This window comes from Garra rufa, chromosome 6 (genome assembly GCF_049309525.1).
Source record: "Garra rufa chromosome 6, GarRuf1.0, whole genome shotgun sequence".
Classification (NCBI taxonomy): domain Eukaryota; kingdom Metazoa; phylum Chordata; class Actinopteri; order Cypriniformes; family Cyprinidae; genus Garra; species Garra rufa.
The window spans coordinates 56,020,069-56,164,247 of NC_133366.1; the positions used below are offsets into that span (position 1 = coordinate 56,020,069).

Sequence of the window (144,179 nt, forward strand, 5' to 3'; positions counted from 1 at the left end):
GCTTACAACCTGCTGTAGCTTTGACCTATGACCTCCACATGTTAGCTCAGGGGTCATTTAATTCACACAGAGTTGCTGTTTATTGTTCATGTCTGAGGTTTGTATCTTTGCTGAATGGTGCTACACATTATGCGTGCTACTGACAGACTGCTGAATCCACCGGAGTGGCGGCCTTGGCACTGAGCCCTCCCAGCATGCTCAGCAAAAGTCCTGCACCAGCATTAATCCCCTGATAGGGGCTCCCGCTATTGTCAGAAGGAGAGGAAAAGAGCAGGGATTTGCTCACTGTAGCAAACTGTGGATCTAAGTTGCAAATGTGAATGCATGGTTGGCGCTGTAGTTTCATCAGAAGTCTGTGTGCATCTCCTTTAGTAGGCTTAAAAATCCTCCATATAAGAACATATGACATTTGCTTTAGGCTGTGATTTGCACAAGCACGTAAAATGATGCAAGGTTTTTTATTGTTAAAAACATGGATATGTCATATTCATAATACACTGAAGATGAATTTATTGGTCATTGCTGTAGAAGAATTATGATGTGATGTTGCCATATTGCATGCCCTTTTCCTCTGTAGTTCTCTCTGTGTAAAAATACAAACTATTATACAACTGTTATATTTTATTATTTATTATTCTCTATTACAACTGTGGTGATATTTGAGGTTTAATAGATGTTGTTATTAAAGCAACTTACTATAAATCCACTATACTGGACCACTAAAACCAGTCATATGTAGCTTGGGTATATTTGTAGAAATAGCTAAAAAATAAACTGTAGGGGTCAAAATTAATGATTTTTCTTTTATGGCAAAAATCATTAGGATATTAAGTAGAGATAATGTTCCATGAAGATATTTTGTAAATCTCCTACCGTAAATATATCGAACAACTTTAAAGGCGATTTTCTCAATATTCTTTTGCACCCTCAGATTGTCCAAACCACACATCAATGGAAAGCTTTTTTTTTTTCAGCTTTCCGGTTATGCAAAATCTCGATTTTAAAAAATGGACCATTATGTCTGGTTTTGTGGTTCAGAGTTACCACATTAAACCTCCATTAATGCTTTCAATCATTGTTATTTTAGTATTATTATGTACTATGACAGTATTGATATTTTGAATCAACTTTAATTTTTATATTTTCAGTTTTCATTTTAATTATAGTTGTAATAATTCTATTTAGATAAATTTTATTCTATTTCAAATGTAGGTAGTTTTTAGAAATGTTAGCCTTTCAACATACTTAGTTCTATTAGGCAAAAAAAAAAAATGGTTTTCGATTTTCATCTAACATGTTATTTTACTTAAGGTTTATTTGATTTAACAAAAACGATTTTAAAAGTTTTGGTTTTAGATAACAATAACACCACTGGTGATTATTATAGTGGCATCAGTTAGATTGCAGTTATTAATTTTAAAAGTACAGGTGTGTAGTACTGAATTATTTTACATGGAGGCCTAAACATGATGTACAGATTTAAAACGCTGATTATCGTCTTCAGCAATCGAAGTCAAACAGGCCAATCAGAGCACAGCGCGTTGAGTAAGCGATGAGAGAGTCAAACTCTTTTGTGCTCCAGAGCTGATTTACAACTCTGCTCACAACGGCAGCAGGTGAACAGAGCGTTCTGTATTCCCTGCCATAGTTGATATTCACAGGTTTTTTGACAATAGCGCATTATTAAGGGAACAGAACACTTCAGGACAGAATATGTCAAAAATCTTAACAGTCTGTGGAGTTGCCAAATCACTGAGGCTGGGATGGCGCAACTGGAGACCGTCGACAAGATTACTCAGCATGAAGGTGTGTTAATTTTGTGTCAGGTGGATAAGTGATTCGGAAAGTCAGAAATCCTGGAAATCTGTCTTACATTTGCTTGTTTTACATCATGAATCCACACACTTGTTGCTTTTAAATATACAGTAGTTTAATTTCCAGGCTCAGACTGCGCACCTGGTGCTTGAAGATGGCACAAAGATGATGGGCTACTCCTTTGGCCATGATCACTCTTCAGCTGGAGAGCTGGTCTTTAACACAGGACTAGTTGGGTGAGAAGAGACACTCTGAATATGGTCACATTTTTTTTGGCAAAAGAAAACTTCCCAGATGAAAAATCACTGGCAACGTTTGTGTAAAAGTCCAAAATATTTCAGCTGTAACTCCTAAATCTTCAAGTCCTTCAGGCTGGCATCAGTCTACCAGCCACCCAGAACACTCTTGCAGCTACAGTTTTCAAACTTAATATCTCTTCTTAAAAGTTTTTGCTACATAAGACCCAAATGCTTTGGTTTTGTGAAATCAGTATTACCAGTTTCCTTTTCTAATTTTAAGATTATTATATTAGGTTTTGATATGTCAGTATTAGTATTAGTATCTTAATTTTTGTGTATCATATCCAGCTATCCTGAGGCTCTGACAGACCCCAGTTACAGAGGACAGATCCTGACCCTTACCTACCCCATTGTGGGAAACTACGGTGTTCCTAATACACAGGAACTGGATGAGCTGGGATTGAGGAAAAATGTGGAATCTGATCGCATTCAGGTACTAACAATGCTAAAATCATAAGTTTGATTCCGTATGGAATGCACTATATAATATATTGAATGCAGTAAGGTTTAGATAAAATCATCTACCAAATACATAAATGTAAATATTACTTGTCAAAAGTTTGGAAAATAAAGTGACAAACCCCCAGTTTCACAGATAAGGCTTAAGCCTAGTCCTAGGCTAAAATGTAAGTCTGAGCTGTTTCAACTTGAAATAAAATTGCACTGATTGGTTTTAAAATATATCAGTGCCTTTGTTTTGTCCCAAGATGCACACCAGTAATGTTTTTTTTCTAAGCACATTTATAAAAAATACTTAAATGTCCTAATTGTACTATGGCCTAATCCTGGCTTAGTCTAAGCCCAGTCTGTGAAACCGGGCCAAAGAGACCTATAAAACAAAATATAGAATATTAAAATTTAGCCCATATATGCAGTAACGATGGTTTATTTCCATATATTTGTTGTCCGAAGGTGTCAGGATTGCTGGTTCAGGACTACAGTTCTGAGTACAGTCACTGGAACTCTGTGAAATCACTGGCACAGTGGCTTCAAGAAGAAAAGGTGGGTTTCCATATACAGTGGTGGCCAAAATGATTAGAGTACAAGTGTTTTCACCAGCTAAAATTTGGTTTTAAAGTTAGTTTTATCTTTTGCTCTAGTGTGTCAGTACGAAATATCAGTTTACATTTCCAAACATTTATTGTAATAATCCAATGAGATTTTTGTTTGCACAAGGAGTCAATGCTCCACACAGAGATCTGATCTCATCATCATCTAATCTCTCTGGAATGACATGAAGAAACACAACAAACTAAGACAGACTAAATCCAGAAGAACTGTGGCAACTTCTTGAAGATGCTTCAAGAGATCTATCTGAAAAATATGTGCAAGTGCGCATAGGGCAAAAGCTGCTTTAAACGCAAAGGATGGTCACACCAAATGTTGATTTAATATAGTTAAGTTAATTGATACAGAAAATCTAGTTTTTGACAGCATCCTCATTTTACAGCATTTTTACACAAGTGCCTAAAACTTTTAACAGTACCGTAGCTTTGCAGGTAGGATTCTTGAAGCACCTTGGAGATGTTGCCACAGTTCTTCTGGATTTAGTCTGTCTCAGTTTCTTCATGTAATTTCATCCAGACAGACTGGATGATGATGAGATCAGATCTCTGTGTCGAGCACTGGCTGTTGTCAGACTGGATTCTTAGAATTTATGGCAAAATTAATGTTTGGAAATGTAAGCTGACATTTCCTACTGACACACTACAGCAAAAGATAGAAATAACTGACTTAAAACCAATTTTTAGCTAGTGAAAATCCTAGTGTTCTAATAATTTTGGCCACCAATGCATTCTTATTTCTACTCACTTCTACAGTAAGTATGTAAAGCTTTTTTTTCCTGTGCTTGCAGGTGCCGGCACTTTTTGGTATAGATACCAGGATGCTGACAAAAATTATTAGAGACAAGGTCAGCATTTATGCTACTTTGAAGTATGTAGTTTGCCAAAACTTACGCTTAAATACATTCTAAAGGTTTGTTTGTCTTCAAATAAGGGTACTGTTTTAGGCAAGATTGAATTTGATGGACAGCCAGTGGAGATCACAGACCCAAACCAGCGAAATCTTGTAGCTGAAGTCTCAACCAAGGTAACCCGCATTCATGAATTGCAGTTGCATTGCATTTTCAGTAAGTGTTCACCATGTCTTTTCCTGCTTTTAAGGAAATTCAAGTGTTTGGGAAAGGCAATCCTATCAAAGTGGTTGCTGTTGACTGTGGAATCAAGCACAACATTATACGGCTACTTGTCAAGGTAAGAAATCGTGGTTGGGGTCTCCTCCTAGAAAGATGAGGAGACAATATAGCTAGCTTGTCATATTTTAAGACTTTTCATTTTTACATCCTAGTGTGGAGCAGAGGTGCATTTAGTGCCATGGGACCAAGACCTGATGAGTTTGGAGTATGACGGTCTGTTCATCTCCAACGGCCCGGGAGATCCTTCACTGGCAAAGACCCTGATTCAAAATGTCCGCAAGGTACAGTATGATAGATAGCATTGTCTTTATTTTGAACAATTCATCTCTTTCATCTAAAACAGCATTTACTGCTGACTGTTTTTCTAGGACATATGTCTTATTACAGAAGTTAAGCAGTTGATGATGACTATTTTTTACATTGGAAAACATTACATTGGATTAAATTCAGCCACACTAATTAATATGGATATTTGAAAATCAATAAATCATCACACTATGCTCATCTTTTATCTCTCCATCATAATGACCATCAGGTATTGGAAAGTGACCGTCCTCAACCAGTGTTTGGTATTTGTATGGGAAATCAAATCACAGCTCTGGCAGCTGGTGCACAGTCTTATAAACTACCAATGGGAAACAGGTACAAAATATTATTATACAACATATTTTTAAAGGGGTCATATTTTAGTGTTACTTGAGCTTTACTTATGTTAATAAAGTTTTTTTGCACACAAAAAAAAAAAGTACAGTGGTGGCCAAAATGATTACAACACTAGTATTTTCACCAGCTAAAAAAAGTCAGTTATTTTTGTGTGTCAGTAGGAAATATCAGTATACATTTCCAAACATTCATTTTGCCATTAATTGTAATAATCCAGTGAGATTTTTGTTTGCACAATGGATCTGACATCAGCCAGTGCTCCACACAGAGATCTGATCTCATCATCCAGTCTGTCTGGAAGAAACAGAACAAACGGAAAAGGATTCAGCTGCGGGATCGGAGTGCCACCAGTGCAGAGCTTGCTCAGGAATGGCAGCAGGCAGGTGTGAGCGCATCTGCACACACAGTGAGGCCAAGACTTTTGGAAGAAGGCCTGGTGTCAAGAAGGGCAGCAAAGAAGCCACTTCTCTCCAAAAACAAACAAACATCAGGGACAGATTGATCTTCTGCAAAAAGTATGGCGAATGGACTGCTGAGGACTGGGGCAAAGTCATATTCTCAGATGAAGCCTCTTTCTGATTGTTTGGGGCATCTGGAAAAAGGCTTGTCCGGAGAAGAAAAGGTGAGCGCTACCATCAGTCCTGTGTCATGCCAACAGTAAAGCATCCTGAGACCATTCATGTGTGGGGTTGCTTCTCATCCAAGGGAGTGGGCTCACTCAAAATTTTGCCCAAAAACACAGCCATGAATAAAGAATGGTACCAAAACACCCCCCAACAGCAACTTCTTCCAACAATCCAACAACAGTTTGGTGAAGAACAATGCATTTTCCAGCGCGATGGAGCACCGTGCCATAAGGCAAAAGTGATAACTAAGTGGCTCGGGGACCAAAACGTTGAAATTTTGGGTCCATGGCCTGGAAACTCCCCAGATCTTAATCCCATTGAGAACTTGTGGTCAATCCTCAAGAGGCGGGTGGACAAACAAAAACCCACTAATTCTGACAAACTCCAAGAAGTGATTATGAAAGAATGGGTTGCTATCAGTCAGGATTTGGCCCAGAAGTTGATTGAGAGCATGCCCAGTTGAATTGCAGAGGTCCAGAAAAAGAACGTAATTGTCACGTAATTGTCGATAAAAGCCTTTGAAACGTATGAAGTGCTTGTAATTATATTTCAGTACATCACAGAAACAACTGAAACAAAGCTCTAAAAGCAGTTGAGCAGCAAACTTTGTAAAAACTAATATTTGTGTCATTCTCAAAACTTTTGGCCACGACTGTACATTGCATAAGTATTCATACCCTTAACTCAGTACATAGTTGAAGCACCTTTACAGCCTCAAGTCTTTTTGGGTATGATGTGAAAAGCTTTGCACATCTGCATTTGTCAATTGTCTGCCATTCTTTGCCTCACCTTTTCACCTCTCAAGCTCTGTCAGCTTGGATGGGGGCTGGCAGACATTTTCTAGAGTCCTAGTTGTTCCAATCGTCTTACATTATGGATAATGGAGGTTACATGCTTCTGTGAACCTTCAGTGCAGCAGATTTTTTTCTGAACTCTTCCCTAGATCATTGCCTTAATGCAAGTCTGTCACTGAGGCCTACATGCAGTTATCTTGACCTCAGGACTTGTTTTTTGTTAGACCTTTTCTTAGAGGTGTGTGCCTTTCTAAATCATACTCATTCAAATAAATTTGCCACAGTTTAACTCCACTCGAAGTGTAGTAACATCTAGAAGCAATATGAATGCTCCTGAGCTAAATTTTGAGTGTCCCAGAAAAGGGTGTGAATACTTATGCAACGGGATCTTTTCAGTTTTTTATTTCTAATAAATTTGCAAAGTTGTTACAAACCTGTTTTGTGCTTTGTCATTATGATGTAGATTGATGTGGGAAAAAGTAATTTAAAGCAGTTTACCATAATGCTGCAACAAAACAAAATGTGAAAAAATTAAGGGGTATGAATACTTTTGCAAGGCACTGTATATCCCAAAAGATCAGGGCAAATTTGATTTCTCATGTCATGACCCCTTTAAGATATATAGACCATAATTTACTAATTATATGTCAAATTCTTTTTAATGTGAGTCTGAGAATGGATTACACTGTCAGAAAAAGAGCTTAACTTTTCTCATTTTTGTCCTTAAGACTAATTAAAAAGACTTCTCATTTTGTACAGGGGCCAAAACCAGCCAGTTGTGAATGTGATGACTGGCCAAGCCTTCATCACAGCTCAGAATCATGGGTATGGCATTGACAGCGAGTCCCTTCCTCCAGGCTGGAGTCCTCTCTTCATTAACGCAAATGATGGAACCAATGAGGTCTGGATTTAATTCTTATCATTTAACCACCTTCATGTCATTCCAAGCCTGGTTTGACTTTTTCTCCTCCATGGAATATGGGTAAAAATGAATTTTTGGGTTGGCTTTTCTATAAAATGACAGGGGACTGAATCTGTCAAAGTACAGAAAAGTTTTTCTTGTTAGGTGAACTTTTACTTGAACTGTGACTGCCTGGCGAAAAATTAATTACAAGAGCCTGGAAGGTTTTTCAATAATGCATTTTGCTGTTAAAGCAACATACCTCAGCATCAGGTTGATTGCATCTGTTGTTATTGCTAATGACCTCTTAGGCTGTTTAGAAAAGATTTATATTTATAAAAAACGGTTTGTTTTTAGAGGAATCTGGGTTAAAGCCAAACGCTGCTTTCTCTTCTTCTCTTTCAGGGCATTATGCATAAAACCAAGCCAGTGTTCACAGCGCAGTTCCACCCCGAGGCCAAAGGAGGACCCACAGACACAGAGGTACCACAGCACTGTCAGAGGATGGTGAAGAGTCTGATCTTTTTGTTTTTCATGGCTGAATGTTCTCTCTTGATCATGTTGTGTTGAGCCCTCTGTAGGGATTTATACACGACTACCCTACACAGCAGGGTGCTGATTATTTCATTAAAAACCAGCCAGTGTACTTGAACACTTTCTTCAATTATCTTTTATAGTTCCTGTTTGATGCTTTCATCTCTCTGATAAGAAAGGGGAAGGAAGGGAGCATTGCATCTGTGATGCCAAAGAAACCTGCTGTTACTCAGAGAATCCAGGTGGGGGAGACAAACTACATGAGTTGGAAGTCCTGTCTGCTCATTGCACATTGTGTTGAGTACAGATACAGATGCTTGTTTGTTGTCCTTGTATTACCCAGGTGTCCAAAGTGCTGGTGCTGGGATCTGGAGGCCTGTCCATCGGTCAGGCGGGAGAGTTTGACTACTCAGGATCCCAGGCTGTCAAAGCTATGAAGGTGAGATGTTTTGTTAATCTCTGCTGGTTGTGTTTCTTTTCAGTGTTCAGTCATTTTAGGACATTTCAGGCCAGTACCACCTTTGATAAAATCAGACCATCCAACTACCACCCTTGCACAGACATGCTTGCCCTGGCTTTTCTTTTTTTACACCATTAGCAGCTAATTCTTTTGTCTTTTTGAACATTTTGTTGTCAAAAACGTTTTAGGCCTTAGCATAGATTTCTATGCAGGTTCAAGATGGTGTACAGTATGCTAGTTTGTTGCTGATGTATTACCCTTAGGTGCATTGTTCATCAGCAAAATGCTTTTGTTGTGAAGCTGGTCAACCAGGGAAGTCTTGCTGGTAAAGCTAGCTAAGCCAGTTGGAGCACTAGCCAACAGCATCCAAAACACAACAGCCGGGCAACTTTAAGGCCTGTTAGTAACACACATAATGGCATGTTTTTTTATTATCAATTTGGAAATGTCACACCAGGCCAGCAGAGGGAGCTCTTACCCACACTGACTGTTGCTGCTCCCTCTGCTGCCTCTATGGTAGCTTCCTGTTTATCAGACATAAAAGCCAGCTCATCACACACACATCGCGAAGTATTGATTTGCATTTGCGGACATTACCAAGCGTTTTCCTTGCTCCCAGGTTCTCCTAGTTGTTTTCCCTAGCCATAGTTCTGTTTTTGTTTTCCCAGTCTTAGCCATAGTTTTCTAGTTTCTTGTTTTCATTTCATTGTTTCCTTTGGACTGCCCACCTGGTTTTGACCCCACGCCTGTTGTGTTGGATTACGCTCTTGGATTGTCTTCGCTGTTGATGTTTGCTGGTGATTTCGACCATGTCTGTCTGTCTACGATCTTTATAATAAAGCCTTGCATTTGGATCCCCACTCTCAGTCGTCCCGCTTGTGACAGAATACTTCGCCAAACCCAGATCCAGCGGCTTTATCCACCAGCAGAACTACCCCTCAGGATGGATTCAGCAGGAAGGTTGTCCGACCCCGTAAGTTTTCTCTGCTCCATTTCTCAAGATGGCCGACGTATCGAATGTTATGTTGAGGAATTTATTACTTACAGTCACCTGGCACCTTGTGACGAATTTATGTTGAAAGAATGTTTCTGGAGTGGGTTGGACACAGACATTAGTGACAATTTACCCGATGAGGACCCTAGTTGGAGCCTCACACAATTTATTGACTTTGTGTTGTCGCATTGTGGATCTCCGTACACTGTGGGACTACTAGTAGGGCCTCAGCACAAGATGTCTGCCAGCCTAAAGCTACAGCACAAAATGGCTGCCATCCCAAAGCCCGTTCACAAGATGGCCGCCATTTCAAAGCCTGCTCACAAGACTGCTGTCCTTCAAGAGCCCCTTCACAAGATGGCTACCTTTCCTGCACCTATTCACAAGATGGCTGCCTTTCCAGAATCTGCTTACGGGATGACTATTCTTCCTGAGTCTGCATTCAAGATGGTCACCCAATTGGACCCAGCTCACAAGAAGTCTACCACGTCTAAGTTCTCTCACAAGATGGCTGCCACCCCCAAGCCCATTCACAAGATGGCCACCATCCCCAAGCCTGTTCACCAGACTGCCGTCCCTCCTGAGCCTGTCACAAAGATGGCCGCCGCCATGCCAGAATCTGCACCCAAGATGGCTGCCGCCACTCCAGAGTCTGCCCCCAAGATGGCTACCATCCCAAGGCCTGTTCACAAGATGGCCGCTGTCCCAAGGCCTGTTTCCAAGATGGCTGTCCTTCCCGAGTCAGCTCATAAGATGGCCGCCTTTCCTGAGTCTGCATCCAAAATGGCCGCTCTTCCAGATCCTGTTCACAAGATGGCCGCCATCCCCAAGCCTGTTCACCAGACTGCTGTCCCTCCTGAGCCTGTTACAAAGATGGCCGCCTTTCCCGAGTCTGTTCACAAGATGGCCACTCTTCCAGATCCTGCTCACAAGATGGCCGCCACGCCAGAGCCTACTGCAAAGATGGTCGCCACGCCAGAGCCTGCTGCAAAGATGGCTGCCACGCCAGAGCCTGCTGCTAAGATGGTCGCCACGCCAGAGCCTGCTGCAAAGATGGCTGCCATGCCAGAGCCTGCTGCAAAGATGGTCGCCATGCCAGAGCCTGCACCCAAGATGGCCGCCACACCCATGCTCGCACACAAAATGGCCGCCACGCCTGAACCTGCACGCAAGATGGCCGCCATACCTGAGTCTGTCATCAACATGGTGGCTACAGCATCAGACTCTCACCCTTCCAGGACTTATCAGAGACTAATATCAAGCTTGGAGGACCCACCACTGCTGTCAGCTCGATCAGTTGGTCCCTTACTATCAGCACCAGCCAAGCCAGCATCAGCTAACGCTATGTCAGCCAAGCCCTCGTCTGCTAACGCCACGTCAGTCAAGCCAGTACTTGCTAACGCCACGTCACCCAAACCAGTGACTGCTAATGCTATGACAGCCAAGCCAGCTACAGCCAATGTCACGTCTGCCAAGCCAGAGCCCGCTCACATCATGTCAATAAGACCACAGCCAGCTAGCGTCATGTCTGCCTCTCTCGAATCCACTCCAGCTGTTGTTTCTGCCAAATCAAGCCACGTCACAGCTGCTATTCCTGCTGAGTCAAACCAAGCAGCTCCTCTTGAGTCAGGTCAAGTCACAGCTGATCCTCCAAGGCCAAGTCACGTCTCCCCCGAGAGTTCAGAGCCAACGCTCCCAAGTCATGCAGATCCAACGCTCCCAGGTCGTGCAGAGCCAACGCTCCCAAGCCATGCAGAGCCAACGCCCCCAAGTCATCCAGAGCCAACGCCCCCAAGCCATGCAGAGCCAGCGCCCCCAAGTCACGCAGAGCCAACGCTCCCAAACCTCACGCCCACTGACCCGGAGGGCATTCCTCTGCCTACTGCGTTACCTGTTATGGCAATCGCCATTTTGAGTGTGTGGGCTGCACACTGCGCCCCAGTGGCCTCTTCAGCCCATGAGTCTGTCCACAAGTTTGCTCTGGAGGCCTCATCTGCACGCATGTCCGCTGCGCCTATACCTCTTTCGGAGGTGGCGTGCATAGCGGAACTCCACGCTCTGCCCACTCCGCCAAGGCTTCACGCTCTGCCCGCTCCGCCAGGGCTTCACGCTTTGCCCGCTCGCCAGGGCTTCACGCTTTGCCCGCTCCGCCAAGGCTTCACGCTCTGCCCGCTCCGCCAAGGCTTCATGCTCTGCCTGCACCGCCAAGGCTTCACGCTCTGCCTGCACCGCCTATGCTCCCTGCTCTGTCAGCACCACCAGGGTTCCCTGCTTTGCCTGCTCCGCCAAGGTTCCTGGCTCTGCCTGTTCCGCCAAGATTCCTTGCTCTGTCTGCTCCGCCAAAATTCCCTGCTCTACCTGCTCCGCCAAGATTCCTTGCTCTGTCTGCTCCGCCAAGACTCCTTGCTCTGCCAGAACTCCCTGCTCTACCTGTACAACCTAGGCTCCCTGTCATCTCTGTCTCGGCTTTTGGGGCCATTCCAGAAGTCTCTGTCTGCCCAGTAACAGCCACGAAAACCGTACCAGAAGTTCTCGTCTGCCTAGTCACGGCCATGGAGGCCACGTTCTCCTATGAACTCTCTACTTCTCTCCTTGCTCTGTCTGCCTCCTCTGTCTCTGCTCTCCCCAGGTCCCAGTCCATGATGCGGCTGCCTGTTCCGCCCTGGAGGGCTCCTGCGCCTCCTGCTCCGCCCTGGAGGGCTTCTGCGCCTCCTGCTCCGCCCTGGAGGGCTCCTGCGCCTCCTGCTCCGCCCTGGAGGGCTCCTGCGCCTCCTGCTCCGACCTGGAGGGCTCCTGCGCCTCCTGCTCCGCCCTGGAGGGCTCCTGCGCCTCCTGTTCCGCCCTGGAGGGCTCCTGCGCCTCCTGTTCCGCCCTGGAGGGCTTCTGCGCCTCCTGTTCCGCCCTGGAGGGTTCCTGCGCCTCCTGCTCCGCCCTGGAAGGCCGCTCCGCCTCCTGCTCCGCCCTGGAGGGCCGCTCCGCCTCTTGCTCCACCTCCAGCTCCGCCCTGGAGGGCCGCTCCGCCTCTTGCTCTGCCTCCTGCTCCGCCCCGGAGGGCTGCTCCGCCTCCTGCTCCGCCCTGGAGGGCTCCTAAGACTCTTACTCCACCTCAAAGGACTGCTCTGCCTTCAGCTCTGCCCTGGAGGGTTCCCGAATCTCCTGCTATGCTCTGGAGGGCCCTTGCACAACCCGTTCTGCCTCAGTCTCCTGGCCCCCCCCACCGCTCCCCTGGACTGTTTCTTCCTGTTGTTTCTGTTGGAGCGTCTGGAAGCCGCTCCTTGGGGGGGGGCTATGTCACACCAGGCCAGCAGAGGGAGCTCTTACCCACACTGACTGTTGCTGCTCCCTCTGCTGCCTCTATGGTAGCTTCCTGTTTATCAGACATAAAAGCCAGCTCATCACACACACACATCGCGAAGTATTGATTTGCATTTGCGGACATTACCAAGCGTTTTCCTTGCTCCCAGGTTCTCCTAGTCTCCTTGTTGTTTTCCCTAGCCATAGTTCTGTTTTTGTTTTCCCAGTCTTAGCCATAGTTTTCTAGTTTCTTGTTTTCATTTCATTGTTTCCTTTGGACTGCCCACCTGGTTTTGACCCCACGCCTGTTGTGTTGGATTACGCTCTTGGATTGTCTTCGCTGTTGATGTTTGCTGGTGATTTCGACCATGTCTGTCTGTCTACGATCTTCATAATAAAGCCTTGCATTTGGATCCCCACTCTCAGTCGTCCCGCTTGTGACAGGAAATCAGTTTCAAATCTCTCTTTTGAGATTTTTTTTCTTGCTTTTTTTTTTTTTGTTGAGTCTTTGTTAGTTTTATTTAGTATTATTTATATACTAATACAGTGTTTAGTGTTTTTTTTATTTTTGTTTTCATTTTATTTTTTACTCTCAGTTTTAGTAATTTAGTTGTGTGCTTTTGTCATTTTTATTAGATTTTGTTTTGTTTAAATCAACTTATTTTTATTTTTGTTTTAGCAATTTTAGTACTTCAAAGTTATTTCAATTAATTGTCAAGGCAGCATTTCTAATTTTCATTTTTGTCATGTCATATGAGGTTTTTTAATTGTATTTTATTGCTTTATTTCGATTAACATGTTTTTTTTTATAATATTAGTTTTTAAAAATGTTATTTATTCCTGTGCAAAGCTGAATTTTCAGCATCATTACTCCAGTCTTCAGTGTCACATTATCCTTCAGAAATCATTCTAATATGTTGATTTATCAACGTTGAAAACAATTGTGTTGCTTAAATTATGTTTCAACAAAATATTTTTTAAATGAGTTTAAAATATCAGCATTTATTTAAAAGATAAATATTTTGTAACAACATAAACTGCCATTTAAAAATTTGTGGTCAGTAAATTTTTATTCTTTCTTTTTTTTTTTGAAAGAAATTAATACTTTTATTTAGCAAGCATGTTTTAAATTGATAAGAAGTGATAACAAAAACGTATATTGTTTGAAAGATTTCTATTTTGAATAAATCCGATCTTTTTATTTATTTTCTTTTTTAATACAAGAGAGTTGTACATTTTCCAGAGTCGTATTGTGTACCACGGTTTGAGAACCACTGGCCTACTTGAAGCAAAAGTACAGGTGTTCTTGCTCACAGCAGTGTTTCTTATTTCTGGTTTCTGCCAACAGGAGGAAAACCTGCAAACAGTGCTGATTAACCCCAACATTGCCTCGGTACAGACTAACGAGGTTGGCACCAAACAGGCAGACTCTGTGTACTTCCTGCCCGTCACTCCTGAATTTGTTACGGAGGTGATCAACGTAGAGCGACCCGACGGCATCCTGCTCTCCATGGGAGGACAGACGGCTCTCAACTGCGGTGCGCATACAGCATCAAACCTTACCAAAATAACCAACACTGAAAGGCTTGATTGATGGTGCATTATGTTCCCTGTCTGTTGTGTCAGGGGTGGAGCTTTTTCAGAGGGGCGTCCTGCAGAAGTATGGAGTGCAAGTTTTGGGCACACCTGTGGAGTCCATCATGGCCACTGAGGACCGCCAGCTCTTTTCAGATAAACTAATGGAGATCAGTGAAAAGATTGCTCCAAGTATTGCTGTTAAAACGGTGAGATGTACATTAGCAAAATTAAGCTGTGACCCTGCTGAAAGTTGTGATTTTAAAACAAATAGATATTTGTTTGTGATTATGTACTGATGAGCATTTTTGTCTGGAAGGTGGCAGATGCCTTGAAGGCAGCAGATGAGATTGGCTATCCTGTCATGCTGAGATCAGCTTATGCCCTGGGTGGCCTTGGCTCGGGCCTGTGTGCTAATAAAGAGAAGCTAGAGGACACTGCTCGCAAGGTAAGCACTGTAAAACATGACATAACACGATGTTAATTCATTTTATTAATGCTGATGCTCTGAATTTAAAAATGATTTGCGTTATGATCAGGTATAGGGCAGAAATGCTGAGTGTTCCTGAACAAAGAGAGTTTTGTTAAACATTGTTTAATATTTGATGTAAGAGGTCTTATTTTATGTGTATATATATATGCAGTTGAGGTCAAAAGTCTACATCCCCCTTTCAGAATCTGCAAAATATTAAGTATTTTACCAAAATAAGTGGGATCATACAAAATGCATGTTATTGTTTATTTAGTACTGACCTGAGTAAGATATGTCACATAAAAGATGTTTACAATCAGTCCACAAGAGAGAATAATAGTTGAGTTTATAAAAATGACCCCATTCAAAAGTTCCCCTTGATTCCTAATACTGTGTTCTTACCTGAATGGTCCACAGCTGTGTTTTTTTGTTTAGTGCCAGTTGTTCATGAGTCCCTTGTTTGTCCTGAACAGTTAAACTGCCTGCTGTTCTTCAGAAAAATTCTTCAGGTTCCATAAATTCTTGGGTTTTTCAGCATTTTTGTGTATTTGAATCCATTTCAACGATGTCTGTATGATTTTAAGATCTATCTTCTGAGGACAAATTTATCACACTGAGGACAACTGAGGGACTCATATGCAACTACTACAGAAGATTCAAACACTCACTGATGCTTCAGAAGGCAAAACAATGTATTAAGAGCCGGGGGTGTAAACTTTTAAACAGAATAAAGATGTGTATATTTTTCTTATTTTGCCTAAATATCATGTTTTTTCAATTAGCACTAACCTTCAGATGCCAGAGATCATATTTACATGTTTCCCAGAAGACAAAATAAGTTGCATTTAATTTACCCTGATCTTCAAATTCACCCCCAGCTCTTAATGCATTGTGTTTCCTTCTGGAGCATCAGTGAGCGATTGAAACTTCTGTAATAGCTGCATATGAGTCCCTCAGTTGTCCTCAGTGTGAAAAGATGGATCTCAAAATCATAGTCATTGTTGGAAAGGGTTCAAATACACAAAAATGCTGGAAAACCAAAGAATTTGTGGTACCTGAAGGATTTTTCTGAGGAACAGTGGGCAGTTTAACTGTTCAGGACAAACAAGGAACTCATGAACAACTATTGCTAAAAAACAAACAAAAAACAAAAAACAAACAGCTGTGGATCATTCAGGTAAGAACACAGTATGAAGAATCAAGTGTATGCAGGGCTCAAAATTAACTTTTTTACTTGGTAGCACTGGTGCTCCCAACTTCGAAAAGTTAGGAGCACCAAAAAATTTTTAGGAGCACCTAATTTCTTTTTAGTAATGTGCCAAACTTGATTTTTCATTTTTCACAATTCTGATTGCAGATGTTTTATAAGCAAATGGGCTAATTCTGAAAGCCTTTTTTATATATTTAAATGAGTAAATATGAGTATTTATATGAGTACATGAACAAGATGTTTATTTTCTCTACTATAGGTAGAGCCATTTAAATTAGAGGCAACCACTGCATTTTTAAACAATCTACAGTATAAACAACAAAAAAATAAACGACACTTCTTTCGTCGTGTATAGACGATAAATGCAGGCACGATCTAAGTAGGCTACTCTTTCAATATTCGAAGTGCAAATAGAGACCGAATTTTTCAAGCATGATACAGAGCTATAGACACTTCACAACTTATTATAGACCACATACTAATAACAGCCTAGATATGTTATGTAGCCTAATTTGCGCGTGTTGGGAAGTCGCTCTCTAAACGTGGGGTATTAAAATTGCTTTTGAATGCGCGTGCGCGTTTTACTTTTGGTTTCGTTTTAACGATCGCGTGAAACTCTCGACAGCGCGGAGCGTGCATTCTACAATACAAGATATTACTTTAACAAAACCATTTGAAATTGGGAGGTCACCAACGGGATTTTGAAAAGCGTGTCCCCAGTGGAAATTACGCCCCTGCGTGAGTGCCGCTGAGTTATCATTTGATGTGAATGTATGCCGCGTTGTACAGTATAATGAGACGGAGGCGCCAGAATTGTATCTGACGAAGTACGCTGTAGCACAAAATATTCAGATTTCTTCAAAAGCAGACTGTGGAGACCTTTTAATTGTCCACAATCAAAAGAGAGAACGGCGAACCTGTCACTGTATCAGCTCACAGCAGTCTGTACAGTAGTTAGGCTAGCGAAAGTTTTGTAAAGTAATGAAACCAAGTCGCACCACAACAATTTCTAGCGCTCGCACATATGCTCCCAAATACATTGAGGTCGCGCAGATTAAATTTTGGGAGCATATGCGACCAAAACGGTCGCAATTTCGAGCCCTGGTATGTAAATTTTTGAACAGGGTCATTTTTAATGTAAATTATGTGCAATAAATAATGTTTGTTATTGTTTTTTAACTATTAGTTTATAATGGACTTTTTTCACCCTGTATACATGTGTTTAAGACTCCTACCTAAATTTTTACTTATTTGTATGCTGTGGGTTTGCTGTCAGGTCCAATATCATTTTTAACTGCTTCATCCATCAATAAACCCGCATTTTTGCAGCTTAGATTCTCAATAAAAGCTCTTTTTTTTCACTGGTTATGAAGTTGACTTCTGTATGTGTTTCAGTATGTGTTCATAGCACGCTCTTTTATCTTAAGAAGATCAAGGAAATTTTGATTCCTCTTCATATGGCTGCTTTCGAGATTGTTTGGCATGATGAAAGTGGGTTAAGTCCATTCACTCTTGCGCTGTTCTGTTACAGGCCCTGGCCATGAGCAGCCAGATCTTGGTGGAAAAGTCACTGCTGGGCTGGAAGGAGGTGGAATATGAGGTGGTGAGAGATGTTGCTGATAACTGTGTCACTGTCTGCAATATGGAGAACTTTGACCCTCTGGGCATCCATACAGGTATCATACTGTCTATGTGGAAGATAATCTTGTTCACAGGCTAGTGATGTTATACTTATTGTTCTGTTACATCATTCAGTAAATAAGGGGTTAAGGTTTATTTTTTATTTTTTTGTATTATTAAAAAAAATTCATATATGTGACCCTGGACCACAAAACCAGTCTTAAGTCGTTGGGGTATATTTGTAGCAATAGTCAAAAATACATTGTATGGGTCAAAATTATTGATTTTCCTTTTATGCCAAAAATCATTAGGAAATTAAGTAAAGATCATGTTCCATGAAGATTTTTTTGTAAATTTCCTACTATAAATATATCAAAATGTAATTTTTGATTAGTAATATGCATTGTTAAGAATTTAATTTGGACAACTTTAAAGGTGATTTTCTCAGTATTTTCATTTTTTTGCACCCTCAGATTCCAGATTTTCAAATAGATGTATCTCGGCCAAATATTGTCCTATCCTAACAAACCATATATCAATAAAAAGCTTTTTTTATATGATGTAAACATCTCAGTTTTGTAAAATTTAACCTTATGACTGGTTTTGTGGCACAAAACCAGTCTTAAGTAGCACGGGTATATTTGTAGCAATATTTTTCTTTTATGCCAAAAATCATTAGGATATTAAGTAAAAATCACGTTCCGTGAATATATTTTGTGATTTTCCTACCATAAATCTATCAAAACTTAATTTTTGATTAGTAATATGCATTGTTAAGAACATCATTTGGACAACTTTAAAGACAATTTTCTCAATATTTAGATTTTCTTTGCACCCTCAGGCTCCAGATTTTTCTATCCTAACAAACCATACATCAAAGGAAAGCTTATTTTTTTCAGCTTTCAGATGATGTATAAATCTCAATTTCAGAAGGTCTTACATTTAATTTTTTTTTGAAAATTACACACATTAAAATATCTGAAATATATATTTACATTTATTATTTTAATATATCATATTATAAGGTTAGTTTGGATTTGTCAAATTGAATTAATTTCAATTCAGAAAACTCCAGTCAGATTCATAATATATATATATATATATAACATATTCAATAACAAGTATTGATCAAGACTTGCATGTATTCAGGATGTAAGGAAAGCATTTGATTACTTTTTACCTCAGTGGTTACATAAAAGTATTAGTTCACTCCAGAATTAACATAAGAATTTACTTACCCCATGTTATCTAAGATGTTCATGTCTTTCTTGAAACTGCATTGAAACTGCAATTTGGACCTTCAACCCACTTATCCCCAATGAAGTCCACTATATGGGGAAAAATCCTGGAATGTTTTCCTCAAAAACCTTAATTTCTTTTCCACTGAAAAAAGAAAGATTTGAGTAAATTATCAGGAAATTTAAATTCAGGGGTAAACTAGTTCTTTAATGGACTTGTTTTAATGTAGTCAATAAATCAAAACTATTGTTCATAAAGATTTCTTTTTTTTATGAAATCAAAAATGATATTTTGAAGATTGTGGTACATGTGTATTAACATTTTTAAAAGATGTCTCCTTTTCATCGTTTTTGACGTTGTTTGTCATTGATCCCTGCATACACGTATTCAAGTTCATAACCCATAAAGCCATGTAATTTACATCAGGTGTGGACATGTATTGTAAATCCTCAAGAGCTTCAGTTAATAGTCCTTTCTGGTCATCTCAAAGGTGACTCCATCGTGGTCGCACCCAGCCAGACTTTGTCCAATGAGGAGTACCACATGCTGAGAGAGACCGCTATTAAAGTAGTACGTCATCTGGGCATTGTGGGAGAGTGCAATATCCAATATGCCCTGCATCCGTCCTCTCTGGAGTACTGTATCATTGAGGTGAATGCCCGCCTCTCCAGGAGCTCAGCACTGGCGTCCAAAGCCACAGGGTAAGATCATAATATGTCAGTAACTTAAAAGTAAATAAGCATGCAAACATTATGGGTGGTTAATTCTGTCTTTTGGGACCTCACTACATAGTGTTTGCGTTAATTTAATGCTACATGGTACAGATTTAAGAGTGTCTTTGGCTTGGTTAGGGTTTTACCTGCAAAACAGACGTTTCTGTGTGATCAGCTGAAGGTGTCAGTTTCACACCGTCGTTGGTTTTGCGTTTTTTGTCACCAAAATATTGAGAACTGTCTGCAGCCAAAGTTCTGGGTATGTTGAGAGCCAGACTCTAAAAAACACCCACCCACCACTCTGTCTGTTCAGTGTGAAATGAATCCATATCCTTTGAAAGCATTGATGCCACACGCTCTGTAAGAAGACAAACAAATTGTGTGGAAGAAACCGAACAGATTTTGCTGTGTGAAGAGGCAAAAATAGTTTTAATACCTTGTGGGGCAATTATTATTTTTTCTAAAAATCATTATGGAGGATTTTTTGGAAAGCATTATTATTTAAACTGTGCTGCAGGCAGGTTTATTAGTCTTTTCTAAATCTCAAGAGGAAAATTTAAGTAATTTTATTTAGGATTATTAATTTAGGTTCTACATTTGATTAACTTTTTACTTTCTCAGATGTTTATTAAGTAATTTAGGAGAAATACAAGTAGTCACAAATAGGGCTGTGTAAAAATTATATATACATTTTCTCAATTCTCATTTATTTATTTTTTTAAATATATTGATTCTTAAAGGAACACTCCACTTTTTTTGGAAATAGGCTCATTCTCCAGCTCCCCCCGAGATAATAAGTTGATTTTTACCGTTTTGAAATCCATTCAGCCGTTCTCTTGTTCTGGCGATATCACTTTTAGCATAGCTTAGCATAAATCATTGAATCCTATTAGACCAGTAGCATCGCGTTCAAAAATGACCAACGACTTTCGATATTTGTCCTATTTAAAACTTGACTCTTCTGTAGTTATATTGTGTACTAAGACCAGCAGAAATGTAAAGCAGCGGTTTTCTAGGCTGATAAGATTAGGAACTACACTCCCATTCCGGCGTAATAGTCGAGGAAGTTTGCTGCCGTAACATGGCCGAAGCAGGCGCATTTATATCACACAGCGCCTGAAATTAGATCCCAGCTAGGTAACTTCCAATGTGACCGGTGCTAAGTTTGTGTAATTCCGGTTGTTGCAGCTGTCAGAGTTGCAGCTGGTAAATTGTTAGTGGCTGGATTTACCTGTGTGTGATTAGCTATGGTTATGTGCATTGTAAGGGGCTGTGATAGTAAGTCGAAGACGTAATCTACTACCATCTTTCATAGAATTCCCACGAAAAAAAAAGCAATTTCGACTAATGAATCAATGGCTGGCTGCTCTGAACATAGATCTCAAAACACCATTAGAAACGATCAAGAAATGGCGTGTTTGCTCCGAGAATTTTGAACCAGATGACTATTTGGATAGTTTTACCGATACTACAGCACGGCGTCTAAAGGACACGGCGATCCCAACAATCTTCAAACTAACGTTACAGACAGAACAACAAGGAGCATCGCCCATGGCTGTAAGTGAAACATGATTAATTGCTAACGTTACCTGTAAAATGCAACCCCTGACGACTAGGTTTGGGCGAACAGTTGGCTTAGTATTTGCTATGACCAAATTCCATGTGTGATTGCAAAAGAAAGTTATTGCGAACAGTCAGTGGTGTTTTAAAGTCAGTTTTGAGTAAAAGTGTACATCATGAATGTAAGCCTGAAAATGCAAACTGACAGTATGCATTTAAAATCTTTATATTATATAATGTAGCAGGAATAACTTACTCTTGCGACAGCTGGCCATTAGGTCCACTCGGCGTGTGACGTTTTTTCTAGTTTATTTTGTCAAACCGGAAAAAAAAATCGACTATTGCAGGATGCAGCATTGCATCCAAGTCCTCAGATGTTGCGACCTGACACTTCCTCATCAGGTAGATCCACCCTTGCCATCGATGGCAATACCTAGTCCCACTCGCGACAACACAGGCACTCACTTTTAGTTGGCAAGGGTTGGCAAGCCCCACCAGCGCGAATCTGCTCTCCTCATCCCTTCTGTCCCAGGCAGTTCAGACACACTTTCTTGTCTTTCGCGTACCAAAACCTTAGCTTCAGTGAATTCTGGTTCAAATTGATACGGTTTAGGATCTGCACCAAAGTAAATATCTTCTAAATCGTCTCTCACAAATGTCTCCATGGCGAGGAACGCTGTCTGTGCTGTGCATGCACGTTGGATATGCTGACGGAAGTAAACATTTGCACATGTGCTGTGTGATATTACTGCGCCTGCTTCGGTCATGTTACGGCAGCAAACTTCCTTGACTATTACGCCGGAATGGGAGTGTAGTTCCTAATCTTATCGGCCTAGAAAACCGCATCTTTACATTTCCGCTGGTCTTAGTACGCGATATAACTACAGAAGAGTCAAGTTTTAAATAGGACAAATATCGAAACTCGTTGGTCATTTTTGAACGTGATGCTACTGGTCTAATAGGATTCAATGATTTATGCTAAGCTATGCTAAAAGTGATATCGCCAGAACAGGAGAACGGCTGAATGAATTTCAAAACAGTAAAAATCAACTTATTAACTCGGGGGGAGTTGGAGAATGAGCCTATTTCCAAAAAAAGTGGAGTGTTCCTTTAAATCTCAAAAATCGATTAGTCTAGCCCAGGGGTTCTCAACCTTTTTAGGCCGGGCCCCCCTCCTGCTTCGGTCAATTTTGCAAGGCCCCCCCCATACCTGATATTTCCTCTAAAGATGTTTATTTTTAAACCTGTTTTATTAACCAAAACATTTGTTTTGCCTTTTTATTCTTCTACTGCATGTTATAAAAAAAAAAAAATCAAAATTCAAACTAACTTTAAATTAAAGCTATACTTTTGAATTTAAAAGAAAACCCTCAGCTCTGTTCTAACATTTTAACACACACACACACACACATATACATATACGTGTATATATATATATATATATATATACACACACACACACACAGATTTAAAGCTCCTGAAATCTTTAATTCAGACATTCTTTACAACTTCAGATTACTTTTTCTTAAGTTAGTGCACCTGCCATTTAAACTAGACTGACTGAATGTCTACTGTTTGTATCCATTACAAAATATACATACAAATGAAAAATACAGCAAATATATTTTAAGTCTGTTGATGCTGGTGCTCATATATGTGCATAAACCCCACTGACACTCACGAGATCCTCCTCTATTATAAAACACTCACAGAACATTAATTTTGACAACTATACAAATATTTTAAAATTTCACGCAAAAATGTGGATCTATGGATCAGTGCCCCGAAAGCATGAAGAGTTTGTGAATCAATAGCAGACTTTTGCGTGCCTAATGTACGACTCGCAAGTTCGTTACTATAACTCTGATCGTCTTTAACTCTACATTAGCGCGACGGTTTGTTTCATGCAGCGAAGAGATGAAGTAATGACCTGCACTCCCTGGGGGGGTATAGGTTACTTTTGGGGGTGGAAGTGGGACAAAACATGACTGTCGCGGGCGGGAGCAGGACGAAATAACATATGTTACATTAGGAGCGGGACGATATTTCTGCGGCACAGAAACTTGCAGGAGTGGGACTAAAAAAAATATGTCCCTTGCAGGTCTCTAAAACGAAGTTTCGTGCAGCAGTTGAAAGTTTTGTGCTGCCGTTCAGTCTGTATTTAACAGTGCGATGAAACTTGCTGCGTCGAGTCCAAAGCAATCAATCACAGAACACAAGAGAGACCGTGCTTTGATCATTTTCATTTAAAACATTAATAATGAAATTAAACAATTTTAGGATAATATTTAAATGAATTTTAAGCTTTCTCGTGGCACCCTGGAGGCCCACCGGTTTAGAATATCTGTTCTACATGAAACGCAATAAAATACTCCCAGTACCCAAATAATGCCTTGTCTGTTTTTTCTCGAAAACAATTTGCGCTCAACAGCGCAATTGCGCGCTCCCCCTGTTGAGAACCACTGGTCTAGCCTGTTCTCAGTTAATGAACGGAACATTTTAGTGCACCTCCCATCTAATAAATCGTAATAAGCTTTGTGCTTTGTTACTTTTTATATGAAACAAAGTCTCGGATTTCAAATTCTGTTCATTTTACTACAATATTTAAACAATAAATGCTGTTATGGTGCTGTTTAATGTGGAGTGACAGATCACTGTAGTGCCTTAGTTTAATAGAAGCAGCAAAGTGAGGCACACATGAACCAATCATCATCTCCACTTTTAATACCAGTTTCAGCATGAAATAAAAAAGACTAAACATCCAAAGGTTTGTTAAAGTAAAGAGTACAACTTACCAAAATCCCATTCTTGTCTCATGTAATTACTCAATCAGTGTTTCAACCGTGTAAAGACGTCAATATAACAGCTTGTAAACTCACATAATGTCACATTTACCTCAGGAAAAAAAAAATATTCGGTGACACTACACTCTTTAGTTAGCAAGATAGGAGATTTTGCTAAATATATGTACCGTAAAGTTAGTATTTTTGACTTTATTATTATTATTATTATTATTATTATTATTATTATTATTATAAGAGCTTTATTGAGTGTAATTTAAGTGTTTGTACACAAATCAGTTTATCTATACACCCAATATTATAATGTAGTACCAACTTAGTACATGGTGGTTTCAAAGAAAAAACTATCTAATATACGGTCAAACCTAAATTTATTCATACACCTTCAACATTTCTCACATTATCACAGTTTATTTGGTATAGTTTAGGAAATGGTAATGTAATATGACAAGAACTTCGAGTTAAACTATGTCAGAACAAATTCATCTTGACAATCACAAGTGAATTACAGTCAAACCAAAATTTACCTCCAAAATGTCTCACATTGTCAGAGTTTATTCATGATAGTTTAAAAAATGGTAATAAAATATGATGAACTCATTCAAATTCATCTTAATAATGTCAGGTAACTTTGATACAAAGGTATGTAACAAAATATGATCAAGTAAAAGTGTCAAATCCAATTTTTGGTCCTACATTTGTATCAATTTTACTGGTAGTCCACTCTATGAAGAATTTGTGGGTATAATATCTTACCTTTACTTTATTTTGCTATTCTTACTTACGTAAATGAACTAGTGTCCTGAATAATTTTTGTTTCACTCAAAAGAATCAATATTGAATCGAAATCCAATAGAATTTAATCTTAATCACAAATGAGATAATGGTTGTCATACAGCAAGATAATAGAAATTCTAAATGAATATCACAGCTTGGATAGTTTGGTCTTGGAAATGTTTAGCGTTTTTAGTGTCTTGGCAAACCAGAACTGTTGAGATCTTTCTGAAACTCAAGAGGAGACACATCTGAAATTACATCACAAAAAGTCACAGTTTGCTCTCCTTGAAATTTCATTGCTGTCTAGGAGAAACAGTTGAGATATATAAGCTGCTGTTACTATTGTTCTATGTTATTCATCATAACATAGCTACTTCTGACTCTTTCTCATTAGGTATCCGCTAGCATTTGTAGCTGCTAAACTAGCACTGGGCATCCCACTGCCGGACATAAAGAACGCAGTGTCGGAGCAGACCACGGCCTGTTTTGAGCCCAGTTTGGATTACATTGTCACCAAAATACCTCGCTGGGATCTGGACCGCTTCCACGGGATGTCTCGAGAGATCGGCAGCGCCATGAAGAGTGTTGGAGAGGTGCGAGTTGTCATGGCGACCAAACACTGCCGCTTTCTAACACAGATTAAAACTAATCCAGGACCAAATTACGATTTTGATTCTTATTGCCAATTTCGTTAAAGTCTGTATCACAGTTAATTCAGTGCTGTTGATTTACAGAAATAGAAAGAGTTCGGTCTCTATCCTCTAATTTTTCCTTTTATTTCCTCCCCTCGCAGGTCATGGCAGTTGGCCGAACCTTTGAGGAGAGCATCCAGAAGGCTTTGCGGATGTGCCACCCCTCAGTGGATGGCTTTGTACCACGTCTGCCTTTGAAAAGAGCCTGGGCAGAACAGCAAGACCTTCAGCAAGAGATCTCCCTGCCTTCAAGTACTCGTATCTTCTCCCTCGCCCAGGTATGTGACCCAGAGCATTAAGAGAAGTGCATTAGAGTCTAGATGATGGATTCTGATTGTGTTCAGATCAATACAACAGCCATGTTTAATTCAGGCTCATGATTTATGAATCAATGACAAAACAGTTTTTACATCCATCCTAACACTTTGTGTCCAGGTTAGATAGTGTTTATCGGGGGTTTTCAAATTTTTGGGAGCCAGGGATCCCTTACAGGGGAGAGGATTTTTCAAGGACCCCTTATAATTATAACAGTCTTTAAGGCTGAAGTTTAATGTGGGTGGGCGATATGGCAAAAATATCATATCACGACTTTTTCCAGAAACGTCATGATTCATGATTTTATCACGATTCTTTGTCATGTTGGTTTTACTATCTTGCAAGTTGTCTGCGCAGTACAGCCAAATGAATTTCCCTATTTTAAAACCAAAGCCTTACATCGTAACAAAATATAAAATAAAAAGAATGGCAGACTTGAATTCAGCTTGACATCACAGGAATAAATTACATTTTAGAATATTTTGAAATAGAGAAGTCTTATTTACAATTGTAATGATATTTCAAAATATTACTGTATTTAAGAGACATTAAAAATATTCAGAAACATTTAAAACCTTACCAACCCACACTTTTGAAAGGTAGTGTATATGGTTTAATTATTTTGTAATACATTTCTGTATGTAATGTAAAACATTTTTTGCAGTTAACTATGGTATATTGATCAGAGTTAATTTCCTAAGACAAAGAAAATGGCAAAAATGTCAAGTTCTGTCATGAAACTCTAGATGGCGCAGGCTGATGGTCGTTAATGCAAACTGATGCTATTCACAGCATTTAAAGTGCCAATGAGCTTGTTGCTTTACATTTTAAATTGCTGGTTAGCAATCACGAGAGCATTTCACAGCATGCTTTTAGAGTTTCTCTCAAACCCTCCACCTCCCCAGCTCCACCTGTATAGATCTGCTACAGGTTATTATATATGCTACTTGTGCAGCAGCAGTATGTCTTTAATACTCACAGCACCGTATCTGTGTATGTATTGGCAGTACGAAGTTCCTGTATTTGCTTTGCAGTAACAACAGCAATAACCAACAGTACCAGCAATTCAGCAGCGTAGCAGATATTTTCCACTAAAACCAAATACATTAACATTGTTATATCCATTACCATGCTAAAATCTTCAGAGGCTTGGCATGATGGAACTAAGTTAGGAAATAGTAATTCGGTGCAAAAGATAAGATAAATATCCTGTGGGACTATAAGGTTATGTAAACCTTAATTTTAAGGAATTATTATATTGAATCCTAGATTCTGATTGGTCAGTCACAGCATTTTGTGGTCAAATATTTTTGTACGATGACCTCTGAAGTGTAGAATTGACCATTTATCGCTGGCAACAAATTTCCTAGTTTCTAAGTGTACTAAATGTTTTTAAAAAAAAATGTAAATAAATATTTTCGTGTCCATTTATTTACTTGTTTTGTAAATAGCTGTGCAGAAGTAGGGAAGTGTACAGTCAGCTGGTTATTATTGGAAAATAAACCCCTTCAGGGTGATACAAGACCCCTCCTTATCTCCTGGTCATTCATTAAAAATTAAAATTACCTGTCTGCCTAAAGAAAAAAACAACCTACTTTTCATCAAAAAAATGTGTCATGTGAGTGTCAAATGAACACGTTGGTGCTGGCAGATTTATTAAGGAATAATAGGGCAAATCCTATCAAGACATGAAACATCAATAACTCTCAAGGTTGGTCTCGCTTGTAGTACTGGAGTTTGATGTTAGTCTCCAGGCACATCATTTCATTCGAGCAGGTTATGCCTCCTATTAAGCAGACAGGCTATTAAGTGCTGCATCCTGATTGCCCCCCCCCCCCCCCACAGCGCTACGGCAACAGCCAGTTACAGCTCATTGGGCTCTGCTCTGTATTCAAGGGACACCACAGGCAAACAGCCAACAATCAAGAGCCATTATTTCTCATTTAACAATGACCCAACAATTTCTTGTAGATCACAATAATTTATTAGAAAAGCCTGTTTAAGTGCGTGCCATTTATAGTATCGTCTGCTGATTTGAGGCATTATGTGGATTGTTTTGCTTCTCAAGGCCCTGCACAGTGGTGTGACGGTTGATCAGATCCATGACCTCACTGCCATAGACAAATGGTTCCTGCACAAACTGAAGCACATTACTGCGATGGAGCAGCTCCTGGGTCAGTATAACAGGTGAGAGAGCAACAATTACATTCAGACACTCATAACTGATATTAATAGACAGAACTGCACACCACTTGACCTCCAAACTTGGATAAACTAAACACACAGCAGCCAAAATAAACAGTTAATCACCACTTCTTTCTATAATTTATTTTTTGGAAACATTATTATTGGTGATTGTCAGAGAGAACTTTCGTTCAAGTACAAGTATGTATTCAAGTACAAGAGCATGTCCCGACCATTTCAAACCAAAATCAGTGGAAATAAATAATGAATTTTCTTTTCTTTTCTTTTCTTTTCTTTTCTTTATTGCATTGCATTGCATTGCATCGCATCAATTGCAAGTATAATAGGGTGAATATCATGTCCTGATCATTTTAAATTTGGTTGTTGAAAATCAGTGGAAATAAATAATGAATATTTTGGTTGTGGAATTTTTTTATTTTTTTAATTTAATTTAATTTTATTTTATTGTTGCATTGCAGTAATTGCAAGTACAAGAGGGTGAATATCATGTCCCGATAATTTTAAACCAAAATCAGTGTAAATAAATAATGATTATTTTGGTTGTGAAAACTTTTTCTTTTTCTTTTCTTTTCTTTTCTTTTCTTTTCTTTTCTGCATTGCATCAATTGCAAGTATAAGAGGGTGAATTTCATGACTTGATCATTTTAAACCAAAATCAGTTGAAATAAATAATGAATATTTGGTTGCTGAAAATGTATTATTTTATTGCATTGTATTGCACTGCATTGCTTTGCTTTGCATTTCAAACCAAAATCAGTGAAAATAAATAATGAATATTTTGGTTGTAAAAAATGTTTTTTCTTTTCTTTATTGCATTGCATCAATTGCAAGTATAAGAGGGTGAATATCATGTCCTGTTTTTAAAATTTATTTTATTGCATTGCTCTGCATTGCTTTGCTTTGCATTTCAAACCAAAATCAGTGGAAATAAATAATTTTGGTTGTGGACATTTTTTTTTTATTTTTTATTTTTTTATTATTATTATTATTATTATTATTATTATTATTATTATTTTGCTTTGCTTTGCTTTGCAAGTACAAGAGGGTGAATATCATGTCCTGATCATTTCAAACCAAAACCAGTGGAAATAAATAATGAATATTTTGGTTGTGGAAATTTTTATTTTACTTTATTTTACTTTATTTTTATTGCTTTGCTTTCCATTGCAGTAATTGCTTGGATGCTTGGATTGTTTTAAATTGCTAAGATTATATGTGATAATTATTCATTGTATTAGCCTAAAAACATTAAAAATTGCTGTATTATAAAAAAATACAAATCTGGACACATTATAATTGATAATTTATGAAAATAGGTTTAATTGTAATAAAAAGGTAAAGGCTGCTATGCAAAATATCGTAATGGTTCTATAAATATTTTCAAAATGCAAAATCGTTCACTAATTTCATTATGCATTATTATACAGGATTTTAATTCTGATTGCAATAATCTGTCAGTTGCAATCTGAGGTCAGATTTTTTTTTTTTTTGACAAGTGAAGTCTGTAACTGACTGGTTTTTCCTGGCAACAGTTTTCCAGGACTTTGCCTACTTCTCAGATTCACTCAAGCCATTTTCTGATAATGTACTTTCTCAGAATATAGCTTAAAAACATAGCCAGTGTCTAGAGCATAACCTGAGCTCCATCTTGAGCCCCTTCTGTGGTTAAAGTCTCAAAAATCTAAGGTTGAACCATTAGGTTTTTCTGGTTAAACTCTGATATTTAACCGGTAGACTACTTTCAGGTGAGCACTGACCTCTTTAAGCACAGTATGGAGTAAAGTCTCACATTTGGTGCGTGGGATAGTGAGGACTTGTTGTCTCAGTCCATTGCGACTGACACTCCACCGTCTCACACTCCTGCTGTCCCATGCTGCTTTTAGTGCTCTTTACTTTTAGTAAACAATGGCCAGATTTAAACCCAGACCAGTACATATACTGAGGGCTTGCTGTATAAATGTTTGAAAAATTCATTAAAGAGTAAGCTATTTTTTACATTAATATAGATCTAAAAAGTTTAGCAGATGTTTTAATCACCTGAATTGTTTTATGTCCACACAGGTCTTATAAAACATGAATGTTAAGGAAGAAAAATCCACAAGTTTTGATTCCAGTTCTCTTTGATCTTTGTTCAAATGTTGTATTGATTTAAAAAATATGTATTAAGCATCTTTAGCCAGGATTTTTCTTTTTTGAGGTTTTCTTTCCTTCCATGTACACTGAAGCTCGAACTCTCTGATGATCAAAGGTCCACAGTTTGCTATTTATCTTAAAAACATTTTTCCTCTAATGATTTTGCATGTACTTACCCAAAAAAATTCAATTAATAAATTAAACTGGCTTGGAAAACACTATGTAACCAAACAGTCCAAAGCAATAAATAGTTAATATTCTGCTAATTTTTAAGGTCAGTGCATTTGTGACTTGATGAGTTTTTTTTTAATGCGGTTTCCACCCTCAGCACCACAGTGCCAAGAGATCTACTTCTTAAAGCCAAGATGGATGGTTTCTCAGACCGACAGGTTGGCCAGGCTCTGAACGTCACAGAGGGAGAAGCTCGGGTGCTGAGGCTCAACCAGAACATCAGACCTTGGGTCAAACAGGTTTGAACCCATTCCCAGACATATTTATGATCAAGATGCAGTGGTTATAATAACCTTTGTTTCATGATGAATGTTTTTTGTGCTTACTTTCAGATCGATACACTTGCTGCTGAATATCCTGCAGCCACCAACTATTTGTATTGCACTTATCATGGTCAGGTAAACCATTCTGTCGAGCTTTTATGTAGGGTGTTTGATGGTTGAAGTGTCTAGACTTCTCCACAGTAGCACAATTTTTCTAGTCAATTTTAGTACACAAGAAAAATTGAGGGAATTTACAATATTGCCTAATCACATACACTACCAGTCAGAAGTTTTTGCCCAGTAAGATTTTTAATGTTTAAGTCTCTTCTGCTCACCAAGCCTGCATTTATTTGATCCAAAGTACTGCAAAACAGTAAAATTGTGTAATTTTTTTACTATATGAAATAACTGTTTTATGCACACAGAATACAGAAAATACATATAGAGGATTCAGTAAATAAATAAATATGTGAGTTTAAAAGGGAAAAATACGATTTTAAAATGAATAATTTAAACCTAAATTCTAAAAAGGAACGGAAAAAATAAAGGAAACAGGATAAAATAAAAATACAAATTGTGGAAACTGAAGCTTGTGACATAAATAATAATTAAATTATTTAAAAAAACAAAAAATATATAAAATATAAACAAATGCAATTTTGAAATTCGCCGTGGAAATTGGCGCTTGTGACATAAAAATAAAAATTCACAATTCATTGTGAAAATATGAGGTTGTTCTATATGTGTGAGGATGAACCCAATTTTGTTTTGTTGTTGTCAACAGGAGCATGATTTGGATTTCAAGGATCATGGTACCATGATTGTGGGTTGTGGTCCGTATCACATTGGTGAGCTGAAATCTTTTTTACCTATTCATCCTTTGATTTTCATTTCACACCAGCCCATTTATGTATTATCTTCATTAGTTTTAATGAGCAATTAGTGCAAGAGTGGGTCAGGGCAGTGTTTCGCTCTACCCCCCCACAGGCAGCAGTGTGGAGTTTGACTGGTGTGCCGTGTCAAGCATTCGTGCCCTTAGACAGATGGGCAAGCGTACAGTGGTGGTGAACCATAACCCGGAGACGGTCAGTACGGACTTTGATGAGTGTGACCGTCTGTACTTTGAGGAGTTAACCCTGGAGCGCATCCTGGACATCACACAGCAGGAGGTGAGAGGTCAGAGTTTAGCCTGTGCACCTGGTGCCTTTATGTAACTGAAAGGTATTATTCACTTTCATATTTGACAAGGACATTTTTATGATGTGGTCTGTTTTCTGTAAATTGTATTTTAAGGTAGATAGTTCTTGATCTAAACTCTGATTGGATAAGTCAGTGTATTGTAATTTATTATGACTAGAAAATCTAATTATTTAAAATGCATCATTTGCTGGTGCCACACTGATCCAATATAAACATGCAATTTCTTTCTCAGCTGTTTATTTTCACAGACTTGGGGCGTGTTCACACTTGGCGTCTTTTTTGACAAGAAAAAGTTGACAAGGGCGTTTTTTAAAAAAAATCTGAAAGCGTTGCAGCAGAGGGCGTCTTTTTGTTGCTATAACAACAGCTGCAACAGTAGGCTATGTGTGGTGCAGAAATGTCGATAAAAAGAAAGCTGGCTCTTTTCTTTTTTGACATTTTTGCCTTTTATTTGATAGGACAGTATTTAGAAAGAAAGCGTAGTGGGAGAGAGAGCGGGGGACGGGATCGGGAAAGGTCTGTGAGCCAGGACTCGAAAAAGGGAGGCCCAAAGCGCAACGGCGCTACTGTACTTATCAATGTCAAGTTAACGGGGAGGCAAATCCATAGATACTGTATATATATCTATGGGCAAATCCGGTTCACAACAATAAAATAAAAGTCTATATAACGGCAGCTTGTCATTGGTCAGCTGTCAAAAAAGCGCTTGAGCGTTTTCTTCAGAAAAGTTAGGCCCCGATCACACCAAACGCGTTTTTGCAGTGAGAGGCGCCTTTTGGCATGGTTTTCTGTTGGCAGTAAGCGTTCTGCGCGCTGCTTATGCGCCCCGGGCACCTCGCGTTTTCACCGCCTGCTGCGCCTCGCATTTTTGCAGAAGCGCTCTGAGCGCCTGAAGATAAAAAAAAAAGCAACTCTGAGCGGAAAAACGCACAACGTCATTCGCGTTTTTTTTCCATTGTCCAATCGAATGAATGGAGAGGCGGGCCTTCTGTTGTGGTGACGAAAGTTTACCGTTGCTTAAAAAGTCCGGAGACTGCAAGAAATGGAGGAGAACCTTTTGGTGTCTGTCGTGGGTAAACCGGAGCTGTATTTTTTTTGGGTTTCTGCTAATATGACAGTTTAATTAACAGCAAAAAACAAAGATTGTAGAGCGCTCGCGCTATAATCCTTTGATTTGACTGACAGGACAGCTGTTTTGGTCGTTGCCTAGAAACAAAAAACCGCAGCACACTGCTCTTTTTTTAAAAGTCACCAAAAAAAAAAGGCAGTGCTGTGCGCCTCGCGTTTTTAGAACTAAAAGACGCGTTCGGTGTGATCGGCCCCTTAAACTCTTTTCAACTTGAAAAGATGCTCTGAGCTGCAGAAAAAGGCGCCGGCGGTGACGTTTAAAAAAGCGCTCAGGACTTTTTTGAAAACACGGTTTAGTCCATAGGATTATAATGTAAAACAGACAAACGTGCCCATAGACTGTTTTTGTGACTCCTGTGTGTTTTTAACATAAACCTGTGTGTATTTGACAGTTTAAGCGCAATAAGACACGAAAGAGAGTTTAGTTCAGTACTCACAAGCCATATGACTGCTTCGGATGTGTGCTGCATGTATCAGAAGTTTAAACTAATATGGTATAAAACGCATGTTTTTAACACAATAGACATGATTATCAAAACCAAATAGATGTTTTTTGACTGAGTATAAGGCACAGCTTTATTTTGGAAAAGGGGGCGGGGAGCAGCAGCTCATTTGCATTTAAAGAGGCATGCATGAAAGCAGTGTTTCTGCTTCAACTCAGAATAGCATTTTTTAAAATTGATAATAAATGATGTGTGGGGTATTTTAATCTGAAACTTTACAGACATGTTCTAGGGACACCTGAGACTTACATTACATCTTGTAAAAAGGGGCGTAATAGGGGCCCTTTAAACTCGTTTTAGTTAATTTATTTTTAACCATTTAAAATTTTTCAAGCTCTTTTAATCTAATACTTATAAATATACTTTTTTGAATAGTTAACAATGACACTGTTTGGTGGACACAGTTATTTATGTAGTTATACATTTTGACATTATTGTAGGGAAAATAGCATGTAATAATACAGGCGTTGTAAAGTCTAATATGAAGCCTATGCATTGATGTTAAACCGTACCTGTTTTTATTCACCACACTTGCATCCCAAAGAAGAAAAAGAAGCTTGATCTTTTCAGGTTGCCTGCTACCGTCTTTGAGCAGTGAAAATAGATTTTCTCCCATTTTGTTCCCTGCCTCATAAGAAATTACCTGCTTAATACAATGTTCCAAACTCCCATGTTATCTTGCGTCTGAAAGTATATAAGAGTAAATGTGTTATTTTTTTACACTGTGAAAAAGTAGCAGTGTCTTCTATGAAAAACCAGCAGCAGACAGTCTGCAGACTAACAATTCCTCATTTATTCTTTGATGTTTAGCAATGTGTGACTGTAGACAAGAACCGACTGGTCCACTGGTCTTAATATGAACATCACAGTAGGACTAACTCCACTAGCATTAGACTGTTTATGCAGCAGTTTACTATACAAACACAACATTGTGTTTTTTTCCCCACTGCATATGAATTCTTTAATGCCTGGGCTGGTGTTTTAAAATCTCATCACATTTTGAAAAAGTGATATTTAAGTACAACAGTGATGGTTTTTTTAGTATTTGAAATGCTTTTTCTTCATAAGCATTTCAAAAGGAATCACATTACAGCATTTTATTCTCAGCAAAAAATGTTTTTGAAAACCAGAACAATAGATGCTTTGTTCAGAATAGCATACTACTGTTCTGCACTATTCTTACCATAAATACTAATATGCTTGCTGGTATGTAACAGCATGCAGATTAAAAAATGCAATGATAGATAGTACAGTATACTATCAATGGTTTTAAGTTATTAATGCTATAACTATATTTAGGGCTGCATAATAATGAAGGAAGATGTCAAAGCTTGTTAAAGGATTATTCACTTCAAGAATAAAAATTTCCTGATAATTTACTCACCCCATGTCATCTAAGATGTTTGCGTCTTTCCGTCTTCAGAAAATAAGAAAGGAAAACAGGTTGAAGGTTTCAGTGCAGCTTCAAAAGGCTTTACACGATCCCAGCTGAGGAATAAGGGTCTTATCTAGCAAAAACGGTCAGTCATTTTATATATATATATATATATAAAAAAAAAACATTACTTTTTAACCACAACTGCTCGTCTTTCACTAGATCTGCAGTGCAAGTTTGTGAATTTGTGTAATCACATTGGAAAGGTCATGCAGGGTTAGTTCTTTGTTTTTGTACTTCAGTTCAAAAAGGTCCCAGAAGGCTTTGGATTTTGGTAACACAACTTAAAAACAACAAAATATTAACGTCAGCTGATGTCGGTATTAGACATCAAATTAACATTCACATTAGAAGTAGAATTGACATAATTTTGGTTACCTTATGTCGCAACCAAAATATCAATGTCTTATGACATTGTGTGCCAGCTAGTGTAGGGTAGGGCGAAAAACTACATCTTATTTTGTCTTCCAACTTTAACATTGTTGTTTTACCTTGTTTTTTGTAAAGGGCTTTTGACTTTCCTTGCACGTTCCCTTTGTAAACACTGGGTCGGTACTACCGTATATGTCACACATGACCTTTCCAACGTGACTATATAATGCATGAAGGTAAGCTAGTGCGAGATGGGCGTTTGTGGATAAACCGTATATAAATTTGAATTTTTATTTATTTTTTGTAGAAAAATGACCACTCGTTTCACTAGATAAGACACTTCCTTTTGAAAAAAGGTACATCCAAATCTTGCGTTTTATTAAAGAAGTAGTTCACTTTCAGAACAAAAATTTACAGATAATGTACTCACCCCCTTGTCATCCAAGATGTTCATGTCTTTCTTTCTTCAGTCGTAAGGAAATTATGTTTTTTGAGGAAAACATTTCAGAATTTCTTTCTATATAATGAACTTCAATGGTGCCCCTGAGTTTTAACTTCCAAAATGCAGCTTCAAATGGCTGTAATCAATCACAGCCGAGGAAAGAAGGGTCTTATCTAGCAAAATGATCGGTTATTTTCTAAAAAAAATAAAATAATTTCAATTAATATATTTTTTTAACCTCAAATTCTCATCCTGTCTAGCTCTCTGTGTACTTTGTGTAAAAATTGAAAAGTATATAAATTGTAAATGTTTTTAGAAAATAACCGAAGACCCTTCTTCTTTGGCTGGGATCATTTAGAGCCCTTTGAAGCTGCATTTAAACTGCATTTTGGAAGTTTAAACTCGGGGGCACCATAGAAGTCTATTATATGGAGAAAAATCCTGAAATGTTTTGCTAAAAAAAACATAATTTCTCTACAACTGAAGAAAGAAAGACATGAACATCTTGGATGACAAGGGGGTGAGTACATTATCTGTAAATTTTTGTTCTGAAAGTGAACTACTCTTTAAGATTTTTTTTCTTAAATTATTTTGATATTGCATTTTTTCCTTTAGTTTTTGTTTTGAAAGTATGGTAAATACTGGTAAAATGCCCCAACAATCACTTTGAAAAATATACACTTTTTGATATACCATAAAAATAACAGGTAATCCATCTAAATCATATAACAATTAGGCTATCTATCTCACAGTTGCCAACATTTCATTAACAGTAGAAGTGAAACCTTATTGTCTTCAAATCTGTGCATTGTCTTGCAATATAAAATCTCTTACCGAGGAAGTTTGGTCCCATCAGGCTAACATGACAGTCAATACTCTTTTTTTTTAATTTGTTTTCAATCGCGTTGTTCTAACATTACAGACAACACTCCTTTTTTGCATATTTGGCGGCACCTATTGTTATAAGTGTATTGTTGACATGTCAATGTCTAGACCCTGAATATAAGACAAACGTCTTTTTTTTTTTTTTTTTTCAGACGTATTTATTCGGACCAATACGGTATTGATTTTATTAAACTTTCTCTTCTTAAAGTTGAATAAAGTCAACCCTGATAGCACACTTACATCACAGAGACGTCTATTTGACGTCTGGATTTACATCTGCAAGACATATTTTTTTAGATTGTCTGCAATATGTCTATAGGATGTCTCCTATCAGATGTCAAATAGACATCTATTAGATGTCTTTAAGATGTTTATGGTTTAGAATGTACGTAAAACCGACGTCTTACAGACGTCTGTCAGATGTTTGTACACAGCAGATGCTTTCCAGATCAAGTGATCTTTAACAGACACTTTTTGCAGACGTATATGTGCTATCTGGGGATATTTTGTTTTCTTTGCACACAAAAAGTGTTCTCGTCGCTTCATAAAATTCAGATTGAACCACTGATGGCAGTTGGACTATTTATACAATGTCTTGACGGTGTTAATTACTTGGCAGTCAATGGAACAGTCACAAGCCTCCCGGTTTTCATCCAAAACATCTTAAATTGTGTTTTTTTTGTTTTTAAATTTTTGTGTGCAATGCTGTAGGTGCATAAAATACGTTAAAATTATATTTAAAAGCTTATGATATAAACAACATAGATAATGCTGGTTTGCTATGCAAATGCATACTGTGATTTGCTCATTTGCTTTTATTTGTGATATTATTATATATACTTGTATAAGTATATATAATAGATGCTCAGCACAGCAGCCCTATACTTATGTCTTTTGAAAAGTTTTATGGGAATGAGCAGTTGCTGCTGAGCTCTTTTGCTGCAGTTTCTGTTTCCACGGTAACAAACTTATGTGATTGGTCATTCTTTAGTATTATGTTTTAGAGCAGTTCTTCACCGGGAATTTGGCAATTAAAAAAATTTGTTAAATGAAGTTGAAATGGTACTGCTACAGAATCATATACCTTCACTTAACAACCTCTGAGTTAAAAGATTAAAATGATATTGTGAGAATGTTCACTATACACAGTTTTTATGCAGCTTCAGTTCTAGATGCCATTATCTCAAGAGACTAGCCAGGAAATGCCTCTGAGCATCTAAGCAGCGCGTGTCGAGCTCATTTCTATTCGCTTTTATAGAGACAGAGCCACTGCCACACAAGTCTTCACTGATGATGCAAAATCTGACCTCTCTAACAGCCATTGACTTTTGCATTCAGACACATTATAAGCTAGTTAGAGTGGTGATTAAAGCATGGGTTGATCAAGTGTTTGTGCTTTTGCTCAGAGGTGGTAATAAATTCCCAGGTGTTGTGTAGCACTTTATTACTTTCACGTTAGGGTTCTCTGATAAACCTGGAGGGAACCGTGTGTGAATGATGAAGTGCACATACATGTGGTTGCCATAGGAATGTGATGAATGGGATCAGAAGGTGTATGACGGCTCTGAGAGCGTAAAATAATGCCATGTCATGTCCCAGGGTCAGCTCCTGGGACCACAGCTCATCTCTGAAATAGAGAAAGACAACATCAGTGGATGAGCAAAGCCTATAAAGAGTGGAAAATGGAAAGAAAATCTTTGTGAATTCATGCGATGAATGAGAAATGATTATAGTAATTTCAGTCAAAACAGTGCTCTGATTAAAACATTCTTTGCTTAAAATACTTTCTGACATATTACAGTATAAAGCATGCTTTACTGAATTCATAAGGAGCAGAATTTGTAGTCTTTGAACATGGATGGATACAGTCATATGTTAAATTGTAGAGATGAAACTGTGTAATTATAAAATGCACTTGTCATTTTGTAGCTGTATGTTTACTTAAAAGAATAATTAGGTTTTAAAGTAATATTTTATAAATGCATATTGCCAGTCATTTTGTCATGGTGCAGATTATTACAGACAATTTAGAATCAGTCTAAGTTTAGTCGCTTAGTTTGTAAAACAGAAAGGAAGTGCATTTACAGTGCATACATGGAAAGCACAAATTTGAAGATTTTTGTTAAAGTGCATCAATTAGGCAGTAAAAACTGTTTATTATTTGAGCTGTAAGCTGTTATTGTTGGGTTATTGTTTGCATGTAAATAGTGACTACACTACTATTCAAACGTTTGAGGTCAGTAAGGTGTTTTGGTAAACAGATGAATAATTCAGCCAGGATGCATTAAATTGCCAGTATTGCCAGTGTTACAATAAAAATTCTGTTCCAAATGAATGCTGTTCAGTTGAACTTTTCAACTCTATTTTTCAAAGAATCCTGAAAAAAAAAAAATGAAGCAGCACAATTCATGTCATTTGCGATAATAATTAGAAATGTTTCTTTAAGCACTAAATCAGCATATGTGACCCTGGACCACTAAACCAGGCATAAGGGTTAGATTAGGATAGGACAATATTTGGTCGAGATACAACCATCTAAATATTGAGAAAATTGCCTTTGAAGTTGTCCAGATGATGTTCTTAGCAATGCATATTACTAATCAAAAAGTAAGTTTTGATATATTTACAGTAGGAAATTTACTAAGTATATTCATGGAACATGATTTTTACTTAATATCCTAATAATTTGTGGCATAAAAGAAAAAATGATCATTTTGACCCACACAATGTATTTTTGGCTATTGCTGCAAATATACCCTTGCTACTTAAGACTGGTTTTGTGGTCCAGGGTCAAATAATAAAATGATTTCTAAAGTGTCATGTGACACCAAAGACTGAAGTAAAGGCTCCTGAAAATTCAGTTTAGCTCATATTAAAATATTTTAACCCCCTTTCAAGCTCCCCACAAGGAAACATCCAAAATAAAAATGTTGCCACTTACAAGTCATTCTGAATAGACACAATAGCCGACACCTGAGAGTTTATAAATCCTGAATTACCAAGAATGGTATATCGGTTCAAACTTAAAAACAAAAATAAAAATATTAAGAATAATAAAAAAGTAAAAAAAAAAAAAAAATGATGTGGCTGTAAATGATCTTAGAAACACAATAAGGCTGAAGTGCTTCATTTCAAATCTAAGGATGCTATCTCAAACTATGAATTTTATATCTATTTTATAAGACCGTGTTGTGTATTTTTAGAGACGTCAAATAAAAGGTTGAAAATATAATGGTTGAAAAAAAAAATTGAAGCAAAATGTCACTACATTTTTTTTTTACTGCATTTGTGATCAAAAAATTTCAGCTTTCAAAATAAACACAGAGTCTGTATATATATATTTTATGTAGTTTCTCATATATACCCTTATTTAAATTAAGGGTATAGTTCACCCAAAAATGAAGCCACTTTCCCCAATGTTGTTCCAAACCCGTTAGACCTTTGTTCATATTTAAAACACAAATTAAGATATTTTTAATGAAATCCGAGAGCTTTCTGACCCTGCATAGACAGCATGGCAACTGACATTTTCAAGGCCCAGAAAGGTAGCAAGGACATTCATAAAATAGTCCAAGTGACATCAGTGGGTCAACTTTAATGTAATGAAGCTATGAGAAATATTTTTTAGTTATTTTTGTTTTCTTTGCGCACAAAAAGTATTCTTGTCGTTTTATAACATTACGGTTGAACCACTGATTTCACATGGACTATTTTTTTTAATGATGTCCTTATAACCTTTCTGGTCCTTAAATGTGGTAGTTGCTTTGCTGTCTGTGAAAGGTCAGAAAGCTCCCAGATTTCATAAAAAATATTTTAATTTGTGTTTCGAAGATGAACTAAAGATCTTATGGGTTTGGAATGACAAGAGGGTGAGGAATTAATGACATAATTTACATTTTTTGGTGAAGTTCACTTCCAGAACAAAAATGTACAAATAATTTACTTACCCCCTTGTCATCCGAGATGTTCATAGCTTTCTTTCTTCAGTCGGAAAGAAATAGTTTTTTGAGGAAAACATTTTAAAATGTCTCTCCATATACTCCACTCCAAAGTTTGAACTTCAAAAATGCAGTTTAAATGCAGCCTCAAAGTGCTCTAAACGATCCCAACCCGAGGAAGAACGGTCTTATCTAGAGAAATGATCAGTTGTTTTGTGAAAAAATTTAAATTTAAATACTTTTTAATCTTTTTTCTTTCTTAAGGGTAGTAAATTATCTGTAAATTTTTGTTCTGGAAGTTAACTTCTCGTTTAAGTTTTTTTTTTTTTTAATCCTTTCTATCTGCGTGTCTTTATTATTAACTTCATGGTCACTTTACATGCCAGCCAGATGTTTCTTCCCATTTATGTGGGCTGTTCTTGACCAGAATACATTGTGGATCAGGATGTACACTGATAGTCAAAAGTGTTTCATGCAAGACTAAGACTGCAGAGGCTTTGCATCCCTCCACAGGGCTGCACCGGCTGTATAGTATCTGTGGGTGGGCAAATCCCCAATAACCTGGCTGTGCCCTTGCACCAGAATGGGGTGAAGATTCTGGGAACGAGTCCTCTTCAAATCGATCGTGCAGAGGAGAGATCTGTATTCTCTTCCATACTGGATGATCTGGGTGTAGGCCAGGCCCCGTGGAGGGCTCTCAGCTCGCTGGTAAGGCCAGTTTCACTTCAAACACACTTCATCTGTGGTTTATTTCAGGAGAGATGAAAGGGGTGTTGTTGCTGCTTCTTAATTTTAAATGCTTTTAATTGAACCGCTAAATAATTATTCTCTACGCCGCTATCTTGATGATTCACATCATGTTCAAGGATAAAAGGGACAGGATTTGCAGGAGTTTGTTGATTTAGGTCAGTTGAGTAATGCAGATGTAATTTTGCAGTAATAGTGAACACCACCCGCGTTATTTATGCATTTTCTTGTTTAATTAATCATTTATTGCTCTATTCATCCTAGGCTTTTAAGAAATCACCCACTCACGGCCAAGCAAACGTTCTCCCATATAGTTGCATTTCCAGACTTTTCACTTTTACAAATGCTGCATTCGCCCCCAAATACTCCAGAGGTGTCAGAGTGCTTTCAAACAGCAAACATTAGAAGTGCTGAAACATGTTGACTAGAAGCATGCTCGCTCGTCCGTTAGCTACATCCAGCTTTCTTGCCGCGGGCCATGGAAGCGAAGAGCTGAAGTCCGTGATGAAGGGGGGAGAGAGAGGGCATTCTGCCCCACGGCGCTGCCCACTCACCCTCCGTCGGTCTCTGTCTCGCTGCTGAGGGTACATCCAGCATTTTAATGGTCTCCCTGTTGTTGAAACAAGCGAGAAAGGCAGTAGAGATCAGCAGAATCTTTTGGGATTCTGCGGTTCGCTCAGTGTGCTCTTTCTGGCTAGAAGGCCAGTGCTTAGGAAAGGTGAGGAGAGAGAATACAGTTGCTTCCTTATGTCACACAGTATTTTTCTGCTTGGTTAAAGAAATAGTTCTAAAAAAAATGCAAATTCAGTCAGTATTTAGTAGGAATATAGCGGTATTATCAATGTTGTGTTATTGCGATAACAAAACTGTCTCTCTATTATCGTGGTCACATGACAATATGAAATGATAGGTCTTCCGAGCAAAAAGTATAGTTTTTAAAATATATTTAAACTTCTTACTCTAACATAAAAGGTATTTTAAGTTAAGCACAATATGGTTAATTCCTTCTTCGCGTTTCAAAGCAAATTGCACACTTCGTTCAGGCGATTAGCTCGTGGTCCGGTGTTTTAAGTGCCTCAGAACGGCTCAGTTCACAGTAAACTTGTTTATTGCATGTGCTGTGAGTTTAGCATGTGTTTGGGAATGCAACGGCCACCAGTTATGCTTAATTTCATGGCAGCTGATTACAGCATTTCACTCGATTTGTAGTGAGACGTGTTTTTGTAAGCCTGTTTTCACCAAAGCTGGAGTGTTCCATCAAAATAAAAGCTCTACTTCCGTTTCTGTCAAAATAAAAGCTTAAAATATAATAGTATAAATTGCTGACAGCTAGCGATTTAAATAGGTAGTGTAGAAATTAGAAAATAAGTATTTTAATTTCTCTACTGTAGTCTAAAGCAAAAATAATATACCTATGAAATATTTATCTCCATTTTCCATTTCCATTTTACAGTGCAGTTGTTTACAATATATGGCTAATACTGTTATAGGAATAACAATAATATAAAATTGTTATTATTACATTCTAATTTGTTTGGCTTCCTAAAACACCAGTGTGAATGTAATTTAGACTGAGACAGTATACCACAAATAAAAAGAGGGATAAGTCACCTTTAAAGTTCAGGTACAAGTACATTCACTGACTTTTTTTTTTTTTTACTGTTTTCTTAGTTAATAACATGGGTTGGGGTTTGAACTATTTTGAACTCTCAAAGAGCATTAGATGGAATAATTTAACTTAAAAATGTACAAATTAGTGTTCTTTTTTTTTTTTTTTTTTTTTTTTTTAAATATTGCAATAAATATTGTATCGTGGACTTCATATACAAAAAGGTGAGCTTAGCAAAGTAAAAGATTCAAAAATTTTCTGAAAGTCAGTGGGTTTTTAGAATTTTATTCTACAAAATAAAGTACAGTATTACTTTTTAGTAAGCTTTTATGCTCTTTTAAATGTTACTAACCAGTGGCTATTTGGGGCTACAAAGGTTGTTGGTATACTAAACATTGTCATACCAAACAGGAAAACTCATCTACTTGTTAGTCTGCTTTTACAGTTTCCTTGTGTTTATACTCAAGTTCTTGCAAACTATTCTAACTCAGATAATCCAACTGGTAGATTGTCTTTTTGCTGAAGGAAACAGGGTAATGCTAACTTTTGGATTGACTTATAAAAATATGTAATTCTTGCAGCACATTTTTATATCTTTATGTGAGGTAGATCAAATTTAAGTCATTTTTTTAGTTGATCTACCCCTCTAGTGTAGCTCTCAAATGGATACTTTAATGTTAATTTTTAATGAATCAGAAGATTTTTAATATATCAGAAGAGAGCACATCCATTTGTACAGTGTGAAGCTTTTATGGGTGCATTTTAACTGTGGTTAGGCAGTATTTTCTCCAATACGTTCTGCAAAAGATAATTCCACTTGTTTGGGTTACTCCAATAGAGCGTTGTGCAATCTTCTAGTTTTTCTCTCTGTGAAGTAGCCAGTTCACAAAGCATTAAAATTAAGGTGAATAGATGTGGTCTGCGGTAATTGTCTGGCCCTTTGCCCACAGTCTGGGATTCAAATGGAGAAAAGAACACAAGAGGCCTGACCTCATCTGATACTAGGTGATGCCATGGAGCTAATTTTCTGTCTTTTTCAGGAAGATGCTGTTTCTTTTGCTAGTAGTGTGGGCTACCCTTGCCTTCTGCGGCCGTCCTACGTTCTAAGGTGAGTACAAGGGGAATGGTGAATTCAGGACACAATCACAGTATGGAAGATCAGTTTTGAAAGCAATTCCTCATGTGATGCTTTCATAACTCTTTGGCGGATGCTTTTGGGTAAAGTTGTTTTTGTACAGAACATAAATGCTTAACCAAAAAAGAAAATTCTGAATGAAAATTACTCACCCACATGTCGTTCCAGACCCGTAAGATTTTTGTTCGTCTTCAGAACACAAATTAAGATATTTTTGATGAAATCCAGGGTTTAAACGCCATTTTATGAAGCTATAAAAATACTGTGCACATGAAGAAAACAAAAATAACGACTTTATTCAACAATTTCTTCTCTTCCGGGTCAGTCTCTGATGCCAATAATGGACTATGATGGACTATGAACGACTGATGGACTATTTTAATGATGTTCTTACTACCTTTCTGGGCCTGGGAATGTTTCAGATACATTGCTGTCTATGCAGGGTCAGAAAGCTCTTGGATTTAATCAAAAATACCTTAATTTGTGTTCTGAAGATGAACAAAGGTCTTACTCATACTTAATACATTGCAAATTGTGTCAAAACAGCTTTACAATATCAAACAGGAAAATAGTTTACACACTGCGCACAGAAACAAAAGCTATGTTTTTGTCCTAAATAGCCTTGACGATGACACAAAGTTTCTATTTTACAAACAAGTTTTAGTTTCTGGAACAACAACATACAAACAGTGACAATTATGATCTCAGGTAATGATAATGTGCTGTATTCACTGTTAAATGTGTCTAATGTGAGTTCGAATATCATACTGCGTGACATTTAGAGCCATACTGAAAGCCACAGCAGATAGTTTACCTCGGGTCTTGAAAATGAATGAAAGCAAACATATACGTTAAAACTAGGGATGCTGAACAAAATTACACACTGGGCCGATTACCGAATACGGTTTTTCGTGTTTCCCCCCATGTATTTTGCCAATTTTTTTCACCATTGCATAAATTTAATAGCCAATATTTGCTTTTTTACAGTTTTGTCTTGCTTTTCAAAGAAAAAAATCAATTACAAAACTACAATTAAAAAATATTTACTTAACACTAAACATTTTTAACATTCTAGTAGACATTATAGCCTACCAACAAAGCACAATTTAACTTAAAATGAATAAGTTAGTAAATAATAAATAAATAAATAAATAATAATATTCTAATAATATATTGGTCAATTTTAAGACCACCTTCTTGAATAAGGCATGTGCTTTTAATGTACAAACAAATGCAGCCTTGCTGAGCAAAGGAGAGTGTTAAATAATGTAAAAATAAATAATAAATAAATGTATTAATAGAGCTGTTGTAATGATTGTTGTTATTTTTGTTACTTTTTTATTTTATTTTACAGAACAACAGTAAAATTACAATCCTAACATTTATGAATGTTGGCTTTTATTTCGGCGGAAACCCACAAGAAAACTTCAGTACTACTTTTTGCTGACAGCAGCAGATTTATGAATGATTTTCATCACAGATTTTCCTCGCGCTTTGGACTTTGAACTCTGGCTAACAAGCTTGTGCAGCGCTGTCAGAATAAATACAATTTGTGCATGTATTAGACAACATAACGTTCTGTAGTTTATTTACTAATGATTTAAGGCCATTTTGCGATTTCAGTCATCATAAAGTAACCAGCAACAACCACCCCTTCCTCTTCTCATCGAAGCTACTAAACAGTATCTGGCTGTCGGTGCTTTTAATGATTTCTGACAGTTTTAAATGCTTCCACACTGCCGACATGTTTGCTGCATTAGTGCGCACCTCTATTTGATCGCGTCACGTCACGTCATTGTTCGTCATTGTTCAAATTTCAGAAAGTTACATATAGCCCCTTTAAGGTCCAAAAATGGAAAAAAACCTCATTTACACCAATGTTCAGAGCAATACTAAAGCTCTGAACATTGGTGTAAATATTTTTTTTTTCCATTTTTGGACCTTAATATCTCAACATCCATCAGACTCTATTGTCTGATATCAAAGGATGTGAAAGACATGGTACATATCAGACCATTTACCAAGTTTGATGCTTATACATTGAAAATTGAGGTTTCTATGGACATCTGAAAACCCTTAAAGTAATAGTTTCAAAAAAAGTAGAGGGCCAGCATTCAGGTGTAAATTCAGTAACAATGCTGTGAGTTGTAATTCATGCAGTTCTGGACTAGGACTCTTAGCCTAGAAAATGTAGTTCTATCTGGTTCTGGAGATATTTCAGTCTGAACATGGTCACTCAGACTGTGATGCCAAAACGGGGTAAAAAAACAAACTTTTTTACAGATTTTTTGTAAAAAAAAAAAAAAAAAAAAAAAAAATGCTCAGTAGAGATCTGAAATTTTGTATATGATCTATTGGGCATATTACCCATCTCATAGATTTTTTTTTTCCAACAAATCTGAGGGGGTCAGGTGGGGACCATTTGATGATTCCAGCTAGAATGACCCTACTGCATTATCATAATAGGCTATAATGTTAAATTATTTGGAGTAAACCGGTAATACAATTTTCCTCACATACGGTTCTTTTTCGCTACTATGAATTGTCATTGTAAGTGAATATTCTTCCAAATTCTTCTGTCAAGTTTCAGAAAAAAAACACCATGCATGCTTGGAACAGCAGAAAAGTTCATTTTTGATTTAATTAATAGGTCACTTATGTTCATAAGTAGATTGCCCTGAACCAAATGAAAGTAGACATCAGTAAATGGAAAGTAGTCAACTGCTAATTTGTCAGGAGCAGAGAAACGTCACTCCAGTCTTCTCAATGACGGTCTGTAGAAATCTTGTATAAGATGCAGTTCATCCACTTTATAAGAATCTCAGACTGGCAGGACTCAAACAGCTAATTTGCACATAATCAGACAGCAGGCATCTGTTTTGAGTGCCGCAACGAGAAAATTAAGTTCCTTTTAAACCAGGCACCCAGTCTGCTGTGCAGCAAGAGGGCACACAGAAATAGCTGAAAATTCTGCTTTTAACCATTACCCAATACACATCACAATCATAAAAGCACTTTCATCATTGGAGCACTTTTCTGTTTGTTCTCATTAGATGTTGTCTCAAAGGTTACTGTCTGTTTTGAGAGAAGATTAGAGTTTTTTTTTTCTCAGGGAACCACAGTAGTCAAAGTACAGAGACTCATATTGTGCCAAGTGTAGTTTCAATGTTGTAACCAGATTGACAACTAAAGCAAAATAAAAGTAAAGTGCTTTAGCACATTTTTATCTCTAGCAAAATCTTATTTCACTTTTTTTTATATAAACCAACACCCACATACAGTTGCAGAGATTTGCATGCAGTTTTCAAGAAAACCAAACTGCCAAAACCAATACTTTTTCACTACTTTCGTTTGAATATTTACTGCCCCGTGTGATTCCATCGCCGCTTAGCTGCTCAGTTGAGACCCGTGTTTTCAGTCCTGCTCTGTGTTTCTGAGGGTGTTTAGTGCCAGCTGTGGTTTGGCATCATTATATTGCCTAAACCTGTGCCTGAGGCTCAGACTCTCAGGGACTGCGGCTCCGACACAGAACCTGACAGAAACACTGCCAGTTCATCTGGACCGTGGAACAGTTCATACTGAAGAGACGCTTAGGGCTGTCTCAGTATATTTCCCACTTGTCTCTCTGTGTTCACTGTATTGTGATGTGTTGGTGAAGCATATTGCTGACTGTCAGTTAAACAGTGTAAAGGTAAGCAGTGATCACCTGCTGTAATATTTTATTGTGAGATGAAACCAGAGTATAAAATGAATTTTGGGCTTTTTGCTATACCTGCCAATCAGAGTGAACTGAAAAAAAAAAAACTTGATGAAAGAGTTGTTTTTAATATTGATTTGATTGATTGGAGTTTGATAATGTGAAATCAAACTATCCCTTTATTGAAGTTGAGAAGTTTCCGAAAACAAAACGTTGGGGTTGCTAAGATTTAATGTTTTTGAAAAAATTTAATTGTGTTCACACAGGCTGCATTTATTTAATCAAAAACACAGTTATATTGTGAAATATTACAATTTAGTAACTTTTTTCTATTTTATTTTAAATTTTTAGCCATTACTACACTTCAGAAATCATTCCAATATGCTGATTTGTGGCTCAAGAAATATTATTATATAAATCTCCTGCTGCATATTATTTTTGTGAAAGCTGATACTTTTTTAAAAGGATTTGTCAAATAGAAACTTAAAAAGAAAGACATTTATTTGAAATAGGTTTTTGTAACAATCTAAAAGTCTGTCCCTTCTATTCTGGTTAATGCGTCCTTGCTTTATAAAAGTAAAACAACAACAACAAACCCAAACTGTTTTATTTATGTATATGGGCCATTCTACAGAACTGCTGCAAACTGCTGTCCCACAGCCAAAAAACGCATTCAAAAAGCATTTAAGTATTCAAATCTCAGATGTATGCTAGGATCCTTTTATTATCCATTGAAACCCACAATAAAATTTAAAATATCAGTAAGCTTAATGTATATAAAATCATTTGGGAGGTGGCTGCCCTGAGCCCTAACCCCCCAATTTTCCCTAAAATACTGATTTTAACCACATCCCTATATTTATGGTCAGGAAATAGTCATGTGTCCCTCTCTCATATCTACATTGTCAGTAGGTTCCATAATTTTAAAGTAAATGATGTTTTGTCAAAAATAAAGAATACTGAATTATCAACTAAGATGTTATGATAGTGTTTGGTTCAATGTATGTTCAAACTAAAATATCCTTAAGTTTGAAATCAGTGTGATCCACTTTATGCCTTTTACAAATAAAGTTTGGTTTTAAAATACAACAAATCTCTTAAATCACAATTGAAATATTGTTACAATTGTAATTGGTATTGATTTACCTCTGAATTTTTTTTATAAAATAGAAAAAATATTTTTACAAGTAAGATGTGAGCAAAATCTCAATAGGTCAGTATAACCCTTTTTATTAAATTGTATGTTACTGTGTTTCGGTAGTGACACTTTTGGGGAGAGGACAAATATTCCAAAACTAAATAACTGCACAATCACTAAAAATGTGTACCTTGGATATTATACAACTTGCATACATACAACATTTATGGAAAAAGCCACTTTTCGTATTTTCTATTTTTGATTTTTTTTATAAGATGTTTTTAACTCTGACTTTGAACTAAATTCTGTAGAATGGCCCATATATGGACATATGTTTGGATGATAATTTGACCAGGTGTGGTTTCCCTTCTGCAGCTGTTAGACATCTGGCTACGCCACAAATGTTAGCTGCAGGGCTGATGCCATTAAAATCACCAAAAATGTCTTTTTTGTCTCTCTATATGAAACACATTCAGTGCTGATCGCCTCGAGGAGCAGCTGACCCAGATATATTTCTCTAGTTTGCTTTTTCTCTCTTTCTTTTTTCATTTGCACAACTCTACATATCTTCCTGTCTGTTAGATTTGACTGTACAACCATCAAATCATGTTTTTGTCTCCTGATGGGCTCATTTAAATGTCAGAGTGATGAATGATAAGAATCTTTCTGTTTCCAGTGGCTCAGCCATGAATGTGGTGTACGGTGAAGACGAGATGAAACGTTTCCTGGAGGAAGCCACGCAGGTGTCACAGGTGAGATCTGCCCATTTAACCATTTGGCCCGGTTGCAGCATAAATAACTTCATGTGAAGCGTGTTGATTTTGCCACATGAATCATGCAACAGCTTAGTCATGAATTATGTATCACGCAGCCTTTTTTACCCATTATCACAAATGAATGATCTTCTTGAAATTACATTTCATCCTATCTAAACATACCCTTTTAGGAAAATATGCCCTTTTTTTCTTAAAGGCATTCTAAGCACATTTCCAACAGCTCTGGTTTTTCTGTACCTCAGGGCCTGTATTGATTTTCATCTCCTATTCCTGCTGCCCCTTACAGTTTTTCACTTAAGAGTGCAATAGTTTTTCTGAGTCCAGCTAAACCGCTTTACCATTGCTGTCACCATCATTGAGCCGTTCCTGAGTACATACGGAAAGATACTTTTAGCTTTTTTTCCACCATTTTTTCTTTTAAATTACCTCACTCGCAATTGAATTAGTTTTATATTGTCAAGCTTATAAATTATGCAGACTTGTAGACAACTACTGAAGTATTGCAGTACAGCAATATTTTCATAAAATCATGCTAATTTTTTTCTACTTCAAACCGAATCAAGTTAAACCTCAACTTTTCAACCCCAACCAAAAAACAACAACTATTACTGTTATCAGAATTGTGAAGCAGCAGGTTGCACATCACTTCATATCTTAAAGAGCAGGTCATATGGTTTTTTAAAGGGTCCTAATTAGTGTTGGAGAAAGTTACTTTTAAAAGTAATGCATTACAAAATTGAGTTACTCCCTAAAAAAGTAACTAATTACGTTAGTTACTTTTTATGGAAAGTAATGCGTTATGTTACTTTTGTGTTACTTTTTAAATCTGGGCAGGGCTTGCTTGTTTGTTTTTAATATAACAAGTCCTATTTTTGGCAAATGTAAAAGCCTTTTTACACCAAAAGCCTCAGGCTTAGAGAAAAGTTAATTCATGTCTGTACAGTAGACCACAGAAGAAAAAATGTTAACTCTTCAGCAATAAAAAAAAAAAAAAGGAAAACAAATTTTAAATTATCTTGAGGAATTTTTACTTATTAGTATGGATGAATTGGATCATCAAAGGTCGGCAGCAGAGACATTGGTTAATAAAATGGGATTAAATACATTAAGAATATTTGTATTATTTAACATATTTAATTATTGTAGGTTTGCGTTGAATTTCACTGGTTTTATTCATTTTGAGGAATACTGTATTTGTTTTTTTTAATGAGCGAGATTATTTTTTACATATTGTTTACATTCACATTCAATTTCTCTCAACATGGGGACAGGAGAGCTTTTAATCAATAAATTTGCGGAAAAAGTAACTGCCGTTACTTATTTTTAAAAAAAGGAACTCAGATATTTTCTTGTCAATTAAAAAGTTATGCGTTAATTTACTAGTTACTTGGAAAAAGTAATATTATTACATAACTTGCCTTACTTGTAATGCGTTATCCCCAACACTGGTCCTAATATTGTGTTGAGTCCCCTACAACAGGTTAGGTCAGAAAACATTGTAATTTTCTCGGAATATATATTTATACATAGACTTATTTGTCAATAATTTCGAAACAGTTAATTTGAGCGTAATGTCTGTAAACCCCTCCCTTCCATAAGCCTACTTTGCTCTGATTGGTCAGCTGGCCAAGCTCATTGTGATTGGCACAGAGAGAGTACTAGAGCAGGTTAGCGAGTGCTACCATCTGTGTTGCCAAGGTTGCGGTTGTTTTTGATATTTGCGGGTTGAAGCAACCCCAAAAATGTCATATTTAGCCCCTGGAATGTGAATTTACCAGGGGAAACCTGACGAAAAGTGTATATTTTACACCCTGGAATGTGTTTTTTAATAGGGGACCCCACTTGAAACATGATTAGGGTAGTTTTGAGTAGCAATTGGGTGGGTTTTGTTGTGAAAACCTGGCAACCCTGATGCACCTATACATTAAACAATAATATAGTGCTCCAAACCGTTTTAAAATAATGACATAAAAACATTTTGTTTAACACTTATGCAAGCGAATCGTGCCCACAGCTAACGTTTAGCTGCTACAGTGTAAATGCTTAACAACAAAATAATGGATAGTTACATTCTTTATTATTAAACAAAGTAATTCCAACAATGACAGTCTACATTAATCGACACATTCTTAGGAAATAGTGTATTCACAGCGAATTATCAGAACTGTTTCAGTAAGACAGTAAAAGACAGTAAAAGTAGTTTACCTGGAAACCTAAAGCTGCACTAGGTATACATCACATATAGCACAAAAAATTTATATTTTGAGCACTCGCTTAAAAATGTACACATAATGTGCCAATCGTACTTACAGGTTGTGGTTTGGAGACGCTTGTTAGTTCAAATAAAGAAGATTAGAAGCTAAAGAAGATAAAAACCAAGATTAGAGAAGCAGTCCTCTGTAAAATGACGAGCACACACCAACAGGTTCGAATTTTATTGCTGTGGTATTGTGGGGAAAAAATGTTTTTTAACCACTTATTCTTCACGTAATCATTGGCAATGAAATGAAAACAAAGTTGCTTTCACAGTGCTGAACCCAGCGGCATGATGTAAACACACTAACTAATGAAAGTGTTTGTGGGCAGGTCACACTGTTCGTATTTTGCAGGCTAGGCGGGATTATGCTAATGTGTTACCCAGTGACATAGATCGTAACAGGCAGAAGATTAGAAAATATAACAACTCGAGAAGGCGATTCTAAGGCGACAATATTTTTTTGTATAATGCACTTTTTTTGTGCCATTAACAACTTTGCAGACTGTTTACATTGAAGGATAGCTACGTTACATACTGCAAACAATATATATTTTTGAAACCCTTATGACCTGCTCTTTAAAGTTAAATACCTCATCAATGGTTAAATGCATTTTAGTAATGCTTCGGCTAATTCATTCAATGTTATACTCCATTTTGCCAAAAGTCAAAGACTGTCAGTAACAAAAAATGTGCTAAAAGTTACATTTGTTGACTTTAACTTTGGCAGATAGATGGACTCCAAGCTAACAGATGTGGACTAAAAGCCACAGAACTCCAACAGTGATTTCATGAGGTCTTTTACTTCACAGCCCTATAACTGCGCAGATCAATGATATGTATAGATTTATAGAGAGTTGTGAACCCTTTTATGGCTCTGGTAAAATGAAAAGGCTGGATTGAGCTGAACACATAATGTTCTCAAGCACTCAATTAGCCTCAGTTCATCATTCATCAGCTAGAGATATATTTGCTTAGTGCATTTGCTGTTTATTCTCTCTCTCTCTCCATACTCTCTATATATTACCTTTCAGAAGTTTGGAGACTGTAAGATTAGTTTGTTTGTGAAAAGTCTCTAATGCTCAGCAAGGCTGAAATGTAATGGTTCCAAAACACAGTGTTTTAAAATGTAATAAATTTCTATGATATCCAAGCCACATAGGTGTTAAAAGATCATCCTGTTATTAACTGGATGTTAATACAACTGCCACACAGGTTAACTATACAGTGTGAAAGGCTGACATAATCGATATCTGCACCTGTGCACCAGTACCTCATTCAGTGAAAATTTAAAAGCCTAAAAGCTTCACTTTCCCACCTAAATTATTATTTTCAGGTTGTCCCATGAAGCCAGTCAAATGGCTAATGGATATTATAAGATTGGAATAGAAACAGGTCTTTCAGACAGGTGGAAGGTGGAAGGCACCTTCTGCATTGCATTATGCTTGTATTCACTTAAGTAACAGAATGACCCTGGTTGGTGTGGCTGGAAGAGACGGTTAACAATTCTGGGAAGCACTTCACAAACACTCTGTCCTTGTTAATGTACAGCTATAGCCTTGAAAGGCCCTTTGAATCAGCTTTTCAATATGGTATTTTCGCTGCCCTTTGCAGTATTCTTAAGAGATGTTTTTCAGCAACAGTGTTATTTACAGCATTTTCTCGGGAACAGGATCATCCTGTGGTCATCACCAAATTCGTCCGAGGTGCTAGAGAATTGGAGGTGGATGCAGTGGCCAGAATGGGCAAGGTGAGAGATGCTAGAATAATTTTCTAACGGAATATTGAGTAAAATAAGTATAATAACTTTGTCAGAGCAATTATTATATAAAAATCTGAACACAGAATGTGGAACATTTGATTCTGATTGAAATTTTCCTGAAACGAAGATCCATGTTGCAGTGGTTTATGTAGAGGACACAGTTTGTTGTGTAAGACTTCTGAGAACATTATGCTATCCCACACACCCACACATAACAAAAACAAGACAACCAAAAAATTAAAAAAATAGAAACTGCTTCAGAGTTGAAAATAATTCTAGTATTTTCCTTTTCTTCCTTTACATTAGTTTTTGTGGTGAGTTTAATTACGTTTTTGCATAATGTTAAAGGAGAAGTTTACTTCAGATTGAAAATGTACAAATAATGTACTTACCCCTTTGTCATCCAAGGTGTTCATTTTTTGAGGTAAACATTTAGGATTGTTCTCCATATAGTGAATTTCTATGGTGCACCGATTTTGAACTTCCAAAATGCAGTTTAAATGCAGCTTCAAATGATCCCAAACCCTTTTGTAAAGGGTGTTTTATCTTCTTTGTATATTCACTGCAGTAATGTGGAATGATTTTGAAGTTCATTTAGTTGAGGGAGAAAATGAGATGGGAGTTTTTCAACCTACCCTGTTTGCTGTTAACTGTTTAGAACCAGAGATGCACCGACTACTCAGGCACATCACAGAGAAGACGAGCATTTAAGGGTAATAAGTATATAAATTGTAATAAAAAAATAAAAAAAAACATAATTTTGATCTTTTCACTAGATAAGTCCCTTCTTTCTCAGCTGACATCGTTCAAACTCAGGGCACCATAGAAGTAGCCTAGAATCTAGACGCACCCCTAGCGGCAGCAAATTACATTTGCTTCCAAGGTCAGTCTAGTTACTCTCAATTCACTTAAATTTCCGAAAAATCCAAGATGTACCGGGCCAATCACGAGTCGGTGGGCGGGCTTAACATGATGACGCCTGAGTCCTGACCTGCGACCATAAGTTCCGTCAGACATGAATTCCTGGTTCCGTGAATTAAGCGTGGAAAACTGAACAGTATTTATATAATTTTTTACTTTTGATACACAGCCACGTCCATGTGTCCTGAGCAGGAGCTCGTTACATCTGAACGCGCTGTGGTGTAGAATACGCAAACACCGGAAGCGATCTGTGGCGTGTATACGACACTCATTGTTTACACAGCACAAGAGATTGTGGATATAGCGGCTATTCAAAATGGTAATTACTTGCGCTTGTCCTGGTTGTTCAAACCCATTTAAAGCTAAAAAAGATTACGTTTGCTTGCGCAAACTCATCCTGGACTTTTTTTTTACATATTTCCCCTTTCGGTGTTTGCGTATACTACATCAAAGCTCGTTCACATGTGACGAGTCGAATCATAGATATGCTAAACTCGTGCTCATGACAGATGGACGTGGGTGTGTATCAAAGGTAAAAAGAAAATTATATAAATACTGTTCATTTTCTTGCAAAAACCGATCGTTTCGTGTCTTAGGACATCAATGTATCGTCACGAGCCGCAGGGTGTAATTTGGATTTGTCTGTGCATGTTTTTGTTTACTTTTAAAGGTTTAGTGCCCATCTGACAGACTGCACAGTGCACTGATTTTTGTTAAAAATCTTCGTCGCTCTGACTACGTCACCTGACCGACTACGTCTCTGATTGGTTGTAGCGCTATCCTATTGCGTGGAGAGGAGTTTGAAAGACAACCGTTTATCCCACCCCTCCGGTTGAGCCCTGTCTATGGAGAGTGCCCAGACCCTACATTTATGTGGGTCTGGCTTGCCAGGCTACCATAGAAGTCCACTGTATGGAGAAAAATCCTGAAATGTTTTCCTCAAAAAACATCATTTATTTTCAGCTGAAGAAAGAAAGACATGAACATCTTGGATGGCAAGTGGGTGAGTACATTATCTGTAAACTTTTGTTCTGGATGTGAACTCTTTTACTTACCTTCAAGTTGTAAGTCGAGTTTGTTTCTTCTGTTGAACACAAAAGAAGATACTTTGAAGAATGTTGGTAACCCAATAGTTTATGGTAGCCATTATCTTTCATATGGAAAGAAACATTATGTTAACTCTAACATAATGTAACTATATTAAGTGTAGGCTATTTTTGTTCAAACTAATGTCAAAATTTGTGTCTTTTGATTGGCTGAACAAAGAATCTCACTGTTTGCACCTAATAAGCAAACTATCCCAGTCCTGGGTCATGATCAGTTATTAAATCACACTGCGACTGGTTAAAAAATATTGGTTTCTTGTCTTTAACCCCTGTCAAACATTCCTGTCAAACTTAACTCAATGCGGGTGGAACGTTGGAACGCTAAGGGGTTAATCAATTCTCATTTTTTACGAAACAATATTGATCCTTAAATCCCAAGAATCGATTATTCTAGAATGTTTTCAGTTAATGAACAGAGCATCGTAGCACACACCCCATCCAATAAATCGGAATAAGCTTTGTGCTTTGTTACTTTTGATATGAAGCAAAGTGTCAGATTTTAAATTCTGTGAATTTTATTACGGTACACAATAAGCAAACATGAACTGATTGTGTCTTTCGCTTTAATACTAGTTACAGCACAAAATAAACATAAACATTTGAAGGTATGTTAAGAGAGTACAACTTACCAAAATCAAGTCAGCTTGAAAAATTAACTCTAGAGAGGAGAATTTTATTAAATATATGCACCATATAAAATATTAATTGTATTTTTTTTACTGTTCTTCAATGTTTGTTTGAATAAATCTATCAAGCTTATATGACATCCACCATTACAATGTTTATATTTCAAAAAACAAAATGAAATTAGAAATATAATTATGTAACTTTTAACTTTATTAGTATAAAAACTTAATTGAGTGTAACAACTGACTCTCATGTATATTTTACAGCATTAGTTTTTTCTTTGAGAAAATGTAGCATGTACTATACCTGATATATCTGAAATAATTGATGTTGAATCATATCGCAGATTTGTGAATCAGAATGTAATCATAAAATTGCCAAAACCCAGCCCTTAAATCACACCTAACATTTTCGGCATGAAACATATAACTTGTAAAAATGAGGTATTACCCCTTGAAATTTGTGTTTGCTTAATGGAATAACAAAATTATCCATTTTAGTCTCAAGTGACCGTGGGAGTTAGGTACAGGTCATTGCTTGTCTCATTTTGTATATTCCTAAACTTGTGTATTGTTTTGAAATCACAACATTTGATGGCTAGTACCATCGACGAAAGTAATAAATACACTTTCAAAATGTATAAAACTGCAACCGCTATCAGTTGATGGCTGGGAGACATGCTAGTGCAATCAAAGACACAAGCCCATCCATGATTTGAAAACTGCAAAAGTAAGTTCAAGCTGAAATAAATGATAGCTAAACAGCTGTTTTAAGTATGGTTGTGGTTACAGGTTCTGGCGCACGCTATCACAGAGCATGTTGAGGACGCAGGAGTGCACTCGGGAGATGCCACACTAATGCTGCCCACCCAGACCATCAGCCAGGGAGCTCTGGAGAAGGTCTCAACCTCATTTCCATTCAACAAAGATTGTGTGAAGCTGGTTTGCACCTTGGCCAGACAGACATTTCTTTTCTTTCTTTTTTTCCCCCCTTTCCTTCACATTTCAACACATTTTTTATTAAGTCTCATCCAAACCACCTTTATAGCATAGGACTTTTTTTGTTACTGTGTCTGTCTGATTTTGTTTGCATCAAGTGTAAAGAACATAATGCTGAAGCATCCATTACTAAAGTTTGTTACTAAAGTACCTTTAGTCTGAACAGGAAAAATCAAATCTGGCTACATATAACTTGCAGTTGATCTAAAAAAATGCATATGCTGGTGTCATTTTTAATCTAAAGTTTCTTTCCCATTGGGACTCTGTGGTCTTGATTGTGTATGTCATGAGGCACAGATGTGACTTTTTATTTTGCTGAAGCTGAATCAAAGCTGACTGTCAAAAATAGTTTGTGAAATGGTGAAATTCACCTTAAAACACTTCTGACAAACTGTGTTTATTCCCAGCAGAGTTGTGAACAGTCTCTCAGAGGGCCAGCCGTCCATCAAAGTCTTCTTTTTCAGCTGCCTTAGTTGATCAGAGTTGATATTAAACTTTCTGCGCTTCCTAAAATGTTGTACATTTGATTGGTGTATATTTAAGAGGACATGCATAACTCAGACAGTGATTGATGCTTTTGGCCTGTGCATATGTAAAGACTTTGAATTATTAGTTGTAGTTTTTATATATATATATATATATTTTTTTTATTTTAGGTGAAGACTGCCACACAGAAAATTGCAAAGGCGTTTGAGATTTCAGGGCCATTTAACACGCAATTTTTGGTGAAAGGCAATGATGTAATGGTAAGTTATTGGTGCTTCATGAAAAATGTGTCTGTGACTTTATAGATATGAATTTGAACATTACTTTTTCATGGCCAGTGAACCGACAACATTTAGAAACATTTTTGATCCAGAATTATTATATTGGAACTTTTTTCCATTCTTTATTTGCTCTGTAAAATATGCTTAGGTCATATATAACACTAGGTCATAGTACATAAGAAATGAATCATGCTAAGCTGTTGAGTTTTTATTAAGCTTTTTTTTTGTAATTTGCAAAATATGTCTGCTGGTTGCTTAAGACTGTGTTTCTGTCTTAGGTGATTGAGTGTAACCTGCGTGCCTCTCGATCTTTCCCTTTCGTCTCTAAAACGATTGGTGTGGACTTCATCGATGTGGCCACCAGGGTCATGGTGGGGGAGCCACTAGAGGAGTCTCGTCTGCCCTCCCTAGAAAACCCAATCATTCCAGTCGACTATGTTGGCATTAAGGTGTGTTAAGGAAAGTAATTTTCAAAATATTTTTAAATATATTTAATCACAAACTAGGTAGCATGTGTTTGATCAACTACAGTAAAACAGTAATACTGTGTAAATGTAAAGTGAGGTTTTCCTTTTTAATGTATTTTAAAGTGTCATTTATTCCTGTGATGACAAAGCTGAATTTTCAGCATCCATTACTCCAGTTTTCAGTGTCACATGCTGATGAAACTGAGATTTTTCAGAATTTTTTTTAGGGTTAAAAAAAACAAACAGCATTATTTAAAACAGAAATCGTTTGTATTATAAATCTTTACTGTCACTTTAGACCAGCTGATTTAATGCATTGTTGCTAAATAAAAAAACGATTAATTTCTTTCAAAAACAAATAGCATGCCACATACTGTTTAGAGATTTATTTGTCTTTTTTACTTTTTAAGTTACTAGTTACTACTTACTGAGCAAGCCAGTTAATCGGCTTTAAAGTGATTGATTGTACAATTAAATTACGAGAGTGTCTGGTTTGTATCACAGGTTCAGGAGTCAGAGTAGTTACGTGAGTCTAAGACACTTGCCGCCTGAATGGTGTCTCTATTCTCCCAAAGTCATTTCCTGTGAAATGATCGAGGAGTTTGAGCGCAATAGCCGCAAAGAGGAGCCAATCACAAGGGAATAATCCCTGTCTCCTGCCAATCTCAAAGTTTTAAATACCTCATTTAGTGCTGAGAGGAATTTTAAACAGCTAACTGGATGTTTCTGTTGGAGAGAGACATATAGGGGATTTACACTCTCTTGCAAGATTAGAGATTCACTCTCTCTCTCTTTTTCAAATGCATTTCTCGTGATTTTTTTCTTCTGTTTCCCACAAGAGAAAAATGTTGTGTCTCCTGGTTTAGCAACAACTGCGATTGGAAACATATAATATAATATTACACTTTTATACATTAAAGAAATTAATACTTATATTTAGCATTCACATTCATCTTTGCCATTAATCAATAGTGACAGTGAAGAGGTTTATAATGTTACAAAAAAATATTTCAAATAAATGCTGTTCTTGTAAACTTTTTATATTCAAAGAATCCTGAAAAATGCATCAGTTTCCACTAAAATGTCAATCAGCACAACTGTTTTAAACATTTATGATAGTAATAATAAATATTTCTTAAGAATCAGATCAGCATATTATAATAATTTCTGATGGACTGGAGTAATGACTGCTGAAAATTCGGCTTTGCCATAATAGGAATAAATAACATTTTAAAATACATTAAATTAAAACAGTTATATTAAATGTTAATGATGTTTCACACTATCACTGTGTTACTGTATTTATCAATTAAATTCAGGCTTGGTGAGTGTAAGTATATAAATATTTGCAGGTCTTTTTTTCTCAGAATCGGGTGATATAAACTCATAATTGCGAGTTAGATTAGTGAGATATAAAGTGGGAATTGTGGGATAAAAACTAAATTGCGGGAAATAAAGTCAGAATTGTAGGAGATAAATTCAAAATCTTTTTTTTCGCAAATGCTAGTTTGTATTTCACAATTCTGACTTTTCTCGCAATATGACTTCTATCCCAGAATTGTGTGATATAAACTCAAAATTGCGAGTGATAAAGTTAGATTAGCGAGATATAAAATCATAAATGTGGTATAAAAACTTGCAGCTGCGAGAAAATGTCAAAATTGTTTATATTTCACAATTCAGATTTTTTTCCTTACAATTATGAGTTTATATCATTCAATTATAAGTTATAAAGTCTGAACTGTGGGATAAAAACTCAATTGCGGGAAATAAAGTCAGAATTGTAGGAGATAAATTCAAAATCTTTTTTTTTTTCGCAAATGCAAGTTTGTATTTTACTATTCTGACTTTTCTCTTGCAATTATGACTTCTTTCCCAGACTTGTGTGATATAAACTCAATTACAAGTGATAAAGTTAGATTAGCGAGATATAAAATCAGAAATGTGGAATAAAATGTGGGATAAAAACTGTCAATTGCAAGAAATAAATTCAGAATTGAGATATAAATTCAAAATTTTGGCTTTTTTCCTTGCAAATGTGAGGTTTTTTTTTTTTGCAATTCTGACTTTTTTCCTGACTCTTAATTATGTGATATAAACTCATAATTGTGAGTTATAAAGTCTGAATTGTGGAATAAAACCTCACAATTGTGAGAAATAAACTTAAAATTTTGACTTTTTTTTTCTAGCAAATGCGAGTTTTTATTTTACAATTCAGACTTTCCCTGAACTGCATGATATAAACTCATAATTGCAAGTTATAAAATCAGATTAGTAAGATATAAAATTGGAAATGCGGGATAACACGTAAAAAAAAATTCTCACAAAAGGTTATTTCACAATTCTAACCTTTTTCTCGCAATTATGACTTTTTCTCAGAATTGTGAGATATAAACTCGCAGTTGCGAGATAAAGTCTATTTCTGAAGAAAAAAAACTGATATGTTCTGGGAATTGTAAGTTTATATCTTATATATTTGATTTAATTTGCAATTGCTTGTTATACAGTCACATTTGCATGATATAAACTTGCCATTCTGAGAAAAACACCAGAATTATGAGTTTATATCTTGCAATTCTTTTGTATTTTATTTAGTGGTGGGCCGTTATCGGCGTTAACGTGCTGCGTTAACGTGAGACTCTTATCGGGCGATAAAAAAAATATCGCCGTTAATCTATTCTCAAAGTTGGGTTGGGAGCTGGGTCTAAACTACGTAAGCTATGATGACTTTCACATTGATATTTTAGCGTGGATGACGTATATCTAGTGGAATTGCACTGTAGGGGGCGAGAACGAGTCTTCAACTTCTGTGAAATTACCACATCAAATGAGACGTGCAAACATGGACACAGTTATGAAGCCGCTTCAGGGCAGGTGCGTTGCTAGATCCTTTTTACTGGGGCCCCAGTGAAAATCTGCTGTGCCCCAGTAAAATCTCAAATTTGAGTTATAATTTACTTTGATAATCCCGAAATAAAGACATTAAACTACATGCAACAACTGAATTGACGCTTCCAAAAGCAACGCAGTTTAATGGAAGACTATGCATGCAGAAATCCATGCTCGTGCGCGTCTGTGTATTTAACGGCAACGCGCACGTCGTGCAGCCTTTTGCGCAGAAGTACTTGGTTACACAAGTTTGTATAGGTAATTATGTTGTAAATGCAATTGTCAAGCAGTTTGTAATGCATTTTGGAAACAGGAGATGAGCGCCTGATCTAATGCGCCACCTGGCCCGTTCTTGAAGACTTACTTTTAGTCATTATTTGGGTAGCACACATATTCTGAAAATGCCTTCAGAAGAATTCAAATTAGCCATTTTAATCTAGATTAATTCCAAGATTTAATCTAGATTAATCTAGATTAAAAAAATTTTATCTATGCCCACCCCTAATTTTATTTCACAGAAGTGTGGGCTTAAATCTTGCAATTCTAAGTTTTGTCTTGCAATTGTTTATACCACGCTTTTCTGTCTTTTAAACTTGCAACTGTGAGTTTATATTATGCAATTCTGAGAAAAAAAAGTCAGGTTTAATTACCTTTTAAAAAAAACCATTTCAAAATCTTACCAACCCTGAACTTTTAAACAGTAGTAGATACATATTTATCATATTTTTATAACATAATGTTGATAATGAACAGATCTGTGGCACCCAAGAAAAGGTGTAAATCTAAGAAAAAGATAGTAAAGGTAAAAGGAAATTAAAGTAATTTAACACAGAGTATTCAGATCCGGGATAGTATAAATAAATATGACAACATGGTCCATTGTCATGTTTCTTCTGCTTTTGTCAAGCCGAGTAGCATCAGAGGAACACTGCACTTCCTGCCTAACAAGTCTCTAATGTGAAGTCTTTACCTCTTTCCTCAGCTTCACAGACGGCTGTTGTAGGAAGGTCAGCATGTACAAGTTTTTCAAAGTGCATAGACACTCCTTTGTGTTTCATGAAAGAGCTTGTTACCCTTGTTCGGGAATCTTTGCACCTCACATTAACCACAGAACCATGGGCTTTCAGAAATTGGTCCACCAAGATGATCCTGGTATCTCTCTAAAGATCCAATACAAATTTGCTCACCGATTTTTCCACTGACATTATGTGATACCATTGTTGGTGAGAATATTTGCAGTTTTTCTCTTGTAATGTATGCAGTAACCCATCGGGACCAGGAAGGCCTGGTTTCTATGCCAACCACCGGCCTTTAAAGAAGTCTCTATAAATTGGTAATAGGAAAGACCACTCTTTGCTACTTCACCCACGATGTTCTGGGATTCTCCTCGCAGGGTAGTGTGAATCCTCAGGGGGGTTCAGTGCTAAATAATGTATCCGCTATGACGATGAACTGGCTCTGGAATGGTGCCTGGTTTGGAATAATAGTAGTAGTAGAAGTAGTGTCCTTCACCTTCACAGTTCAGCCTGGTGGAGGTGCCCACTGGGATTCCTGCCACATTAACAGCCAACAATGCATCAATACCATGATGAATCAAAGCTGCCTGTGTTTATTCCCACTGGTGTGGCCTTCTCCCGCATTTACATGCGTAAGTGAGGCTGGCTTATCCAGGGCTGATTAGATGGCTTCAAGGATGAGTTCCCCCTGGTGGCCTTCTGCAGTGGAGGCCAGGGTGGCGTGTTAATCTGCATCCTGTGTCCCCTGTGCAGGTAATGGGAGCTGTCTGCTTTTAATTGGAGAGATAAGGACGTCACTTCTCACAGGGTAATCAGCTCACCCCGTCATTTGAGAACTCCTTGAATAGGAGTCAAACCGCTCCCCTGTTGGTCCAGTCTAAAACATTCAGATTTAACAGTCTCGCCATGTACTATAAATCCATCCAGCGTCTTTTATTCTTTGACGTGTGTTCTGCTTATTCAAAACGTCAAGTTTTGATACTTCGTTTTATTGTGTCCTTTATATTGTGTTTGTTGTTGTGTCTTTACCATTTTTGAATGTCTCCGGTGTGGATGATTCAGGTCTGGTAATGTTGTGGCCTGTGGGTGGCAGTGGTGTAGCAGGTTTACCATTTTCTCATATGCTTTCTTATGAGAAGTTCTCATATAATATCATTTGATTGGTGAGAAGCACCCTAACATGTCAAATGCTCTTGGAACCATTAACCCTATATTAAAAATAGTCACATTAGAGTTTCATTAGGCTACGTTTTCTCGCTTTCTTGTTCCCAGGATTCGTGATAAGCACCGTGCAATAATGCTTCACAGATAAGTGTCAGGAAGTAAACAGCATTTGTATCAGATGGCTTTTCTAAATAAATGGAAGCCTGCATCTCCTAAGTTGCATAAATATATAGCAAACTGCTTCTTTTGCTGTTCTACATCCAAATCAAAATCATTCTAGACCAAGTACATTTCATTTTTTCTATAAATTTATATACCAGTCAAAAGTTTTTGGTGAAAAGGTTTTTAATGTTTTTTGAAAGTCTCTTTTGCTCACCAAGCCTGCATTTATTTGATCCAAAGTACAGAAAAAAACGGTAACATTTTGAAATATCTTTACTATTTAAAATATATTTTAAAGTGTAATTTATTCCTGCGATTTCAAAGCTGAATTTTTAGCATCATTACTCCAGTCACATGATCCTTTAGAAATTATTTTAATATTCTGATTTACAGCTCAAAAACATGTATTGTTAATATTACTATTACTGTTATTATTTTGGAGTCAGTATATTATTATAACATTTTTATCATCACTTTTGATCAAAAAAGTGATGATAAAAATATTTTGTAACATTATAACATTTTTATTTCAGATAAATGCTGTTTGTCTTAACTTTTTATTCATCAAAGAAACCTGAAAAAAATCTACTCCTCTGTTTTCAACATGAGCAGCAAAATAGAATATTAGAATGATTTCTAAATGATCATGTGACTGGAGTAATGATGCGGAAAATTCAGCTTTGAAGTCACCGGAATAAATTACATTTTAAAATATATTCAAATAGAAAACAGTATTTTAAATGGTAAAATAATTCAAAATTGTAATGGTTTTGCTGTACTTCAAATAAATTCAGGCTTGGTGAGCAGACTTCTTTAAAAAAAACTTACTGTTCAAAAACTTTTGACTGATAGTAAAATGTGTATATATTACATTATATATAATACATGTTATTTTAAGCTGCAATAATGTTTCACAATAATCCTGTTTTTACTGTTTTTTTTTGTCAAATAAAAGGTAGCCTTGTTGAGAAGAGACTTCTTTCTAAAACATTTTGAAACTTAAATGCTAATGTACTTGTATATGCATCAGCCATTACATTTTTTTTTTTTTTTTGAAAAACCACTTCTCGAAATTAAATATTTTTATACTCTTTGTTAGGCTCCTATGTTTTCCTGGCCTCGGTTGAGAGAAGCTGACCCTGTCCTGCGTTGTGAGATGGCCTCCACCGGAGAGGTACAGTATAAAGCTTCTTCAAGCACATTGATTACGTTATCTGTCATAAAATCTGAAGTGTCTCCAGGTTGTGTTTTCATCACAGGTTGCTGGGAATCAGTCCCACCATCAGGGATAAATGTTTACATATTGTTTACCAATCCTAGCCTTATTAGTTCAGTGGCACTTGGACACAAACATCTAGTTTTTCCATCCTCAGTCCAAATCCAGCAAAGAGTATTTTTGTGTTTCCACGCGGGCCGGTTTACCTGCTCTCCCTGGCAACGGGAAAACCATAGAAACCAGCCTGGAGGACAATGAATAAGGAGGAGCGTTTTTTTATCGTGCAGCACATATTTCCAGCTTTAGATCAGGAAGTACAATATCTCCACCCCAGATTTTATGATGGCCCCATTCTGTCTGTTTTTTTCATAATTGTAATATCACACCAGTCTACCTTCATTCAGCAACATCTTTAATATGTTTGATTTATTTCACCTTGGCTTTGAATATTGTACTAATGGAGATAAATGAATAATTTATCCAGGAGTTTCTGCGTGATGATGAATATTTGCAGATTTGCTCATGATCTTAAAGATCAGGATATTTCTTTGTTGCTTTTGTTTTTTAGCGTTCTCTTTTGCTCTCTGCAGGTGGCTTGCTTTGGACCGAACATCTACTCTGCCTTCCTGAAGGCCATGCTCTCTACGGGATTCAAGCTTCCCCAGAAGGGGATTCTCATTGGGATACAAGTGAGGGAGAAATTTTATTTTTCTGTCCTTAAGGATTGAATCTCAGAGGACTGTCTGCATTACATCCTCTCAGATTTACTCAGTAGAACATGAACATTTCTGGCTTGTTTTGATCAGAGCAGTTTGTTATTTGCAGGTTGTTACTACTTCATAAAATGATAAAAGTTTAATATGTGACCCTGGATCACAAAACCAGTCTTAAGTAACTCGGGAATATTTGTAGCAATAGCCAAAAATACATTGTATGGGTCAAAATTATCGATTTTTCTTTTATGCCAAAAATCATTAGGATATTAAGTAAAGATCATGTTCCATGAAGATATTTTGTTAATTTCCTACCATAATTATATAAAAACATATTTTTTGATTAGTAATATGGATTGCTAAAAACTCAAACATTAAAATAGTTGTATCTCGGCCAAATAGTGTCATATCCTTACAAACCAAAGTTTCCTTTGATTATCCAGCTTTCAAATTATGTATTTCACAATTTAACAATTCTTGAATATACAATCAGGTCCATATATATTTGGACACTAACACAATTTTTATTATTTTAGCTGTTGACCAAAACATATTCAAGTTACAGTTATACAATGAATATGAGCTTAAAGTGCACACTCTGAGCTTTAATTTTTAGGGCAGTCTCATCAAATTGGTAAAAAGGTTAAGGAATTACAGCTCTTTAATCCCTTTTTCAAGGGACCATAAGTAATTGGACAGTTGACTCAAAAGCTGTTTCATGGACAGTTGTGGGCTATTCCTTCATTTTTTCTACATCAATTAACCAGGTAAAAGATTTGGAGTTGATTCTAAGTGTGCCATTTGCATTTGGAAGCTGTTGCTCTGAACCCATCATGCAGTCAAAGGAGCTCTGCATGCAAGTAAAACAGACAATTGTTAGGCTTCAAAAACAAAAGAAATGCATCAGAGAGATAGCAGGAACATTAGAAGCCGAAATCAACAGTTTGGTGAATTCTGAGAAGAATGTACCAGAATGACGGGAAGAAAAAAGTATGGAGAAGGCTTGGAACAGCTCATGATCCAAAGCCTACAACATCATCTGTGAAACATGGTGGAGCAGTGTAATGGCATGAGCACGCATGGCTTCCAGTGGCACTGGGTTACCGGTGTTTAGTGATGATGTGACAGAAGACAGAAGCAGCCGGAAGAATTCTGAAGTGTATAGGGATATACTGTCTGCCCAGATTCAGTTAAATGGAGCAAAGTTGTTTGGGCGGCTCTTCATAGTACAAATGGATGATGACCTAAAACATACAGCAAAAGCAACCCAGGAGTTTTTAAAGGTAAAAAAGTGGAATATTCTGCAATGGCCAAGTCAATCTTCTGATTTCAAATTGATTGAGCATGCATTTCACTTGCTGAAGACAAAACTAAAGGCAGAAAGACCCACAAACCAACAACAACTGAAGTCAGCTGCAGAAAAGGCCTGGCAAAGCACCACAAAGGAGGAAACCCAGACTATGGTGATCTCCATGAGTTCCAGACTTAAGACAGTCATTGCCTGCAAAGGATTCTCAACAAAATATTAAAAATGAACATTTTATTTATGATTATATTTATATGTCCAATTACTTTTGAGCCCCTGAAAATGGGGGGTCTGTGTATAAAAATGGTTGTAATTCCTTAGCATTTTATGTTATATTTTTGTTCAACCCCTTGAATTAAAGCTTAAAGTCTGCACTTCAATTTCATCTTGATTGTATCATTTTAAACTATTCTACTGGCATACAAAGCCGAAATTATGAAAAGTGTGTCAGTGTCCAAATATATATGGACCTGACTGTATTTAGTGCACATTTATGAGCCTAATGGGTTAGTACACTTAAAAATTAAAATGGTCATTAATTACTCACCCTTATGTTGTTCCAAACCTGTAAGACCTTTGTTTATCTTCGCAACACAAATTAAGATATTTTTGATGAAATCCGAGAGCTTTTTGACCCTGGATAGACAGCATTGAAACTACCATATTCAAGGCCTAGAAAAGTAGTATAGGACCCTATGATTTTACGATGCGGAAAACGCAGACGTTGCGTAATCCAGTCATAAAATGACATTTACTGTATAATGCGAAATGCCATGGAATTTGCCAAATTTTGAATGAATAAATCAAACGTAGGTCAGTACACATAAATCAAAAGGCTTGTGAATGAATATTAAGCCACAAAATACTATATAAATCCTGCATATTCTGCTAGTCTCTGTTTGAATGAATGGCGCAGATACACAGTTTATGTATTTAGCTATTGAAACAGTCCAGAAAAATTTAAATGGGAAAAAATTGAATCCAGCTAACTTTAAACGGAATAAAACTGAATATGGAAAAAGATTTAAATGGAATTTGGGAAAAAATAAAACAGATTTTATAAGGCTCTAGTAAGGACATCAATAAAATAGTCCATGTGGCATCAGTGTTTCAACCATAATGTTATGAAACTACAAGAATACTTTTGTGTGCAAAGAAAACAAAAATAACGAGCTTATTTAACAATTTATTTTCTTCCATGTCAGTCTTTGACGCATGTAAACTACGCATAAAACTATGGTTGAACCACATTAAAATGTATTTTAATGATATCCTTACTACCTTTCTGGGCCTTGAACGTGGTAGTTGCGTTTCTGTATATGTAGTATCACAAAACTCTCGGTTTTAATCAAAAATATCTTAATTTGTGTTTAGAGGATGAACGAAATGAGGGTGAGTAATGATTTTTTATTTTTGGGTGAACTGTATCTTTAAGAATTGAAGTAAAATTTCAGTTTCTCACCCTTGCTTTGTTACTACTACAAAACACAAAAGATATTTTGCTGCTCTTTTCTATATGATGAAAGTGAATGGCAACTAGGTTAAGCTAAAAAAAAAGCATCATAATAGTATTATGAAAATGGTCAATATTGCACTATATTCCAAGTCTTCTAAACGGTGGATTTGAGTAGGGAACTGTTAGGGGACTAAAAGTTAGGGTGTTTCTTCCAGAAAATCTTGCCCTCGACCATAGTTTGCAAATATTATTTTCCATTCATGTACAACTAAGGCACAATAAAAATATAATACAATGCAGTAAACTCACATACCTTTTTGACATTTAAACTGCACAGTTATTGTGGATCTCTTAAATAGTTGCACTTTGATCTAACCATGAGTTATCAATAGTGACATGCCGTCAATATGAAAGTATTATGCATATATTCATTGTACTGCTTGGAACTGATCTAAACTTTTTTCTCATCCAAAGTGGAGCACATATCACAAAAATGTATTATCTATAAATAACTACTAAAATAAGAAAGCAGGTGTAGAAGAGTTTGCATTTATTGGATGCAAATCTCCCTAAAGCTGCACATAAAAGTAAAACCATTCCGAAGGGGTGAATTAACAATCACGTATATACACTAGGTAAAGTTACTCCATGAAATGCATCCTGAATCTCTCTGTTAGTGTTTTATGTACTCGCGGTACTGATGATCGAAAATGACAGTGAAATATCTTACCAAATCCAGCTAATGCAGCACAACCTCAAGATACATGAAATAGGAAAAAAATAAATAAAATTCTTAAGGCTTAATGTTTCCTCAAATGGTTTCTATAGGCAAAATGTTTTTGTTGTGCATCTTTTGGTGTAACTGTGTGATGTTCACACATCATTTTAAGCCTCGACTATAACACTGGAATTCAGAGGCTTTGTTTTATGTTTTGATGTAATATCATCATTGGCTTGCCCTCTTTCATTTCCTCCTGTGCTCTCTCAGATGTTTACGATTCATGCCCACTCTCAGCGTGGAAATCAAATATCTTGTCAGGGTCATTGACGATGCTCAGACGGCATTGTGTTCTAATGGAGTTTCGGGTATGAATGCGAGCATGAAATTCCCATTTGAAACAAACCCCTGGTTCTGTAGATGCTACATGCCTGATGGCCGTACCTGGGGACTGCAGATCTGACATGCTTTTTAAAGCCTGATTACCAGCCTGTGGTTAAGTCTCCGTGAACACAGAGCTACGCTATTGATCTGGAAGTGCTTAGAGGAAGACTTTTCTTCTAGAAATAGTCTTCTCCTCTGCGTCCATCCACACAGACTGCCTGACCTTTTGGCTTTGAAGTGTTTTTCTGTGCGCCTATCTTTTTCTTTTTGTTTTCTCAGTTGTTGTTTTACGTTTTTGTCTCTAGCATTCATTCAGGCCTAACTTCCTGTCCACTGCTCATCAGCTGCATGAGGAGGGATTTAAGGTGAGTTATTTCAATCCACTTACTTCATTGGGTTTGATTTACAGTTGGTTTAAGTCGTGAACCAACAAAACAGCTGCAGGCACTCTGTTGTAGTTTTTTTTCTTAGCTGAATTAAATCTTGCATGGATAAAGAACAAATCTGTTTGTGCTGTTCCGTCTTTAGCTCTATGCCACAGAGGGTACATCAGTTTGGCTCAATGCTAATGATGTTCCAACAATCCCTGTTGCTTGGCTGAGCCATGAAAGTAAAAATACAACTCTACCCAGCATCAGCAGGTGAGTACTTTGAATTTTTTTTTTTAACAGCTCTCAATTGATATAAAATATTTTAACATTTTTATTAAAAGTGCTATACAGTCAAACCTAAATTTATTTAGACACCTTCAACATTTTGCACATTTTCAGTTTATTTGCTATAGTTTAGAAAATGTTAATAAATATGACAAGAACTCCGTTAAACTGTGTCAGAACAAATTCATCTTGATAATGTCAGATAACTTAGATAGAAAGGTATGTAATTATTTACAATCAATCAAAAATTCAGACAACTGTTAGTATGACAATATTTACACAACTATCAATACTTTGTTGACCAATTACCAAGCAATGCTTAATTTTGTTATAAAATATAAAAAACTCTAAATATAAAGTTATATCTGGTGTCTGAATAATTTTTGGTTTGACTGTATGAATAAAATGTATTACATCATAAATTACAATTAATAAAATTGCATTTAAATGAAACATTAATTTAATAGCAATTAATGAAACATTTGTTGTTGGTAGTTTTTTCCCCCCCTCCAAAATCTTTGCATTGATTTGATCAAAAATGCAGTAAATTACTAATATTGGGAAATAGTTTTTCTTACTTTAATTTATGTTTTAATATATGCTGATTTGCTGCTTAAGAAACATTTTATTTTAAATGTTGAAAATGTGCTGTGCTTAATATTTTATGAATTTTAAGTGTTAAATTATTTCAGGAAAATATGATGAATCTAAAGTTCGAAAGAACAGGTTTTAGTTGAAATAACAAAGACATTTATAATGTTTCAAAAGATTTCAGTCACTTTTAAGCATTTTAATGTGACGGCACACCAACAGAGGCCACTCCCACGATAGTTGATTGACATGAGCGTCTTATCTTAGACCCGCCCTCACCAAGCTGAAACAGTCCAACTCCGATCGCCATTGTGTGGACTCAGGTGCAGGGGAAGACAAGAATGTCTCCGATTGAGGTGTTCTGCTGTTGGATGTAATAAACACAGTAGTTGTCATTTACTTTCGACATCTGAGCCACTGAAGACGCAGAGGATTAACATTAATTTTGTTTTTTAAAGGACAACACTGATCTACATATGCATGTATATGCAAATCGTATGTTCGTGCAAATCATTCGTGATGCCGCTTCACCCACAGAAGAAGTGAGTATAAGGTTTTTTTTATGCATCTTTGCAAATGGCCTTTCTAAATGTGCTAGTTAGCGAGTTTTGCAGCTAAATGCGGCTAAAGTAAACATTACGGCTCATCATCCCACGGCAGAGAGGGGCAGGGCGAGCAGAGCTCATTAGCATTTAAAGGAACATGCAACAGAATAGCTCGCTCTAAAAAGGGCTGATTTTTGACAAGGTAAAAAGAGTGTTTTTTACACTACCATTAATAAATTTTAACTGAACTTGTGGAAAATGGCCATCCCTTTAAGGGGTCATCAGATGCCCATTTTCCACAAGTTCATATGATTCTTTAGGGTCTTAATAAAAAGTCTGTAATATACATTGGTTAAAAATTCTCAATAGTAGTGTAAAAAAAAAAAAAAATTACCTTGTCAAAATCAGATCTACAAAATATCAGCTCATTTTATTGCATGGGCCCTTTAAATGCAAATGAGCTCTGCTCATCCCGTCCCTCTCTGCTGTGGGATTAAGAGTTGTAATGTTTACTTTAGCTGCGTTTATCGGCGAAACTTGCCAACAAGCACATTATTAAGAAAGGCCATTTGCAAAGATGCATAAAAAACTCTTATACTCACTTCTGCTGTGGGTGAAACTGCATCACGAATGATTCACACGAACATAGACGCATATGTAGATTCCTTTTAAAACCGAAAGTAACATTAATCCTCTGCATCTTCAGCGGCTCAGATGTCGGGAGTAAATGACTACTGCTTTGTTCATTATTACATCCAACAACAGAACACCTCAATCGCTCAATTAAAGTCTTCCTCTGCACCTGAGTCGACACAACAGCGATCGTATTCGGTCTGTTTCAGCTCGGTGAGGGTGGGTCTAAGGTAAGGCGCTCATGTCAATCAACTGTGTGCCGTCACAATGACAAGAAGCTGAGAATGACCTGATTTTAAAAAGAGGATATTACTTTTAAAGATTTAAAAAATACTACTGGGTGGAATTTAATCATTGTAGAGTGGTTGTGTACACAAACTACCAACACACATTAATGTTCAAACAACATGTAAAAGTTAGTTTTGCATCTGATGACCCCTTTAAAGTGTTACTTTTTTTTAATGATCCCAAACATTTAAATAACATTCATTTGATTTAGTTATTGCAATATTAGTAGTATCATTACTGTGAGATACCACATATCACTGCTGCTGCATGCTGTATTAGTACTGCTTTCATGCCCTGATTGCTGGCTTTGTTTACCGGAAACATTTAGCTGTGACAGTCTCCGATCGGCTGTCGTGAGACCCAAGAAGCCAAGTCTGTCAACAGAGGATCCAGTCATTTTTGAGGCATTCAAGCATCTTTGTGTCACTTATGTTAGCATTCCGCTCTGGTGCATGGCTCTGTCATAGCAAAACGCCTTTACTGAAAGCGCACTCTAGACACTGCATGCTGAGACACTTCAAGTATGTCTGCCATCAACCCTCAAGGGTTGCAGTCTTATTACACTATTTTGTTGTTTACTAAAGTTGGATCACAGATTCAGCTGATCACATTTATAAATCAGAGAGAGCTATTATCGCAGCTTCACATACATTATTTGAGACTTGGGATTACAGTTTAAGGTTCGGTGTCGGTGGTTATTCAGATAGCTGATTAACATTTTTGATACTTTTATAATATGTGACCTTGGACCACATTACCAGTCTCAAGTAGCACAGGTATATTTGTAGCAATAGGGAAAAACATTGTTATGGGTAAAAATTAGATTTTTCTTTTATGCCAACAATCATTAGGATATTAAATAAAGATCATGTTCCATGAAGATATTTTGTAAATTTGTGTTTTTTTTTTTCTTCAATATTTAGATTTTTTTTCATGCTCAGATTCCAGACTTTCAAATAGTTATCCTAAACCATAGAAATCTTATTTAATCAGCTTATGTATACAATTTTTTTTTAAATTGACCCTTATGACTGATTTTGTGGTCGAGGGTCACATATGATTAAAATCATGTACACTCACATCTAGTAGCCTAATAAAAAAAAAAAAAAAGTTTTTAATGGATCACTCTTTGCATTATGTTCTGAATAGACTGATCAGTGAAGGACACATTGACCTAGTGGTCAACTTACCTAATAACAACACCAAGTTCCTCAAAGACAACTTTCAGATCCGCAGAATGGCGGTGGATTACGGAGTACCACTTATCACAAACTTTCAGGTCAGCCTTTTCTCTTAAAATGTACTATAATTTTTTTTTTCTAGTATTAAATACCTGTTTCTCCATTTTTGCAGGTTGTAAAGCTGTTTGCAGAAGCCATTAGGTATTCCAGCGACTTAGACGCCACCAGCCTGTTTCACTACCGCCAACGTGAGCCCAGACTGTCGAAGAGCTCTGCTGCATGGTTGACTTGTAACCTGTAAAACAGGGGATTCAACTCAAATTAGTCAGGTGGTGTTATCCATCAGGAGCTGGTTGAACAGTCGTTTTTACAATCAAAAAGCTAACTAGACAGGGCTCAACAGTAAAGGCCTGTTCACACCAAGAAAGATAACTATACTGTATAAAGATGAGTATATTAGCTTCTATACCAATGTTTATTATAAGCACATGCTGCAATGCCATCTGCTGCTTTAAATGCTCAGGCTCTTCAAAGCAAGATGTATTCTGATTGGCTGTCAGTGTTTTTATAGTTTGTCATATAGAAAAAAAAAAAGATGTTTACATATAGTCCATAAGAGAAAATAATAGTTGAATTTACAAAACTGACCTCATTCAAAAGTTTACGTGCACTAGATTCTTAATACTGTTTTGTTACCTGAATGATCCACAGCTGTTTTTTTGTTTAGTGATGGCTGTTCATGAGTCCCTTGTTTGTCTTGAACAGTTAAACTGCCTGCTGTTCTTCAGAAAAAAATCCTTCAAGTCCCACAAATTTGTTGGTTTTTCAGCATTTTTGTGTATTTAAACCCTTTCCAACAATGACTGTATGATTTTGAAATCCATGTTTTCACACTGATAGACTCGGGTATTACAGAAGGTTCAAACGCTCACTGATGCCTCAGAAGGAAACACGATGCATTAAGAGCCAGGGGGTGAAAATGTTTTGAATTTAAAGATCAGGGTAAATTTAACTAAATTTGGTCTTCTGGGAAATGTAAGTATCTTCTGTAGCTTCCGAAGGGCAGTACTAAATGAAAAAAAACAAACATTTATATTAAGGCAAAATAAGAAAAGGCAATGTTTTTGTGTCTAGAGCATCAGTGAGCATTTGAACCTTCTGTAATAGTTGCACACGAGTCCCTCAGTTGTCCTGTGTGAAAAGGTGGATCTCAGGTTTTTTCCTTGAAAAAATTAGCCATGTACTGTACCTTATATATATCCAAAATAATTCAAATCAGAAATCGAATCAAATCACAAGCTTGTGAATCAGAGTCAAATCGGATTGTGAAATTTGTGTCAACCCAGCTCTAATATTTATATATAATAGTTCTTGTATTAGATTGAAGTTGTATTAACATTAATATTTTCACATTAATTCCTCTACAAAAAAAGGTAATTCAATGACAACTATCAACACTTGTAAACAATGCTGATCTATCTTTATTGTCGAGCCCTGCTAGTTATCGGCACAGTAACAGGTATTTATAAACGTTTGTCCACTCTTCTTGAACTGTGAATATTCAAAGTTTACATTTCTTTTAGGTAAAAAAAAGTAGCTAGCATTAACCATAACCATACTACTTGTATCTAAAATGTATTAGGCTGAAAGTGGAATAGAGTGCGAGACAGCACATTCAGCACTGTCTGCTCAATGTACCAAAGAGTGAGAAACTGCTGTTCTCAGCACACAATAGCAGATATGCGTGTGATTACACAAAAAGATAATGATTTCTATGACTGCGTCCATGTTTGTGCCTCCTACCAGAGTGAGATCGGAGGATATGTCTAGACTTCCCTCAATAAATATTAACGAACATCACAGAAAGTTATTTTACGCTAGAGCAGATCTTCAAGAACAGGTCATTTATAATTAACATGTTTAGTGAGATGGAGTATCTAATAAAAGACAAAATATTTATGCACCATTTCATAGCCTCTTATTCCATGCTTTAATTTGAAATGTTTCATCTTACTGGAAAAATCACAAACGGAAGATATTGGGTTCAGCTAAATTAATGGATTTAAAAGTAGAACATTTATAGTAGCTTCTTAATTGCTAGAATGTTATTTATCCATTTACTTAACCTCAAACTGTCATTCATGAGTGAAACATTGAAGCTTCTTGGGAGATACCTCATTCGGTTTTATTAGCCTGCCAGTAATGGAAATATCAAGCGCTTGGCCACCTATTAGCATTACTCTGCACACACATTATGTTTATCACTTAAACATCACTTAAACTCTGTGCTAATTGGAAAAAGCTAATATTATGACCAAACAGCTCACTAGAGTGTTGCACATTATCTAGTGGTCTAGATATTGATGCCATAATTAAATCCCAACACATCTGTGTTTGCGTGGGAGCTAAGTATGCTACATGTCACAGCTCATAACAAAAAAGGGATTGCAGAAAGGGCAGAACTAAACCGAAATAAGGGGGAAAACAACAGTAGAGTATGAGAAATCCTTTTATAGCAGACAAACAGACACTAGCATAATCTATGTATTTTTAGATCACTTAAAAGGACAGTTTGCCTCAAAATGTTACGATTTCACCATTTGTGTTTCACATCGTGATAGTGAATAAAGACTTTTGGATGCAAGTTCCTATGGTTCAAGGATCTCTGTTTAAGCAGTTACAGATTGAATCTTTGGGTTCATTAGATCAATGGGAATTACTGAAGTGGCACACAGGCATTTGAAACACCAGCAGGCAGATGGCACCTTATGCCAGCCAGATGAGGGGGCACCCATGTGGCAGTGATAGAGTTCATATTTAAGCCATTTCGTATTGGCTAATGGCCATTCATTTACAGCAGGGCATGTTAAGGCATTATGCTGAATGTGCCCGTTTTGACCCTGATGCTATTTCGCAGCTGTTGGATCAAAATAGCTCTGTGCAGTACATCTGCTCAAATGGAAGACAAATGGATGAAAACCTGGTGTTGTAGAATGTATTGATGAAACAAACAGCCTAATGCAGGTTGTGTGCAGTCTAAACATGCAGCAGCGCCAACAGGTGTTATTTGTGTTTGTTCATTACCAGGCCCAGATGGAATCTATTTTTTTTTAATCCATTTTCTGTTCTGATTTTGAGGGAAAATCTGCAGAATTATAATGTGGAATGTAGTTGACCATAATCAGATTTATTAAGTAAAGCAGATATTATTCAAATTAAATTAGCCTAAAAGGTGGAGTATGTGTAGGGTTATGAGAATGATGGTTGTTCCAATTCTGCAAAATATAATTTTCATTATAAAATAGTTTTTTTTAGCTCTAAATTCTGTTTTTGTCTTAATTAATTTAATGTAAGTTGTTTGGCACTCTGAAACATTGTGATATTAGGCTTATTACTAATAGTAATAAACTACACTACACTACAAAATAAAGTGCTTCACGATGCCACAGAAGAACCTTTTTTGTCTAAATGGTTCCATAAAGAACTTTTTACATCTGAAGAACATTTCTGTTTCAACAAAGGTTCTTCAGATTATAAAAAGTTAAGAAAGAGATGGTTCTTTAAACAACCTTTGACTGAGTGGTTTTTTGTGGAACCGAAAATGGTTCTTCTATGGCATTGCTGTGAAGAACCTTTTAAAGCACCTTTATTTTTAAGAGTGTATATTACTTACGACTTTAATATGATTCTAATATTTACCTTCATCGTATTGCCATCACGGCCACTTATGTCTGACAACTCCCTGATTTGTGGTAAAATCACTTAAGTGGCTGGCTCTTCTTTATCCTACATAAACCAATGTTTAAAAGTTTGGGATCAGTAAGTTTTTAATGTTTATATATATATATATATATAAAGAAGTCTCTCATGCTCATTAAGGGTGCATTTATTTGATCAAAACAAAATAAATAAACATAATAATGTAAAATATTACTGCAATTGAAAATAGTGCAAACATTTTTTAGGGGTGTCGCGATCTAATCGACTATTTGATTTTTAAAAATGCTTGATTTCATTTTACCTGCGTCGAATAACCGGCAAAATACTGTTGGTTCCATTAAATTTTAATAATCAAATGCATCTGCAATTAATTGATTTTATTTAAAAAATGTTTTTTTGTTTTTTGTTTTTGTGTGGGAAATTAGTCGTATAAATTAGTTGATAGATTAATCAATATAAACATAGTAGTAGTGGCAGCCCTACATTTTTTCCTGTGATGCAAAGTTGAATTTTTAGCATCATTACTCCAGTCTTCAGTGATCTTTCAGAAATCATTCTAATATGCTGATTAATTATCAATTTTGGAAACGGTTTTATTGCTTAATATTTTTTTGGAACCTGTGATACTTTGTTGAGGATTCTTTGATGAATAAAACATTATAAAGAACAGCATTTATTTAAAATGGAACTCTTTTGTAACAATACTGTTCAAAAGTTTGGCGTCAGTAATTTTTTATTTTTTTATTTTTGAAAGAAATTAATACTTTTATTCAGCAAGGCTGTGTTAACTTGATTTTAAAAAATTATCGAGACTTCTAAATTTGTGATCTTGAAGACGTTTGAAGATTTCCATTTTGAATAAATGCTGTTCTTTTAAACGTTTTATTCAAAGAATCCTGAAAAAAAAAATTACAAATTACAAAAAATATTAATTAGCACAACTGTTTCCAAAATTGATAATAAATGAGCATATTAAACTGATCTCCAAAGGATCATGTGACACTGAAGACTGGTGTAATGACTGATGAAAATTAAGCTTTGGATCAAAGAAGTAAATTATATTTTAAATGATGTTAACATAGAAAACGTTTATTTTAAATTGCAAATTTTTTTTTATAATATTACTGTTTTTTTCCGCATTTTTGATTAAATAAATGCAACTTTAATGAGCATAAGAGACTGTAAAAAATTACAGTAGCCTATATCTCACAGATGATAGAAAGTCATACAGGTTTGGAACAACGAGAAGGTGGGTAAATAATGACAGCCTTTTTGTTTATAGCAAATACATTAAGCATTACCTTTGTTTCATGTATAAAACTTGGGTTTGATGGATCTGTATGATTGACTTCTGTGATGAACGCCAGTGAGAGAACAGGCAGTGCATTTCCTGTTCAATCATTAGTGCAGGTTTAGACTTGCTCAAGATCTGCCTCAGGCTAATTTCTTATGTGCTCTGGGTTAGAGAACAGAGCAAGCCACACAGCAACTGAAGTTAATTCTCCAAGGAATCAAATGATCCAAATTTGCCTAAAGTGCAAAGCGCTGTTTACCTCGCAAAGAGTTTGAAGGGGTCTTGCTGTGTTCTTTAAGCAAATGGAGGTTAATTTGTTTTAGTCAGGGGCTCTGATTAAGTTCTTTACAGATGGCAGAACTGCACCGATAGCATCCTTATTCACAGACCTGTCTACATCCATTAAAACTAAAGGACGGGACAACGCGTCTTGTCGTTAGACCCCGTGAGAAATAGTCTACAGCCTGGAAAACAAGCTGAACTCAAACCATCTCAGCCTGAACCTAATAGTCCTATCCAATTTCAATACATCCTAGAGAAAACTCCCGGCATTAGTCAGAATTTGTCTATAAAAAGAGTCCACGAGAGGATAATATGCTAATAAGCATCTCTCACGTTGCCAGACTCAGGGCGAGCTACTGTGTTACTTTTATTAGTTTTAGAAAAAAGCTATAGTGTAAAACTAGCCTACCCTAAATGGTGTACACTTATTTTTTCTGGTGAATAAGGAAAACCGAACAGACAGTATGTGACAAATAAGACGTGGTTTTGCCCGCATAAATGTTATATCACCTCTGGCTGTTGTTCAGCAGCTTAACTGTCGCAGAATGGCCGTATAGAGTAATGACTTGTGGACCCTGAGGGGCACTTGGTACATCATTGCTGACAACAGTATCAAAATGGATCCTTAACCCTCTTCATATTATTACCACTCGAAAATGAAACGCGACAGAGAACAGAGGCGAGAAAAGTTGCCGAGCATAATTACCACGACACATTATGGCGTGCGTGATATTTTCCCCGCCATGCGAAACCTCTCGGAGGATTCCGACGTGCCTTGATATTCCGTTTGCGGTGAGAACTTTTAATTATACATGAATGAGTTTTAGTGCTGCCTCTCGGTGAGGACCTCCGAGATTAGAGTGCTGTATGCTGAGTTTCCAGGGGTCATGATTAGCTAGTCACACAAGGCTGAACGTTTGATTGAATTTAGCTGGGAAAATTAAATGTTGAAATTTGATAGGGTACAGATTACTGTATAAAAAACTTAAACAAGGCCATCAGGAGAGCGGTGTACTTTTAAGGAAATGGAATCAGAGTTGCTTACAACCCTCTGAGGGTCAGCGGTGTATTATATTATAAAAAAGTGGAGTAGCATTGATTAGAATGATATTAGATTGATGTTGATCCCACTGTACCGTGGTACATGTAACTTAAAAGCTCTTTAATGAGATACAGAGTGCATTTCCCCCCTACCTGTAAATCTCTTCAGGGTTCAGAGGGAATGAAAGACATCATGTAAATGTGTTAGTATGGCTATCAGTACAGCCCCAAGATATTGCTCTGAGAAGCCAGAGATTAATAAGAGACTTGCTCTATATATGTAGACCGATGTGTGTGTATGTTATTAAATGTGGTCCAATTGCACATGGAGATGTAGACTTTGCCTCAGGATGGAGATTGCACTGCCATTCATCTGTATACGCCAGAGGCAAAGAATACATACTTCATCTATATTTGACATTCCTTGCATGCAGCAGTTTAGGTAATTTGGTGCATACAAGGGGCATGTAACTAACATTTCCATTTAAGCTGTAAAGTCATGTCACATTCATAAATTCATTTTGTGGCAATACTTGACAAGCTATTATATTTAGCTATCATATTTATATATCACATATATAAATCACACACACGTATATATGTATGTACACTAAAAAATGCTGGGTTATCTTTTTTTTTTTAAACCCAAATGCTGGGTTCACCCTGTTGGGTCTATTGGGTTGTTTTTAATATTTTTACCTAGTTGCTGGGTAGTTTTTCTGCACTTAGCATGTTGGGTCATTTTATTGGGTTATTTTTAATATTTGTTACCCAGGTGCTGGGTCATTTTTAATGCTGGGATATTTTTTTTCCTACCCAAATGCCGGGTTGAGCCCGCCTCAGATGAAACAACCCAGCTGTTTTTGCATCCTCAGAGCGGTTCTCAGCATCGTAAGTGGATAAGTTGTTATACATTTTAATTAATTTACTAAGTCTTTACTGTGCTGTAAAACATATTATTTTACACAATGCAACATACAAGGATGACATGTCATTGCCTTGCATAAAATTATTTTATTTATTATAATACTGAACTTAATTTGATGTTAAAATATGATCTCTAATCTCAGTACTGTTTGTTTATGAGCAGGTAATGGAGTTAGTCATGGCATCTTTCAGCTACAAGTGAAACGCGAGGCAGCAGTCTGAGGTTCGTAGGTTCGTAAAATTTTTAATGTTAATGTTTTTCTTTTTCTTTTTTTAAATAAGTCTTTTCTGCTCATCAAGGCTGTGTTTATTTGATTAAAAAGGCAGAAAAAACTATAATATTGCAAAATATTATTGCAATTTAAAATTATGGTTTTCTATTTTTATATGCACTTTAAAATATGATTTATTCCTGTGATGCAAAGCTGAATTTTCAGCGTTATTACTCTTCTTCAGTGTCACATGATCCTTCAGAAATCATTCTAATATGCTGATTTAATATTAATGTTGGAACAGTTGTGCTGCTTAATTAAACTTTTTTATTTATTATTTGAAACCTGTGATACTTTCTTCAATATTCTTTGATAAATAAAACGTTAAAAAGAAAAGCATTTATTTAAAATAGAAATCTTATGTAACGATATACACTACTGTTCAAAGTTTGGGGTCAGTAATGTTTTTCTTTCTTTCTCTGTTTTGAAGAAATTAATACTTTTATCCACCAAAGATGTGTTAAATTGATAAAAAGTAATAGCAGAGACTTATATTGTTAGAAAAGCTTCCTATTTTGAACAAATCCTGTTCTTTTTGACTTTTTATTCATTAAAGAATCCTGAAAAAAGAAGGTTCCAAAAAATAAGCAGCACAACTGTTTCCAACATGGATACTAAAAGTAATAAATCACCATATTAGAATTTCTGAAGGATCAGGTGACACTGAAGACTGGAGTAATGGCTAATGAAAATCCAGCTTTGCATCACAGGAATAAATTAGATTGTATTATTAAAATAGAAAACCATGATTTTAAATTGCAACACTATTTCACAATATTACATGTTTTTCTGTATATTCAATCAAGTAAATGCAGCCTTGATGAGCATAAGAGACTTCTCTAAAATCATGTATACAGGGCCTAAAATTAACACTCGCCAAGCACCAGATGCGAGTAAAAATCGGCGTTGGTGAGTATACGCAAAAGCCAGTTGACAGGTAAAACTTTTATGAAATATAACAATGCAACGTAGTGAAAACAACAGCCAGTTTTTAAAGAGATTCACTGTTTCTAACGTAAGCAAATAAAATTATATTTTCCGAACATAAGATCATCGTGATTTGCTTTTACCTAAAGAAGATATTGCTGCCTTATTTCGGACCTGGGGTTACGCCGCCTAAACGGCGCAGTAAAGTATAGTTTGAAAGGTTGCGTGTTCGTCTGTAAGCATACTCTGGGCCGCTTCACACACACAATTATGTCAAAATGCACGGTTTTGGCGAGTTACCTCATAAACGTAGTCTTAAATGAGTTAGAAAGTCGTAAAGGAACACTCCACTTTTTTGGAAATAGGCTAATTCTCCAACTCCTCCCGAGTTAATAAGTTGAATTTTACCGTTTTGAAATCCATTCAACCGTTCTCCTGTTCTGGCGATATCACATTTAGCGTAGCTTAGCATAGATCATTGAATCCTATTAGACCAATATAGCATAGCCTTCAAAAATGACCAACGATTTGTCCTATTTAATAATAGTCAAGGAAGTTTGCTGCGTAACATGGCCGAAGCAGGCGCAGTAATATCACGCAGCACAACGTGACCAACTGCATGCACAGGGACCGTTCCTCGTTGGAAGTTACCTAGCTGGGAACTAATTTCAGGTGCTGCGTGATATCACTGCGCCTGCTGCGTCCATATTACGGCAACAAACTTCCTTGACTATTACACCGGAATGGGAGTGTAGTTCCTAATCTTATCGGCCTAGAAAATCGCATCTTTACATTTTTTGCCGGTATTAGTACACAATATAACTACAGAAGAGTCAAGTTTTAAATAGGACAAATATCGAAACTCGTTGGTCATTTTTGAACGCGATGCTATTGGTCTAATAGGATTCAGTGATCTATGCTAAGCTATGCTAAAAGTGATATCGCCAGAACAGGAGAACGGCTGAATGGATTTCAAAACGGTAACACTCAACTTATTAACTCGGGGGGAGTTGGAGAATGAGAAAAAGTGAAAAAGTGGAGTGTTCCTTTAAATGACCGCAAAGAGTCATGAGAAAATCGGTTGTATCACATCCGTGTCATGTGCATCCGATTTTAAAGAGACCACGCTGCTTTTAAAGTAAAACCTGCTAAAGTCTGTCATCAAATCAAAGAACAAAAGAAAAAGAGAAATCATCACTGGACTGCTCTAGTCATTTATTAACGTTTGTGTATGCATAAATTAGATTAATCTTTATTCAAGCTACAATTTATAGTTTAGGTGAAGATTGTTTTAAAATCACTTAAATTAAATCTTGTTTTACATTTCAGAGCCTAGAAATAAGAAATAACTTTCAATTATACTCTGTTGAATGTCTATAATTAATAGGTAAAATTGAGGAAAAATACATTTACTGTAATAGAGACCAGTAGCAAGACAAATTAAAAAACATTGTAAGTAAGTTTAGTCATTGTAGTAGTAATACCTGCCGGTAAATTCTATCACGTCTAAAATAATTACCGTAAAAGCTTGATCCTTGAGGTTAAAGGGGTTTTGCTTTGTGGTCCCTTGGCTTTCTGAAGCTGAATAGCCTAAAATCAGTGGTTTATCACTCCTTGAGAAGGTCTGCAGAAAAAAAGAAACCCAGATGACTGTAATTGCACCTTTTTTTTTGCCATTTTTAACCCTCCTTTAGCACGGATGAGTGAAGCTCGTGACGCTACCCTCGCTGCCTCACCGCAGGTGGGAACAAATTGAGCTGAAGCTCATTAAGGAAAGTGTTGTGACGATGGTGATCTAACCTTCAGCCGTCTCTCAAAGGATCTCGGAGGAGGCCGGGCAGCTGCTGTTGTCTCTGTCCCTATGCTGATCGAGTGTGCAGACTCAGCCATACTGAATAATGCACGGCACCTGCCTGGGCTGAAGGAGGCCTGCTGTGTGGAGAAGAAAGAAAAAAACGGCCCGCTAATTGACATTGGTTTCTCACGCTGTGCTAATGAATTATCCATGGGGCAAGGATGAGGCACAGTGCGTGCCGTCCTGTAAGATACGGCCTGATATCTTCGAGAGAGGTTAACAGATAAATGATGGGTGTTTTTTGGTGCCATCTGATGTATTTGGCCATTATGTCAGAAAAGGCAGATGTCAGTTTTCTTTTTTCTTTAGGGAAATTACAGAATACGTCTTCCTTGTTCAACTCATGACATTACCATGATGGTTGTCATTGCACTGAATGAACTCCAGGCCATTAATATGCTTAGGCTTAATTTCTAATAATAGGCTACTCACTTTTTTCTTTTTCCGACACCTTTTGATGTTTAAATGTATATTCATGCTTCTTTAGAACTGTGCATAATTGCCTTTTATTATATTATATCACATTATACAGTATTGTATTGCTTCCATTTATCTTCTTTCAGACTTTACCATAATCTAAAATGTGGGGGAAAGCAATAATAAAGCTTAAGTAGGTATATCCAAAAATTTTGACTGGTAGAATCTGGTTTAACAGGTGGTCAATAATGAAGAATTTTGTAACTAACATTATTTTTGGTTTTTATAGGAGCCACTGCCATACTTGGAACAAAATTGGCTACCGCCATCAAGCAATTCCTCTTCTGTATCACATACATTGTGATCCGGCCAGATTTGCATCCAACAGAGCACAGAGGGAAGGGAAATTCCTTTTCCACTCTGCTGCAGATTTCTATCCTGCTGTTTTAATAGGACAACATCTACCAGTTCCTGTAAAACACATAGGCACATGGTAAGATATCTTTTAGTATCTTTAGTTTTTTTATTTTCATTTGATGGGTCCAATTCCTTTCTAATTTCATAGTATGTGGTAGCAGCTACACAATGCTAATAAAATGCATCTAACCATATCAGATCAATTGATCAGTTTAGGAGCCACTGATCTAATGCGCATAAAGTATATGCAATATGATCATCAATTTGTTTTATTCGCTTTCAAAGAACCATATTCTGTCAGATGAATAACAGGGTGTTTATAATGTGCCTTCAATATGAGCAATCAGTCTAGGAAGTGAACGTCAAACACATATTTTATCCTGTGCATTATTACCCACAATAGGTGCTGATGTAGACAAACAAGCAAGAAACAGCTGTATACGAGCATGCTTAAATCACTGCAGGAGCCAATGTGTGTTGCACACAAAGACAAGCCATTTATGTCTGTTATTGTAAATTGATGCTGCTCACAGCTTTTTTTCACACTAGTCCGCTTTTTAATTCACTTCTTATTTTCTCTGTGCTCTTATCTGAAATTACTGTTCAAAATTACTGTCTCTTATGAAGAATTTAAAACCCTAATTAGTCATACCTTGTCTCAGAAAAGCAGAAACGTAGCTCGACAATTTCCCTGTCATATTTTCTGTGAAGACTTAAAAAACCCAAATGAGCCACTCTGCATTTCACATAACAAAACAGCCTGTAGTATTACTTCCCTTGTTTTATGAAAATATAAATAATTAGACATAACTAAAAGAAGTGATTTGTATTCCAACGGCAGTAAGACATACTGCTGTAAAACTCAAATTTGTGCTTGAAAATAAAACAATGCAGAGACCCTTGAAATTTCAGTTTGGATTAAAAGCATCTAAAATGATGCTACATTGTTTGTAGTGGTTAAACTCAATAATACAATGATTTTAGTAAGGAAATAGTTTTTAAATGATTTTTTTGATTGTTCATCCTCGTGTATATACACTTTAACTTAAAAGTTTACATACACCTTGCAGAATCTGCAAAATGTTAATTATTTTACCAAAATAAGAGGGATCATACAAAATGTTTATTTTTTATTTCATACTCTACTGACTAAGATATTTCACATAAAAGATGTTTACAAATAGTCCATATATGTATGTTACCACATATGTTGTTACCTGAATGATCCATCTGTGGTTTTATTGTTTAGTGAACAATAAGCTCCCACAAATTCTTTGGTTTTTCAGCATTTTTGTGTATTTGAACCCTTTCCAACAAAGACTATGATTTTGAGATCCATCTTTTCACACTGAGGACAACTGAGGGACTCATATACAACTATTACAGAAGATTCAAACACTCACTGATGCTTCAGAAGAAAACTTGATGCATTAAGAGCCAGGGGTGTAAACTTTTGAACAGAATGAAGATGTGTACATTTTTTTTTTTTAATTTTGCCTAAATATCATTTTTTTTCCTATTTAGTACTGCCTTTATAAGAAGCTACAGAAGATATTTACATGTTTCCCAGAAGACAAAGTAAGTTAGATCCATCCCTGGCTCTTAAAAAAAGTAGGTTGGTCACGCCGGCGTGACCGTCGGCCCCAGAGGGTTAATGCATCATGTTTCCTTCTGAAACATCAGTGAGCGTTTGAACATTCCTTTAGTTGTCCTCAGTGTGAAAAGATGGGTCTCAAAATCATACAATCTTTTTGGTAAGGATTCAAATACACAAAAATGCTGAAAAACCAAAGAATTTACCTGAAAGATTTTAAGAACAAACAAGGAACTCATAAAAAACTATCACTATGAAAAAAAAAATTAAAAAAAAATCAGGTAACAGCACTGTATTAAGAATCAAGTGTATGTAAACTTTTAAACAGGGTCATTTTTATAAATTCAACTATTATTTTTTCTCGTGAACTATTTGTAAACGTCTTTTGTGTGAAATATCATTTTCAGGTCAGTACTAAAAAAAAAATAAAATAAAAAATAAAAAACATTTTGTATTTTTACAGGTGATAAAACTGCCAGTAAGAGCTGTTCTTTTTCTCCAGGAAAAGAAAGTGTGGCTCATACTGTAGGTTTGGAGAACAGAAGGGGTCTTTCCCTTGTCCTCCTCTTCTCACCTCTTCCTCTCTGCAGGCTGTTTTCCTACAACTGTGTCATTTGATGAACTGTGCCAGCTAATAGACCAGGGCGGATAATCAATATCTGAACTACAACATTCTTAAGAGCCATTTCCCAGTACCAGTCAGGTGCGGGACCCCCTGCCTCCAGACATACAATCCTGTTGCTCAGATTCCAATAATTTTCTCACTGTTGTCTTCGAATGAAGGTAAAGGTCTTTTTCTTTTTTTTGGGCTTAGTTGCAATATCTTTCTCCAAGATGTAATCAAATATTCAAGACTGGTGAGGCCAAAATGTAAAACATGTAGAATCTTTCATTGTAAAAACTCATATTGGTTGGCTTAAGAAAGCTCCCCGTGTAGGCTATGGAAAATGCTGATAGAAAAATCACCTTTTTGTTTATAATGTGCCCAAGAGTAGCATGTAAAGGGTAAAAAGTAACGGCCCTAGTACTGAGCCCTGCTGTAGTCCATATATAATATGACAATTTTCACTTACTGCTATTTGATAAGAATGAAGACATAGTCTAATAGTCCAAGTATTTCCTTGACTGATCTATTCAGGGATTCTCTACAGGTGTATCATTTCAATTCTCACCTCCATCCTGTTCATCATGCAAAGTTTATCTCTAATGATTATCTTATTCGGCTCATTCCTCCATTACATAAAAATGGATTTGGTGCGTTAAGTTGCTTGTGTTCTGAAATGTTTTCTACAAACTCCAGCGTGCATACAGTATACAGTAATGCCTTCATTTGCATGTTTTCATTTTGCTAGACATTTTTAGAGAGAGAGAAACAAGATGCTTGCAGGCTGATTACTTCTCCTCTGTGACTTTTAGTTAAACATCAGCCCACATCCAATTCTCTTTGCCATGTTGTGTTTTTCTCTCCTGTTATCGCAGTCTCTTTCTAAGTTCCTTTCTCACAGCACTGAAGTCCCTGCTCCCTCCCTTTGCATCTCTTTTTAACAAACACCCACTGAACTTCACGTCTTAATTTGAGATATCATTTAAAATATTAATTCTCCTTGCCATGAGAAAGAGTATTTTTTCAGAACTGATAGTGATGAAAATATGATCAAGGAGCACTAGACTCATTCTGTATGAAATAGATGCTTTTTTTGTTTGTTTTATTTTATTTTATTCACGGGCCTTGTGGCCTTTATTTCATATAAAAACTGACAATAATATAATGGGATTAAGAATATAATGGTGATATATTTAATATTTGTATAGTCACACTGCTTTTCCTGCCAATATAAAATTAAACATCATTGTATATTGTGATGATTTTAATGTACCTTTATTTGGCTGCTAATTTTCCTTAAGAGTTTGTCATTCATTTTATGATTCTGCGTTGTATCTAGACTTTTTAGAATTTTATGTCATTGGAAGAAAATTATATTTTATTTTTTTGTTATATGGTGCTAATTTTCTTAATTATATGACAAACCCTATTTAACTGGCAGCATTCCTCCAATTTTCACTGAGATTGCATAATGGCGGGTCGCTATAAGGTGACTGAAATTCTGCAACATTTCTGTCCAGATGAAGGCCAAAGAGAAGACCTTTTCAGCCACTGCAAAAGAAGTTGGACATTTCAAATGTGTGATTTCTCAAAAATTGCAGTTTTACATTGACACTAATTCATTCAATTCCCCCACACTGTAAAATCCAATAGTTTACCTTACTTAGATTTACTTAGTTATCTTTACTTAGTTGCTATACTTACTAGGTTGTATTAAGTTACAGCTACTTTCAATGCAAGTAAAACAATTTACTTACTGCTTTGAGTGACGCTTACTTAAAATATTCAAGTAGCCACAAAGGAACCAATGACATTAAGAAACCAGTGAGAGGCAGCAGTGCACTAATATGTTGCTAATTTTCTAAATAAAAAGAAGAAGAAAAGAAAAGTTTTTGAGGTGGGTCAATAGTTAATCTGCAGTTATTTTTCACAACTTACATTCACTTATTTCCCAAAGTCATCTTGAATGTTGTTTCAATACAACTGAAATATTTGAAAGAACATCACATTAACCTGCATGACTTCATAAATTGATGTTAATTTTCATAAAATGTTTTTTGTACCTACCATCATAGTGATCAATGGTCCCTTTGGTTGGACAGTTGGAACTTTATTTATTTTATTGTAATTTTGTTCCTATTGATGCAGCAATGCAACATGGAATCATGATTATTGATTTCAAGGGACAAAACGTAATATGCAGGTTGCTTTTAGGAGGCAACCTATTTAAATGAATCAATAGCTTATATATTTTTAATAATTACTGATGGTCTTTTAAAACTTCATTGTTCTTCATATTCATAAACACCTTGATACACCTAATTGGGTTGAGATTATCATTAACTATATGTGGTGATGTGCTCGAGTCACAGACAGACTTCAACATTCAGCACGCTAATCACAACAATGGTAACAATTCAGTTTTATTTATTTTTATTCATTGTGACAATAACCATTTTATTATTTTATTTGCTCTTTTGTTGTGCTACTATTGACACAAGACAGTAAATAAATTTAGCAAATAAAAATAACAACAGTAAAACAAACCAATTGCATAATTTATGCATGCTGCAATGCACTCTGGGAGTCAGTGAGTAGCTTTACTAAGTGAAGAGTAAACCTTAAGTAAAGGATCAAGTAGCCCCTACAGTTCTTTTTTAGTTGCTAGAACTCTCATGTAAGTAAACTATACTAACTAAGCATTTGTCAGTACAACATATTATTTCTATTTCACTTTACTTAGTTGTTTTAAGGCAATCGGTTTCCATGCTTTTTTTAAGTAAGCCCAACTAATTAGATTTTACAGTGCAAAAAGGCTGGTCGCCAGCATAGGACAAATGCATGAGAAGAGACTCTCAATGGGGAATCGGTTAAACACTGCAGCTGGAATTGCTTGCCAGTTCAGTGCTGAACAGGGTAAGGATCTGTTTTGGCATACAGTTGAGGTCGAAAGTTTACATCCCCCTTTCAAAATTTTCGAAATGTTAATTATTTTACCAAGATAAGAGGGTTCATACAAAATGCATGTTATTGTTTATTTAGTACTGACCTGAATAAGATATTTCACATAAAAGATGTTTACATACTGTATAGTCCACAAGAGAAAATAGTTGAATTTATAAAAATGACCCAGTTCGAAATTGATTATTAATACTGTGTTCTTACCTAAATGATCCACAGCTGTGTTTTTTTTTTTTGTTTTGTTTAGTGATAGTTGTTTATGGGTCCCACAAATTTGTTGGTTTTTGAGCATTTTTTTTTTGTATTTGAACCCTTTCCAACGATGACTGTATGATTTTGAGATCCATCTTTTCACACGAAAGACAACTGAAGGACTTATATGCAACTATTATGTGGGGGATGAAAATTTTTTAACAGAATGGAGGTGTACATTTTTCTTATTTTTCCTAAATATCTTCTTTTTTTTATTTTGTACTTCCCTTCAGAGGCTACAGAAGATAGTTACATCACAATTCCTAGAAGACAAAGTAAGTTAAATTTACCCTGATCTTCAAATTCAAAAAGTTTTCACCCCCAGGCGCTTAGTGCATTGTTTTTCCTTCTTGGTGCATCACTGAGCATTTGAACCTTCTTTAATAGTTGCATATGAGTCCCTCAGTTGTCCTCAGTGTAAAAAAAGATGGATCTCAAAATCATACAGTCATTGTTGGAAGGGTTCAAATACACAAAAATGCTAAAAAAAACAATAAAAAAAAACAAAAAAAACTAAGAATATGTGGGACCTGAAGGATTTTTCTGAAGAACAGCAGGCAGTTTAACTGTTCAGGACAAACAAGGGACTCATAAACAACTATCACTAAACAAAAACAAACAAACAAAAAAACACAGCTGTGGATCATTCAGGTCACAACTAGAGCTTAGATCGGGCCCAAAAAATGAAACCCGATTCTACCCGAGCCCGTGCACCTTGTGTCCGAGCCCGACCCGGTCCGACACATTAACTGTTATTATGAGCCCGAGCCCGATTTAAACCCGACTATTTTTTAATACGTGAGCCGTTATAACAGAAGTTCTCAACTACAATTCTAAGTTGTTTGAACTACAGAAATTAGTTTAGATTTATATTAATGAAAAATGCAACAAGGACGAAGCATGCAAACTGCATTGTTTGTTTATTCAGAATGGATCGACACATATGTTGTCACTGCCCACGACTTGTTGAAAATGTTTCCATACCTCCGACTTTCCTCCAAACTTGCTCAAAGTTAATTCCCCCGTTTTAATTTTTTTCTGTACGTCTTCAAGCTTCATGTTGCACTTAAGCTATACACATACACAATACAGCACAGCTGGCCCGGTGTTATGTGTGCCAGTGGAAGAGACGCTGTCACGGGAGCTAGAGCGTTACTGCGCATGATTGCAAATTGCGCAACTTTGTAGACCTACACGTGTTGCTCAGGCCGACTTTGCTAAAATATTTGTATAATGTTTATAATTATGGCATAGCTCTCCACCCAATTAGGCTAAATAAGTAATGATTTAAAAAAAAAAACACACACACACAAATGCTTGATCATGGCCCGCCCAGCCCGGCCCGGCACCAAAGATAGTGGCAGGAAATATCGGCCCGACCCGTCAAGTCCGGGCTCGGCCTCGGGCAGAGAATCTAAACTCTAGTCACAACACAGTATTAAGAATCAAGAGGATATAAACTTTTGAACAGGGTTATTTTTATAAATTCAACTATTATTTTCTCTTGTGGACTATATGTAAACATCTTTAATGTGAAATATTGTATTCAGGTCAGTACTAAATTAACAATAAGATGCATTTTGCATGATCACTCTTATTTTGGTCAAATAATTAACATTTTGCAGATTCTAAAATGGGGTTGTAAACTTTTGACCTCAACTGAATTTAAGAGACTGAAAGTGCACTCTGCAGTGACCAAGCCAGCAAAAAGAATCAAAAGGCTAAGCTCACCTTTGCTGAGGTGCATGTTGTGAGGAGAAAGGAGAACTGGTCCAAAGTTCACTTTAGTGATGAGAGCAAGTTTAATTTTTTTGGGTCTGATGGGAAACATTTTGTTCGCCGTCAAACTGAGGAAAGACTGAAGCCCAAGTGTGTAAAGATGTCAGTGAAAGGTGGAGGAGGAAGTGTCATGGTTTGGGGGATATTTTCTGCGGCAGGAGTTGGGCCTCCTGCAGTTCCTTCCCTGCAAGCTAGCCATGTATTGTCTCTTACATGTATGTAATATTTTAATATGCCAACTCATTCTTCATGGTACAGTATTTGCAGATCATTTTGGGCTTCCTCATTTTACTTTATACCACCTTTAACCCTAATAAACTAATGCCCTCGCAGTAAGCAAAAAACTTTGTCTGTGTGGGAAAAAATTCGGATGTAGCAGCCAATCAGTTAGGCTTGGCATCTTGCTGTTGTGGGGTGAGCTTTTGTAATCTGTTGAGTGAAGCTTAATAAAATGCGTGAGTGGAGAGGGGTGCTAAAGCCGGGCCTGTTGTTGATGGTTTTGTATATCCCTCTAAAGCCACTCAAGCAGGGCTGAGGGTGGGCTCACTTTCAATATTTATGAAATTGGCTCTGTGTGAAATTGGTTTTTGCCTAATGGATCCTTGCATGACTGCACTCCTTAAAAGACACTGGAGTCACAAGAAAGGAGAGATGAAGAGAGCGACAGAGTTGAAGAGAGGGATCATATAATATGAGTTGAGAAACGGCAAAACCCTCGAACCCAGGTCTACTATAAATATTAATACATTACATGAGAGATCAACCAATAGGTTTGCGCACAATTCAAGGAATTGTTCAATGAAAGAATACTGACACTTCACATGAACCCGCAGTTATCACTCGCAACTATCCTATTTGCAGATTTGTGAGCTTTAAAAATTTTGCCTTGACTTTATGACTGCGCCATTTGCTTCAAATGGCAAATCTGTAAGTCGCACGGTGAAGTCACCCAGAACGCAGAACGCAATTTACACCGGTTTCCAGAGGAAGCCATTTTGCAGCACAGAGGGAAGCAGAAGCTTTCCAGAGAGCTCTTTACGCTGGTTTTATCGTCTGGGACCCAACCAGCCAGCTAATGAGGATGACCGTGAGCTTGCTCACTGTAACGGTGATATGGATGCCGGGGAAACTAAAATGTAAAGCTGCCCGGACAGAATGGCACGCACTATAATACCGTGGTACATTAAGCAATAATTGGAAGGACCTCCTGATTATGAAGTCAGCCCATTTGGCTGGAGTGCCACATCTCCCCTCTTTCACAGATGGTTAGCTTAGATTAAGTGGGGGAAAATCAAATGTACGGGCCCTATCTCTTTGGGGCAGTGCTGGAGCATCTTACTCAGCGGCCTTGGTAATTTACGAGGAGGACGGGGCTCCGTGGATCCCTCTGTTCCTCCATATGTCTGCCTGTGACATTTACCAGACTATCTGGATTAATTAGTTTTCATGGCCCACACGCACGGGGCATGTTCGGAAAGAATTCCCACGGCCGTTTCAGCTTCCAATTGCACCAAAGCATCAACCCATCCCATGAGCCTTTTTTAGCCATTTATATATGAAGTGTGACCCTAAGAGGTCTATGGAGGAAAGCTACTCGTTGGCATTTTTCTCAGTGGTAGTTTGCAAAAAGAATGTGATTTGAAATTGAGAATTTTCTTTTCTGCTACTACTTTGCATTTTATTGTATAAACATATGCTACCAGTTAAAAGTTTTTGGTCGGAAAGTCAAAAATATATCTTACGCCTTCCAAGGCTGCATAAAAATACAGTAAAAACAGTCATATTGTCAACACTATGGGTGTCCCGAGTTCAAATCCTGACTCAAGGACTTTTCCCAATCCTGTCCCCTTCTCTCGCCTACTTCGCTTCCTGTCAACTTTGGTTTGTCCTATTATAATTAAGGTGAAAATGCTAAAATAAATCTTCTATTTTAAAATGTATTAGAAAGTTATTTATTCCTGTGATGGCACAGCAGCATTTTCAACTGCCATTACTCCAGTACGCTTTGTCACATGACCCTTGAGAAATCATTCTAATATGCTGATTTGGTGTGCAAGAAACTTTCTTACTCATATCAATGTTGAAAACATTTGTGCTGCTTAATATTTTTGTGGAAACCATGATACTTTTTTCAGGATTCTATGACGAACGGAATTCAAATGAACAGCATTTAATTAAAATGAAAAAATGTCTTCCACCACTGAATAAAAAATAAAAAAAAAGGACTTTATCTCACAATTCTGACCTTTTTTTCCTTACAACAGCGTCGTTTGTATTGCAAACTGACTTTTTTCTCAGAATTGTATTGTATAAACTCGCAATTCTCAGAACTGCGAGATATAAACTAACTTTTTTTTCTCAGAATTGTAGGTTAATGTCTTGCAGTTCTGACTTTATAGCTGTCACGCTTCAGGCAGGAACACACGAACAGCGACGTAGAAAAAATAAAGTATTTAATAAATCCAACGGGAGATAGGCAGACACAGGAACACAGAGTTGTAACATTAAAGACCGACAGAATGCAGGGGAAAACACACACCTTAAATAAACAGACTGATTACAAACATCCAGGTGACGACAATGAGGGAGAAACCAAAACACTCAGAACTGCGGGGGAAAATGGGAGAAACCAATAAGAAAGTCCGGGGGTGTGACATTACCTCCCCCTCCCGGAAGGCGTGTCCTCGCACCGACAAACGGGAAACAGCAAACAGTCTTAGGAGGGGGTTTCGCTGGAGGACGGACTCCCGGGAGGAGGGCAAGAGATGGAGTCCAGAATGGTGACGGAACAGTCCATGGAGGTGATGACGGAGGGAGGAGCCAAGGTGGTGACAGGAGGGGGCTGGAGCAGGAGGAGCCAGGTGAGACCCAGAACTCAGCCATGATGGAATCCCACGGTGGAGCCGATGGAGGCAGGAGCCATGGTGGAGAAAGGGCTGACGACTCCATGGGGCCGACCGACGGAGGCGGAGCAGGTGGTGGGAGAGCCCGAGAGACGGAAAGCGGATGATCTTGGGCGACACCGCGGATCCGGAGGGCCAAGGCGGAACCCAAGGCTCTGGCAACCAAGGCGGAGATGGAGATCCGGAGGTCCGCGGCGGAGCCGGAGCGACAGAGGGCCGAGGTTGTGCCCGCGGGAGGGAGGAGGTCCACAGAGCCGGTGGGACGGAGCGACAAGGCACAGCCGGAGGAGTAGAGTCCAGAGGCGAAGGTGGGGCGACAACTGACCAGGGCGGAGCCGGAGGGACGATGGAGCCCGGTGGAGCTGGTGGACCGACGGGCGACGGTGGAGACGAGGGAGCAGAGAGCCGGGGTGGAGCCGCAGGGTCGGAGGGCCAGCGGAGATACAGGACGGCTGGACGGAACCAGCAGAGATTCAGGCATAGACAGAAGAGGGAGGATGGGTGGGAAATCCAGGCAGACAGATATTTCTGTGACAAAGTCTATTAAGTCCCCAGAGTTGTGCTCATGCTCACCCCCAGTGGTGGTGCAGTGGGCAGGGCTCTCTACCGCCCTCTCTTGCTCCACGAAGCACTCCACCGTCGCAGATGTAGTGGCCGGCTCTCGCACCTGGTCGGAAGTTATGACCCCGTCGGCGCTCCATACTTCTGTCGCTCCGGGCTCGGGCTTCCCGTCTACGCAGGGCTCAGGCTCGTAATCCGCGGGTCGGGGTGGCTGGCTGGGCTCTGGTTCTGGAGTGACACTGACGAGGTTCTCCTGGGAGCGGGTGGGAAACGAGGGTTTGTTTCTCGCCAGTGTCCGCTCCACAAACGCGCCAAAGTCCGCTCAAGGGCCGTCCTCGGACGACGGCGCTCTGCATGACGCGTTGAGGCTTGCGTCATAGAACGCACAGAGCGCGTCGTCCGGGTAGCTGGTGATATGAGCTACGAGCTGGAACATCAACGTGTAACCCTCGAGCGGTAATTCCCCCTGCTTCAGGCGAAGAAGGATAAATTCCGGACGGAGTAGGGGATCCATAGAAAACACACGACGGAAACAAAAGACTGGAAAAAACAAACGGGAAACAAAATGGAGGTGAATACGCAAAAATAACTGTATTGGTCGGTCTTTCTGTCACGCTTCAGGCAGGAACACGCGAACAACGACGTAGAAAAAATAAAGTATTTAATAAATCCAACGGGAGACAGGCAGACACAGGAACACAAAGTTGTAACATTAAAGACCGACAGAATGCAGGGGAAAACACACACCTTAAATAGACAGACTGATTACAAACATCCAGGTGACAACAATGAGGGAGAAACCAAAACACTCAGAACTGCGGGGGAAAATGGGAGAAACCAACATGAAAGTCCGGGGGTGTGACAATAACAAGCAATTGTGAGTTAAGTCTTTTTTATGACTTTATATCACGCTCTTCTGACTTTATAACTTACAATTGCAAGTTATTATCACAACTCTGAAGAAAAAGGTCAGCATTGCGAGGTATGAACTTGCAATTACGAGGGAAAAAAAGGCAGAATTGCGAGATACAAACTTGTATTTGCAAGAAAAAAAAAATACAAATCTATATCTTGCAAGACCTTATTTCTCACAACTGCGAGTTGATATACCACAATTATGACTTTATATCTCGCTCTTCTGACTTCATAATTTACAATTGCGAGTTTATATCTCACAATTCTGAGGAAAAAAGTCAGAATTGCAAGATATAAACTTGTATTTGCAATAAAAAAAAACAATTCTATATCTTGCAAAACGCAAAATTATCTCTCACAATTCTGACTTTATTTCACACAATTGCGAGTTTATATCCCACAATTCTGACTTTATATCTAGCTCTTCTTACTTTCTTACAATTGCGAGTTTATATCGCTCTACAAATCTCTACAAATCTGAGGAAAAAAGTCAGAATTGCAAGATATGAACTCAATTGTGAGTAAAACAAGTCTGAATTGCGAGATACAAACTTATATTTGTGAGAAAAAAATCTTGCAAAACGCAACATTTTATCTTGCAATTCTAATTTTATTTCTCGCAATTGCGAGTTTATATCCCACAATTATGACTTTATATCTAACTCTTCTGACTTTGTAACTCCCAATATGCTAGTCTGTCACGCAATTATGAGAAAAAATCAAACTTTTCATAAACAAACTCAGAATTGCGAGAAACAAACTTATATTTGTGAGAAAAAAAATATTCTATATCTTGCAAAATGGAAAATTATATCCAACAATTATGACTTAATATTTCACTCTTCTGACTTTATAACTCACAATTGTGAGGGAAAAAAAGATCAGAATTGTGAGATATGAACTCAATTGAGACTTTATTTCTCAAAATTGCAAGTTTATATCCCACAATTATGACTTCATATCTCACTCTTCTGACTTTATAACTTACAATTGTAGTTTATATCTCACAATTGTGAGGTAAAAAAGGTGAGAATTGTGAGATATGAACTCAATTGCGAGAAAATAGTCAGAATTGCGAGATACAAACTTGTTTTTGCAAGAAAAATAATCAATTCTACATCTTGCAAGACGCGAAATTATCTCTCACAATTCTGAGTTTATTTCTCACAATTGCAAGTTTATATCCCACAATTCTGACTTTATATCTCGCTCTTCTAACTTTCTAACTTACAATTGTGAGTTTATATCGCACAACTATGACTTTATACTTTACAATTGCGAGTTTATATCTCACATTTCCGAATTGCGAGATACAATCATATTTGTGAGAAAAAACTATTCTATAACTTGCAAAACGCAAAATTATATCTCGCAATTCAGACTCTCTCACAATTTTTATTCAGTGATGGAAACAGGCTTCCACACAATGTTTTTGAACTGCTGTTTAAAAGATGTCTTAAGTATCTTATTTTATGTTCTACAGAATAAAAAAGTCATGCAGGCTTGGAACAACATGAGGGTGAGTAATGATGATGACAATTTTAATTTTTTGGACAAACTATCCCTTTGAGATCCATCCAAAAATGGGCTAATTGGACCCTACTAATCAACCAAACATGGACCCTATTCAGTATAACCAAACGCAATTGCAAAAAATAATTACCCAAACACTTTTTCCATCTGTCACACAAACATACAATCCTGCCCCAAACTAACACCATTGGTTGAATTAATGTTGATATGTTTGACCCAAAAAGAGTAATGTGTTGATAGCACCACAGAGACCCAGTGATTTGGGGGAATTACCCTGAAGTGCCTTCCCTACAGTTGTCTGGTTGGTGATGAAATACAGTATCGCAGTATGTGGTCTACTCAAGAGCGAGAGAGGTGGTGGCCCACAATGCCTGCTCCAGTGCTCTGTGTTAAACGGGAAGAACCGCAGGAGGAAGGTCTTCATTATACAACTGCTTAAAGGAGTGAAAAGCCTTAAGAGAAGGAAGGGGAGCGAGTGAGGATGGGGAACTGACAGGCTCATCCCTCTCTGTCTCTCTCCATCTATCCCGTGTGTTCCTGACAGCTGTCAGCCAAGCAGAACGCCTACTGCCAGTCAGGTAATTCATATTCCCAACCTGCAACCGGAGAGAGGGACGGGGTGTGAAGACAAGATGCTGAATGGGGTAAAGAGGAGGATGAAAAAAGGTGATGATACTTTTGTTTAAAGCTGAAGAGAGAGTTTATAAAAAGATGGTCAGACACTAAAGTCACTTCAGTCACAATCTCCCTTTGAAATTTGAGGTTTAGCAGCTAGACTAGTACAAACCAGAATAACTTAGGTGGCCTGATGTGTCATTAGAGGTTTAGGACAAATCCATAAAAAGAAAGCAGAAAAGACTCCCCACATGAGATCAAGGGAAAGAGAACGGGCCTGCTCTGCCTTGCGTGACCAATAGTTGATACAATTGTACGTAATTCTCCATAATGGGAAGGCAAGCTCAAGGCTGTTAGCAGTAATGAGAACACGGTACGTGCTTTAGGGCCGCACTCTCTGATGTCCCTTTCTTTTTACTAGACAAACTCCACTCTAAAACAGGCCTGAGAAATGGCTCTTAGAGACAAGTGCAGATGCACCTGGCTTATCATTTCTGTCACCCTGTCAACACCTAATTGCAAAAGCAATACTGCTCTTTATATTAAATGTGCAATTCATAAGCTACACTGTAGAATATGTCTGTTGCTGGGGAAAGTGTTGGTTTGTCTTATAAAGAAACAAGAAAGGAGCATTCACTCTCCTTCAAGGTGAGCTAAAGAAGACTGCATTATGAATTGTGTTCTTTATTTGTCAAAGATTTAGCCATTTGTAACAAGAAGGTTGTTTTCAACATCCAGATGAAACGTTAAAAAAACTGCCCTGTCTGTGTTTTGATAAATGCTTAAAAAGGGATAGTTCACCCAAAAATGAAAATTCCGTCATTAATTACTCACCCTCATGTTGTTCCAAACCCGTAAGACCTTCATTGATCTTTGGAATACAAATTAAGATATTTTTGACCCTGCATAGACAGCAACGCAACTGACACGTTCATGGCCCAGAAAGGTAGTAAGGACATCGTTAAAATAGTCCATGTGACATTAGTGGTTCAACTTTAATTTTATGAAGGTACGAGAATACATTGTGCGCAAAGAAAACAGAAAACCCAGAAAATTCTTTGAAAATGTATTGAATTTCTGTCTGCAACAGCCAAGCACTATGTCTGTCCCTGGCTTCTCTTTTTAAAAAAAAAAGTTTATTTTTTTGTGTAAACTGAAACTAAAACAAATAATTAATGACAAACACATTGAAGACAGATTAGAAGACAGGCTGTCGAACTATAAAATGTTCCGCTGTTTTGCCTTAAAAAAAAGCCTCTACTCCATTGACATCCATTACAAAATGACTTCTGGTCTCCTTTCCTGCGCAAAAATCCATTACTTATGAATGGTCCCTTACTTGGTATATTATGAATATTAATTTTATAAATTATCAACACTATGCAGACAAGTGAGTAAAGATCATCAGGAAGCAGTGACATCTGCATTTTTTTTTTTTAAAGCGGCCACTGAAAATGTACAGTTGAGGTCAAAAGTTTACATACACCTTGCAGAATCTGCAAAATGAGAGGGATCAAACAAAATGCATGTTATTTTTAATTTAGTACTGACCTGAATAGGATATTTTACATAAAAGGCATTTACATATAGTCCACAAGAGAAAATAGTTGAATTTATAAAAATGACCTCGTTCAAAACTTTACATACACTTGATTTACTGTGTTGTTGTTTAGTGATAGTTGCTCATGAGTCCCTTGCTTGTCCTGAACTGCCCGCTGTTCTTCATAATAATCCTTTAGGATTATTATGTGTATTTGAACCCTTCCAACAATGACTGTATGATTTTAAGATCCATCTTTTCACAATGAGGACAACTGAGGGACTCGTATGCAACTATTACAGAGGGTTCAAATGCTCACTGTTACTCCAGAAGGAAAAACTATGCATTAAGGTGAAAACTTTTGAACAGAATGAAAATTTTTTCTAATTTTGCCTAAATATATTCTTTTATTTAGTACTGCCCTACAGAAGATACACACATACACAAAATAAGTTACATTTTCCCTGATCATCAAATTAAAAAAAATTTCACCCCCGACTCTAAATGCGTTTATGCATGATTTTTCCTTCTGGAGCATCAGTGAGTGTTTTAACCTTCTATAATAGTCACAAATGAGTCCCTCAGTTGTCCTCAGTGTGAAAAGATGAATCTCAAAATCATACAATCATTGTTGGAAAGGGTTGAAATACGCAAAAATGCTGAAAACCCCCAAAAATCTGGGGGACCTGAAAGATTTTTCTTAAGAACAGCAGGCGGTTTAACTGTCCAGGAACAACAAGGGAATCATGAACAACTAAACAACAAGAACACAGGATCATTCAGATAACAAGACAGTATTAGGAAACAAGTGTATGTAAATTTTTTGAACAGGGTCATTTTTTAATAAAAATGAAAATAAACTATTATTTTCTCTTGTGGACTACATGTAAACCTCTTTCGATTTTTCGGTTTTGAGGAATGTTCAAATGACATGATTACAATAGATTGAAAAAATGTATATTTTTACCCAGCCCTAATTGTGATTGTGCCACTTTGTTTTCCAGACCTGCACCTTGTTCATGTAGAGACAGGTTGGCATAGACAGTGCTGCCTGCCGTCCTCTGCCTGGCACATGTTCCTGGCACTGGGATGTGCAGTGAAAACCCCCTCCTGTCCGTCACATGTCACAAGCATGTTGCCAGTCCCGGGCTTCCGCACCCCTGCTGGGCACAGTGAGTGTGATCACATCACCCTTCTGCTTAAGTCTCACTTGTTCCTCACACACACCTGCAGTAGTGTCAGTCCATGAGCAGGACAGACACCACAACAAACACAATCAGCCGTACACACACACCCGCCCACACACACGTTCGCACATTCATTTAAGGTGCATTCAGAAACACACAAGCATCCCAGATTTGTGGTTTCCTCACAGCTTGGTTTTGCAATGATTACTTAAAAGTAAGTTTCTGCAGTTCAGTGCTCTTGAATTGCTACATGGGAACAATACATTGTACGCTCTCCGAGTGGATGGTTGATGGATAATTTGCTGGAATTACCAGGCACAATGAGTGACTGCAAAACAGCCGCATAGAAAGGGACTTTATGACAACCAGATGCTTTATTGTTCTCTGGTAAATCGCAGATCAGAATCTGCTCAGGGAGGTAGAGAAGGCTGATCCAGAAATTCCAGGCAAGGCCAAACATTCCGACAACCTAGATCCTCCCAATTCCACCAGGAGGCACTTCACTTGCCTTCTTGTTCGGTTGACACCTTCTATGCCAAATTATGGCCCTGTATATGCAACTGACTCATACACTGCTCCAGCATGCTATTCAGTAAACATATGCCACAAACAGTGTGCAGCTTTTTCTGTTATTTCTGCTATAGTCTACTGTTATACATTTATGCAACTGACCCTTTGCAAACAGCTTGATTGATAGGCGATCTGACCAAACATAACGTTGAATCCGCCATTTTGTCCAACTAACAAATCAGACATGATTTGTAGATTAACTTCGGTGGACTTCAACTTGAAAAATTTTGTGTACTGATGTTTTTCCGTGGTTTAAATAAAATACATTCTGATGTTCATTTCTTTAAGTAAAGAAGATGATCAGTTCACATGTTGATTGATCTAAGGCAATACAGCGTTCTGTCTAGACGCATTAAAGAGCATTGTTTGAATTTCTTAAATGACAACATTTTAAAGCTGAAACCTTGTTTGAAGGTGAAGTAACCAGCTCTGTCTTGTCTGTCAGCGTGTTGTCAGTTTCCTCTTTGATGTTTTTTCACTGCATGACAACATGATGTGTAGTGTGAGAGTGGCATTGTTTTTGGACATGTAACAACAGTAACTAAGGAGGGTGGGTTTTTGCGAAAGGTCAATTGACGAAATAATGTGAACACCCAGAAAATATACAATATTGGTCTATTAAGGCGTTTTACCACCATTTGTTTTCACAGCTTCCTGCCTTAGAATAGATTCATGCAACTTTTGATTAGTCTCCAGTTGGATGTTGTTTATAAAAACATCTGCCAGTAGCTTTAGAAATGCTGGCATGTTACTTTTAATATAAAGTTATACTAACTAGTTACTTTTCACAAATAGTAACAAAATTAGTAACTGAGTTACATCATTATAAAAGTAAATAATTACCTGGGAAAGTAACTATTGTGTTAAAAATCAAATATGGCAAATAACTTGGAAGCCACCAATATTAAAAATAATAAATTAATAAAACACTGTACACTAATCTACAATTTTTTTTAAATGTTGCTGTGGGACACTGTGAGAGACTCCTTCCAGGGGCTAAATACAATGTTATTGGGGTTGCGCGGTCTTGTTTTTACTCAATGATCATGAAAAGAACTTAAAATACTCAAAATCGTACAGACGAGAATAAGGTATCATTTTAAACTGCAAAGAGTCTCCTTTTAATTGAGTATAGTCATTATAACAACAAAACAATGTGCTTTTGTAAAATAAAGAAAATACACAAAGTGCGTTCTGTGCCATCTCAGTCTCGGTCACCTCTCTTCACAGACATGTAAATAAAAAAAAAGTGAATTTCAGCAAATATCTGCCTCACAGACATGAGAAATATATGCACGGAACTGATATTTGTTAGCAGCACCACAGCCTAGAGGGCTCCGTTGAGTGTTTTTACTGCAGACCTGTGATCTGGTGCATACCAAGAATGATAAAGTTACATAAACAGGTGTTTACACAGTGTTTGGTTGTACACCGATTACATAACTTGCCTACTGTGGCACCTCCCTCACTGCTGTTTTGATTTTTTTTTTATAGAAATAAAAATAATTTAGTTCCATACAGCCAGGGTTGCCAGGTCTGCATGACAACCAGCCCATGCCAGCCAAAAACAGCCCTAAATAGCAAAATGACCATATCCCAAATATCAAAATTCAAAATACTCAAAATATTTAATTCCAAACCTAAAATGTTCATAAACACAGCTGGCTTTGTACCAGTGGCCCTCTATCACAAAACGTATAATGTAGCAGTTTTACCAAACGTAGAATGCAAAATGTTTCAATACAAGCATTACGGATTTGGAACGACATGAGGGTGAGTAATTAATGACAATCTTCTTTTTTGGGTGAACTATACCTTTAAAGGTAAATATTGAGGTTTTCTGTCAGTTTGCTGCATTAGTTCTCTGTTGTTCAGACACAATCCTTCTTAGTGTTCAATGGTTCCTATCATTCCATTTTGGTTTTCGCCCACTACTTCTCCACTGAAGATGCTTGCAGCTATACATGTAAAGACTATTGTTGTTAAAGGTTGTTCACTTTCAGAACAAAAATTTACAGATAATGCAGTCCAAGATGTTTATGTCTTTCTTTTTTCAGTTGTAAAGAAATAGTTTTTTGTGATGATGTTTCAAAATCGGGGCACCCTAGAAGTCCATTATATGCAGAGAAATCCTTAAATGTTTTCCTCAAAAAACATTTCCTTATGACTGAAGAAAGACAGACATTAACATCTTGGATGACAAGGGGGTGAATACATTATCTGTAAATTTTTGTTCTGAAAGTGAACTACTCCTTTAAAACACCAAAAATGTGTCTATTTTGGAAGTCTGACAAGTCACCCATTTTACCCATGGCTCATATTAAACACCACTGAACAGAATTTATACTACACTAACATGCAAATTAGAGAATATAGACAAGGATAAGATAAATAAAAGATATTCACAACATTTGTAACCCTGCACCACAAAACCAGTCTTAAGTAGCACAGATATATTTGTGGCATTAGCCAAAATACACGGTATGGGTCAAAATGGGTCAATTTTTTATTTAGCAATGCCAAAAATCAGGAAAAGTAAATATCATGTTCAATGAAGAAATTTCGTAAATTTCCTACCGCAAAAATATCAAAACGTAATTTTTGATGAGTAATATGCATTTCTACAAACTTTAGTTGAACAACTTTAAAGGCGATTTTCTCAATATTTTGATTTTTGCACCCTTAGATTACAGATTTTGAAATTGTATCTCAGCCAAATATTGGCCTATCCTAACAAACCATACATCAATTTAAAGCTCATTTAATCAGATAATGCATCTTAATTATCAGTTAATCTTAAAAAATTTACCCTGTCTTTGTGTTACAGGGTCAAATTTGTTTGTCTCTGTAGTCTACTAAAATTACACTAACCCCTCTAATAATGGGGGTTCACATGATTTTTGTCAGCCCTTGTGTCTTTGCTGTGCTCTCAGTAGGGCTGTTTTACCAGCAGAGGGCACTATTGCTGCTTCTAGGTCTGAGAAATTGTTCTTGACATAGCTGTCAACCTTCCTCGCTCACCTTATCAAAAACATCCACATGATATCATGTGAGAATCACATAGGGTGTTGTTAGTCATGTACCCTTTTGGCTCTCTTAAAACATTAAAGTGCAAAGCAGCTGCAACATTCAGATGCTTTAATGCCTAGACTTCAAGGCTTGGAACAGTTAATAAGACATTTATGTCAACAAGAATTTAAAGCAAAATGATCACTAGTTTATCTAGTAAGACTTTTCGAAGTCTCTTGAATAAGAGCATGTTGAAGTCTGTTGTCATGCATATTTACTGGTTATTTACTGGATATTACCATTTGTGTTTTGTTTTTATTTCAGGCAACAAAGGGGATAGACAAAGCCATACTTTCACCACTATTAAGATTTTATTGGCCTATTATGTAAATGGGAAAATATTATAATTCATTTTTATAATTCATTGCGCTCTAAGATTTAAACGGGTTTGTTAGCACAAAGCTGACAGCCTTCTTTTGACGCTTTACAGAGAGAAAGCAGATTTAAAATTCACTACTGTGTGTTAAAGGATAGTTGGAGCCAAAATGAAGTCTTATGAAATCCTTTCTTTCTTCTGTAAACACAAAAGGAGATATCAAGCTGCTCTTTTCCATAAAGTGAATGGTGACTGCAGCTGTCCAGATTTCCATTGAATAAATTCCATTAATTATCATACTGATAGACACAGAAGTCATATTGATGACTTTTATAATGCCGTTTTGTAACTCCAATCCACTTTTAGTGTTATGAAAGAGAGCACCTCAGACCATCTGCATAATATTCCTTTGGTGTTTTAATGAAGTACTAAAGTCATATGGGTTTGGAACGAAATCAGGATGAGTAAATGACAGAATTTTCATTTTTGCGTGAGCTGTCCCTTTAAGATATACATATGCATATATATTAGTGAGCAGATCCATGATATGTATATGTCAGTGACTAATAAACATCCTAATTTCTGAAAGTCTTTCACTGTTATATAAACATGAATGCTAAGACTCATTTGAAGAGGGGAAAGAGAGAGATATCAGAGTCTTTAGTACAGCTGCCGTTGAGATTTTCGTGTCTTTCTTCCGGCTCAGAAAGGCTGGTCTTTGAAATACTTGCCATTAGTGTACATATCATCATTTCATCTGAACCTATACTGCACTCCATCCAAATTAGGCTTATTATTAGCTGAGATACATTCATTATTGATCCCAGACAGGAGGTGGTATAACCAATTAGAGGCTCTCGGATCTGTGCAGAGGTGTTGGGAACATGCCAGTGTGTGTATAGTAACAGATTTGTTCAGATGTGTTCATAATTATAGCACAGATCATTCTCTTTGTGAATACTGAAGACCTCGTACGTGGGTTTAATGGCCTATACATGCATGCTTGAAGTATGAGGGGGAAAATAGAGGGTTTTTGTTGTTGTTTTTTAAATTTACAGTGGCCTCAAAATCTGTTTGAACACTTAAGCCACAATTAAAGATGCATACATATCTATACATTATAACAAGTGGGATTTAGCAGCAAATAGTAATATTGTGAAATATTATTACAACCATTTTCTATTTCAATGCATTTTAAAATGTAATTTATCCTTGTGTGAAAAGCTGAATTTTCAGCAGCCATTACTTTTGTCTGATTTGGAAACATTTCATATTATCATCAAATTTAAAATTTACTTTCAGAACAAAAACCCCATAGTCATCCAAGATATTCATGTCTTTCTTTCTTCAGTCTTTTTAAGAGTGCTCTCCATATAGTGCACTTCTATGGTGCCCCTGAGTTTGAACTTCAATAATGCAGTCTGAATGCAGTTTCAAAGGGCTCTAAACAATCCTAGCCAAGGAAAAAGGGTCCTTTTTATATAAATTATGATTTATATACTTTTTAACCTCAATGCTCATCTTGTCTAGCTCTACGATGTGCATGCGTACTCTGTGTACTTCAGTTCAATACCGCATTAAACTGGAAGTTCAAACTCAGGGGCACCATAGAAGTCCACTATATGGAGAACATTCCTGAAATGTTTTCCTCAAGAAACAATTGCTTTACGACTGAAGAAAGCAAGACATGAACATCTTGGATGACAAGGGGGTGAGTAAATTATCTGTAATTTTTTGTTCTGGAAGTGAACTTCTCTTTTAAAAACAGTTGCGCTGCTTAATATTTTGTGGAAACTGTGAGACATTTGTCTTTGACAAATAGAAAGCTCAACAGAACATTAATTTTAAGTAAAAAAAAAAAAAACCTTTTGTGAAATTTTAAACGTGTGTACTGTCACTTTTGACCGACTTAATACATTCTCAAGGGTTTGTTAGTACTTGTTTTAGTTGCTGATGTAATTAAATTTAGACATAAAGAGCTGGTTTCAGAGACAGGGCTTGGACTAAGCCAGGATTAGGCCATAGTTCAAGTAGGACATGAAAAGTAATTTTTTAAGCATGCCTTAGAAAAAAAAAACATGACTGGTGTGAATCTTGAGACAAAAAAAGGGCACTGACATATTTCAAGACCAATCAGTGCAATTTTCCTTCAGTTGAAACAGCTCAGATATACATTTTAGTCTGGGACTAGGCTTAAGCCTTGTCTGTGAAACCAGGAGTAAATGTATAAATGTATGAGTTAAAGGGTTAGTACACCCAAAAATGACAATTACCCCACCCTCACCCTCAAGCTATCCTAGGTGTATATGACTTTCTACTTTAAGACGAATACAATCAGAGTTATTTTTAAAAATGTCCTGGCTCTTCCAAGCTTTATAATGGCAGTGAACAGCTGTTGAGATTTGGAAGGAAAATAAAGTGCATCCATCCATTGTAAAAAGTACTTCACACAGCTCTAGGGGGTTAATAAAGGCCTCCTGAAGTAACACGGTGTGTTTGTGTAAGAAAAATATCCATATTTAAAACTATAAACTGTAATCTAGGCGTAGCATAAGCACTGATGAGAATATGCTAGTCTTGTGAGAACCACGTTTCGTTTACAAGCAAAGGAAAACCAGTCTCCTTTTGGCTTATATCAAAGTCCTCCTTTTTCTTTGCAAATCCTTGTTTGGTACTGCTAATTTGTGAGCAGTGTTTTGTTTTGCTCCCTCCTCTGCAGTTCTGTGTTTGTCACTGTGTTTGCCTATGTCCTACATCATCTGCTGGAACATCACGCTCTTGTGAACATGCATACGACAGTTAGTGAAAGCTAGAGATTATGGTTTATAAAGTTTTAAATATAGATATTATTCTTAAACACATCCATTCTGCTCAGAAGGCCTTTATTACCCCCCTGAAGTTGTGTGGAGTACTTTATATGATGGATGGATGCACTTTAATGGGTTTTAAAATCTCAACAGCAATTCACTGCCATTATAAAGTTTGGAAAAGCCAGGACATTTTTTAATATAACTCTGATTGTATTCGTCTGAAAGAAAGAAAAAAGCTCTAGTATTATTTGTTTGCAGATACCAGCTGGTTTGGCATTTTGTTTCTGATGTAATTAAATTTACACATTCTTAAGTGTCCGAAAGTGTGATTTAAAGGGATAGGTTCATTAAAAAAATGAAAATTACCCCATTATTTACTCATCCTCATACCATCCTAGGTATATATGACTTTCTTCTTTTATATGACTACATTCAGAGTTATATTAAAAAAACGTCCTGGCTCTTCCAAGCTTTATAATGGCAGTGAATGGGTGTTGAGATTTTGAAGCAAAATAAAGTGCATCCATCTATCATAAAAAGTACTCCACATGGCTCCAGGAGGTTAATAAAGGCCTTCTGAAGGAAAGAATAAATGAATGAATAATTTCTAGCTTCCAGCAGAAAAAAAGAGTCTCCTCTTGGCTTATATCAAGATCCTCAGACATTTTTCTTTAAAAATCCTTGTTTTGTACTTCTAATTTGTGACCGGTGTTTTGTTTTGCTCTCTTTTCTCCACCTCCACGTTCGTCATTCTCTTGTGAATGCGTGTACAACAGTTAGCGAAATCGGTTTATAAAGTTTTAAATAGGGATATGGATTTTACTCAGAAGGCTTTATTAACCCCCTGGAGCTGTATGGAGCACTTTTTTTTTTAATGATGGATGGGTGCACTTTATTTTGCTTCAAAATCTCAGCACCTATTCACTGCCTTTATAAAGCTTGGAAGAGCCAGGGCATTTTTAATATAACTCTGATCGTATTCATCTGAAAGAAGAAAGTCATATACACCTAGAATGGCTTGAGGGTGAATAAATCATGGGGTAATATTAATTTCTGGGTGAACTATCCCCTTTAAGTGTCCAATAGTGTCCACATACTTTTTGGAATCCCTCTGCAAAAGTTGCATGGAGTGGTGCTTTAGAATTTGGTAAAAATGTGATTATCTTAAAAGGCAGCACAATTTTGCTGCCTAAGTTTTGGAACACTATGTGTGCAGTGTAATATCTTAAAATGCTGCCTATATAGGCAGCAAGTTTTTGAACACACTTTAGCACTTAAGTGTAGTGAAACACTCATTTGCTGATGGCCAGTACAGCGTTTGAACTCAAAACCTGAACTGAAGAGTTCAGAATAATTGAACTGAGTATGTACATTGCATAGCTCTAAACAATTCTAAATCAATTCAGTTTCTTTTGCACCGATGGTTTAGATTAAAGTGTTGGTTCATTCAAAAATGAAAATTCTGTCATCATTTACTCACCCTCATGTTGTTCCAAATCCCTAAGACCTTCATTCATCTTTGGAACACAAATAAAGATATTTTTGATAAAATCAGAGAGCTTTCTGATCCTGCATAGACAGCAACGCAACTGACAAATTTAAGGCCCAGAAAGGTAGTAAGGACATTGATAAAATAGTCCATGTGACGTCAATGGTACAACCGTAATGTTATGAAGCTACTAACATACTTTTTGTGTGCAAAGAAAACTAAAATAATGACTTTATTCAACAATTTCTTCTTTTCAGTGCCAGTCTTCGACACACGTTCACAAGAATACCATGACACATGCTGTCTATGTAGGGTCAGAAAGCTCTTGGATTTCATCAAAAATAGCTCAATTTGCATTCTGAAGATGAACAAAGGTCTTACGGGTTTGGAACAACATGAGGGTGAGAACTTTAATTTTTGCGTGAACTATCCCTTTAAAACAAAGCATACAGTCAAGCCTGAAATTATTCATACCCCTGGCAAATTCTGACTTAAAGTTACTTTTATTCAACCAGCAAGTTTTTTTTGACTGGAAATTACACAGGCTTTTCCCAAAAGATAAGACGACGATGTACAAGAGGCATCATTGTGTAAAAAAAATATTTCTCAGCTTTTATTTACATTTAAACAAAAAGTGGCATGTCCAAAATTATTCATACCCTTTGCAAATGGTCACAGTCTATGGGAAAATCCAAAGTTCTATACCATTCCAAATAGTCCAAGCTGTTCTAAAGCATCCTAATTACCCTGATTCATTGGGAACAGCTGTTTTAATCAACTCAACAGGTGAAAAACAGAAGCTCTCTGCTGTTGGTTTGTGGACAGTCATGGCTAAGACAAAGGAGCTCACTGAGGACCTGCGGCTGCGCATTGTGGCTGTTCACAAGTCAGGAAAGGGCTATAAGACCATATCTAAATGTTTTGAAGTTCCAGTGGCTACAGTGCAAAGTATTATTAAAAAATACAAGACGTTCTGCACTGTGAAAAATCTCAGAGGAAGCGGTCGGAAGCCAAAAGTGACACCTGTGCTGACCAGGAGGATAGTGAGAGAGGTAAAAAAGAAGGATCACCACCAAGACCATCCTGATGAATCTGGGCTCTGCTGGTGGTAACATCTCAAGGCAGACAGTCCAACACACACTGCACACTGCTGGGTTCCATGGACGCAGACCAAGGAGGACACCACTTCTCCAGATAAGACACACAAAAGCCTGCTTGGCCTTTGCACATGCTCATCTGGACAAAGAAGATTTCTGGTCTTCTGTTTTTTGGTCAGATGAAACAAAAATTGAATTGTTTGGCCACAATGTAGCCTTCAGTTGGCATAAAAAAGGAGAAGCCTTCAACCCTAAGAACACCATCCCCACTCTCAAACATGGTGGTGGGAAAATAATGTTTTGGGGGTGTTTTTCAGCCAGTTGACCAGGGAACCTAATCACAGTAAACGGCACCATGAAAAAGGAGCAATACATCAAAATTCTCAACAACAACATCAGGCAGTCTGCAGAGAAACTTGGCCTTGGGCTCCAGTGGACATTTCAGCATGACAACGACTCAAAACACACAGCAAAAGTGGCGAAGAAATGGTTAGCAGACAAAAACATTAACGTTTAGCAGTGGCCCAGCCAGAGTCCTGACTTAAATCTAATTGAGAATCTGTGGAGGGAGCCAAAGATCAGGATGATGGCAAAGAGCCCCTTCAACCTGAAAAAGTTGGAGCTCATCGCTAAAGATGAATGGGCAAAAATACCAGTGGAGACATGCAAAAAAGCTGGTCAGCGATTATAGGAAGCGTTTGATTGCTGTAATAGCCAATAAAGGCTTTTCTATTGATTATTGAGAAGGGTATGAATAATTTTGGACATGCCACTTTTTGTTCAAATGTAAATAAAAGACGAGTAATATTTTTTTTCCACAATGATGCCTCTTGTACATCGTCTTATTATCTTTTGGGAGAAACCTGTGTCATTTTCAGTCAAAAAAAAACTTGCTGGTTGAATAAAAGTAACTTTAAGTGAGAATTTGCCAGGGGTATGAATAATTTCAGGCTTGACTGTATAAATAGACCAAAACAGCCAGTCAGGATCTGTAGGAGTCATCACATATTTACCAAGTATATGAAGTCACTTCAACACTTTCTGTTCTGCTCGATTGGGTTTTTTGTTTCAAGACATGAGCACACCGTTCGACAGAAACACCTGAGAGCTCTTTTTATCAGGTTACACTAAATGAGCAAACACAAGCGCCGTGAGCTCAAATGAGGTTACACAGAAAGACGCCTGCCGCTGTCGTCTTCCTCCAATTAAGACTATTTATTCTGCATGCAGCCTTTTTTTGGATATGATAAGGGCGCAGCACGTTCCTGGCTCTCACTGTTCCTTCAAGCATTTCCGATTTATCCGTGTAGGAGCAAAGAGACAAGCGGCACGCATCCATAATTACAAACTGATTCAATCATCATTGTTGTCATTACCGTGACTGATACATGCTGGCGATGATAGCACATCCACGCACAAGTGTGACACTCAAAGACAATGCGCTCCCTCCCCAACGTACCTGTGTGTGTGTGTGTGTGTGTAAGAGGGCGAGAGATCAGAGTGAAAAAGCCGGATTTAATAAAAGCCATTGTTCTGATTTATGAAGTGTGACCCCAGATGATTCATCTGATCAGACGGTGCCATATGAGGGACAGGCATGTCACAGGACTCGCTATGTGTGCCATCTTTTGCATGTGAGATAATATGAAATTGAAAATTCTGTCATCTTCATGTCAACATTCCCATCATTCCAAACCTGTATGACTTTGACAGTAAGTTTTTTTTTTTTTTTTTGATGAAAAAAAAAAAGTAAATGGGGTCTAGTGCTCTTTTGGAATTATTGACATCCATTAAATCCACCTTTATCTTACAAAAAAGGCTATGGGTGAGATTTCCAGTTCATTATCCACTATTGGAAAATAACAAGAAGAATAACAACGTGCAATAAACAGTAAAAGAGTTTGCACTACAAGCCAGTGTGCTCATAATTATGATAATACATTAAAATAATATAAGACACACCAATGTGCAATATCAAGCAGCCAAACTAAAAATAGCTGGATGCGGATGAGACCGGAAGCCAGACCCATAAAATTTACAAATGGCCATGCCCACTCTTACTGGAAAAAAAAAAAAAGTGGATAGACAAAACAGTAGACACAGTCTTTCAAAATATATGATTTTGTGTTTCTCAGAAGAAAGAGTAAATGATGCCGACGGTAGGGGTGTGCGATATTGACAAAAAAAAAAAAAAAAAAATATCTTGATATTTTCTGGGATTTTATCAATAGAGATAATTAGACAATATTTTGGTAAGTGTGTTATTGTGCTGATATCTTAAGGACTACCATGGACAGCTGACTCCTAAAGTTTTTGATATTCTTCATATTCTGTGTGGTCAGTTCACATTAGTTCCAATAAGTTAAAATGGATTTTTACCTTTTATGGGCAATTTTACCTTTATAAAGCCATTTTTTTTCCCCTAAAATTGTGTATCTCTTGAGTCAAATTCTTACATTTAATCAGACAGTTAGAATAACAAGACATTTAGACTGTTATTAAACAAATTAAATCAGAATCAACAAAATTCATCTTTGCAGAAACTGCATCTGAAGTAGCATTTTGATATATTTACCCACTGTTTAATGCAGCTCAGAGGGACATGTAATGTTTTAACCTACAGCTACAAATGCATAAATAATATTTTGATATTTTAAACATTAAAACGTTAAATACTGATATTTTAAACGATTTTAAAATTGAAATTAAAACTGCCAGTCACTGCAGCAAGTCACTGTTAATAAGTGAGTCCTTGCAGTTGAACGGAATCATTTAAATGGTTGATTCGTTCAGGAATGAAACTCCGCCATGTTGATCAAAGATGCAAAACAGTGCTGTGGCTGTGTTTGGAATGATTTTTTGTTGATGAAATAGAGCAAAAACAGGCAATATGGTGTCTTAAACGTAAGTCTCTTAATATTAACTTATTGTTTATTGAACTGTTGTATAAAATCAATATAACATTTGTAATGCTTTGTGTGATATTGACTATATGCAATGATATAAATATATTTTCTACCCCCATATCTTGAAATTTGTGATCTAGCTAAATGCATTTGAGTAGCAGAATGCAGAACACATTCTAAATGCTTACACTCATTGTTTAACCTACTAGACTTCATCACGTAATGTATTCGATGCACTCTGTTGGTGTTTTATTTTTTATGAATTACCCGAAAATCTCAAACCGTACATTGTTAAAACAACATTTTCGATATTATCGTAGATGCTCTATATCACACACCCCTAACAGAAGATTGAATTTTGGGTCAACTATCCCTCGTATTTTGGCCAGAAGCAACGGTTTAAAGTTAAAGGATTAGTTCACTTCTAGAATAAAAATTTGCTGATAATTTACCCCCCCCCCCCATGTCATCCACAATGTTCATGTCTTCTTTCTTGAAAACATTCCAGGATTTTTCTCCATATAGTGGACTTTAATGGGTGCCAATGGGTTGAAGGTCCAAATGGCAGTTTCAGCACAGCTTCAAAGGACTCTACACGATCCCAGCTGATGATTAAGGGTCTTATCAAGTTAAAAAAAAAAAAAAAAGTGTCATTTTCTAAAAAAAAATTAATAAATAAAAATATATACACTTTTGAACCACAAATGCTCATCTTGCACCAGCCCAACCTAACACATTATGTAATCACATTGGAAAGGTCACGCATGAAGTAGGGCAATTTGAAAATGACCAATTGTTTTGCTAACCCTTACTCCTCAGCTGGGATCAAGTAGAGTCCTTTGAAGCAGTTTGGAACCTTCAACCTGTTGGGTCCCATTGAAGTCCACTATATGGAGAAAAATCCTGGAATGTTTTCCTCAAAAACCTTAATTTCTTTTTTTTTGACTGAAGAAAGACAGACATAAAAGAAAGAGTAAGTTATCAGGAAATTTTTATTCTGCTGTTTCTGCTCATTCTGACAGCACCCATTCACTGCAGAGGATCTATTGGTGAGCAAGTGATATAATGCCAGTGATGGGCAAGCTACTTGGAAAATGTAGTGAGCTAAGCTAACAGTTACTCTTCATTAAATGAAGCTTAACTACACTGAAGCTACAGCCTTGGGTAATGTAGCAAGCTAAGCTACAGCATCATGGCAAAAGTAGTTCACTACATCTAAGCTATTTTTTAAAATTTCATTTTTCTATTGAACCAACATCATACCAAGTCAGTGCTCTCTCAGTGATCAATTAAATTGTCAGTCATACAGGCATACACGTTCAGTTTAATTGTTTATTTAACCACTCTTCCAAACCAATTTGGCAAAAAAAATCTGTATCATGTACACGCCTGGATTTATCTCATATTTTGGGGGGTTGAATTCTTTCTTGAAAAAAATAAAAACAAAAAAAGCAATGGCACCAGTTTCACAATATTAAACGAATAAAACAGGGAAAACACAAAATTTGTAAATAAAATAATTGTATACATATTATTGAATAACATAGTCTATATATGAATGGGTGTTCGTCAACTGATTGCATGTCGTCAGAGTTTACAGTGTTGACAGCTTCGTAAAAAATAGCCTAATGGAAGCGCTGTAGATTTGTTGTATATAGCTACTAAAATATGACAGACCGCACAAAAACAGCACTTTAATTTACTGCCGTGTTTGAACAAAGATAGTGATTGATTTCATGAATACAGGAGCCTGTTTTTTTTAATTGTCAGAATCTATAGTACATAACAAATACAAAAATAAAAACAAATCACAAACTTTTGCAGTCAAGACTGTGAATAAAAGACAAGTGTGGAATGTAAGTCAGATTTGGCCCAGACCCTGTTACTATCTGGGAAGCAAAGCTAAATTCTATTGTAAATTTGTTAACTGACAGTAAGAATATATAACCGAGTCAAGCGGCTATTTTCGTTTGCAGAAGGTAAAACACATTAACGTAAATTGTAAGTCTTTGAGAGGAAAAATTAAACCGACAGGTCACAGCGGCTAGGCCTATAAGTCACATTTTATTATATTCTGAAATAAACAGGCCTACAGCGCAGTGGCGGCTACTGGTCTGTCAAATAGGGGAAGCTCATTTTCGGCCTACATCATAAAATTGTCTATTTATTTAAAAGTAAATTCTGCCCTACGTTCCTTTTCAAGAAAATGGTCTGTGACCCTGTCATACCAACTAGCCTACTATATGAATGAATGAATGAATGAACGATCTAAAAAAAAAAAAATTAAACTCTGTAAAAGTGAAACAAGGAATGTGGTGTATAATTGTGTGAAATGTATGATGAAAATCAAGAAATTTCGCCAAGCAAATATAAAGAAATAGGTTGCAGCAGTTTTTATTTCGACTGAACTTGAGAAATCCACGATGGGACTGAGCGCGAATAGCTTCAGCGATTCCTTATAGTACAAAATCGCTGTCAGTCAAAAGGAGATGCAATCTTTCGACAGACCTTCCAATCATCACGCAGAAGCTCAGCGTCCAGGCCAGCCCACTCCTCATTCACCCCCAGAGACGCTGAGCGTCCGTGGGCGGGACATAATCGCAGCGTTTATCCAATGACCGTCTAGTTTGAAAGCACTGAAAAAAAAACGTTCAAAGCAGCCCCATTGAAGTCAATGGACGCTGGGCTTCAATGGGGAAATGCACTGTGACGCTACGGGAATGTATGAGAAGAAAATCAAGTCAGCCGACCTGCTATGTCTAACTGATTCTGAACGAACTCGTCTTTGAGATGAACGTTTTCTAACGCATTTTTAGTCAATAAAATATTAATACAATAGTACGTAATTTGACCATTAATTTTGTGACATTATAGGGGAAGCTGAGCTTCCCTTGCAGTCTTAAAGAAATCGCCACTGCTACAGCGTAATGTTATGACATTATTTCCCTCACTCCACAACAAATCCTTTAACTTTAATCTTATTCAGAACAGAATAATGATGAAATAAATAAATAAATAAATTTGCCTAAACAATCCAAAACAAATTAAATGTGAAACTGAAAGTAGTTGGGCTTATGTAGACTAAGTTACCTCTCTTGCCACAAATACAAATGTTTCCATATCTGCAATGTATTTGAAGCAAAATTATTATGCATTGGGTAAGCTTTGTACTTCATGCACGTTGATGGAAAATATCATGATGAGCAAAAATGTGCCACGGGACCGGTGGTCATGCTGAACTGCACGTAATACACACTATTTAAATTGACTAATGCAACTTTTGGGTGACTGTTTTATTTTTCAAATGTGTATGCGTAAGACACCAGCGCGATCAAACAGCTGAATATCATATTCTGTCATGTTGGTCATAGTAAAGGCATAATTCACTACTGCAAAGTCCAAAGCAGTTTGAAGTATTAAGAATATTAGCAAAGATTATTATAATTCGTTTAGACTAGAACACGGTTTCATTCTTATTTTGCTATGGAACCTGGTCGTTTTATGTTTGTTTGTTTTTACTAACGAACCGAAACATTTTGCCTTTCGCCATGAATTTGACACCCACCCTCTGCCCATCTCGTACTTCTGAGTTTGAGATCTTCCCAGAGCACTAGCCTGCTTCAAAGACTAAAATCAAGGCGCCCATCACTAGTTCTAATACTACGTTTTGCATTGCAGATATACAGTTTTCTGTTGCTATGTGGGCGCTCAGTTTTTTCCTGACATTTAGCTAAAATATCGACAACAAAAGTCTCGACAACAAGTGTTAGACTAAGACACACTTTTCTCATCTCCTCGAATGCAAAAAAAACCTTACCCTTTATAAATACAGTGCTGTGTTATAAATACAGAAAACATGTACTTTCAATCAACACTTCTTTATTTACCTCAAGTCTGCAAACACGCTGAGATGCTTCAAACTGCGCGCCGCACTTCATTGACGAGAGAGGCGGGAGGAATAATACGGTTTGACTGACAGTTTGATGAGCCAATGGCGTCACGAGGTTTAGTGACGGTGGCGTCGCTTACTGACCCAGGATCAGTGATCCGTAGCAGTTATATTTCCGATTTGAGCTTAAAGTATAGAACAATATATAGCTTGTAGCTTTTGATGATGCTACCGCGTTACTTGATCAAATAATAGCTTAGCTACTGAAAAGCTATTTGATTCAGAAAACAGCGACGCTACCACCACGCTACTGAGAAATGTAGTTAAGCTAGTAGCCTCACTACTTGTAGCGACGCTACTGCCCTTCTCGAAGTCTGTTTTGATGCAGAAACAAACTCATCTACATCTTGGATAGCCTGAAGGTGAGTACATTTTAAGCAAATTTTCATTTATGGGTTAACTATTCCTTTAAGCAACTCATTTAATTGCAGAACTTTAATACTTAAGGTTAGAGATTAGAACAATCCCCAGACCAGAATGCTTGAGGAATCTCAAAAACCTGCTGGCTTTAATCAGTTATTTGAAAGATCAGCAGAGTTCAGAAAGTTCACCAATGCCATGACCTCTACCAGATGTATTTGATTCATACTTTGCTTTGTTTCTCTCTTTTCTTCTATTTAACATTCATTCAATTACTTTTTTCCCCCGATCAGACTCGCTTGTCTTTCTGAACACGTAGCTCAGGAGCAACATCTCACTCTGTTGCCGGGAGCGACACATTAAAAGCGCACCACTCACAATAGATATTTACCCGCAGACAGCCAAAATGACTTTTATTCACCACAGTAGTTGCTGGCCGTGACTGCTCCAGAGGGGATTTCATCCTTGTGGAGTTGTGGTAAGCATGAAATCAGAGTGAGACCATCTGTTGCTTAAACATCTGCACATAGAGAGGAAGAGACCCGGAAACTAAAGTGATACTGAACGTCACAACACAAGAAAAAAAAAAAAAAAAAAAAAGGGTATTATGGTCTGATCCCTAGTCAGCATGACAACCAATTTTTCATTCTGAGATTTTTGGACTAAATTGCTAGTGTGAAAGACACATTTTTGAACTAGGCTTTTTTTAGGCAAATTGTAATGTACATGGAACTTTTTGCCACATGACAGACGTTTAAAGAGAGAGTTCACCCAAAAAATAAAAATTCTGCCATCATTTACAAACCCTCATGTCCTTCCAAACCTGTTTGACTGACTTTCTTCTCAAGGCAGTGGGGTCTAAAGTTTTTGCAAAAATATTTTTTTTTTCCTTGCATACAGAAAGGCATACAAGTTTGAGTGAAATGGAAATGATAATAATTTTTTCCTCCCTTTTTCTTTACTGTTTTTTTTTAAATGTATTTTATCTGTTTGTCTACACTACCAGTCAAAAGTTTTTGAACAGTAAGATTTTTTGTTTTTAAAGAAGTCTCTTCTGCTCACCAAGCCTGCATTTATTTGATCCAAAATGTAATTTATTTCTGTGATGAAAGTTAAATTTTCAGCATCATTACTCCAGTCTTCAGTGTCACATGACCCTTCAGAAATCACTCTAATATTCTGATTTGCTGTTCAAGAAACAATTTTTATCTTTAATAATTTATTATTATCAATATTTAAAACAGTTAAGTCAATTTTTTCAGGATTCTTTGATGTATAGGAAGATCCAAAGATTAGTATTTTTCTAAAATAATAAGCTTTTGCAACATTATACACATTATTCAAAAGCTTGGAGTAGGTATAATTTATTTATTTATTTGGGAAATAAATTATACAAAATGAATACTTTTATTTAGCAAGGATGCTTTAAATTGACTGGATCATATGACTGGAGTAATGATGCTAAAAATTCAGCTTTAAAATCACAGAAATAAATTACATTTTAAATATATACTCAAATAGAAAACGGTTATTTTAAATAGTACAAATATTTTAAAATTTTACTGTTTTTGCTGTACTTTGTATCAAATAAATGTAGGCTTGGTGAGCAGAAGACACTTCTTTAAAAAACATCAAAAATCCTACTGTTCAAAAACTTTTGACTGTTGGTGTATATATTTATTTATTTATTTAAACAGTTATTTTAAATAGTAAAAACATTTCTAAATGCTACTGTTTTTGCTGTATTTTAGATCAAATAAATGCAGGCTTGGTGAGCAGAAGAGACTTCTTTAAAAACATTAAAAATCTTACTATTCAAAAACTTTTGACTGCTAGTAAAAACAATTATATTAAACAGTAAAAATATTTAAATTTGACTGTTTTTGCTGTACTTTGGATCAAATAAATGCAGGCTTGGTGAGCCTCGGAAGAGGCTTGGAAGAGACTTCCTTAAAAAAATATTAAAAAGCTTACTGTTCAAAAACTTTTGACTGGTAGTGTACAGTATATATTCATTTTTTCTTTTTTTTTGTTTGAAAAAATGTATAGAAAAGCAATACATTTCTTATATATTATGTAATACACACACACACACACACACACACACACACACACACACACACACACACACACACACACACACACACACACACACACACACACTCTTTCTTGGCCAATAATCTTTCATTAAAAAAAATAAAAAATCAAATGATCACACACACACACACACACACACACACACACACACACACACACACACACACACACACACACACACACACACACACACACACACACACACACACACACACTCTTTCTTGGCCAATAATCTTTCATTAAAAAAAATAAAAAATCAAATGATCACACACACACACACACACACACACACACACACACACACTCTTTCTTGGCCAATAATCTTTCATTAAAAAAAATAAAAAATCAAATGATCACACACACACACACACACACACACACACACACACACACACACACACACACACACACACACACACACACACACACACACACACACACACACACACACACACACACTCTTTCTTGGCCAATAATCTTTCATTAAAAAAAATAAAAAATCAAATGATCACACACACACACACACACACACACACACACACACACACTCTTTCTTGGCCAATAATCTTTCATTAAAAAAAATAAAAAATCAAATGATTAGAAGAAATTAAAGGCAAAGAAGTTTAAAGCAGCCATATTTTCTCCTGCAGAAGAGTATACATTCATAACACATTTTCAGTACAGTCTGTTGAATTTTGAAAAATAACACATTCACATTTTCCCTCTGTTTTGCTATAGGGTGATATGAACCTATATTCTCAGGTGTGATAACAGTAAAAGTGTGGATCACACGTTCAAAAGTGTTTGTAGAGGAAACCAAAAACATCATATTATCATGTAAGACAGTCCAACTTTTTGACAATCTACTACAACGCCAGAAGACGTCAGGAAAAAATGGACTTAACTGGAACTTTGCGGAAATACCAAGAAAAACAAACTGTTTAGCTAACACCTGCTTGCGTCAAAGTTTTTCTGCCTCCCCCACCGTCCGTTAATATTCTGTGGCTGCGCTTGTCTCTGAAGATTTGTAACTTGGTTTGAGCACATTAAAGCCCCTCTCATCTGAACAGCCGGCAGACGCCAGCGCTTTCATCTCCAATGCAAAGCCGCTCATTTTTTACAGGATAGGTTCAATGAGTTACACGGGTGACATCAGATGGTATATCTCAGAGATGGATATAGCAGGTTAGAGAAGGCTCCGAAAGCAAGTAAATACTATCATTTCTGGGGGAGTCAGCAGGGGAAGAGAGAAATGAACATTAGAGAAGTGCTTGTGGAAGAAGTCTGTCATCAGAGGACCAGACTCTGCAGCTGTTTTCGCTCTAGTGAAAGAGACTCTTTAACACTTTTGCTTATCTAACATTTTATTAGCGCTCATGGCCATTTTAGAGGAAAATAGTTTAAACAAATGCCTTGTGGAAATTCTGAAAATAATCTTGCACTACTTTATTTACTTTTATTTTTGTCTACTAAAGAGGTACTAAAAACAGTGGACATGCATTACAAGAGAATTCTGTCTTTTTTTTCCTGAACTGTAATTTAACTGATCCTACAAATGTTAACAACTCAAATGTATTATGTTTGATATTCTATAATGGAAATAATGGAAATGGAAACATATTTTATAAAATAAAATATTTTGCTTCCACAAACAAACATTGTTTATGAGTTCCCTGTTTGTCCTGAACAGGTAAACTGCCCACTGTTCTTTAGAAAAAACCTTCAGGTCCTACAAATTCTTTGGTTTTTCAGCATTTTTGTGTATTTGAACCATTTCCAACTTTTTGAGATCGGTCTTTTCACACTGAGGACAACTGAGAGACTCATATGCAACTATTATAGAAGGTTCAAACACTCACTGACGCTTCAGAAGGAAACAATGCATTAAGAGCCAGGGGGTGAAAACTTTTGAATTTGAAGATCAGGGTTAATTGACCTTATTTTGTCTTCTGGGGAACATGTAAATATATTCTGTAGCTTCTGAAGGGCAGTACTAAATGAAAAATCATGATATTTAGGCAAAATAAAAAAATGTACACATCCTCGTTCAAAAGTTTACACCCCTGGCTCTTAATGCATTGTTTTCCCTTCAGAAACATCAGTGAGTGTTTGAACCTTCTGTAATAGTTGGATATGAGTCCCTCAGCTGTCCTCAGTGTGAAAAGATGGATTTCAAAAGTATACAGTCATTGTTGGAAAGGGTTCAAATACACTAAAATGCTGAAGGACTTTTCTGAAGAACAGTTTAGCTATTCAGGACAAACAAGGGACTCATGAACAATCACTAAACAAAACAACAACAACACAGTATTAAGAATCAAGTGTATGTACACTTTTGAAGAGGGTCATTTTTATAAATTCAGCTAATATTTTCTCCTTTGGACTATATGTTATATATTATTCCGGTCAGTACTAAATAAAAAAATAACATGCATTTTGTATGATCCCTCTTACTTTGGTAAAATAATTAACGTTTTGCAGATTCTGCAAGGTGTATGTAAACTTTTGACTTCAACTGCATGTGTGTATTTTGTAATATTTTATGTTAGGAACTTTCATAACTGACCTTCACTGTATATATAAATATGCAAATCGTGTGATAGAGACATTTATTTTATCATCCAGCCTTTGAGTAGGTCATTGATAAACATGAGATTCCATGGTGGGAAGTCCAGCCAGTAAGCCATTTCCCTTGAGAAGAGAGGGTCATGTGCTTGGCAGAAGGACAGAAGGGGTTTAATTCATATCCTTCCAAGGAATTTGGACCAGTTCTTCAATTGAAAAGCTCAAAAGACGACTCTCAAAGCATGGCAGAGGTCAGATCACACAGATACAGAGTAAAATATTCCCTCAAGAAATCCATTTGAAGAGCTTGCTAATTTCTCCATTTTTACCGTACAATAGAAGTCCATTGAACTAAAATGTTACGTACACTTGCTGCAAAATTTCTGCCTTCAAATCTTATTAAAGAACTCTCAACTATCTTTTCTGGAGGCTCAAGCTTAAGTGCTTTTGATCTTTTTATTCTTTATTGTTTTATTCTCTTTTTATACCACTGGCTGAACCTCTGGAAAGAGTCCTGGTCTGATATTGTGCCAACAACAGAGACAATTAGCAAAAACCTCCCTCTCCATACAAAGTATATAAACAGAGATGGACCATTAGCTTCTCCAGAAGCTAATATTAACTCTCTGTGGATACACAAACCTGGTAATGTGTTGTCATGGCACTGTTTACAATGGATTTGCATTGGTGAGAGGTTTGTAATTATGCGGTTTAGTTGCCATCACTGATGTTAATATTAGTTCGAAATGCCGCTGACCTTCGCCCGTGGATTCCTCGCTTCACCTCCAAATAGTTTCATGGGTCTGAATATCTGATTTTAATTCACTGTTGCCATGGTAATAAGGTAACATGGGGGCAAAGTCCATGTTACACACGTAAGTGCAATTTTTTAATGGGACTTTTGTTGCTAAAGTAGTTATTTTTTGTTAATGACAGACAATAGTGTTCAAAGAGGCGAAAGTATATTTCCAAGCTGCGTTATTTCAATGCGAGTCCCATAAGCTGATTTAAAAGCCTTTTATACTCGACCAAGGAAACAAGCTTTGATTGCCGTCTTGAGTGTCAACACAATGATGCTGCTTGAGACACTGCTTTAGCAGCTCAATGCTGGCAAATGAAAACATGCTGCAACTCTTAATAGGGTGATTAGTGTAAGTATTGTATTCTATGGTGCATGTAAGTGAATTCACTGACAATGAAATGCCAATTATTTCTCTTGGTTTATTTTTTATCTCCATATATAGAACTATTTGTTAAATTAATTGGAATGGTACACGACTTTCAAATATTTAGTGCACACTAAGATGACATAATTTTTCAAATGAATGTAGCTGCAAAATAATTCAAGTGTTGGGCCATTATATTTACGTACAAATTAATGTCACCATGTTTTTTAGCATTCTAGGTGCACCTGTGTCTTTGGCAGCTTCTTGTACATAACGTGGTGTAGAGGTGCTAGTAAAATATATTTTTTTTAAAAATTACAAAAAAATAAATAATAAAAATTAATCTGCAGATATGGCCTACGGATATATGCATACGGACATCTGCTAAGTAGGGATTGTGTTTTTCAGCAATAGTGTGCACCCTTAATTTACAGAGAAATGAAGGTCAGGGAAAAATCTGTTTTTGTGCATTTCTTTTTTCTACTTGTTACTTTGCACTTGTCGTTAGAAAATGAAAATGTTTCTTTACCATCATACAAGTTTTTTTTAAGATATCTAATATTTTGATCCTTAATTCCCATGATCTAAATATTCTTAAGAATTAAAAGTTTGTCATTTGAAAGTGTGTAGGCCTTCTTGCATTATTATGCTGTTATATTATGATTACATATTCAGTGGCATAAAATGGTCTTAAAATGACAATAATATCACTTATCGCAATTATTTCTGGGGCAATATATCGCACAACAAAAAGTTGTTATCGTGACAGGTCTAAATATTATCAAAATGTGACCAGAAATACAAATATTTATTGTACATGAATAGTATATACACTGCCATTTATAAGTGTCGAATGAGTATGATTTTTTTTTTTTGTAAGAAGTCTCTTCTGCTCATCAAGGCTGCATTAATTGATTAAAAAATACAGAAAAAAGTAATATTGTGAAATATTACAATTTAAAATAATGTTTTTCTCATTTTAAAATACTTTAAAATGTAATTTACTCCTGTGATGCAAAGCTGAATTTTCATCAGCCATTACTCAAGTCTTCAGTGTCACACAATCCTTCAAAAACCATTCTAATATGTTGGAAACAGTTGTACTGCTTATTATTTTACTGAAACCTGTGATCCTGATTCTTTAGTGAATAAAATGTTGAAAAGAACAGCATTTATTCATCTATACTATCACTTTTTATCAATTTAACATCCTTGCTAAATAAAAGTATTCATTTATTTCAAACAAAGAAAGAAAGATGCACTGACCCTGACTTTGAACGGTAGTGTATATTGTTACAAAATATTTATATTTTAGATAAATGCTGTTCTACTGAGTCTACCCCCCAAGATTACTGTTACATGAGCCGTGTCTAAAAGGTAAAGGGGGAGGTGCTGCTACAACTTATGAACTCTACTGGGGTTAGACAACAAGTGTCAGGACCTACTCATTGTCGAAATCATACTCTAGATTTAATACTGTCACATGGAATTGATGTTAATGGCGTTGAAATTCTGCGGTGAGTGATGAGTGATGATATCTCCGATCTTTATCTAGTCTTGTGTATACTCCATATAGCTAAAGCTGTAAATTCAACTCCTTCTTACAGATATGGTAGAACCACCACTTCTACCACAAAAGACTGCTTTGTGAATAAACTTCCTGACTTTTCAATTCCTCAGCATATCCAACAGCTCAGGAAAACTTGATACAACAGACACTATGGACTCTCTCTTTTCTAGCACTTAAGATATGGTTGTTCCTTTAGACTTAAGGAAGATTAGGGAATACATTCTAACACCGTGTTACAGTGACCACACTCACGCCCTTAAGAGAGCAGACCGGAAAATGGAGCGCAACTGAAGGAAAACAAAACTAGAGGTATTTCGTACTGCATGGCATATATGTACCCTACAGAAAAGCATTCAAAACTGCTAGATCTGATTACTTTCCGTCTCTCTTAGAGGAAAACAAACATAACCCCAGGTATACATTAACAAAAAATAAAGCATCAACAACATGTATGTTAGACCCTATTCCATCTAAGCTACTAAAAAAGGTGCTAGCAGAAGTCACAGACCCTCTTCTAACTATTATATATATATATTACTATATATTTCACTGTCATTAAGATAGGTCCCCAAAACCTTCATAGTGGCTGTTATTAAGCCTCTCATTAAATAAAAAAATACAACCTGACCCCAAAACACTAGTTAATTACAGACCAATCTTGAGTCTCCCTTTTCTGTCTAAGACACTTGGAAAGGTAGTATCCTCACAATTATGTTCCTTCTTACAGAAACATTGTATCTGTTAGGATTTTTGGTAATTTGTTCAAGTTTTGCATTATGAATAAAGAGTAGACACTCTTTACTCATAATGCAAAGTTTAATCGAATCAAATTTTTGATTACATTTTTATCACATTTAAACATGTTTTTATCTGTCTTAAGTTGGGAAAACAATGTTAAAAACATCTATATATTGTCTGGTACTGTACCACCCACCAGTGACCTGACGAAGTTTGTTCTGACCTCAAAAAGTAAAGTGTAGCTTGCACTGCTGTTATACAAAACGACAGAGAATTACTTATACCAGCCGACTGCACATGAATGGCACCTCGGCAGCAAACCTGACTTCATTACCTACTTTAAGGCTATGACAGTAAGTCTCGTCCTGACTTATGATGTCAGCCTCTCCTGGGCAGAGTCAGGGGCGATGTTTTATTCATCTGTGTGTAGCATTCAGCGGCGTTGTAGAAGAGTTCTCTAGTAAACACAGATTTAATGGGCCAGGCTCGTTTTTCGCTGTCTGGCAGGAGCAGCAGCGCTAGAGAAAACCATGTATAAGAAATGAGGAACAATGCTAGCCTGGGCTTGAGAACCATAGACGGGAAACAAGAGGCGACTACAGGAATGTGCTGAAAGAGGATGTGCTGAAAGAGGCTGTGTAGTATAGTGTTCTCTCTGCAGACAGAGCCATGCTGCTGCTTCTCAATGCAGTTTGAACATACTGGGTAACAGTCACTGAGCAGATGTAACATGACAAGAGGTTTTTGGCTACATAGAAAGTTGCAGGGGTGTTCAGAAAATTTCTCCATCTACTAAAATAGCCAATTACAAGTAGATACTCTTGTAAAACTACCTTTAAAAAACAACAACAACAACAACACGTAATGATATTTTGTTCCTGAATGAAGAGTTGTTGAACAACAACAACAACCACTCAATGACTCACTCATAATGGCAGTTACTTGTTTAATTACAGAATGAATCAGTGTGTCTGAATAAATCAGACGAGTGAATGATTCATCAACTTACTCATATAAACAGTTACTGCTTGGCAGTGACTTGCACACTAATGTATCCTGCAGAAAGAGTCACTTTTTACATGCACACCACTCGCCACTAACGATTATTTTGGTAATCGAGTAATCTGTTGATTATTCTGACGATTAATCGAGTAATCGGATAATTATGATAAAAAAATTTTGTAGTAATAAAAATGCATAGTTCTGCTATGAAACTCTATATGGCACAGGAAGGGGGCACAAGCACACCTAAAATAAAAATGTTAAAATTATATAGAAAGCATACGGTGAGTTTGGTGGGGGGTAATTGAGAATGAATGGGGAAAAGTCACATGAGTTATGTTCGGCTGTTCACGAATCAGTCTGAATGAACAATATAATGGCCTTAATGGGAAGAATAATTAAAAAAAAAAAAAGCAAGTAAGCAACTCATTTAGATATAAACACTTTGTAAAGATCAAAATAACATAAGAAAATGGCATGAAAACATGATCTGTGGGAGTTTTTAGTGAGTAATCAGCTTGGTGAAATTTAAAGTACCGAGCTTTGATGAGTCGAAAAATTCAAAAATAGTTAAGTTGACATTTAAAAGAATGGCTCAACTTAAAGGAGTAGTTCACTTTCAGAAAAAAAATGTACAGATAATGTACTCACCCCCTTGCCATTCAAGATGTTTCAGTCGTAAAAAAAAAAATTTTTTTTTTGAGGAGTTTGAACTTCCAAAATGCAGATTAAATGCAGCTTAAAGGGCTCTAAATGATCCCAGCCAAAGGAAGAAAAGTCTTATCTAGCAAAACAGTTATTTAAAGGTGCCATAGAATGGAAAACTGTGTTTACCTTGGCATAGTTAAATAATAACAGTTCAGTACATGAACATGACATACCATGAGTCTCAAACAACACTATTTCCTCCTTCCTATATAATTCTGGTGTTTGCAAAAGACCACCGAAAAATAGGTCAATTTCAACATAACACCGACTATTACGCAATAGTCCTGATCAATAATAGTTACGCTTCCAATATTTGCATCGCCCAATCATCAGTAACGTCAGTACATCAGTAAAATAAGGTGAGCCACTGAAGGGACATGGTTAGCTTAATGCTAGCGGTAGCCTGTTACATTGCAGTACATAAGATTTCACTTACCACATAAACGGAGAGATGACTGCGCTGATGATGGCAAATGATTTACACATCCTGAGCATTACTAAAGCATCAAAACTTGTGTAAGTCCTTCTTACATTATACTACTTAGTTGCCGTATAAGGTTACACAGAGCACATGCGATCACAGTAGAGAGAGTAAAATGTTGGCGAATTCAAAACGGCCGATTCATCAAACCACATATTAAAAAAGCGGCTAGAGTTAAATAAATAAAGCAGCCGTAATTAAATATATATTTCCACCATATGTTTTCTTACAGCTGTGTGACAGCGAGCAGCTCTGTGAGACAGCCAATCAGAGCAGAGCTCCTCATTAATATTCACAAAGCTTCCAAATAAGGCAATACCAGAGCATTTCATTCTAGGGACAAATCCTAGGGTTGTAAATGGACCTGTAAAACCGTTTCTGGAGAATTTTTGCCCTTTTCTATGCCATATACCTTCAATGTAGATGTCAGACAACAATTTAAAATATTGTTACAATGCATTCTATGGCACCTTTAAAGTTATTATATATAAAAGTATGTCGAAAAACTCCCATCTCATTTTCTCCTCCAACTTCAAAATCGCCCTCCATCGCTGCAGAAGTACCAACACAGTGTTTACAAAATGAACGTGCAAATAAGATCAAACACCCTTTACAAAAAAAGGTAAAACAGCGATGTAGGGTGATTTTGAAGTTGGAGGGAGAAAATGAGATGGGAGTTTTTCCTGTCATGAACTGGAATACACAGAGACAGACAAGATGAGCATTTGAGGTTAAAAAGTATATAAATTGAATTTTTTTTTTTTTTAGAAAATAACCGATCGGTTTGCTAGATAAGACCCTTCTTTCCTCAGCTATGATCGTTTAGAGCCATTTGAAGCTGCATTTTGGAAGTTCAAACTCGGGGGCACCATAGAAGTCCATTATATGGAGAGAAATGCTGAAATGTTTTCCTCAAAAAAAAAACCACACAAAAAAAACAATTTTCTTTACGACTGAAGAAAGAAAGAGATGAACATCTTTGATGACAAGGGGATGAGTAAATTATCTGTAAATTTTTGTTCTGAAAGTGAACTACTCCTTTAAGTTTACAAATAAAATGCAGTGCAGTAAATGTAAAATGCCTAAAAATGCTAATTTGAGATTCACACATGACTTTAAAAAATAGAATATTAGAGTACTGATTAGACTGTTAATGTAAAAATATAAAACAGAATTTTTTTTTTCTGAAAAAAGTAATGTTTAACCAAGAAAATGTGACATGGACATAAAAAAAGAAAAGAAAAAAAAAAAACTTTTGGACTTTAGTGATCACTAGTCCCAAATTTGGGAAATCAGATGGTGGTTTTCAATCCTGGCCCAGCACTACACATTGCGATGCTGCGTCATTGCACATGCAATGACTTTGCATATTCAAAATGATATTTGCAAAAGTGAATTTATTTATATGGGTACACAACAAACATGATTTAGAAACTTTCCTGTAGTATTACATATCACCAACATTGAGTGGAAAACGACCTGCTCCAAAGTTTTCAGGTGGCTAAAGTAAATCATGTTGAGTCATGGAGCTGTGCAATCACAAGCTCTGACAAATAAACAGTGGAGGATTTGTGTTCAGGTGGTGAAATCTAAATAAATGGCACAAGCAAGTAGAAAAACGTTGATTTCCCCGACAGATTCATATTCATAACGCAGCGACCAGCTATTACTCTGTAAAAGTGATCTCAACACATTTCTCCAATGGCTGCCCTCATCAGCGAGTTTTCTGCGCTGTGTATCAAACGCCAGCGCTGTACTCTGCCCACCCGAGCCAGCGGCGGCGGCAGTCGTCAGACGCGGAGCGCTACCGGGGCGAGCGGGCCTAGGGTTGAGCAGTGCATCACCGGGAACAGGCGCCATACATCAGAGGAGCGTAACCTGTCAAGGCGTGAATGGGTTTTGTCATGAATGAATAACTACTGCAAATGTAGCGGCAAGGAGGAGAGCTTTACGCTACTAAGCCTTTTCATCTTCGCTGATCCAGGCTTTGGGCCAGACAGAAAATAAACAGAATCTTCTACAAACACAAAATCTCTGTCCCAAATGGAAATGCCATAAGAAGTGATTTTTTTTTTCTCTCTTCTGAGACGAGGGACAACTGACACAGAGAGCGTGTGAAAGTGTGAAGTTTATTTTAACTGACAGTAAGGTTGTCTGCGTTGCGTTTTTGCGCGGTGACAGCCGTCCCCTCTGGGCAAGTACAGCTGACTACAGTTGTGATCGTAACAGAAACATCCACTGGGTGTTTAAACTCAGTGAATAGTTTCATTCCTGAGGCGATACTTTAATTCTGAACAACTATAGTAGAGACATGCTGCAAACAGCAGTTTTATATTATGCAGAGGGAGTCTGTGATGAAATTAATTAGCACTGTTGACACCGTACAGCAGATTATGACCCACAGACGGATGCTTCGCCACCCTTTCCAAACAAACAAAAACAAATGAATGCAAAAAAAAATTCTAATTACATTATACACAAAACAACAAAAGTAACTGATAAAATATTGAAATGGGGTGGTCAGAGCTGTCTTATCACTCGGAGGTGCTTTATTTCACACAGTCAAGAGACAAAATGAAGTCACTTAAGATCTGTCAAAATTTGCCTACTCATGCACTATTCTATTTACGGGTTTAAATAAAAATGGAGGACTTCAGTATTAAAAGCCTATGGTGTGTTCATCTTAAAAGGGTTAGTACACCCAAAAAATGAAAATTCTGTCATAACGAGCCTCATGTCATTACAAACCTGTAAGACCTTTGTTCATCTTTGGAACACAAATCAATATATCTGATGAAATCCAAGAGCTTTCTAACCCTACACAGACAGCAACGCAATTACCAGGTTCAAGACTTAGAAAAGTAGTAATTTTATGAAGCTACGAGAATACTTTCTGTGCGCAAAGAAAACAAAATAACTTTATTCAACAATTTCTTCTCTTCCATCTCAGTCTTCGACACGCTCACGGGAGTCATGGCGCATAAGTGACACAGGAGCTGGCGTTCTGACATAGAACAGCCATCTGTCTTAGTTTATTGTCCGTATAGTCTATTTCGCATCCTCTCTCTCAAAATATTCAGACATGTTTAAGATGACTGACCATACGTTGTGGTACTGTGGTACAGAACAGAAGAAGCTGTTGAATAAAGTCTTTTTTTGGTAAGTATTCTCATAGCTTCATAACGTTACGGTTGAACCTCTGATGTCACATGGACTATTTTAACAATGTTGTTACTACTTTTCTGGTCCTTGGTGATCTGACCAATCATAACACCAAATCTACCATTTTTTGTCCAACAAACAAACCAGACAGGAGAGTACATTAACACTGGTGGACTCAAACTTTAAAACTGGTGTGTACTGAGATCTTTCCACGGCTGAAACAAGATACCTTCTGATGTTCATTTATGTTTATTTGCAGTAACTAGTAAAGAGGAAGAGATGAACGGTTCACGTGCCGCTTGAACTGAGGCGCTACAGCAATCTGTCACGACATATTAAAGAGGCACAAAATTGTATTTATTGTTTGAATTCGAATAAAAAAAATACAAAATTTGAAAGCTTAAGACTTTGTTTCATACCTAAAGTAACCTGCTCTGTCTTGTCTGTTGACGTGTTGTGTCCTCACAACATTGCTCCGCAATATATTTTTCCAACCTGGTCTCATGGCGAAATTAAGAGACATTTTCGCAAGGCGCGAAATACATACCAATAAGTAAATTAACATAAATGTTCACTGATTGGAGCTCAAAAAAAAAAAAAAGTGTTTGTTTGTTTTTTCCCCGGAACAGATGAACGTACATATGGTACATTTTATGGTAAAGGCTAGATGGTATTAGGGATGGCTCGATACCACAATTTTGACTTCGGTACGATACTAGGATCTAATACCTTGGTATCGATACCAAATCGATACCATAGGTAAAAAAAAAAAAAAAAAAAAGGAAACAGGCAAATATAGGTGAATTGAAAACTCTATGAACAACTGTGTAAAGAAATTGTTACAAAAAAATAATAAAAACTACAATTTTGATTTTAGAAGAAACAAAACTGAAGAGATCTAATTAAAATAAAGTAATCTCTTAATATATGTGACCCTGGACCACAAAACCAGTCTTAAGTCGCTGGGGTATATTTGTAGCAATAGCCAAAAATACATTTTATGGGTCAAAATTATTTAAATTTTTTATGGCAAAAATCATTAGGAAATTAATTAAAGATCATGTTCCATGAAGATTTTTTGTAAAATTCCTACTATAAATATATAAAAATGTATTTTTTTATTAGTAATATGCATTGTTAAGAACTTAATTTGGAGAACTTTAAAGGTGATTTTCTCAGTATTTAGATTTTTTTGCACCCTCAGATTCCAGATTTCCAAATAGTTGTATCTCGGCCAAATATTGTCCTATCCTAACAAACCATACATCAATAGAAAGCTTATTTATTCAGCTTTCATGTGATATATACACCTTGTAAAATGTAAGCTTATGACTGGTTTTGTGGTCCAGGGTCACATATTTTCAGTCTTTATCACAAAGAAAATGTGAATGCAACCAGAATGCAACAACAACAACAAAAAACCCAACAGAGTAGAGGATACAGGTTGGATTGTGATTTTGGGACTGAATAAAATGGGTTCACATGTACATATCTTTTCAGTCTTTATTTTTTTGCTAGCTCCTTTGACCGCTGCAGAGCGCGTTTCATCTGTGTGATCCATTGCCGTTTGTTTGTTATCACACTTGCCGGTTTTATGCCAGTTTGCGGAACACTGCCGCATAGTGGTGAAAATCGGAACAGCGGATGAAATACCGAACTGAGCAAACTTTTGATATTGTACCGTTTAAAAAAAAAAATACCGGTATTTTCACAGTACCGGTATACCGCACATCCCTAGATGGTATACAGATTTACTGTACAATAATTACTGTTTTTGCATTATTGTAAGTGGCAGGTTTAGGGTTGGGGTAAGTGTGGACATTGACATTAATAAAACAAATTAAAAACGAATCTATTGTTAGTTTAGGCCACAGCTGTCTCAACCACATTTTATGTGACGTTGGTTTTGTATGTGTAACCTCATTTCTGACTGAGTGGTGCTATAACTCTGATTTCATTTATTTTAATTATTTAGTTTGAACAAAAGCGAATGTGACATTAAAATGCCATGACAAGCATGGCGTTTTAGCTTGTTTTTCAATCTTTCATCTTTAAGCTCTTCCATCGGGAGTCATGTTTTTCACGGGATTCGTACCCAAGGACTCCACACCCTAAGTCAAATTCTGTGCTACCCTGTCGTGTACACCTACCCCAACCCTAAATCTACTCTTACAGTAATAAAAATACAGTCTTAATAGCATAATCTGATAGGTAGCATTATTTGTCAGAACACTGGAAAGTGAAACATATGGAGCTGTAATCATAACTGTGTAAGAAATGACTACAAGTTCTCGTTGTTTTACCGCCTGTAGTGTTCATTTATTTTGCAAACTGCTGTGATATGTTCTCACAGGTGCCGTTTTTGTCATGAGACCAGGTAGTAATTTTCACTGATCTGTTGCATGAGAGTGCCATGGCTTGTTGGACATAGCTACAGTAACAAAGGGAGACAGGTCTTCACTAATGGTCAGTTGATTTGTGACAATATTTTTCCACTCTTGAGGTGGAAAGACACGTATAAGATGAAGAATCTAAATTCTATATTAAAAAGAAGTAGTGCTTTACTAATGAATACAGTAGTGTTCGCCTTGCTGTGGCCAGGTAGGGAAGCAGTGGATTAAACAGCCCTTACTGTGAGAAGAAAAGAACGAGAGAAAGGAAGGACAGATTCCTCACCACATTGCATGTATTTTTCCTCACTCCCAAAATACCTCCTGCTGCTATCCCATCTGCCTTGGCACTCCTCGACATGGCAGCTGGCATGCAATCCCCACTAATATCAAAATGGCAACAATGGATTCACTACAAAGAAGACAGGCGAACTATAACTGTTCATAGGGATTTTAACTTATGGACTGTTTCACGTCCGTCACAGGCCTTCAAGCCAACCCACTAATTCCGCACAGGACAAGATGTGGGATTGTTTGATGGCAGTGATGGGAAAAACAATAATAGCTTCGTAGACTTTGCTCCTGGAGGGAAGTGTAATACTTTATTGTGTTTGCTATAGAGATTTAGCTGTTCTCGGAAAAGAAAACAAAAAGAAAACAAAAAAGGTACATGAAGACATGATTCTGCAGAGGTTAATACATAAAGTAGGCCTACTCTTATTGCTTTTGATGATCTAACAACTAATACTGCAATATCTTGATATATCAACTATGTGTTGCTATAGTATTTACAGCTTTTTAAATTCACATATATCTTTATAAAAATTTAATACTCTGGAAAAAATTGTGCAATTAAAATTTATTTAAAAAGGGCTATAAAACCTCACATAACTACAAAAAAAAAAAAACACCAAGTAGTACATAGAATTAAAAGTAATTACTGAAATAGTATGTTCTTGTGATGAGCTTCAATAATCTGTATCATTTACAACTTCGAAAAGATTTTTTTTCATTATACATTAAGAATGTCAAAGAAATTTCAATGAGCATTTTTGACAAATCTAATACATTTTTAAATGATTCACTGAAACAAATTTTGAAGTGATTAAAAAAAACATTAAAACAAACTTTTGACCGGAAGTGTATTTTTAAAAGAAGCCTCTTCTGCTCACCAAGCCTGCATTTATTTGATCCAAAATACAGTGAAAGCAGTAATACTGTGAAATATATGTACTATTTAAAATAACTACTTTCTATTTTAATATATTTTAAAATGTAATTTATTCCTGCGATCAAAGCTAAATTTTCAGCATCATTACTCCATTACTGATCCTTTAGAAAACATTCTAATATTTTCTTTTGTTTATCAATATTCAATATTCTTTGACGAAAAGAAACATCCAAAGATCAGCATTTATCTGAAATGAAAAAGCTTTTGTAACATATACATATACACTATACCATTCAAAAGCTTGGAGTCAGTAATTCTGGGAAAGAAATGAGAGAAATGAACACTTATATATGAAGGATGCTTTAAATTGATCAAAATGATGTTAATTGATGATAAGGACTTTTATAATGTTACAAAAGATTACTATATCAGATAAAGGCTGTTCTTCTGAACTTTTTATTCATCAAAGAAACCTGAAAAATGTCTACTTAGTTGTTTTCAAGATAATAATAATGTTTTTGAGCAGCAAATCAGAATATTAGAATGATTTCTGAAGGATCACGTGACTGGAGTAATGATGCTAAAAATTCAGCTTTAAAATCACAGGAACTATTTTACATTTATAAAACTAAATTTTAAAATATATTCAAACAGAAAACAGTTATTAAATAGTAAAAATATTTTACAATTTCACTGTTTTTGTTGTACTTTGGATCAAATAAATGCAGGCTTGGTGAGCAGAAGAAACTTATTTAAAAAAACACTGAAAATCTTACTGTTCAAAAACTTTTGACTGGTAGCGTACGAACTGATCCTTCGATTTCTAGCGCCATTTTGTAGTTTAAGTGAGTGTTTTATAATAATAACAAATACATGAATATAAAAAAAAGTTAATTAATTAATAAAAAAACAAGAGAACAACATGTTGGACAGTTAAATAGGTTTAAAAAATTATAGAAATACAACGCAGGTCTATTTTCAGTAGCGTACCCATCAGCTTACGCAACATTCAATCGAGAACGCTGTTGTAACAGCCCACTTAGAAGCCTGCATTCCCATTTAAAGGCCTAGTAAACAAATAACAGAGCTCTTGTCTGTTTCTTAACTAGATGTTCAATTATTCCTTCATAAAGCTCATATGTTCCCAACTAAATTTTTATGAGAACCATACGTCATGGGCCTACGAACCTTCCATTTGCCAGGGGCAGAAGTTAAACCAGAGTCAGAGGGGATCCATAAAAGTGTTTTGGCCTTGTGTGATTACTGTTGGTACAAATGTAAGTTTCATTGGATTTATGGAGCCATTTCCCTGGAGTGTTCATTTCAGCCTATACATAAATCTCCTAGATGACCAGCTCTTGGAAAGCTCCTGAGGACCTGCGCAACTGTTATAGACTGATGCAAAAGTATGACAGTATGACAACATAGGGTGCATTTATCGACTCAAACTGCATTACGTCAGCGACGGCTATAGATCAGCGGAACACAGCAAAGGTGTCTGCACATAATTGTTATGCTGTCTGTGTTTATGTGTGACACTATTTCAGGTTTACAATCACACACTCGCATCCTCATGCATGCACACATCTCACCTCTCGTTTCCCATCTCAGTAATTAGTTCATTAATCACATTAATGGAACAACCCCAAAAAAAATAAATAAAATGTTCTCCCTTACTAGGTTCACCCATAATGCACAGAAGAGGGCGGCACTCTTCAGCTCAGTGGAGGGGAGATGGGACACTCAATCTATCAATTACCTTATCGAGAATTCTTGCTCCGCTGGCGTTGCACCAGGACATTTCCCACAGGACACGATTTGTGGAAGTATTTCATTAAACCGCAATCAGACAGCGGCCTGTGACAAGGAACTGAAAATAAATTGCCATTAGTAAATAATATGTGATTTGTTAGAATATATGCAAAATGTACATGGGCGTTTCTGCTTGGAAAACCTTTTGTAAAATAATCATATTTTAAATGCTTTGTTTTTCTTGGCCATAGTACAAAGTTTCTAATTAGCCATGTACAATGATAACTTGAAGGCGAAGCAGCAGCCACTGTAGCGGTCTTATTCAAAGAACCTACTCAGATATGTGATTTTAGACACATCCCTTCTGTTTTATGAATACTGTGAATTCTGACATACTACTCTGTTTTTTACCTAGTATATAGCCAAGAAGTATGCAATTTCAAATACAGACTTACTTAATGTTTTGACGAAGAGTTTGAATAATTTAGTGGTACGGCAAGTCAAGACATGTATAACAGACCAAAAGCAACAGCCTTGAAAACACTAAACAAACAAAGAGAAACGAATAAAATGGTAGGTTATAGGCAGCTGATAACAAAGCAAAAAAAAGAAACTTGAAAAAACAAAACATACACACACACACAATGTAAAACTAAAAACTCCAAAACTGTATTTGGCTTAACTAAAAAAAGTTCTCACACAGAGTCAAAACCAACACAATCTAATAAAACATGCTTAATGGATAAAGGGATTCAGCAGAGAGAACAAGAGACATGTTGGAGGATCTTCCCCAAGCATTAAAAACCTGCACATGACCTACTATTTCACATCCAATGAATATTCTACTATCCCATGAAGCAACACAACAGACGCTGGCAGGTCACATGACTATGACAACATTCATACACTACATAGAAAAAACTTTTTGATAGTCCAATGACGCAGTGTATGTGATTTTGAATGTAGACAGGGTCTTTTAACATTTAAAGGGAACCCCAGGGTATTAAGACTTGTATGGCTTAATAAAACGTAAATGATGTCTTTTACTAAAAGACTGTTATTCAAAAAATCCACATAATTTTATATATATTTTGGACTGGTGAGATATTTAAAGAGCTTACAGGTGGCAATGGATATAAGCATAGGCTTAAAACACGTCATACCATAGATTCTAAATGTCCTAGATATCGCGTAAAAATCCACATTGAGAAACTCCTTCAGTAGCTGCGGCATCATGACAAGCGCCAGCATGTTTACATCCTGCCAGGATGGCATCTAGCGTTTCTCGTCTCTGCCATTTGTAAGCTCTTTCAGTAGCTCTAGCCTACTATTAGGCTAACAATTCTTTTGTGTCTTAGGACATCAATGGATCGTCACAAGCCGCAGGGTGTAATTTGGATTTGTCTGTGCATGTTTTTTTTTTGTTTTTGTTTTTTTACTTTCAAAGGTTTGGTGCCCATTCACTGCCATTATATGACTAACAGACTGCAACGGTTTGAGTTAAAAATCTTCGTTTGTGTTCTACAGAAGAAACAAAGTCACCTACATCTTATATGCCCTGGGGGTAAGCAGAGAAACATCAAATTTTCATTTTTGGGTGAACTATCCCTTTAACAAATGACAAGCTCCGACATGTTTACATCCTGCCAGGATGGCATCTAGCGTTTCTCGTCTCTGCCATTTGTAAGCTCTTTCAGTAGCTCTAGCCTACTAAAAGCCTCAAAGGCATCAGGGCTAAAGTTAAGAGAACACAGACATGGGTCTTTAGTAAGTTTAATTTGTCCAAAGGTATCTTCCCATTCTTTTTTCCTCTTATTACTAGGAAAGCAGTAATGATTTACACCACTGTTGCCCTTAGACTGCAAAATTACAACCAAAAGTTGCACAATGTGGCATTACATCAGTATTCCATTTTCAGAGTTGTGTACGGTAACAGGGGTTAAAGTAAATAAAAATCCTGAGCCTGAACATTTTTTGGGGGGTGCACGATTATTGCAGGGGGGCCATCAGCAGAAAAATAAACGTAAACAGCCAAAGGACGTAACGAACGGGAGATGGATCGGTGTGTGAAAGAGAAGAGAAAACCATAGATGAATTAGCACAGACCCAGGCAGGGGCTGGTCATTCAAAAGCTCAATGCAGGGCTTCAAAGCTGCATTTATTGTCTACACGACTAAGAAAGAACTGTGTCGTTTATGTTTTGCTATTTATACTGTAGATTCTTTAAAAATAGAGAAAATAAACGTCTTGTTCATGTCCTCATATTTTAATTAATTCCTGTCTCTTGCTTAAGGCGTAATATAAATATAAAAAAGGCTTTCAGAATCAGCCCATTTGCTTGTAAAACATCTGCAGTCAGAATCAGCCATGAAGAATCAAGATCGACACATTACTAAAAATAAAATTGGGTGCTCCTATATTTGTTTTGTGCTCAAACTTTTTTTTATGTGGTAGCACTGTAAAAAAGTTAATTTCAAGCCCAGCTATGCCTTAGGACAGCATGAAACCTACAAAAAAAAAATATATGAATAAATAAATAACAGAGAATTATAATAATAACAGTTATTCTCCCTGTGCTATTATTTTATTAATTAAGCTATTTTATTTCAAGTGTTGCATGTGTTTTTAACTAAAGCTTTAATTTTTCATCAAGCTTAGTAAATTCATTTATTAGTCTTAGGTGGGATAGGTATTTTTGGGAGGGGGGCGCCAGATTTTTTTAAAGGTTTAAAGGGGGGCGCGATCAAAAAAGTTTGAGAACCACTGCCATAATGCACTGTGAGAGTCACGTGCCGATTGAGTTCACGATCCGCGTCTCACCAGAAGATGGCGCCCGCAGCTGAATCATCCATCCGTTCATTTTACAATGCGCTCGTCCACTGCGTATTACAGCGTACAACAGTTTCACGTTCATTGTGAATTGATTATTAAATTGTTTAACTAGGGTTTATGCATAATTTCAGTAACAGAGTAAAAGATAAATAATTTAATCTTACTACTGGAGCTGCCCATTTGAAATGATTATTAAACAGTAAACACACTATGCAAAAGCGGCAGTCCTTCCGGTGCACTTAGTGTCCGAATTCACTCACTCGTTTTCATTCACTCCTTCAAGTGAACTGAATGAATGGACTAATGTAGGGAATAGTGAATAGGGTATAGGGGGCGTAGGGCTGGGCAATATATCGAACGATATTGTGAGGCGCGTTTAGTCAATGAAGCCGGTGCTTTGATGAGTAGTAAATCTCCATCACGTGCATTCCACGCAGGTTACGCTGGAGCGGCAATTGATACACAGAGACGTAAATCTCTGACAAGCTACGGCTGCTACGCCATATCGAGCTTAATATCGCATTCGATATTTAGCTCGATATGGCCTAGCTTCCTCGAGCAAATCGTACAGAAACAAGCCCTGGGCTCTCTTAGTTTCCTCTTGCACCAACTGCCAAAAGGCTCGCCATCTCTACTTTCTTCAATCCACGCCCAGCGCCATTTATTTTTGAGTCCTTTTACTATTTGTAACCCAGATCGCTGAAGAGATTCTGTTGATGTAAGGAGAGAGAAAACAATGAAATATATATATATATATAAGGACTAACACTTGTGAATATATATAACAGTTATTTTATTCATCTGTGGGGAAAGAAAAAAAATTGAAAGTTTAAGATTCTAAGAGAAAATAAGAAAATGCATAAACTAAAATTATAAAACTCATTTAGAAAAGTTATCCTATTTAGCAAGACGAAGATTGGTTCAACTCAACGAGTGGGAGTTAGCCTCGCCTTAATAGGTGGTTTCAGGGCAAGAGTGATGCAACACTTTTTACGAGACAGTAAAGCGGCTAGTTCGAGTTAGAGAAGCTGCTGGTGCGATCCTAAAGAAAGAAACAAGAGAATTAGAACGAACAAACCAAGAGTTAAATCAGAGAAACAATAGAGAGACTTTTAGATTAAAGTGCGGATTGAGTTTCATCAAAACTTCGTCAAACTTTACCAGTGAATGTGTTATTGATTGCTACGAAGAGAATACATATCCAAAGTTGGGAGTTTTGTTCTTCATAGCGAGAATTGAGTTCTCTTGGTGAGTGCTGTATTTAAATAATTTGTTTTTTTGTGGGTTAAATGCTTGATAAATGGTGTTGAATGACTAAATTCTGATGTTATATATGCAGTTATATGTAAAATAGTTGACCCTTTTTGTTTATAATGGGAAGACTATTGCATGTATGTGTTGAATAATTAATGTTTCAGAGTTAAATTCCACCTTGAGTGGTTAATAGAGGTTATTTTACTGAATTTCGTCTTGTCTTTGAGCTATGAGTTAATGGGCGATCATGACGCACATGTAATACGGGCAGATGAGGCCTAGTGCGTCATCAGAAAAAACAGCTCTTTGCACATACAAACTACATGTGCTAAAGTAAGACGGAATTTCAGTAAAAGGAAAAATGTTGAAGGGTGTTTGTATGCGGACTAACTGCTCTAATGATGTATATTTTTGAAAGGAATGTCTAATTGTATTTTTGGCCTTGTCTTTGCAAGGTTGGGTCTTTTCTTTCTTCCTTTTTTTTTTCTTCTTTTTTCTTCTTCTTTTCTACTTTTTGTCATTTCTGAGTCGGATGCTGCACATTTCCAGGACACCTGATGATTTTGAAGAAGAATTGTATGTGAATTGTCCCTGCTTGCTTCACATCGGAAAAACACCGTTGCGAGCGGGAACTGGCGAGCCAATTGCCCATATAAGGAAGGACCGAGCTTGTGAATCAAGGAACGAACAGAGTGGTATGATTGAGCACACATCTGAATTGAACTGTGTTGATCTGAGATACATTGCGGAAGAAGGGTCTCGTGGAAGCGGCATTCGAACTGGAATTGAGAATTAGTGTGTGTGTATATATATATATATATATATATATATATATATATATATATATATATATGAGGAATCTGAATTATATTGAGACTGCTAATTAAGCAGTAATTTGACCTGTGATTTTATTTTCTCTACTGTTATTTTATTTTCTTTCAAATTCTATTGTATTTCATTTAATTTTTTATTTTATTTATTTATTTTTCTTGGAGAACGAGAGTAAAAAGCGTATTCTTAAAGGGTTATCATTTGGAAGGATTTTATTTGAATTTAAAACGTTTACTTAACCTAAATAAGCCAATTAGAAACACATTGAATCAATAGGTAAACAAATAAATTATATACATCTATTAATAGGATAAGGGTCAATTAAATTTATTAGCTTGAAACTAAATAGGTAATAAAAAGAGAAACAATAATAATTATAAACTAAATAGGAAATATAAATAAGGGCTATAATAAGGTTACATTGATTGTTCCACGGAAAATCCTTGCTGTTCTCCTGGTCATTATTTATATATATATATATATATATATATTTTTTTTATTTCCCTCCTGTGTGATGTGATGTTTTAAAACTCACTGCTTTATTATTCAAATTCCTTAAATACATCATACTAAATTTTCTAACGCAACGAGTGTTTGTCACAATTTCTTTCTCCCCTTGCTGTTGACGCAGTCTCTTGAGCGAATCTGGTCTTCTGGTCACTGGTCCAAATTTTGAAGCGGTGCACTTCACGCTCATTTGCATATTTCACTGTTTGTAAGTGAGGGTTGCACTGTCGCTGCGACGCAGGTTACATATTGCTAGGACATCATCCCAGGCTTCATAAACTTGTGCTCCATTTTTTTTTTCTCTGACAACGCTAACGTGACATTGACGTATGGGTGTCAATCATACTGTGTTGCAAGGACCCGCCCTTCTCTGCTTCTGATAGGCTTGTAATGTTAGTTAAGGCTGCGTTCCTCTCATATGATTGGTAGGTGAAATAAATTGTCTCGAAAATATTGAACCGCATGCGCAGGCTCTAAAAAAAAAAAAAAAAAAAAAAAATATATATATATATATATATATATATATATATATATATATATAAATTATTATTTTTTTATTTATTTTTTTTTTCTCATGGCCGCACGCCGGAGATCCGGCACGGTGCCGGAATACTTTAAGCCCTGCGGTAAAAATAGCAAAAGTTAGCACCAGTAGCTCACAGAGTGCAAGCATTTCACGTCATCTAAATAATGGCACCCCCACAGACGATATGGATTTTTCATATAATGTAAATCTTTCATTGGTTTTCTACTACATATTTCAGTAAGAGACAAAATTTACATTATGTTAAGCCATACAAGTCTTAATACCATGGGTTCCCTTTAAAATAATTCAGCCTACTCATTCAAACATTTGTGACTGTTTCTTTAAGAGGAATCACTTATGCAGTCGACATCCCTAACCACCTGAGCAGAATACCATGTGCTGAAACTTGAATCATGGTGTGCAAAAAGACCTTTTGCACAGGCAGTATGAGTAAAATAAATTCAGGATGAGCAGCACTGATCAATGGGTGGGCTAATCTCTTTTCGGCTCATTTCCCTTCTCTAGCATGCTGGGTATGTGCATGCAGAAAAAAAAAAATCGACCCGTAAGAATCTTCAATCTGGAGATGATCTCAGCCTTTAGCCAAGTGCGTTCTTAAACAAGCATGCTGGCAAGCGAAAGCAACTCCACCGCAAGAGATAGTCTACTCCACACACTCCTAAACATGACATCACACCCGGAACAGATATCTTCCCTGCATGTGTGTATAACTCAATTGGAGTCTCAGCACGTATGGAAATGCAGACAAACACACTTCATCTCCTTGTCAGTACCCTCTGAATTTAAAGCGCACGTTGATTCTCGCAGGTTGTCCTCATCCGTTTGCGAGCCGTGTTTGGTCTGGGGTTCTCTGCTCCATGTCCATCACCTGTAAGCTATACAACAAACAGTAATTGCTTGTCTGGGCTGTCAGCTCAGCTTTTGGCGAATCTACACTTGCAGACACCAAGCAGATATTTACACATGAAATTAAATTACTCCCTTTTCAGTGCACCACTCCAGAGAGATGTTACTCACAGACCTGTCAGTCTGTTTGTGGCAAATTGTTTATTTAATCTCAAGGAATAATGTCGAGCAGTCGACCTTAAGTACTAAGAGTGGATTTTTTTTCTCGCGCATAAAGAGTTTTCACTTGTTTGCATCTTTACGACAGCAAAGAAATCCCAAACGTTGAACTGCGTTATTTGTTCATTCTATCAGTTTTCTGTTACATCAGATTCCCAGAATTGCAGTGTCATATGCATTGTTATATGGTGAGGTTACATTCAGCCTGTGCTGCAGTTTTCAAGTGTTAACACAGGCTTCACATAGCTTACAGTATGGCAATAATTTTCAGAGGGAAGGTAAAATGCATCTAACAAGCATCCAGGTCACATTTCATTCCAAAACCAACTAAATTAATAAAATAATTAAAGAGTTAACACAATGAAAATTCAATCCTTAATTACTCACCATAATTTCGTTCCAAACCTGTAAGACCTTGTTCATCTTTGGAACACAAGATAAGATATTTTTGATGAATTCTGAGAGCTTTCTGACCCTGCATAGACAGCAACGCAACTGACAAATTCAAGGCTCAGAAAGGTAGTAAAGACATCAACATGGTACTCTAGAGAACACAATGAAGACTGACACAGAAGAGAAGAATTGTTGAATAAAGTTGTTATTTTTGTAGTCTTTGCGCACAAAAAGTATTCTTGTAGCTTTGTAACATTAAGGTTGAACCACTGATGTCTATGGACTATTTTAACAATGTCTACCTTTCTGGGACTTGAACGTGGTAGTTGCATTGCTGCCTATGCAGGGTCAGAAAGCTCTCGGATTTCATCAAAAATATCTTAATTTGACTTCCGAAGATGAACGAAGGTTTTAAGCCCCGTTCACACTACAAGCGACATGCAGCGGCAAAGCAACGTAATCCCATTCATTTCAATGGAGAGAGCGACAGAGGCCGTTGGAGACGCCGCAAAGATTAGAATTCTTCAACTTTATGCAAATCTAGAGTGACTTTCTGGAGCGACAACTGATGAAGACGG

General features: G+C 36.7%; 1 protein-coding gene across 1 annotated transcript; it reads left to right on the top strand.

Moving 5' to 3' along the window:
* Nucleotides 1-1,713: 1,713 nt before the first annotated feature.
* cps1 (carbamoyl-phosphate synthase 1, mitochondrial) lies at nt 1,714-75,505 on the top strand. The gene is made up of 38 exons (XM_073841950.1): nt 1,714-1,806; nt 1,942-2,051; nt 2,403-2,547; nt 3,027-3,116; nt 3,970-4,026; nt 4,113-4,205; nt 4,280-4,369; nt 4,464-4,592; nt 4,847-4,953; nt 7,154-7,295; nt 7,701-7,778; nt 7,973-8,071; nt 8,173-8,268; nt 13,926-14,115; nt 14,204-14,368; nt 14,479-14,600; nt 17,366-17,510; nt 19,184-19,394; nt 24,939-25,137; nt 25,338-25,514; nt 27,620-27,738; nt 30,218-30,359; nt 30,453-30,518; nt 31,168-31,231; nt 31,371-31,552; nt 40,800-40,994; nt 43,683-43,750; nt 49,289-49,364; nt 53,315-53,392; nt 56,850-56,957; nt 57,713-57,802; nt 58,102-58,272; nt 64,621-64,695; nt 65,328-65,426; nt 69,620-69,679; nt 69,843-69,955; nt 73,177-73,306; nt 73,381-75,505. Exons 1-38 carry the CDS (start codon nt 1,714-1,716, stop codon nt 73,507-73,509), a joined length of 4,503 nt encoding a protein of 1,500 aa, XP_073698051.1. The 3' UTR covers nt 73,510-75,505.
* The last annotated feature ends 68,674 nt before the right edge of the window (nt 75,506-144,179 follow it).

Bases quoted from the DNA above. Each gene is read 5' to 3' on its own strand.
- cps1 (XM_073841950.1), top strand. From the start codon at position 1,714: ATGTCAAAAATCTTAACAGTCTGTGGAGTTGCCAAATCACTGAGGCTG. The intron at 3,117-3,969 runs GTGGGTTTCCAT...CTGTGCTTGCAG, and splicing joins AGTGGCTTCAAGAAGAAAAG to GTGCCGGCACTTTTTGGTAT. The intron at 17,511-19,183 runs GTATCATACTGT...GTCATCTCAAAG, and splicing joins CCCTCTGGGCATCCATACAG to GTGACTCCATCGTGGTCGCA.